Source organism: Manduca sexta, chromosome 12 (assembly GCF_014839805.1).
Source record: "Manduca sexta isolate Smith_Timp_Sample1 chromosome 12, JHU_Msex_v1.0, whole genome shotgun sequence".
Lineage (NCBI taxonomy): Eukaryota > Metazoa > Arthropoda > Insecta > Lepidoptera > Sphingidae > Manduca > Manduca sexta.
This window is the reverse complement of record NC_051126.1, coordinates 783,836-928,014: the sequence shown is the minus strand read 5'-3', so window position 1 is coordinate 928,014 and position 144,179 is coordinate 783,836. Positions and strand designations below refer to the sequence as shown.

Below are 144,179 nucleotides of genomic sequence, written 5' to 3'. Positions count from 1 at the left end.
CGTCCTCAGGTTTAGCAAAGTATTTTAGCAATACTGTAAACATGAAGGGGTTACAGTATTGATGTTAGGTATTACTGTCGATATGAAGAAACTGCAGTGACTCAGATAAACAACTAATTATAATTAATAATGTGAGGTGAAGATATTATGGGACATTGTCCATATTGATTGTCAGTTATTAATGATTTATATTGTAAGTAATAATATATATTGAAAAGTTGATCGAATTATTATGAACGTATTGATTTTATATGATATCCCCTTTGCGATTTTCACGGGACGTGAAATAAGCAGGAAAGGCCGACTGTTAGAAATTGTAACAATTATATTATCCTTTGTTTTGTCTTTAATTTGTTAATAAATGATTTGTTATTGATGTAAAGCATGTTCCCACCAGCTACATCCGGTAGTCACTTTATTAATATTGACTTCCGGTATAACCGATGTCTGTCGGTAGACAGAGATGATTTTATTGATAGCAGTCGGGAACATGGCATTCGAGTCTGAGCTCTCTTGAAGCAAAGACGTCTTGTATAATATCGTTAAATAAAAGTGTTGTGAAGTACAAGTGAAGTATTACTTAAATAAGAAGCTATTTAATTACATCGTATTAACACAATTATGTATGCAGGGTCATTTTGATGTTGCGTTACTAAATGAAACCTAATAATAATAAATAAAAAGAATAAAACTCGTCTTCACCTTTGCTGACATTGTGCCAAAAATTATCCACCAAAAATCCTGTTGTTGGTTTTCTGATTTTTGATCATTTTGTAGTTTAATGCGAATATAGCGTATGTGGGGGTGTATTCCTGGCTGAAAGTATGATGTTGCCACTGTAACGAAGTTAGTGGCTTAAGGGCGCGTAAAATTAAAGTTACTTTTTATTAATATTTATTTTGCTGAATATTCATTGCGCTGTAATATCACTTTCGAATGGGATTCGAACTCATGACTTCGGAACGGTGGTGATACCCTGCACGCAATACAACTCGCCACCGAGGCAGTTCAACGAGGTGAACAGAATTAGATTAGTTTTCCGAACTCGCCAAATACCGGATTTTTTCAATAACGGGGGATGCAAACCATTATTTATCGGGGCGTGTTTGTCACGAGATTTACATCCAGGGTCCTTGATGTATTGCTTACGGGTAATGTTGATTGTCCCGCTCTGAGACTCATCCCCCTTTTAATCTCTTGTTAGGGTCTATACCGTTTGAGAGCGGGGAAGTTTTTATAGCAATCATGTGATAGATTTGTTGAGATATCAAACCAGTTTTTAGACAGGCTCCCCGGGTTGAAGATCTTCAATGCCTCGCGCGGGTGTTTATGGCCTTTCCGCGCTGGCAACACCGATGACAGGCAGGACGGTCGGGTGCCATATTGGATTGGCTTCGAGACCACCGAACGTAACCATCATTATAGTTTTTGTCTTTTGTATTTACCTTATATTAAATATACAGTCCTCTACACTAAAAACTGGTTTGATATCTCAACAGATTTTACACTTTATGTTTTTTTCGACGATAATATTGAATAACCTCTTAAAGAACAAAAATGTGTCTGATCTAATGACGCAGGTCGTAAAATCTGAGCTCAAAATACTCCAACATGCTTGAAATGTATTTCGTCCTATATTGGAGCGCTATGAAGTTAAATGGAATTAGAGAACTAATAAATAACTTAGGTTAATAAAAATATTACTTATGTATTATTACTGATGGTAGGTCTCCCATATGTTAGAGTCCGCCTGGGTAGGTATTACTGCAATGTCTATTTCTGCCGCCAAGCAGCAGTGTATAGTACTGTTGTGTTCCGTTTTAAAGGACATTGTAACCAATGTAACTACTGAACATAATAAATCTTAACATCTCGTGTCTCAGGATAATGAGCGCAGTGGAATGCCAAACAATACTTGGATGGTATTTCTAATGTGTATGGGCGGGCGTATCGCTTACCTTCAGGCGAACGGCAAGCTCGTCTCGTCATTAAAACCAATAATAATAAAAAAAAAATATCTCGCTTACACAGGGACCATACAAACGCTTAGGGATGGATACACGTTAAAAATTCGGCTTAATGAGCCCCGAGACCGATCGGAGAGAATTCGCTGTTGAATGATTGTTATTAATGGCTTTCAGAAACAACTCCCGGGTGGTTTACTAAACGTACATTTTGTAAAATCCCTCAATCTGCTTGGGATTATATTAATTGGAATTAGGAATATAACTTAAAGGAAGATAAGACTATTAGTTGGCGATCTCGCGATATTTTATGTCTCGTAAGAAGCACGTAAAGCCGTTGGTCATGCGCTTGATCTCTTTCCGGTCATGAAGCATTCCCGTCTCACCAGACTATGAGAGTGCAGGAACAGATAGTTCAACTGTGTATTGCGTAAACCCTTGCGCACTATAATATCTCCTGTGTAGCTGGCTGGTCTCCGTAGAGATTGGACGCCGCGCCGTGACTAAAATTCGTTTGGAAGGAATCAGCCATATCAAGTAATGCTCGTAAGTCCAGGACACCATAGCTATTCGTGGTGACAAATCATCGCAGTGCCTATTGTTAAGATTTAAAAAGGCAAGGTGGCTTGAAACTGCAATAGAGCTTTCATTTCAAGCCCAGTTAGACATTATTAGATAAACAATTCAAGCGAATTGATTATAGTTTTAATCGTTATTAATAGATCATAATTATTTGTCTGCTAGTCGTAGGTATTAGTTATTTATTGAATAATTCAAGTTTCAAAATGGCGAAAATTAAGAGCAGATGTGTAACCTAATATTACATTACGCAAAGGTATTCATAAAAAATAAATGACGATAAACACGTCATCATTAGCCTAGTTGGGTGTGGAACGGTCTGCCAAGACGAATGTCCGCAGGTTCAAATCCCAAGGGCACACACCTCTGACTTTTTTAAAAAATCATGTGTGTATTCTTTGTGAATTTATCGTTCGCTTTAACGGTGAAGGAAAACATCGTGAGGAAACCTGCACACCCAAGTTCTTTATAGGAATTTCGAAGGTGTGTGAAGTCTACCAATCCGCACTAGGCCAGCGTGGTGGACTAAGGCCTAATCCCTCTCAGTAGTAGAGGAGGCCCGTGCTCAGCAGTGGGCAAGTATATAATACAGGGCTGATATTATTATTATTATTATAAACACATCGAATTCAATAATAAATAAAATCGTTCGCCTAGTATCTGTTTAGGAATTTTTAAGATTTTTGTAAATTGCATGCAGACCTTTTTTTATTTCTTTGTTTTGGCGGACTTTTAACTATGTTTTTTATTCTTTTTAATGTTTATAGTATTTAAATAAACAATGTATACTTTTAGGTTTTCGCGCCTGGGCTTCTGAGTAATGGACACTGCTCTTTACCTGCATAACAAAGTGTAGTTCAGAAGCAAGCGACTACACAACTTTAAAGGGTAATTATTCCAAGAAGGACTAAAACATTTAAGACCCACTCCAATACATTATATGCGGTTGGTAATAGACCGCATAATTCTATCAATGCATTTTAGAAGACCGCAAGTTCGGAGTAACACGACCGCTCATGCCGTAAATCAATTATCCTGCTTCGAAATGAACAAAACGTTGTTACTATCCACGCTTTCTTTGTTCACACTCACTTTTTATCCACGAAGTCGGGTTGAGATGCAACTAGTTTACCGACTTCCCGCTGTGTGTATTCCGTTCCGTGATGTGATAGGAGGCAAGTCTATAGCCAGACTCCGAGGTAATACTGAGCATATAAACCAATATTACGCCCCCTATCACATTATGGGACGGAATACATACGGCGAATGTAGGTCCACCAGAACCTTCTCTGTCTGGCCCATTGTGAAAAGGTGTATCTGTCTTCAGTCAATACTCTATCAGCAGTCTAGTAGACTTGCCAACACGAGCTAGATGAAGGTAAGTTTCAATGGTGAACACATTATTTAGTCAATTGGTATTACATTCGAAAAATAAGATAAAATTCAAAGTAAACTATGTATTAATAGCTGACGGATAATTTTATAAAATATTTAAAATCCTTATTACACAGATAAATTATAGCGGAAGAGAATTTAATGAAATAAATGGATGGGATTATTGATTTTTACTTTTCTATTGGAATTGGTTGAATTATTCCGTTTAAATATTTGTCGCTTGAATAAAAAAAATATTACGTGATATTAAGAAAATTTTATATAGAATTCTTTTTTTTTGGAGGTATTTGTAGCTAGGCCAACGTGGTGGACTAAGGCCGAATCCCTCTCAGTAATAGGGGAGGCCCGTGCCCAGCAACGAGACAATATATAATACAGGGCTGATATTATACATTATTAGCTTTTGCCCGCGGCTCCGCCCGCGTTATAAAGTTTTTCAGGCCAAAGTTTTCCGTTATAAAAGTAGAAGTTTCCCGGGAGCCTAGGTTCTTCCCAGGGTCTCAAACTGTCTCCATACTAAATTTCATCTTAATACGTTGGGTAGTTTTTGAGTTTAACACGTTCAGACAGACAGATGCAGCGGGGGACTTTGTTTTATAATATATTTTTTAGAACTTTTTAAGTGGAACAATCCCGTCATACATCATTGTTGCATAACTTTAACCGTTTACGCAGCGCAGGCAACGGAAGCTCTCAAAACTAATAATTTTCCCCGTTTTTGCAACATGTTTCATTATTGCTTCGCTCCTATTGGTCGTAGCGTGATGATATATAGCCTATAGCACTCCAGGAACAAAGGGCTATCCAACACAAAAATATTTTTTCTGTTCAAACCGGTAGTTCCTGAGATTAGCCATTACTGTTCCGCTCCTATTGGTCATAGCGTGATGATATATGACTTTGAGCACTCCACAAACAAAGGGCTATCAACGCAAAAAGATTTTTTCTGTTCAAACCGGTAGTTCCTGAGATTAGCCATTACTGTTCCGCTCCTATTGGTCATAGCGTGATGATATATAGCCTATAGCACTCCACGAACAAAGGGCTATCCAACACAAAAAGAATTTTTCTGTTCAAACCGGTAGTTCCTGAGATTAGCCATTACTGTTCCGCTCCTATTGGTCATAGCGTGATGATATATAGCCTATAGCACTCCACGAACAAAGGGCTATCCAACGCAAAAAGATTTTTTCTGTTCAAACCGGTAGTTCCTGAGATTAGCCATTACTGTTCCGCTCCTATTGGTCATAGCGTGATGATATATAGCCTATAGCACTCCACGAACAAAGGGCTATCCAACGCAAAAAGAATTTTTCTGTTCAAACCGGTAGTTCCTGAGATTAGCCATTACTGTTCCGCTCCTATTGGTCATAGCGTGATGATATATAGCCTATAGCACTCCACGAACAAAGGGCTATCCAACGCAAAAAGAAATTTTCTGTTCAAACCGGTAGTTCCTGAGATTAGCCATTACTGTTCCGCTCCTATTGGTCATAGCGTGATGATATATAGCCTATAGCACTCCACGAACAAAGGGCTATCCAACGCAAAAAGAATTTTTCTGTTCAAACCGGTAGTTCCTGAGATTAGCCATTACTGTTCCGCTCCTATTGGTCATAGCGTGATGATATATAGCCTATAGCACTCCAGGAACAAAGGGCTATCCAACACAAAAAGTTTTTTTCTGTTCAAACCAGTAGTTCCTGAGATTAGCCATTACTGTTCCGCTCCTATTGGTCATAGCGTGATGATATATGACTTTGAGCACTCCACAAACAAAGGGCTATCCAACGCAAAAAGAATTTTTCAGTTTGGACCGGTAGTTCCTGAGATTAACCATTACTGCTCCGCTCCTATTGAATATAGCGTGATGATATATAGCCTATAGCACTCCACGAACAAAGGGCTATCCAACGCAAAAAGAATTTTTCAGTTCGAACCGGTAGTTCCTGAGATTAGTCATTACTGCTCCGCTCCTATTGGTCATAGCGTGATGATATATAGCCTATAGCACTACACTAATAAAGAGCTATCCAACACAAAAGAATTTTTCAGTTCGAACCGGTAGTTCCTGAGATTAGTCATTACTGCTCCGCTCCTATTGGTCATAGCGTGATGATATATAGCCTATAGCACTCCACGAACAAAGGGCTATCCAACGCAAAAAGATTTTTTCGATTTGGACCGGTAGTTCCTGAGATTAGCGCGTTCAAACAAACAAACAAACAAACAAACTCTTCAGCTTTATATAATAGTATAGATTAATATATATTTATATTGATAGAATTCTTAAGCATGTATTAATTATATTTACCTGTAAATCGAGCTATAATGAAAAAGAAAACACACGTAACTTCGAAAAATCAGAGGTCCTTGTTTTAAGTTATACGTGAGGACATTCGTCTCGACAGTCCATTCCATTCCCAATAGGCAGTCTCTTCAATATATTTCATTAAACTTATATATTTCATGATTACATACTTTACATGCAACAGAAATTATATCTTTCTTATTGGAAGGTTCAGGCTCTTATTTAGATCATAACCGGAACCTTTATATCGTATGCTTCACTTACTTTCACAGCCTCATATATTTTATGTACCTTATATAATATTTATTTTTACTTTATTTAGTACTTGACTAGATATATCTCGCGGTTCCGCTCAGGTCATGAACCTTTCTCGGAATACAACTTCTACGACGCACTTCTGGAAAATAAATTTAGCATAATGTGGACTATAGTGACTATACTATAGTGTCATATTTTATTAATATCACTGGACGTATCACTTGAAGGTTTACATACAGTAAGGCTTTTTATAGATAATTACTTAAATCAAATAACAAGCATTTGTGAGTTTGTAAAGATAGAAAACAAAGTCAATAAAGTTCAAATCCGATTCGATAGAGAAAGGTGTGGGTCGTGGTTGGAATTAAACTAGTTTTTATGTGTCAGGTTCCACCCTCGTCAGGTACGGTGGAACATCTCCTATTTTTGCCGCCATGTCTCTGGAGCGTCTCTGTATTGTGGCCTAATTTATAAGAACATCGGATCTCAATAAACGAACGAATTACCTAATTTTAAAGTTTAAAAATAAATAAAATCAAAGTCAGAACAAATTGGATTTTATAGCTTGAAGTTCGCCTGATGGTAAGCGATACGACCGCCCATAAACAGTAGAAACACCATCCAATACCTTGAATTACCAAGTATTGTTCGGTATTCCACTGCGCTCGCCATCCTGAGAAATGATATGTTAAGACGCATTATGTCCAGTAATTACACTGGCTATAATGTCCTTCAAACCGGAACTCAACAGTGACTACACACTGCTGCTTGGCGGCAGAAATATACATTGCGGTAGTAGCTACTCAGGCGAACTCTCACATATGAGAGACCTATCACCAGTAAGCTTTATTAACCCGTTGTTAACTCTTGACTTACGTCAGACAATTCCCCAGCAGCCCGTGCGAGATGAAGTTGATAAATGACGCGCAGCAATCCCGCCAGTAATCTTCGACGGTGCGTTCTTAATTTTATACTTTTTACTAACTTTAATCCATTGTATTTGTCAATACATGCTGGGAACACAAATTACCTTTGTGATTCTTACCCTAATACCTGCACTTAATCCCTTTTTACGCAGTAATTGTATAAACGTTTAAAGTAGGCAAAAGTAAAAGAACAGCCATCGTATATGTAGCCTTGCTTTAAGTGCCTTAACCCTTCTAATGCCTCGATGATGATCACCTCAGGATCTTGATTGATATATTGGTGTATATACTCGAGGTCACTGCCAACGTTCGCTTTATTTTCATCACGCTGGAATGTTATGTTATAATATAGCAGCTCAATTAACCCTGATGTTGGACGCTTCGAAACGATACGAAGACGGCTGAATAAATTGTGCCTTAAAATGCTATACACAACGATTGTCCAATGAGTTGATATCACGTGGAGTATGTCACGGAAACTTATTGGATACAAAAATTTGGCTTGAAATAATGAAATTAACAACAAACTTATTTAGATTACTTAATTTATATTTATACCAAAAAATACTTCAAATTGCTTGTATATATTTGAGGTTACAATACTAATAATATAGAATTAAAAGAACTTAGAGAAGGAGAATCCCGAGAAGGGCTCCCAGCCGGAGCTCATGGAGGGCATGTCAAACTTGTTGAGGCCGGCTTTGAAGTCGAGCGAGGAGCTGGGCGAGCGGTACAGGTTCAGCTTGCCGCCCAGTGAGTAGTCGTTGCGGTCGATGAAGTCCGAGTGCGCCGCCGTGAACGACGCTCCCACCTTGTCCCTGATGCAAGCACAGACATAGTGTTTGGGTCTCAGCAAATAAATCATTAAAGCTGCTACATCCGTCACATAAAATCTTAACTAGCTTGCGAGACTGGTTCAGTTCTGGGTTTGCCTTGAGTATTACACGCGTAATGGCAAGTTATATTTGAGTGCACAATACATATAAACTAACTTGAACATGTAGTCGAGTCCGCCGCCGTAGGTGTTGTAGTTGGGCAGGTACGGGGTGTCGGGCATGTTCCTGGAGGCGAACGCGTTAGCGTCCAGCTTGTGGTTGGCGTCACGGAACAGGTTCAGCGTGCCTTCCGCCGACAGCTTGTCGCCGCGGCCGGGTATGTGCGTGTCGGTCAGTGTGAGACTATGTCCCTTGCTGTAAGTTTCATCAGATTGTTAATGGTTTTCATACAAGAGCAATAGCGAATTAAAAACATGGTGAAGCAACTATACACAACTATTATTCTGGTCAAATTATTTTCTGCTTCCTATGTTATATTAGAGACAGTTGTGATGTTAGATAATTCACATTACTTACACATTATCGAGCGCCAATCCCGCAGTAGCAGAGCCCAGCTTGAGGTTGGGGGTGAAGCCGGCGGCTCCGACAGCGCTTATCACGTTCTTGTCGTTGTGCGCAAGAGGGAGCTTCATACCGATGCCCGAAGTGCCGTCCTGGTTGATGGTGATCTTGCCTATATCAGCGAGCACGCACGCCGCCAGACACAGCAGAACAAAGCTCTTGAACATCATGTCGAGGAGTTCACCGGAGGAGACACGATAGATGAGTGACGCTGCATGCAGCGAGTCCTGTTTATATATGGGATAGAAGAAATTAAGAACTTCCCCCAGTACGTTCGAGATTAACTTGTATTTATTTATATTCCAGTTATCATTATTAATTAATTTGACCTGTGTAACTATGATCATGATAAGTTGAGGTAGGAAATCCAATATTTTTTTTAACCTTTTGTTTTTTGCTAATTTGACGAGGGAGTACAGTGGTTATAAGATGGTAAGCGCTACATTGTCGATAAACCAGAAGAATCGTGAATGGGTTATATGTTTAAGTGAAATAAATATGGCTTAGAAGAAAAATGGGGGAATTAATACTGCTAAAAATGTATACACCTAGATGAACATCCAATTGTTAGAAGAATGATTGAGTGTACCTACACATAAGTATTGATGAACGGATTCGTATAGAATTCAGCACAAAGTTAGACCATGCAATAACCTAGATTAACTATATATATAGTGGTAGATACGCTTGATCTTGGAATAATACATGATAGTATTTTTACACTGGAAAAGGTCTTTCGCGAAGTTGTAACCGCCACAATCAAAATCTAATTCATAAATAATACGTGAATCTCTAGATGTGACAGATCGTTAATATTTTTGTGTGTTTAAAAGCAGGTAGATTCAATAATATTAAGTACTAGATTTTAAAGGAAGCGGCGATAGCCTAGTTGGGTGTGGAACGGACTGCCGAGATGAATGTCTGCAGGTTCAAATCCCAAGGGCACACATCTCTGACTTTTCTAAAAATCATGTGTGTATTCTTTGTGAATTTATCGTTCGCTTTAACGGTGAAGGAAAATATTGTGGGAAAACCTTTTTTTTTTTTTTTGTTTCGCGGAGAAAGTCCCTTATTACTACCGCCCAGCCTTCGTGGGGGGCGACTGAGCGGTTATGCTGGGGTAACCGAGCCTTACGGCCCGGCGTTGAGCCGCCCGGATTTGATGGTGACCTTCGGGCGACCGCCGGGCCGAGTCCCTAACCCTATATACAACCTAACCTATGCACGGCCTACCAGCTAAAACTACGCGGTGGCCCTCTTCGGCGCATTAGGGACGGCCACGGGCTTCCTCTGACGTATTGTGAGGAAACCTGCACATCTGAGAAGTTCTCTATATGAATTTCGAAGGTGTGTGAAGTCTACCAACCAGCACTAGGCCAGCGTGGTGGACTAAGGCCTAATCCCTCTCAGTAGTAGAGGAGGCCCGTGCTCAGCAGTGGGCAAGTATATAATACAGGGCCGATATTATTATTATTATTACTAGATTTTAGTCGTAACTGTATCCTTCACGGTTTAAATTCCTAAGATAAAAAGTAGATTATAATGTTAATACAGCACTTAGATTCATCCGTTTGGAAAATTACATCCCACTCAGTCAGCGGTTTTAGCGTTTATATCGTAACAGTTGCACAATTGGTTATTTTATTATAGATAACTAGTCACCAGTAGGAAATATTATATAGCTACCAGATAAGCTTCTGGAAAAAAAATATGTTTATAGGAGCAGGGCTTCTTCATGATTTGGCCACTTAATAGCGTACTATTGGTACACTGTATACTATTCTCTCTTTAGAAGCAAGGAATTCTAAATTTATCACGACTCCTTTCCGTTTACTTTTAGGTCCAGTGAGATTACTCTGCCTTGCCTATATAAATTAACTGTTTTTTTAAATAGTGTTCTTGAGGGTTCACCGCGGGCGATCTATGATCATATGTTATCAAGTGAGACGCTGGTTGATCATGATAATAGTGATTGTTTTAATAGTATTCTTGAGTGTGCACCGCTGGCGATCTACGATCACATGTTATCAAGTGACACTCTGATCGCTCATGATGATGATGATGATTGTTTTCATTGTATTCTTGGTTGTTCACCGCTGGCGATCTATGATGACATGTTATCAAGTGACACTCTGATCGCTCATGATGATGATGATGATGATTGTTTTCATAGTATTCTTGATTGTTCACCGCTGGCGATCTATGAACACATGTTATCAATTGACACACTGATTGTTTACTCGTGTTCTATAAAAACATATACTCGATTACGAAAAAGTGTTACATCTAGAAATTGTATATATCCAGGAGGTTTGGAATAAGGGAACCCCTCCGATAGTGGTATCAGTGAACTCCGACCCAACCGCAGTTCATTATACATTTATCTCTAAAGTGATGTTTAATTACGTACGTATCTCGTGGGCATAGTAATTATGTATATTAAAAGGGCATATGTACACATAGCATCACGCCTTGTTATTCTTAGGGGTAAGAAAATGTGTAAAATACCAAAATATTACCAGCTGTTAGGTTTGATCTAGTGGTTGGCGAGTCTACCACAATTTATTGGGCCAAATTCCAGACCTAGGCCACGTACAGATTAGCTGCGCGACTATAGGCATTTGCAAGGTTATTCTATATAAAAAATACGCGCGATGCAATGCTGCCTTGGCGCGGTAATAAGCGAGAAATTTGAAACCATTAGAAGCTTTTAGATCTTTTACTTCAGCGTCTTTTATTACACATTGTGACAATCCTTGTGGATTTACAGAGTAGGCCTGCTGCCGGGCTGCAGTAGCCCACCCGAAACAGTTCTTGTAATGTAAATTTGGCATAAAAAAACAAAATGGCTCTTTCAAAGATTCGCGTTATTAATTCAGTAACATAATATTAAAAATTATCAAAAATAATAGATGGTTTAGCAATCGTTGAAGGATGCGACGAGTTGATATCTGTTGTCCTAAATAATATTTTAAGGCTACTCAGCGCTTTCTAACAGGACTATAGTAGACATTGTTGTTAAGTTACAGACGATTGCATCGGAAAGAAAATCTAGGACCTTTTTAAATGGGTTTGCATGTGACCACCGAGTGATCCGCTACCAAACAAATTAAAACTGAGGTGGCGTGCAGTCTAATGCACCCCTATCTGCGACTTTTCCAAGATCTCGTTACTTAGAGAATAGGGAGAGAGTGAGTAAGGCAGACGTCACTAAATGTTTCATGTGAGAAAAGATACCCACAATGATGTTGCAAAATATACTAATAAATAGAGAACTGTAAAATAAATCTCGGTACATAAGTTACTATTGCGTTCAATAGGTTGGGTAACATTTTTAGGAGTAGAAATTCCCCCTTCTTTTTCCCAAAGCCATATACATAAAAGGCTTCCCATCGTATAACAACTGTGCACCCTTGTCAGATTAGCAAAAAAGCATAGAAAATATGGGATTTCCAATATCAACTTATCATGATCATAGTTATAGGTCAAATTAATTAATAATGATAACTGACATATAAATAAATACAAGTTAATCTCGAACGTACTCGGGGAAGTTCTTAATTTCTTCTATCCCGTATATAAACTGGACTCGCTGCATGCAGCGTCACTCATCCGTCGTGTCTCCTCCGGTGAACTCCTCAACATGATGTTCAAGAGCTTTGTTCTGCTGTGTCTGGCGGCGTGCGTGCTCGCTGATCTAGGCAAGATCACCATCAACCAGGACGGCACTTCGGGCGTCGGTATGAAGCTCCCTCTTGCGCACAACGACAAGAACGTGATAAGCGCTGTCGGAGCCGCCGGCTTCACCCCCAACCTCAAGCTGGGCTCTGCTACTGCGGGATTGGCGCTCGATAATGTGTAAGTAATGTGAATTATCTAACATGACAACTGTCTCTAATATAACATAGGAAGCAGAAAACAATTTGACCAGAATAATAGTTGTGTATAGTTGCTTCACCATGTTTTTAATTCGCTATTGCTCTTGTATGAAAACCATTAACAATCTGATGAAACTTACAGCAAGGGACATAGTCTCACACTGACCGACACGCACATACCCGGCCGCGGTGACAAGCTGTCGGCGGAAGGCACGCTGAACCTGTTCCGTGACGCCAACCACAAGCTGGACGCCAACGCGTTCGCCTCCAGGAACATGCCCGACACCCCGTACCTGCCCAACTACAACACCTACGGCGGCGGACTCGACTACATGTTCAAGTTAGTTTATATGTATTGTGCACTCAAATATAACTTGCCATTACTCCTGTAATACTCAAGGCAAACCCAGAACTGAACCACTCTCGCAAGTTAGTTAAGATTTTATGTGACGGATGTAGCAGCTTTAATGATTTATTTGCTGAGACCCAAACACTATGTCTGTGCTTGCATCAGGGACAAGGTGGGAGCGTCGTTCACGGCGGCGCACTCGGACTTCATCGACCGCAACGACTACTCACTGGGCGGCAAGCTGAACCTGTACCGCTCGCCCAGCTCCTCGCTCGACTTCAAAGCCGGCCTCAACAAGTTTGACATGCCCTCCATGAGCTCCGGCTGGGAGCCCTTCTCGGGCTTCTCCTTCTCTAAGTTCTTCTAGTCCTTTATTACTAGTATTTAACGTTAGATTTAAGCTATTCCGTCTAATTAATCAAATAAATGTATTTTTATTCATCTTTATTTTTATTATTTTATACTCACAACTACCGGCTACTTGAATTGTTTTCTGAAATAACACCTATATTAAATTTGAACTTGCATCCACCTATATATTTTTGACATCGAAACATAACGGGGAGGAAGTAAAGTTGCAAGAGAAAGTCACAAACAGGTCATAGCGCTTATTCACAATACATTACTTGCAAATTTTCTAATAGTGCTTGATAAAATAATTGACTCGCTCTATATCACATCGTGGGTAAGAAATAAATCTACGAACCGCATGTGCTTTAGTCGCCGATTAGGTATCTTCGTAATAAAATTCTTGACAATAAAATTTCAATGTTATACTAGCTTTTGTTTGCGACTTCGCCCGCGTAAAGGAGTTTTCCGGGATATTTATTTTTCCTACTTAATTACTTGATATGAATCGTTATATTAAGACCAAATTTCACAAAATCATTATAAATTGTAGCCTATGTGTTATTCTTATCTATAACCAATATTACTGTAAAGTTTCAACCAAATCCGTTCAGTAGTTATTTCGTGAATGAGGAACAAACATACATCCATATATCCATCCTCACAAACTTTCGCATTTATAATATTAGTGGGATTAGTCATATCTTCTATATAAAAACAAAAGTCCTCCTCATTCATCAGGTATTATATTATGACATGTAATAAACTTATCAGTATCCTGTCAACATACCTAGACAGGTGATATAAAAGACCAAGAGAAAGAGATAAAATAGGTAAAGAATTGAATCTAAAAACGACACTGTTGAGTGTGCAGGTCACAAAAGGAAAGGACGTTGTTAGATGATTAGAAAGCGTATTACTTTGTGTACATTTAACACAAAATACAGAGGTGCAAAGGGCGAACGGGTATGGCGGCCCGCTTTCGACTAAAAAACTAAAACAGCCTACGTGACTCGCGGCTCACGCGCCGCGCGCCTCTTACACCCCCCCTTACAAATTATTATTAAAATGGAAGTTAGGTACTAATATATTATGTTTTTATTCTTTTCGTGTCGCTAACAGACACTTTCGACGTCGGGTTTATTCACGGCGTACAATGTCTACTACCACTTTTAAGTTTAAGACATTTTTGTATGGAGTAAACACCGTCTTTGAATACTAGAGAAAAGCATGCATAACCGATGTATAAATAGAAAGAATACGGATTTGATAAAGGAAACCTTTGGATTATCGGTTTTTTATCCAGTCGCTTTGTTTAAACCCACTGCATTTTATGGTAAGCGGAGTGGGATGTGTATAGAAAATTTTATGATATGAGATAATTAAAATATATAATATAAAAAAAACACAAATGGTCAATTTAAATTGCATGGTTATATTTATAAATTTTGAAAACATTAAAATAATACCTTGTCAATACGAGTGATTAGTAGAATGTGACATTCGTAAGTCAAGATATTATAAATTATGTATAAAGCAACGCTTCTGTTAAATCACAAACTTGGCTTAAGGACTTGCTTGTATCATTGACAAATATAAATATAGAAAAATGATAACAATATCGATATTATAGTCATTACAGTTTTATTACATTCGAACAATTATTTTATTTGCTATCAAATGCATTAACGGTATGATTATCACCTTGTTGCAGGTTAAGCAAAAATTCTAAGGTTATATCTTGGCCGTATGGAGACACAGACAACACCCCGCCTTGAATACTATACGCCGTGCCAGTCTCGCCAGTCTTGCATATCGTTATGGCAGCTTCTCCAACTGCATCTGGCGTTTGCCAGGACAGAGCTTCTTTAAATTTAGCAAAGATTTCCACTTGCTCGTCAACAACCATCTGCTGCTTAGTCATGTCTGTGTAGGTGAAAAGAGGACACAAAGCTAAAACCTTCACTTCACTAGTCAGATAGTTCCACTCGTGACCCAAACCCACACTTAAACCGAGTATTCCGTATTTTGAAGATGTATAAAACCAAAAGAATGGGTCCTTCAGATAGCTCACGACAGATGCCATGTTTAATATGATTCCTCCTCTACCTCCTTTGTCTTTCCTCATGACGTCGTAAAACTTCTGTGACCATAGCACTGGAGCCACCGTATTGGTCATATACGTTCCCACTGGATCATCTTCGTCTAATATTCCTGCGTTGTTTACCAGGATATGGACGTAGTCATATCTCTTGTATATTTTTTTAAATACTCTGTCCAAGTCAGTGATTACATTACCATGGATAAACCAGACCTTTTCTGCACCATAAGTGGATTTTAATTCATTTTTCGTTACTAGTCCTTGTGTTAGATTTTTGTCGACAATGATCACGACACTTACTCCTTCCTTTAATAGGTTATCAGCGATGGCGCGACCGATGCCTCTAGCAGCGCCGGTCACAACTGTCACTTTATCTTTAAGGTCTGTCTCTGATTCTGCCTTTACATGACTTAGAGTCACTAATAGACAGAGAAATACTGCAACTACTTGCATGGTTGCATCGATTTTAAATAAATTAGATTAGTTTTTTTCTTTAGGTCCACGACTTGGTAATAAGATACTTGTACTGATACTGATACGATGTATAATAATATTTATAAGAAAATTAAGCACATGCAATGACTGCAAATAAACATAAAGATAAGTAGTTATAAATATAAAGCCAACGCAACGATATTGTGCAATGCATTGTGCATATATTTACAACCTTCAATTCTCTTATTGACTTTCTAGCTTTTGAGTGATGTTTTTAGACTAGTAGGAATAAAGGCAGGTAGAAGAAGAATTAGACACGAATTTTCCGCTTCACTGACGCTAAGCTGCAGCTGCAACGTGATAGTAGAAATCGCATGCAAAATGTCGCCCTTCTAGATTTATTTAGCCTGGCATTGCATATGCATTAGTGTAATGATTGTGATTAAATACTCTATAAGGTCTTCTTAATATTTTTAGGTTTGAGAATAATTGTAATCAATTTAAAGCTAAGTAGAAATAATATTTAATTTTGTAATTTATCTTAGGATATTATGCACTCAATGAACTCGAAACAGAAACTAAAAGGAATGTAAAATTTATAATAACATGAATATTCAAAATGCAGAAAAATTTATCACACAATTGTACGAAATAATATAATGACAGTTAACAGTAATAAAGAGCTATAAAATAATCACGTGTTTTCGTGTAATCTTATTTTATTGATAATTTCTGGCACGTTGCATTTTACTTGGAATTTTATTTTTTTTATTGCTTTGAATGACGAGACGCTCTAGCCGCTCGTGATGGTAAGCGATACAACCGCCCATAAACAGTAAAAATATCATCCAAAACATTAAATTACAATTGTTTGGTATTTCACTGTGCTCGCCAGCCGGAGACATGAGATGTACAGTTATTATGTCTAGTAATTACACTGGCTAAAATATCCTTCACATTGGAATACAAAAGTGACTACACACTGCTGCTTGGTAGTAGAAATAAATTTTGCGGTGGTACCTTCCCTGGCAGACTCTCACATATGAGACACCTACCACCAGTAGAACATATATCAAAGTTAAAATTATCAACGTTAACTAGCTTCCTTTGCGGCCTCTCCTTCCTCGAAATGAAAGCCAGGCTGCGTATTTTGTCGGATATATATAGATATACGATAGCGTCTATACTATTATATAAAGCTGAATAATTTGTTTGTTTGAACGCGCTAATCTCAGGAACTACTAGTTCGAGTTCAAATATATTTTAGTGTTGTATATTCCTTTTAACGAAGAAAACTATAGGCTGTGTAACATCACGTTATGACCAAAAGGAGTAGAACATAAATGAAAAATGTTGCCAGAACGGGCAAAAAATTTTTTTCTTTCGAAAGCTTCCGTTGCGTGCCCTTGGTATGTGGTTAAAATTACACTGAAAAAGATCTAAAAAAAGTATTATAAAACAAAGTCCCCCTCCGCATCTCTAGGTTTTTACGTTTGAACACGGTAAACACAAAAACTATCCAACGGATTTCGGAAAAAATTGTATGGTGATACTTTTGGTGACCTAGAAAGGACATACGCTACGTTTTATCCCGAGAAAATATATGTACATATACGGGGACTTTTATCCCGGAAAACTCAATCACGCGAGTGAAGCCGCGAGCAAACACTAGCATACTATAAATCTTCATACAGGACTTGGTTCATGACTTTCATCCATTTGGATGGATTACCAACCAGAATGACCTTACATTCCGCAGTACTTATACTGTCGTGCCAAGCGCAAAAGCGATATGTCATGGAAACCTTATTTCGAGACAATCGACGTTTTATAAACATTATAGTTTTATAGTTTTTTTTTTTTTTTTATGAAAAACTAAGAAAGAGAAACTCTTTTAAGTTTTTTCTTTAACAAGTTCTAACAAGATACCGTTATTGACGTAAATTCATTGGATAGGTATTTCTTTAAGCTATCTGACGACATAAAAATCAACTTTTTTTTTAAATACCGTTTTTGATCTTAGCAGGGCCCTTATTCTGTAAGTCAAATTTCTATAGTCCTAAACATGATGCGTTGTGTGACGCGCTTGTTACGCACTGTTAAAATAACGTGCGGGATAGAGAATAAGGCCCCAGGGCAGTATATGCGTTATCGTGTTACAAACGTACAAACATCTTTACGAACTGTCACGTTTATTACATCGTACAGTATAGTCGTAGTATAGAATAAATATTTATCAGTAAATTGAGCGCCAATCATGCCACCTGTTACATACATAAAGTGCTCATAAATGTAGTAAAGTAAGCCTATAAATGGTTTTATTACCTTATTTGATAACAAAATGATGCAATTTTACACTCATAATCCAGTGAGACGACTATCCGACATGACCGGAGAGAGATCAAGCGCAGAACCAAAGGGTTTACGTGCTTTCCGAGGCACGGGGGTATCACACCACCAACTTTCTCACCGAGCTGCGACTGAGTAATTTTTAAGATGGAAAAGCCCAGTCACATTTATTTTGACCCAAGCCGGGATTCGAACCCAAGAGCTCAGCGTGGAAGTCGTACTAGTACCGTGTACAATTACAACTACGCCACCAAGGCAGGTAACTGCCTACACTACTAGCCAAACTACAATATGATTCCTACTGCCTTACCTCATTAAACTAGTTGCAGCGCTCTGGAGCTGAACCTTGACCAGATTCTATTCCCTGGCTGGGTAGTAGCAACGATTTAAATTTTTCTAATTTGAAAACACATTTACTTACTCAGGATTGGTTTTGAACCTAATATGGCGATAGAGTCGTCCTATCAATTGAAGCGAATACATTGGCATATGATGGTGTGGCTATAAGAAAAGTAATTTTTACTGCATCTCTGCCTAATTCTGCGGAGATAATGATGCGAGTTTGTGTACGTATGAAAACTTGCATCGCCAGACTTTAACTGACCAAAGTGTGGGTACCTCTGCTCTTACAAATACTTTTTTATTGCTTTTTATGACGAGACGCGCTTGCCGTTCAAATTATAAGTGATAAGACCACACCTTAACAGTAGAAACACCATGCAACACTTTGAATTACAAAGTATTGTTTGGTATTCCACTGCGCTCGCCATCCTGAGACATGAGATGTTAAGTCTTATATGTCCAGTAGTTACACTGGCTATAAAATACTTACCTGACTATGAATTTGGAAGACCGAAGGCACCATGGGGTATGTCGTAAATATATTATTTATCAAAAAAAATCACAGGGAATCAAATTAAATTGCGTTAAAAGGTTTAGAACATAAGGTTTAAATAATGCTTTGGTGTATAAAAATATAATTTGTAAAGATTATGTGTATTAATCAATAGTGATGGAGAACATTACAGAGCTTTGTAAAACTGGTCAAATAATATCTCAGAGTGACGAAATACAGTTATAGAAAGCAATATAGTTCATTCGTTGCCAACATCTCTGAACAATGTTGCTCCTGTTCAAGGGGTGGCCTGGAGTTTAACATCAGGCGAGTACATTACTTGACTCGTCATTCTTGTGGATAAATATAGTTGTAAGTTTTTATGTATTGTTAGTAGTTCCGCCAGTAGAATTAGGTGTAATCTGTAATGGTTGTGTGTTGATATTGAAATAAATATAAAAAAAACTTCAATGATAACAATATCAAATAATTATTGCATTTTTATTACATTATCACAATTACATTACTTTATTTCGTCAGGAGTGCATTGAAGACAATATGATTATTATTTTATTACAGACTATTTAAAAATTCAGCCGTGACGTTTTGGATGTACGGTGATTCAAATAGTTTGTCGGCCTCTATGGTATATGCTGTGCCAGTCTTACCAGTTTTGCACACCGTCACAGCGGCCTGTCCAACGACATCTGCTGATTGCATCGTCATAGATCCTATGTATTTAGCGATAGTTTCCAATTCAAAATCCTCACCAACATTCACCGCTTCTTTTGCCATATCTGTGTCGGTTAAACCAGGGCACAAAGGTATGACCTTCACTTCACTAGTCATATAATTCCACTCGTGTCCCAAACCCACACTTAAACCGAGTAGGCCAAACTTCGATGTTTTGTAAGCGCGGAAGAATGGGTCCTTTGTATAAGCTTCGATAGATGCTATATTTAGAATAATCCCACCTTTGCCCTCTTTGTCTTTTCTCATGACATCATAGAACTTCTGTGACCACAGTGCAGGAGCCACTATATTCGTCAATAAGGTTAGCACTGGGTCATCTTCTTTTGCTATGCCTGCATTGTTCACAAGGATATCAACGTAGTCATATTTCTCAAATATTTTTTCGAATACCCAGTCCAAATCAGTAGTGACATCTCCGTGAATAAACCATACCTTCTCTTCACCATATGTGGATTTGAATTCAGTTTCCGTTACTAAACCTTGCGTAAGATTTTTGTCAACGATAATTACAACTTCCACTTCTTCTTTTAAAAGATTGTCAGCGATGGCGCGACCGATGCCTCTAGCAGCGCCAGTAACAACGGTAACTTTATCCTTAAGATCTATTTCTGATTCTGCCTTTACATGACTTAGAGTCACTAATAGACAGAGAAATACTGCAACTACGTGCATGGTTGGATCGATTTTAAATAAATGAGCTTCAGTAACTTACTTTAGGTCCACAACGTAGGTAGTAAGTTGTCTGTACTGATACGGATACGATGTAAAATTTATTTATAAGAAGATTATGCAGAACTTTATTACACTGCAAATAAGCATAATGATAAGTAGTTCTAGATATACGCGCCCATTGTTTAATGCGTTAAGTAAATATTTGTCGCTTTTCAATTTTTTTAACCTATTTTCCCTGAAGTTATCTCTTTGATCTAGTAGTGACGTGTGAAGCGTAGACTGATAAGTTCTGAGGTCGATTCACAGATTGTGCAATATTTTGTGTGATTTTCTAAAACTATGTCCTCGTGCGCTCGGGCTTCACACCGAATGCACGGCCATGCACGTGACGCTGCCCTACGCATACAGTTAAGTGTGTCTGTCTCGTGGTCGTAATTTCACATTGAGGCCTATAAGGGCTCGCGAACATTTCCTCCGTCCATCCTAGAAAGTTCCCAACCTTCCCTCACTTTTCGCTACCCCGTTTGCTTCCCCACTTTTCACCGGGTCTTGTAGTCGGTATGCCCAGGATTCCAATATCTCATTCTCAGATTAGCCTCCCCCCTCCCACTATCCCCAGTGTTGACTGCAGGGATACCTAGACCTAAAAAAACTATGATGTAAGCTGGTTTCCAGAGTGTAGACAGTCAGCCAGTACAAGACTTACTCTAATAATTTATGATATTATGTTGATGTCGCACGGACTACACATTAATAAGTAAGGAAAGAAGAAGTCGAATTAGATAAGAACCACCAATTACCAAGGTACAGCCAAAAAAAGATAATGGAAATCGTGGGCAAAATTTCACCCTTCGTTGTCACCGACCGGTTGAGCGTGACTTTGTCAGTAAGCGTAAAGATTTTTATTAAATAAATCTGTAAATTGGTATTTTTAAATATTTTTATAAATCACAGGTATATCGATGGGTCCTATGTATATGGGCCAAAATGCAAAATTATAACTTTACAGGAGAGGCTTCCAAAGTTAAAATTTACTATAACTTTAGATTTATAAATCCGAAGTTTATGAAATTTTGCTTGTTAGCTATGACAATTATCCTCCTCATTTATATTATAGTATTTTATATATACATTTACCGGTTTTTTTTGTACGTCACATCGGCCCTTCTACGATAGTTTTTGTTAAAATTATTTTTTTTTCAAAAACACCCTAAAAGGGCCAATGTGCCATATTGGCCATTATACGCGTATTACGGTAATCAGCATAAATTACATATTTTTTTTATTTTCCACCCATAAAATCAACTAACAATTGAAGAAGTTAATAATTTATTCATAAAAATAAAAGATATTAGGATATTTAGTTATTTATGTCACATTGACACGTATACGTTGTAAAATCTGCTAACCTATTAACTGAGTTTTCAGATAGATCATAAAAAACACACATTAATTTTATTCATTTGAAAATGAAAAAATGAAAAAATCTTTATTTAAATAAAAAAAGGTACAGAAAAAATTTCCAGAGGTTCTCAAATTAGGCTGAGCCTGTGTCTTGAGAAACCAATTAAAATTACATGAAATGGTTTGTTAAGCGCGAGTTGAGAGCGTCATGTGTGTGTGTGTGTGTGTGTGTGTCTGTGTGTAAGTGTAAGTGTGAAAGAGGGAAAGTTTAAGTGTGTCATGTGGTAATAGGGTTAATATAGATATAGAGTTATCTAATTCTGGATTTCGCAGTGCAAAAGAGAATTTGTAGAATACCAATGAGAGTTAATAATATTTTCAGTCGCCTCGTAGTTGAGATTAAGGAGTACATTCCTAATTTTTGTTTTTGCTTCATTAAGAGTACAGTTCTTGACATCACAGAGTTTAACTATAGAGTTATAGATTGAGTGGTGACTAATCCAGGGAATCTTTCGGCAAATTTTGTTTTAGTGGTGGGAATAGGCAGCTGGAAAACACGCTTATCCCGTAAGTCAGATAGAGATTCAGATTTTAGAATATTTTTATGGACATCTAAAGAAGTGGATAAAATGTAGAGCTGGCGAACCCGTAACACATTAGCTTCTTTATACAAAGTGTCTGTAGGGAATCTATAGGGTTTGTTGAGCATCCTCTTTAAAAAAGAGCGTTGAGCTCTTTCTAGATTTAGAAAAATGGTTTTATTCGCGCTACCCCAAATGTTGATGCAGTATGTTATAATAGACTGACAAATTGCAAAGTATACTTGTAGTAAAGTATTTATATCGGCACAAGTGCGTAGTTTAGTTATAATACCCGAAAGTTTACGCACTCTATTGGACAAGGTAATGATGTGGGGTTCGAACGTTAAGCGTTCATCAATTTGGATACCTAGATACCTGATTACGTGGGTGCGTTGAATTTTGTCACAACTGCATGGAAGGAGAGGGGAGTGGTTAATGCGTGGACAAGAACAGATTTTCAAAGAGTTGAGGAGGAATTTTGGTTTGGAAGCGGATGTCTTGTGAAAACAGATAAACTTCGTTTTATTTGTATTTAACGTGAGTAAGTTTAGTTGAAGCCAATTAAATATAGAATTCATGCCCCTTTCAGCTATTGTAAGTGTTCTGGCCCAATCAGTTCCATGAAATAAAATTGCAGTATCATCAGCATAGCAGATGATCTCTGAAGACTTGAGGTGGAGATCATGAATGTCATTCATATAAATGAGAAAGAGAGTAGGGCCAAGAATGCTACCTTGCGGAACACCATAAATTACAGGCATTTGATTACTGCTAAGGCCGTCTAATTTAACTGTCTGTTTACGATCAGTAAGATAGCTTCTAAACCATTCCCAAGCTATACCTCGAATGCCCAGCAGTTCCATCTTGCGAAGAAGTATTTGTGTGGAGACAGTATCGAAAGCCTTGGCAAGGTCAAGAAAAACCCCAATACAGGAAAAGCCATTATCTAAGTAGGATGATGTTAAATTACTTAAAAGTGTTACAGCATCTTGGGTGCATTTGCGTTGACGGAATCCAAATTGTCTATCAGAGAGAATATGTTGTTTTTCAAGAAATGCAATTAGACGTTTATTTATGATTTTTTCTAGGAGTTTTGAGAAAACGGTAAGGAGTGAAATAGGTCGGTAATTGTTGGGTATATTTTTCGGTCCGTCTTTGTGAATCGGGGTGACAGAGGCTATTTTCCAGCACGCGGGGAATCTACCGGAAGAAAGACTCAAGTTGAAGATAAATGTAAGGGGTGATATAATGCAGTTACTGATTAATTTGACTAACCTATTGTTGATATTGTCAATACTAGGTGCTCCATCAGGCTTAAGCTGTTTAATTAAGTTATAAATTTCAGTTTCGTCAGTCGGGGTTAGGTAAAGGGAGTTTGATAAGTTATTACCTATTCTTATTTTCGAGACTAAACTGTCAACGGTAGCATTCATTTTTGAAAGGGTAGTATTGGCTAGGTTTACGCCTACGGTAGAAAAGTAGCTGTTACACATGTCAAGTGATTGGGATGCACTATTTGCACAAGTAAGTAAATCATTTGCGTTATTGTCTTTGGATTTAAAATGGCAAATTGATTTAATGTTGGACCAGAGTTTTTGGATTATGTTTATTTTGAACTAACGATTCCTTCTCATAATTATTTTTAATTCTGCATAAAAGATCATTACAGAAATTTTTATATCTTTTGTATATTTTTTCCAGGATTTCGTCTTTTGGGAACTGTCTTGTCACACGGTAGAGGTGATCACGGTGGCGCATACAGCGAAGAAGACCGGGTGTAATCCATGGGGACAGATTAACTTTACTCCTACTTAGACGAATTGTATGCGTGCAATTAGCAATTATTGAAGCTATGGTAGTGGTTAAAGCTGAAGCAGCGTCATCTACACTAGCCTCACAATAAACATTATTCCAGTCGCAAGTCTTGAGTTCATTTAAAATTGCCTCGTAATCAATTTTATTTGTAAACCTGTTCTGAGATTTTTTGGTTAGGTTATGTTTAATACCGATTAAAGCAGCATAGTGGTCAGTGATGTCTGTTTCGCATACTGCACTAGTTATTTTATTTTTGGATCTAACAAATATGTGGTCAATACAACTTTTTAATCTGGTAGGAATAGTGATTGCTGGAATAAGTCCATGAACACTGGCTAGGCTCAGGTAGTCAGTTGCGACTATACCAACATTATTAGAAGGTAAGATATCTATATTAATATCGCCTGCAATTGCTAGGCAGGGTTTATTTTGAAGTTGGTTAAGGGTATTATCTAAAGAGTTAAGAAAGTTGTTTAGACATCTGATAGAAGGAGACCTATAGATTCCAAGGATTGTGATCACATTCGGTGATCACAATCCTTGGAATCTACTAATAAGCAGCACGCGTCCGAGAAAGAAGGTTCTGATACATTAGCAGTCCAAGTATCTTTAACATATACCACTACTCCCCCATTTTGGTTTATGTTATTTAAGGTAGAGTAACATGAATAGCCGAGTAATTGTCCAATAATTGTGGAATCATTTAAACGACATTCAGTTAGTATAATTGCGTCAAAAACTGTGTTTAGCCGCTGTAAGAGAATCGTAAATGCGTCAAAGTTTTTTTGTATGCTTCTAATGTTGAGTGTTAATAATTTAAAGCCATATAGTTCTGTTATCACCTCAGAACATGTCTCTGGTGAAATAGTTTTGCAATTGATATCTAAACAAGAGTCTATATCACTGGCTAAGTCCATTCTATCCATGTTTATAGTTTGGTTTTAACGTATATATTTGAATTGCAGTACGGGTAATTTTTAATAAATGATTTTCTAATAATAAAGATATCTGTTACATGGCTTAAACAAGGAACACAATGAAGGCTTTCGCTTGTCGAGTAAGGAAATTTTGTATTAAGCTTCAAGTGGATTATTATACTATGACATTGTGTAGTAAGGATCGAAATCAATAGTCGGAAGTTGTTCAAGGACATGATAAACAATAAACTTTGGGTACGAGAATTATGAGAATTGTCTGTATCCGTAAAGAGTGATGGATTATGCAACGGGCAGCCAAACATTTTTAGATATGTGTTTAAGTAATGTGTAGTAGACAAGTGAAGTATTGCATTTATGTGGTTACACTTATTCTTGAAATAGTGACAATAAATGAATATATTAAAATTAGCCTTATAAGAACACATATGGACCCGTATTCAGTCTTTTTGGTATTTTAATGATAAAAATTACCAACAAAAAAAAAAAACATAAGAAAGAAACTGTTATTGAAGATCTTAGTTTGATTAACAAAACTACGTACTTCACGTTATTATATTCTTAATAAAATTACAAAAAAAATAAAAATAACAAAAATAAAAACCTTTCTGATGTAAACAAAAGAAATATCTCTGTAAGTAGTATAATCTATACTTATAATAAATCTGTAGAGAGGTCAATTCTGTACATGAAATATATTTCCAAAAAAACTATCAGGGGGTGATTAGGGATCGATACTCATGCCAAAAATGCAATTAGTAAAATTTTTGTCTGTCTGTCTGCCTGTCTGTCTGTCTGTCTGTCTGTCTGTCTGTCTGTCTGTCTGTCTGTCTGTATAACCGTTATAGAAACAAAAACTACTCGACGGATTTTAACGAAACTTGGTACAATTATTTGTCATACTCCTGTGCTGGTTATAGTATACTTTTCATCACGCTACAATTAATAGGAGCAGAGCAGTAAAGGGAAATGTTGAGAAAACGGGAGAAGTTACTCCATTTTTTAAGCTTCCGTCGCGTGTGCAACCTTAATGGTTAAAGCTACACAGAAATCATGTATGACGGAAATGTTCTCCTTAAAATTATGTAAAAAATATCCCACGACAGCATATGTCTATCTTTTATGGTTGACTCACAATAACACGTGTAACTCCCGATAGCTTAGCAGTTCGAAGCTTTCTCATTATATTTGTCTACTCTTACGTTTATAACACTCTCAGTCATCCCTCATTAAAAAAGTTAACATTATTAAATATTCCATAAAAAAGAACCATAGAAATCGGTATAGAAACACCAAAGTTATACATAAAATACGCTAATAATAAACCATCATGCGTGAATACTGAATCATGCTATAAGGATTATTTTTGTATATATATAAGGTCGCGAACGCACAGGCAGGCGGCTTGCTTGGCACCTAGAGGCTAGCGAATCACCTAGCGAGTAGCTTCGTAAAACGAACATTCTCGAACGTTCGCGACCGGCTCCATTTTTGAAGTCCGAAATCCACGCGGGCGAAGCTGCGAGCGGAAGCTAGTCAAGTAATAAAATTATCAAAATCAACGTTTATGGTAAAATTTACTAGTAATTCTTAATAAGTGCTTATTAAAATGTCACCGGCATTATCATACGGTATCGAGACGTGGCCTCTCATTATGGGCCTCATTAGGGAGGCTCAAGGTCACTCAACGAGCTATGGAGAGGGCTATGCTTGGTATTTCCCTACGAGATCGAATCAAAAATGAGGAGATGTGTAGGAGAACAAGGGTTACCGACATAGCCCATAGGATTAGCAAGTTGAAGTGGCAGTGGGCCGGGCATATAGCTCGAAGAACCGATGGCCGTTGGGGTCGAAAGGTTCTAGAGTGGAGGCCACGTACAGGCAAGAGGAATGTCGGACGCCCGCCTACAAGGTGGAAGGACGACCTGGCTAAGGTCGCAGGAAGTCGCTGGATGCAGGCCGCTTCCAACAGGTCGACGTGGAGATCCTTGGGGGAGGCCTATGTTCAGCAGTGGACTTCCTGTGGCTGAGATAATGATGATGATGATTAAAATGTCTTCATTATCGCTTTCATTAATAGTCACAATGTCATTAGATGCTATTAAACTTTAATAATAACTATGGAATATCAGTTGGTCTATCGGAAATTTGTCTTCTTGTTCGTACTGGGTGATCTAAGATATTAATATGATTTTCAATAGCATATTCACTACCCAAATTATATTTATAGTATAAAACGTACGGTTCGTCTCGGCTTACACGAATTTGTTTTATTTTAGAACAAAAATTTTTTTTTCCTTCTGAGTTTTTAGTCCAGTTAAACTGAGTATTTGTCTGCATCTTTTTGAAGACATAAATCATATTTTCTACGTCTATGACGTTATAAGGACTTCCTTTTGATTTCGCCCATCGAATCAATGAGCCCCACTCAGAGGGTGTATAAATATTCTTATATTTTGAAGCTCTTTCAATGGTGGCGTGTATGGAGTCGCCTTCATTCTGCGTGTGGCCTACTTCAAGAAAAGTGTGCTTTACATTCAAATTAAACTGTTTAGCAGCGTATAGATACATAAAAAACATAATCCTATTTCGGTTTTGGTCAGTGCAATTGTCTGACCAAAATCTGAAATCGTCACAACCTTCTTGACTATTCAATGTAATAATATAAAAATACAGCTCGCTATTTCGTTCGATCCCTTCATTGCAATTTGTTCATTCCATAAGTAACAGGTACCAATTAACTTACTAATATCGAAAACTGATAAGTTATGTACTTTAAACCTTTTGCTGTAATAAAATAGACTAACTTCACCACTTGGGGACAACAACACTTTTTGCAAATCAAAAGTAGCGCAGAATATTTTCGTATCATTTTGTGAATCACGTTTATCCTTTTCCTTTAAAGATCTAACCTGATTTTTGCTAATTATATGATTATTATAAAATATTTTATTCTCAGGAGTCACAGGAACGTTTTTAAAAGAATGACAAATTTGGCATTGGTCATTTTTTGGCTGGTGAAATGATAAATTAATATTTTTATTTACTATATTCCTGTATTGCCGCAACGACTCACATTTACTACCATATTTAGTTGAATCATACCATTATTTGTATAACATGAACATTCGGATAAAACTTAAAGAGCCATCTAAATAAAGTTTATTACTGTCTTTACGACAATAATGTGAATCAACCGGTTCATAGATCTTGATGTAGTCCAGCACACTTTTGATCATTTCTGCATCAATGCCAAATTCACAAAATTCCGACTTCTACTTAACTTAACACGATAATTGGATGCCAGCTTTTACTTATTAAACTAAATTGTAACGCAAAAACACAACAATTAGATTTGTATTCATCACAGTGCGGCCGTTCCGTTCAACGTATAAGTGTCAAACCAGCTGATTGGTCCCAACCGTAAACAAACGCGCGGGAACTCCCCGCGTATAAGTCTCTAACTACTCTTAGGACCTTGTACGTTTAAATTTATGTTACATATGCCGTTATACTGTAATAAAAAATCGTGTTTCTATGCAAAAATCTATTTTTTTTAATAGCTCACTTGATTCATTGTATCGATAAAATGCGTTTACCATAAAAAAGTCAAAATGGCCAAATTGTTAGTTTGGCCCATATACATAGGACCCATCGATATATTAGGTTTTGGGAAATTGGTAATTAGGTATTTAAAAGCTAAACAGAAATAATCTTAATGTAGTAATTTTACGCAACAGTTCTTGGGACATTATGAATACAATAAATCAAAAGAGAAACTAAATTAGATGTGAAACTGTACCAAATAGTATAATGACATTATTGAAGAGCTGTAAAAGAATTATCACGTGTTTAAGTCTAATCTGGTGTTACTGATAGCTTCTTGCACGTTGCATTTTATCAGGAATTTTATACCAAAGTTTCTTTTGTAATAATAGATTAGCTTTCTTTTGGGGTACTCGCCTCGTATTTTCATGGTTAGACGTATTCTACATACATATTAATTTTAGTAATTTTCTTTTTTTAACCGACTTCAAAAAAAGGAGTTGTTTGCATCGGCAAATATTCCAAGTATATAAAAATAGTTTCCAATTCCATTTGCTTGCCAAAACCCGCAACATTTTTTGCCATGTCTGTATCAGTTAAACCAGGGCACAAAGGTATGACCTTTACTTCACTAGTCATATAATTCCACTCGTGACCCAAACCCACACTTAAACCGAGCAAGCCATACTTCGATGTTCTGTAAGACCGAAAGAATGGGTCCTTTGTATAAGATTCGAAAAATGCTATATTTAGAATAATCCCACCTTTGCCCCCTTTATCGTTCCTCATGACATCGTAGAACTTCTGCGACCATAGTGCAGGAGCCACCATATTTGTCTTTAATGTTAGCTCTGGATCACTTTCCTCCACTATGCCTGCATTGTTCACAAGGATATGAACGTACTCATATTTCTCAAATATTTTTTCGAATACCCAGTCCAAATCAGTAGTAATATCTCCGTGAATAAACCATACTTTCTCTTCATCATATGTGGTTTTGAATTCAGTTTCCGTTACTAAACCTTGCGTAAGATTTTTGTCAACGATAATTTCAACTTCCACTTCTTCTTTTAACAGATTGTCAGCCATGGCGCGACCGATGCCTCTAGCAGCGCCAGTAACAACAGTAACTTTATCTTTAAGGTCTATTTTTGATTCTGCCTGTACATGACTTTGTGTCACTAATAGACAGAGAATTGCTACTACCACGTACATGGTTGGATCGATTACAAGTCAATTAGCTTCAATTAATCACTTTAGGTTCACAGCGTACGAAATCTTGACTTTTAGTGACCTTCTTGGTCTACCTACCGCTGAGCAATAATGTAACTGATTCGCTTTGAATGATATTGACACCATTTAAATTACTGAACATCATGAAACTTAATAAGTAAGATTTAAAGCGCTAATTAGTTTGTGTGCAAAATTTCAGGCGTCTGGACTTGTTGTCTATCGGCACGTGTTCAACATTTAATTTAATAGATATTGAAAAGTAAATATTATATTTATACATCATATGGATACATGAGGATCGGGGTAAATACCAACTGAACAATTGATAAGCCATATGAAAATAACAATAGTTTAGCCAATTTCGGCGTGAGCTTGTGATAATATTATGTCTTAGAACAATTACTACAAAACTAATGAGCAGAACTGCACCAAATAATTATTATAGTGGCAATAACGAAAAGCTATTAAATAATCACGTTTGTCTTATCTGAGTGATAGCTTCTTGCACATTTTCTTATTGCATGTCACATCTTGCGGGAAATATTATACTAAAATTTGGTATTTTATAGTTGACTAGAAAAACTCGTGACTCCGCCCTCATTAAAGACCTTTCTACAAATAAATACCCCGCTGAGCATATACCGTAATAGAAAAAGATGGCTTAAATATGTTAACCAAGGACCGGATCTACTTCGATGTCTTTATTGAAATCTATTAAGCGAATTAGGCGTTAATTTCCAAAAAAACATATGATACATTTTAACATAGAATCAGAAGAGTAAGTACTCTGTAGGTAGCAAAAAAAAATCTATCATTTTTACAATATATTTAAATACGCCTTAAATCCATAGCAATTAAGGAAAAGTCACGTATCGAAAGAAAAAGATTTCAGAAGTAGAAAACTAGTAGGCACAACCATTTCGCTATGAAAGATATTGAAACCATAACATGCATAGCGATGATGATGTTGCCTTGCAGTTCTTGCAAGTTCTCCTTTTACTTTTATTTGTAGGTGTCTAATGTTAACGATAACAATCATGCGAGCTTGCTATTGCTTATTTACTCATTAAAGATATTATAATTTAAAATTAAGTTGTTGGAGGTAATAACGTGAGTTTTTATTTTTACGGAGTTGAATCCGAATAATATTATAATTATTTATGCTCCTAATATGGATACCCACTTTATATTTTTTTAACTTATAAATTAAAACTATGTACATATATTATATATGTTGCTTTCAGCATTGATACCAAACTTTCACTTTCGCTGAAGTTACCATTTAAGAAGAGAATTCGAATACATTGAATTTATTTGCAACAAGATATTAAGACCGAAACTTATCACCTCGTGGCGATACAATTACTTAGTATTCACACCGCCATCTCGTCAACATCAATGAAATTACGAGAAGATCTATATGGTATTGACAGAACTGTAGTGATTTATCGCATAGCAATCACGCAAGATGGCGATAAACGATTCTGGATTGCGATTGCAGAATTTGCGCGACGCGCAGCATGTATACCACCTCCGAATAAGGACTGCGGGAGGGGCCGCGGCCGGTCAGGCGCAACATCTGCCTTTCCATAGCGGTACGTAACCATCTGTTCCTCTACAGCGGTGTCTACCTTTACGCCATCAAAACCTAATACCTCAGAGTAAAGGATTGCAGTTAATTCTTAGTCAACTACTCTGAATAATTCCTTTCGTAATAATAGACTAGCTTTCTTTTGCAGTACTCACCTCATATTTTCAGTGTTATAAGTATTGTATATGTTATTTTTTTATAAGATATTTTTTCTTTTCTAATACAGGACATCGACATGTGTCACAGATTTCCATTCGGTCAACCAATAGTTATATGTATGTATAAATTTACCGATTTGGAAAAATCCCTAAGTTACTTGAAATTAGTTTTGTGTTTAATATTGTAATATATAAACAGCGATAGCCTAGTTGTGTGTGGAACAGACTACCACGACCAATAACAATAAATAATAATAAAATACTTTATTTTTCACGTAGGCGAACAAAGTTGCACTTGTAATAATATAATAATAATATCAGTATTATATACTGTCCCACTGTTGGGCACGGGCCTCCTCTACTACTGAGAGGGTTCAGGGTATGTATGAATGAAAACATGCATCGCCACACTTTAAATAGGTAAGGATTTGGTAGAATTGAGACACCATAAAGTCTGCGGTAAATATGTATTATTCTAAAGGAAATCACCGAACATAAAAGGTTTGGAACATTGGGTTCTAATAACATCTCGATGTATACAAGTATAATGTAAGTAGCAGTGGCAAAGGGTGAAAATTTTCAAAAGCGAACCCGAGGATTTTTTTTTTCTACAGTTAACATGTAATACGCTGTTCACAATAAATTAAAATCAGTAAAATATCATAACACTTAATAATTTCCTTCTAACATAAACCTCATGTTTAAACGCTAAATGTAACAAATAATCACATATTTTGAACATAGGTACCTAAAAGAGTCCAACAAAAATTAATAACGCACACTATACACAAAAACTAATTATACATTCTAAATTATTAAAATATTTCGCCCCAGTGGCTCAACATGAAGCCGCAAATTCTCGGGATACCCTGAAGTACACATACACGCGCACACATGTCTTTTAAGTCACTTTCAGAAGATTAGACAAAGACACCGCGTTACGTATGAAAGAGACAACAATATCGCGAGGGAAGCTATGCGCGGCCGGATTCACTCTGAAGACTATAAGGCGCGAGCACTGCGCGCGTGTTACGATTTGACGAATTGATAATAATATGAAATATGTACCGTTTCGTTGAAGTATTGATTTAATAACTGAATAAATATAAGATTACTTATTTGAATATACTATTATTATTCTGGTTATATTGTTATGTTTTTCTTTTATTATTTTAAATTAATTTACAAAAGCTAACCCGGCAGGAATCGGCTTGTATGGACGCTTCGCCACTAGTATCAGGTGTAACATAGAGATGGAGATCATTACAGAGCTTTGTTAAAATGATCACGTAAAATCTCAGAGTGACGAAAGCAATACAGTTTATTCGTTGTCAACAACTCTGAATAATTTTGCACCAGATCAAGGAGAGATTTGGAGCTTGACATCAGGCGAGTACATTACTTGACTTGTCATTCATGTGTATAGAAATTACTTCAATGATAACAGTATCGAATAGTTATTACATTTTTATTACAATAAAACAATTAATTATATTACTTTATTTCGTCACAAATGCATTAAACACAATATGATTATTATTTTATTGCAGACTAAGTAAAAATTCAACCGTGATGTTTTCGATGTACGGTGATACAGATAGTTCTCCGCTCTGGATTGTATATGCTGTGCCAGTCTTGCCAGTTTTGCACACCGTCACAGCGGCCTGTCCAACGACATCCGCTGATTGAATCGTCATAGATTCTATGTATTTAGCATTAGTGTCCATTTCCGCTTGCTCACTAATGTTCAACGCTTCTTTTGCCAAATCTGTATCGGTATAACCCGGGCACAAAGGTATGACCTTCACTTCACTAGTCATATAATTCCACTCGTGACCCAAACCTACACTTAAACCGAGTACGCCATACTTCGATGTTTTGTAAGCCTGAAAGAATGGGTCCTTTGTATAGGCTTCGATAGATGCTATATTTAGAATAATCCCACCTTTGCCCCCTTTGTCTTTCCTCATGACATCGTAGAACTTCTGTGACCACAGTACCGGAGCCACTGTATTCGTCATCAACGTTAGCACTGGGTCATCTTCTTTTGTAATACCTGCATTATTCACAAGAATATCAACGTACTCATATTTCTCAAATATTTTTTCGAATACCCAGTCCAAATCAGTAGTGACATCTCCGTGAATAAACCATACCTTCTCTTCACCATATGTGGATTTGAATTCAGTTTCCGTTACTAAACCTTGAGTAAGATTTTTGTCGACGATAATTACAACTTCTACTTCTTCTTTTAAAAGATTGTCAGCGATGGCGCGACCGATGCCTCTAGCAGCGCCAGTAATAACGGTAACTTTATCCTTAAGATCTATTTCTGATTCTGCCTTTACATGACTTAGAGTCACTAATAGACAGAGAAATACTGCAACTACGTGCATGGTTGGATCGATTTTAAATAAACGAGCTTCAGTAACTTACTTTAGGTCCACAACGTAGGTAGTAAGTTGTCTGTACTGATACCGATAACATGTCAACTTTATTTATAAGAAAATTATGTACTTTATTACACTGCAAATAAACATAAAGATAAGTAGTTCTAGATATACGCGCCTATTGTTAAATACGTTATGTAATTTTTTTACTTCTCATTTTTTTTAACTTCTTTTCCCTGAAGTTATGCCCTTGGTCAAGTAGTGGCGTGTGAAGCACAGACCGAGAAGTTCTGACTTCTTTTTGTGATTGCCTAATACTATGTGCACATGCGATCAGTTTTCACACCGAATGCACGTAATCATGCACATGACACGGCCCTAAGCACACAGTTAAGTATGTATATCTCGTGGTCGTACTTTTACATTGAAGCCTATAAGGGCTAGCGATCATTTCAGTTCCTTTTCGCTCCACCTATCCTAGAAAGTTTCCTGTCTTTCCCCACTATTCCCTACTTTCCATCGGGGTCCTGTACTCAGTAATTTGAGGGATTCCAATATGTCATTGTTGACTGCAGGGACGCGTACACCCGAAAAAAACTCTGTTCCCGGTGCTGGGCTCCAGAGTGTATACATTAGTCAGCCAATACAAGACGTTCTTTAATAATTTCTTATATGTGCTTGAACAAGTATCACGTGAACCACAAATTTATAAGAGCAAGTAAAAACAAGAAGTCGAATTAGATAAGAACTTTCCGCTTCACTGCCGCCAAGCTATAGCTGTAAAAAGTAAGTGGAACTCGAGTGCAAAATTTCACCTTCCTAGATCCTTTGAGCATGGCTTTGTTTGAGTGTTAAGATTGCTGGTGATTTTGCGATTGGGCTTCGATAGAATAATCCCTCCATTGTCCCCTTAGTCGTTTCTCATGACATCGTAAAACTTTTGTGACCACAGCGCAGGAGCCACTATATTCGTCATTAACGTTAGCATTCGGTCATCTACTTTTGCTATTCCTGCATTGTTCACAAGGATATCAACGTACTCATATTTCTCAAATATTTTTTTGAATACCCAGTCCAAATCAGTAGACATCTCCGTGAATGAACCATAACTTCTCTCCACTATATGTGGATTTGAATCCATTTTCCGTTAGGCTGATCAGATTTGTTCAACTAACACCAGTGTTAATTTGACATCGCTGTGAAATTAATTTCGGTTTCTGAAACGTTGTCCAGAGAAAAATTTACTTATTTATGATCAATTTGATTTGATATCAACATTCTTAAAATAAAAGTATTTTTTGGACAATAAAATAAATTGGATTGGATTATTTTTCGGGTTTTATCGCGGTTTTTATATTTTTATAATAATTCCTTTCGTAATAATAGACTAGCTTTCTTTTGCAGTACTCACCTCGTATTTTTAGTGTTATAAGTATTCTATATGTTATTTTTTTTATAAGAAATGTTTTTTTTCTTTTCTAATACAGGACGTCGACGTGTGTCATAGATTTCCATTCGGTCAACCAATAGTTATATGTATGTATAAATTTACCGATTTGAAAAAATCCCTAAGTTACTCGAAATTGGTTTTGTGTTTAATATTGTAATATATAAACAGCGATAGCCCAGTTGTGTGTGGATCAGACTACCACGACGAATAACAATAAATAATAATAAAATACTTTATTTTTCACGTAGGCGAACAAAGTTGCACTTATAATAATATAATATTAATATCAGCCCTGTATTATATACTGTCCCACTGTTGGGCCCGGGCCTCCTCTACTACTAAAAGGGTTTAGGCCGTAGGTTAAATCCCAAGTACACACACCTCTGACTTTTCTAAAATTATTTATGTATTCTTTCTGAATTATTGCTTGCTTTACCGGTGAAGAAAACATCGTGAGGAAAACTGCATAATTGAGAAGTTCACCAGGACCACGTGCCTCAAAAAGCGTGTAAAGCCGTTGGTCCTGCGCCTAATATCTCTGCATCATGTAGCATTGCCGTCTCACCAGACTATGAGAGTGAAGGAACAGAGAGTGCACATGTGCATTGCGCACACACTTGCGCACTAAAATATCTCCTGCGTACTTAGATGATCTCCGTTGAGGTTAGGCGCCGTGGCTGAAATTCGGTTACGAAGGAATCAATGGCTAAAACCCACTAAGCTCGCGTCAGAATATCGGCACTCCGATCAAAATACACGTAGTTGTTAACGCGCGTCTAATATTTGTAATCTAAATGGGATCTAAACGAAATGTGGATGCATTGTGGCGCCTCTACCAATGCCTTCGGGCATAATGGTATGAGTTTATGTATGTATGAAAACATGCATCGCCACTCTTTAAATAGGTAAGGATTGGAAGAATCGAGACACCATAAAGTGCGGTAAATATGTATTTTTTTAAAAGAATATCACCGAACATAAAAGGTTTGGAACATTGGATTCTAGTAACACCTCGAAGTATACAAGTACAATTAGTAAGTATCTGGTGTAATTAACCAATATGGACGAAGATTAGAGTGACGAAAGCAATATAGTTAATTCGTTGTCACCATCTCTGAGTAATGTTGCTCCTGTTCAAGGGGCGGCCTGGAGCTTAACATCAAGCGAGTACATTTCTTGACTCGTCAGTCATGTGTATAAATTGCTTCAATGATAACAGTATCAAATAGCTATTGCATTTTTATTACATTATAACAATTATATTACTTTAATTCGATACAAATGATTTGAAGACAATTTTTATTACAGACTAAGTAAAAATTCTGCTGTGACGTTATAGATGTACGGTGATACAGTTAATTTGTCTGCCTCAATGGTATATGCTGTGCCAGTCTTGCCAGTTTTGCACAACGTCACAGCGGCCTGTCCGACAACATCCGCTGATTGCATCGTCATAGTATCTACGTATTTAGCAATGATTTCCCACTCCGATGGCTCACCACTATTCAGCTCTTCTCTTGCCATATCTGTGTCGGTTAAACCCGGGCACAAAGGTATGACCTTCACTTCACTAGTCATATAATTCCACTCGTGACCCAAACCCACACTTAAACCAAGTACGCCATACTTAGATGTTTTGTAAGCGCGGAAGAATGGGTCCTTTACGTAGGCTTCGATAGATGCTATATTTAGAATTATCCCTCCTTTGCCCCCTTTGTCTTTCCTCATGACATCGTAGAACTTCTGTGACCACAGTGCAGGTGCCACCATATTCGTCATTAAAATTAACTCCGGGTCACTTTCCTTTATTATACCTGCATTGTTTACAAGGATGTGAACGTACTCATATTTCTCAAATATTATTTCGAATACCCAGTCCAAATCAGTAGTGACATCTCCGTGAATAAACCATACCTTCTCTTCACCATATTTAGATTTGAATTCAGTTTCTGTCACTAATCCTTGTGTTAGGTTTTTGTCGACGATAATTACGACTTCCACTTCTTCTTTTAGTAAATTGTCAGCGATGGCCCGACCGATGCCCCTTGCAGCGCCCGTTACAACAGTAACTTTATCTTTAAGGTCTATTTCTGATTCTGCCTTTACATGATTTTGTGTCACTAATAGGCAGAGAATTACTACAACTACGTACATGATTGAATCGATTGCAAGTCAATTAGCTTCAATTACTCACTTTAGGTCCACAACGTAGGTAGTAATTTTTTGTACTGATACTGACAAGATGTTACTTTTATTTATAAGAAAATTATGCACACTGCACATAATCATAAAGATAAGTAATTCTAGATATTCAGGTTCTTTAGTCAAAGCGTTATGTCATTTTAAACGATTATTTCTATACGAGAATGATTGACTAGTGTCATGCTGTGCTTTGTAACTTTAAGTTCTGGCACTTACCATTAGTTTGTTCTACCTTATTTAATAAATATTTTATTAATGCAACCAGACTTAGACCGTTAGCAGTCAAATTACGCAAAATACTTTCTTAGTGTTCTTTAATGACACAAAAGACCTGTGTGCGCAAAAAATCGGGTGCAAAATTTCAGGCGTCTGGAGTCGTTGCCTATCAGCACGTTTTGAAAATTGTATTTAATAAATATTGAAAAGTAAATATGTTTATACATCATATAGATACATTAGGATCTGGGGAAAATACCAACTGAATAGTTAAAAAGCCATATGAAAATAAAAATTATTATTATTTCATAGAACACTTACAATAAACAAAATTAAATGTAAAAATGATACAAACTGTGTCGAATAGCAGCCAAAATAACGAGCAGAACTGTACCAAATAATATTATTATAGTTGCAATAACGAAAAGCTATTAAATAATCATGTTTGTCTTATCTGATATAGGTGACGGCTTCTTGCACATTTTCTTATTGCATGTCATATCTTGCTTATATATGAAAATTTGATAATTTATAGTTGACTAGATTTTACTCGCGGTTCTGCTCCGTACTCCGGTTAATGTTGACATTTAATATCGTGCGAGGGTTCCTTATGTAATCATTAAATATATTTGACGACTAAATAAAAATAACTAAATATTTAACGACAAAAAAAATCATAAATTAATCTATTGGAGATAATGACTTGAGTTTTTATTTAAAATTTTTTAGAGTGAAAAAACAGGCTAAATCTATTTTTTATTTATATTTACGGACCATACTCGGAATGAAATTATGATTATTGATGTTCATAATATCTATACATACTTCATATATAAGTTAGATCCGTATACACATATGATATGTTTTTTTTTCAACATTTATGAGAAACTTCCACATTCTCTGAAGTTACGTTTCAAAAGGAAAATTCGAATGTATTGAATTTATTACCAACAAGATAAAGACGTTATAACAAGGTGCCATTGGCTACATTGTCTATATAAAAATGAACGACCTCTCCAGATATCATATTGTGTGCAATAAATATTATCAAATCAGACAAAAAGGTGAAAAAATAAGATTCGCAGAAAACTGGACTCTAACATTGAGTAAGACTATTGTATCTAAAAGGTCTTAAAATTACATTAAGATTACATAGGTAGGAGTAAACTTGTTGGAATTTTTTTATAGTAGCTGACAGTGACGTAACATTACACAGCTTTGTTAATTTTAATAAATTTTATGATTAACCGTGACAAAGTAACCCTACTGCATTTGATGGTAATTGGAGTGAGGTCCAATAAAATGTCGACTGACACGAGATGTTTAACCCTCAACAGTTAACACAATTATGCCGGCCTGTTGGAACCGGATATACACAGGCTGATGTCGGAACACGACGCACTTACGTGAGCCACTATGTGGGGTTTAACACCTTGTGTACGGTGGAACGTTCCCAATCTCTTTTTTTCAGTCTATCTTAAAAATATTCCAATGATAAAAAAATGGTTTTTGACAAACTTAAATAGGACTTATTTTGATTGATTCATTCTCGGAATTTGATTGAAAATTGGTCATTTATGGAAACCATCTATTAGGGAGAGCGTAGTGCAGTTAATTTGTAGTTCACAATTCTGAATAGTGATGCCACTGATCAACTGCTAGCCTGGTGAATAACATCAGGCGAACGGATTATTTGATTCGTTATCGACATGCATAAAAATATAAAAAATGATAAAAATATCAAACGACTACATCTTAATAATGATATTACTTTATTTCGTCGTAAATGCATTAAAAATAATTTTATTATAGACTAAGCAGACACTCCTGTTGTGATATCTTGGCCGTACGGATAGTATCTCGCCTTGTATAGGTAGTATATGCATGCCAGTCTTGCATATAATTGTGGCGGTTTGTCTAACGGCATCAGCATCGTGGCAGATGTTAGAATTTAACAAAATGTTTCACCTACTCGTCGATAATTAGCTGTTGCTTCGTCATATCTGTATTAGTGTAACCAACGCACAAAGCAAATACCTTCACTTCGCTAGTCAGGGAGACAGTTTATTCATGACCCAAACCCACATTTTAACCGAATATACAATATTTCGACAATGTGTGAAGCGAAACTAATAGATTTTTCGTACAGCTATTAGCAGATTTTATATTTAATACGATTTCTTCCTTGTCTTTCTTCATCACTTCGTATAACTTTTGTAACCATAAAGCAGGAGCTATCGTATTGGTCAGGTTAGGTTAGATAAGTTTCCACTATTTCTTTTTTTTATAAAAGCAAAGACTTTAATCGTACACAAATAGTCCATAGACATTACATTACTAATTATAATTTAGATTGACTTCCTTGATTGTATGCCCTAATTGAGATTACTGCGGACAATAACAAAATAAAGCCACTGACAATATAGTTTCATTTACTCGGCCTGCGTTATTTACTAAAATACTAGGACGTACTTATATCTCGCTGATATTACTTGAAATAACCAGCCCAAATCAGTAGTTTGTCCCATCATATGTATATTAGAATTTAGTTTCCAGTACTAACGCTTGTGTTCGATTTATTTCAACAATGATGACGAGTTTTACTTTGTCCTTTAACATATTATCGTCAGCTCAGTAGCTCCAGTTACACCTGTCACTTTATCTTTAAGGTCTATCACTGGTTTTGCCGTTACATAATTTAGAGTTACTTATATGGAGACGAAGCGATGATAGGTGGTAAGGCACTGACTGAGTGGTAACCAAGACAAGGTAAGCATAGCGTGGGCCGTACAGCGACTAGAAAGGTCGATGACATTGTAAGGATCGCGGGTTGAACCTGGATGCGATAGGTTCAAGACCGAAAAAGGTGGCACGATGTGAGAGAGGCCTATACCCAGCAGTGGAAAATTTGCAAGTTGTGGATAATGATGATGATGTTGATGATTGTGATGATGAATAGACAGAAAAAATGCTACAGCTACGCACATTATTAGATGTATTATAAATAAAATAGCAATTACCCACTCCAGGTAGGCAAGGTTAGTATAAATAATATCCAACTAATACAATTACCACTTTTTGTATTTACTGTGAAACAGACGAGACGAGCCTGCCGTCCGCCTGATGGTAAGCAATATGACTACCCATAAACAGCGGAAACACCACCTAACACCTTGAATTACAAAAGTATTGTTTGGTGTTCCACTGCGCATGCCATACTGAGACATGGGATGTTAAGACTTATTATGTCCAGTAGTAACACTGGCTACAATGTTATTTAAACCGGAAAAACAGTGACTATACACTGCTGCTTGGCGGTAGAAATAAACATTGCGGTGATACCTACCCAGGCGGACTATTACATATGAGAGACCTATCACCAGTATCATCACATAATTAGACAGATAAACGTTCGACAATGTGTAAATGCACTTGTTACAGCTCTGCCCGACCCATCGAGGGAAAAGGCGTGAGCTTATGCTTTCCCTTGTAGTTACACTATATAGATGGAAGAACAGACAGAATTTTTAAGCAGCTTGTTGAGAATCATGATTAGAATCAATGTTTGTTGTGAATAGACAAAGCACCACTCACGTACAAGATTTTACAAATTCATTAACTCTAATGCTTTATTGATCTAATAACAAAGCAGTTACTTCTTGGGATTGATTATTTTATTTCTATAGTAAAATTAATATAGCAACTCTTGATGTAAAATGACACATTGCTCTTGCATTTCAAAATATTGAATTCAAGCTATCTAAAAAGCCACCCGCCTTTTTTTATTGCATTTTTTTTTCTTTAGAAGGTTTTATATATTTCTGATATTTTTGGGCCGATTCAGTTTATGGGTCGCGAAGATCATTTAAAGTTAGGATAATTCTCATTTGCTGGTGCAAGAATTGAAAGATTGTTCTATATAATGTATTTTGTGTTTTGTATTTACATGAAAGTTTTGTTTAAATTGATGTGCCCGCTTCGTAGATTACGTAGGTACTATAGAAAAATTACGTAGGTACTATTAAAAAAGCGGCGATAGCCTAGTTGGGTGTGGAACGGACTGCCAAGACGAATGTCCGCATGTTCAAATCCCAAGGGCACACACCTCTGACTTTCTAAAAAATCATGTGTGTATTCTTTGCGAATTTATCGTTCGCTTTAACGGTGAAGGAAAACATCGTGAGGAAACCTGCACATCTGAGAAGTTCTCTATAGGAATTTCGAAGGTGTGTGAAGTCTACCAATCCGCACTAGCCCAGCGTGGTGGACTAAGGCCTAATCCCTCTCAGTAGTAGAGGAGGCCCGTGCTCAGCAATGGGTAAGTATATAATACAGGGCCGATATTATTATATTATTATTATTATAGAAAAATAAAATATCTGGGCATTCGGAATCTGGAAATTTTGGTAATCTATTTTGGCTAAGGAAAGCTATATGTTCATAACACAGTTTAACAAACAAGCAAGTTTTTCTGGTGTACTTTAACTGCCTTTAAACAACAATAATCCCTAAAGAATTATGTAGACTTAGCTGGATTTAAAAGAAAGGAATACTAATTAAAAAAGTAGAAAAAGAGGCACTTGCTTAGTTGGTTTAGGCTTCCAGAAAGCAAATTGATGCACTTGTTTAGCTGGTTTAGGCCTCCAGACAACAAATAGAGGCAATCGTTTATCTGGTTGAGGCCCCCAGAAAGCAAATTGAAGCACTTGTTTAACTGATTTAGGCCCCAGAAAGCTCCGCTTACTATACATAACTTAACTGCCAGTAGTTACTGGTGTCAAGGCATAAATAATAAAAACACAAATGTGTTACAAGGATATATAAAAACGACCTCCACATCACTCTAATTTTATTTGTATATATTACAATGATATCATATTGACAGGTGAGAGGTGACATTTTATGCTACCAAATTTCTTACTTATTTAAAATCAGTACTTTTTTCATGTTCTTTTTATCTAGTTACATTTTTTCGAAGAAATATCTCTTAAATCAATCAGCCTTTCAACCCTTGATATTATATTCCCAATTATAGCAAATGATTTATTAATACATAAACCTTTCAGAACTATAGAATGCCGTAATTGTCCAAGATCTGCTCCCTTTTTGACTCGGCCTAGTGTCTAAGTTTAAATCTGACCCAATGTCCGCCGTGGATGCCCATGCTGAGGGTTGTGGTGTCAAGCCTCGCCGGGATCATAGTCTTTTCGCAGACTTTGACCTCAAAGTGTTGCAGGACTTGGTAGATCATGACCTTGAGCTCGCAAAGGGCGAACCTTGCTCCTAAGATACATATAAAAATTAATAAATACATGTTAAAATGTGAGTAAATATCAACTCACTGATATAATAGAGTACTAGAGCTATTTGCTGTTTCTTTTTGCTCAACTCGGAATTCAATTTCTGAAACAGAAATCATCACTTCTGCTCCAGGAAGAATGATAAACTATGACAAGTTTATGTTTTTTTCATTCTGATAACATACATCTAAAACATGAAAACATGCACGTCTTTGATTTTATTTGGAAATATTTGTTTTCTAAATTACTTGAATGCCTTGGATATTTATTAGACAGTTAATTAGTGAACCTAAATCAATTATGCTTCGCCCTAAGAATTTCATTTCGGTTTAACGGTCTTGAAATATTGACAGGTTTGTATCTGGTAGCAGATAGAAATTATACGAGTAATAAATCACAAAAAGAAACACTGCACTTGTAAACTTGAATTTGATACTAAAACACAATATACATAAAATAAAAAATCTCTTGAATGATCTTGATAATTATTTTCTAGGGATATCAAGCATCGCGCATATAACAAACATTTAAGTGTGATCAGAATTTATTTGTTTTATATCTTAATTAAGGCGGCGATAGCCTAGTTGGGTGTGGAACGGACTGCCGAGACGAATGTCCGCAGGTTCAAATCCCAAGGGCACACACCTCTGACTTTTCTAAAAAATCATGTGTGTATTCTTTGTGAATTTATCGTTCGCTTTAACGGTGAAGGAAAACATCGTGAGGAAACCTGCACATCTGAGAAGTTCTCTATAGGAATTTCGAAGGTGTGTGAAGTCTACCAATCCGCACTAGGCCAGCGTGGTAGACTAAGGCCTAATCCCTCTCAGTAGTAGAGGAGGCCCGTGCTCAGCAGTGGGCAAATATATAATACAGGGCTGACATTATTATTATTATTATATCTTAATTCTCCGGGAAGATGAGTCCTTGTATTTTACTCCCACGATAACCTTTATTTATTAAACCTGATTATATGTACAAAGTATGCAAGTCATTCAAGTATAAATACAAATTGTTCAATAATGTTTGGCCTCTGTGGCGTACAAATAATTAGTAACTACCGCATAAAATTTATGTCGAATATGTCCATATAGAAATTACCAATGCAATTCCTAGGTCCAACTCCGAAGGGCATGTAAGTCATCGGTTTGATGTTGTGCTTGTTCTCTTCGGAGAAGCGGTCAGGGTCGAACTTGTAGGGCTCCGGGAAGTACTTCGGGTCGTGGTGGATAGAGTACACTGAGATCGCCACGCTCTCGCCTTTGCGTATCTGAAAATAATTTTTTATATAGTTTTTATAGGCGCCAATAGCCTGAACTCCAAGATTGTTAGTATACGTAGACAACTATAGTTGGTACAAAAGACACTTAAAACATGACATAAAAATAGTACGTAGGTTAGTAGACTGTATACAAATCAATTTAAATAGGACATTATGACAATAGAGGGAGTCAAGAGACCTGACTTTAATCTTTCTGGTTAATTATTAGATGTAAAATATTTTTCTCACTACGGCTGTGGACAACGGAATACCTTTTATTAATTACATTACTACTTACTATGAAATCTTTCTTGCATTTCCTGTTGGCTCTTCCAAGGTTGTAATCTTTGACACAGAGCCTATCCAGTGCGACCAGGGGAGGCCACAACCGCAATGTCTCTGCGAAATCATTATTTTTTCACTTTCAAATATAATTACCAGGATGATATTGTACCAAGTATGATTAAAGTCGGTAGGATAAGTCTGATACAATTCTTTTAGAGATAATAAGCGAGTTCGATTTGCTGTAGCATTATGCTCAAAATGACAGGTGAAGATCATGAAATCTCCCTTTCATAGGAAGGAGAGATTTCTACTATTACCTTTCTTCTATACTATTTCGTTTCTTCTGATTATAATCAAAACAACTTCTAAATTACTTACCTGTTATAACGCAGTCCAAGTATGTCAGGTTTTGGACGGCGTTGTAATCGAATTTGCCACTGGTCCTGGCTTCGTTCTCCATTATCTCAGCGTACAGTTTCTCCTGGACATCAGGGTTCATAGCCAACTCGTGAAGGATGAAGGACATAGTTGTGGAGATGGTTTCAAAGCCGGCGAGGAAGAATACTACCGCTTGTGCCACCAGGTCGTCGTCTGTCCACACTATAGAGGAAAAATCTTTTCAAAATATATACCATCAAGGAGCGTTGTGCAAGTATCGCTGTGTTTGAGTTTGGTGGCATTGGTTAGTGAAATACTAGGCGTTGTGATACATTAACCTTATACGAGTATATCAAGATAACGTGCGAAACGCGCTTACCGGCAGTGCTGTGTAATTAAAAATTACAAATTTTATTGCTAATGTTTAGTCGTACGAGGAAGTGGCAGGTTACATTTTGTAACCGCTCTGATAGCGTACCACCGTAAATAAGGTGTAAGACTCGTCATGGTATCTCATTGTCTCATTCCGGAATCAGCCTGTATATGTGTGGTATCAAACAGGCTGGCATAATTATATCATATGAAACAATCATAAATCATCACTCATCAGTCAGCACTACATCTGGATCTCATTTCACTTACCAGTTGCAGTGGAGACACTATACTATGCCCATATAAAAATAAAGTATCACTGTGAATTCGAGTGGTTTACACATTTGGCCCTATTGTTATGGCACTAACCTGCGTTAACTTTCCTTTTTCCGATATCAGATTCTTCCACAGCAGCAAAACCTATGTCAGTTTCGGTGCTAGCTTTCTCGTCATGCGTTAGTTTACCTGAAATAAAATATAAGTAAGATCATATCATCTTTACTTAGACTTGATGATAAAGTGAGACTTTTAAACTGAACGGAAATCAGTAACCAATTTTTTTTTAAATATAAGGGGCGAAGCAAGTAAAGTTGCGCATGAGTGCACTATATTTTTATTACTGTACAACATCCATGTTTTCAGAAATAATATAAACTGTTAAGAGAGCGTGTATAGTGAATAGTTTGCCTTTATTTATTTAGACATCATACTGTTACATATAGAATAAAACTCTAGAGAGAATGGAGTAAGCTATTGGCTCTACATTACCTTTTTTAGCTTCCATTAGCAATTGGATCATATCAGGTCTAAAGATATTGTGTTTCTCTCTCTCTTTCATAGTTCTTAGTACCAGATTCTTGAAAAAAGTCTTTGACTCTGTCGGGAACACCTTCACGTTAAATTTCTGTAACATTATATAAGGTATAAAATAAATTTATATAAGTTTTTTTATTCTAAATTGTTATTCGTAGTATTGTGTTTCACCGGCGAGAATCAGTCTAGACAGATAACATCGTTTTATATTTTTTTGATTTTGTCTTTGAGGTTGATTATCGTATTCAGTTAATTAGATATTATGAAATTTAACATCGAATGATATTATTGAACGTAGTCTTATTACAGACTTTTATAACTGAGTTTTGGGCTGTTCCTATTAATTCGGAATCAGTAGTCACTTATCATAAGGTGCGCAATTTAACTCTTACTATTCTATAATTGGTGGATAGAGAAGCCGGTAGAGGTCGACCGCACCAAACTTTCAAATGTCAGATATCTGACATTCTTAGTAAAGGCCAGGTCAAAAGTACCCTAAACCGGCGGGAATGCATGAAGAGATTGATGAAGATGGAGGAAACGAGAGAAGTATGCCAGAATCCTGCAAAGCGGCAATCCATAGTCTCTGCCTACCCCTATGAGATAGAGGGGTTATACTATGTATGTATGTAAATTCTACAAAATGGTTGTGGATTAAGTATGAAAAAATAAGCAACTTCTCGTTTACTAACCTTCATAACACTTGGGAACGTGGAGTAACCCAGCGCTAACAGTCTTCTAAAGGGTGCCAGGGCAGTCGCGAGGCCGTTGGTGTAGAACTCGTTGTTTTCTTCAGTGTGGGAGTCGACTTTTACCCCGAAGGCGCAGGAGGCGATCACGTCGTTGGCATATCGAGTGGTGAGGTCCTTGCATTCAATATCCAAGTAATCAGCTAGAAAGATGATATTAAATTGAAATAAGAAGTAGTACCAAGATAAATAATAAAAGACCTCTTAAGTAACATCTTACTACTTAAATCTTTAAATGATGGCAACACATCCATAATTCTGACATTTTTTTTAGCGATGGTAGTACTATGAAGATGATGGTGTTTATTTATTTTATGTTCTAGCAATATTCTAAAGAATGAATATTTTTGTTAAGCAAATTTCTAAATCAATAAAATAGAAACAAAATGCTACATTATCTGAGTCACTTCTAATTATTGTGTTTAAAGTGTAGATAGCTGGTAAACTTTAAAATAATTGACTATATGCAATACTTATTAGAGATAGCCTATCATAGTCCGAAGTTTATAACTATTAACATACTTCCTGCAGCTTGCATTTTGTTCTTGATGACTCCAACCATCTGCTTGTTAACATCGATCATGAAGGGCACCATGCCGCGCATCTTCGAGCTGGTGAACGCGGGACTCAACGTGGAACGCATATCCTTCCATTCTTGACCTGGGGAGTAGATTCCACAATGTATCTGAAAACTTAGGTGGATTTCTTTGAGGGTATTTAAGTGTTTATGAAACCAATTTGGCTGATAGTTTTCGCTTGCTATCAATGGAAGTTTGGTTTTTCTCCACAATAAAAACAACTCAGAAACAGCCTGGAGTCTGAAATTTTGCTCGGTAAAAGGCAACAAGCTGTCCCACTTATACATGATTGCTAATATAGCTGGCATAATGTAGATGTGTCGGCACCCTTACCTATCCTTGAAAAAAGAAAGAGCCGGAAAATAAAAATAAATGCCGTAAAGTTTACCATTTAATGAAAACAAGATTCTGCCGAAGATGCTGTCGACACTGCTGTCAATTAGAGATGTGTGGTCGATGAAATGCTCACTGTCCTTTATTGTAACTTTTTTTATCAACTCCAGTTCTCGGAGAAGGATTATTGACTGCATCATCTCGTATCTTCCGACAAACCTATGAAAAAAAAATTATTGCTTTATAATAACAATACAAGATTTTTCTTGTACGATGTCAGGCCTGTATGTTCGATTAGGCATCTAACATCCCTATACCCTTCCATGCCTACATTTTATGTGCTGCAAGGTGTATACACCTAAAATTTTAAGGACTAGGGCGCCACCGTCTGCCGACACTAGGTGTTTACCATTCCACCGGGTACTCTAGGGCTGAATAGTAACTAAGATCAGTAACGACAAAGTAACCAATCGTCGACTTTGATATAGTTCTTGCTACCGTTGAAAAGGAAAAAGTCGCTATACTATGTTATGATGTTAGTTATTTACCTGTCGTCAGGAAAGCTGGTGTATAACAGATCCAGATCCTGGGCCTGATGTCTCTTGCCTAGAAACATCATACCCACATTACCCACAATCGGTAGTGGCTTTAAGTAATTCACCCCGGTGCCATCATATCTAGAGTAGGTCTTCCATATGTACTGGATGAGTGCCAGCAACAGGATCCCAAGCCATATTAGAGTCATCATGTTCTGGAAGAGAAATAGCATGTTCACAAGCTGAATATATTTTATTTTCATGTTTTACCAAAGTGAGAAGATTGTTACGGAAGTTATAGAATTAGGTTCAGTTATAACTAAACTATGCCATTAGCATGAACGTCGACATGGCAACCACTTCAACACAAAAACATGCTCTATCAGCAGAACTATGATAATATTGTTTAATAAAATTTACTTTCATCATGATGAAACTTTATTTTTTATCATACCAATAAATTTTACAGATCTATTTTTATCATTCTATAAATCAGGGAGTTTAAATCTCGAAAACTTAACAAAAATTACGATAACATAATAATCATCAAATAATCATTGATAATAGAGCTTTGCATTATAATCTCAACCTGTTTCTGTGATGTACAGTACATTTTATGAAATGAGCAATTCATAGATTAATGTAGAGTAAGAGTCACTTCCGCGTGGATTGGAGGCGTTCGGAGAATTCCACCAGGAGCTAACATGCAACAGGATGGTGCACCCAGGTGAACTATCAGTGATAGTTATTTAAAACTAGCCTGCATTCCCAGCGGCGTCCGCGTAAGACGTCTTCCGAGATACGAAAATTCGTACTTTGTATATTCGTTACGTATAGATCTTCTGTGTTAAATTAAAAAAAAAGAATTTCGCCATGTACTTTTCCAGGACAAAAATTAGTCGTTATGCCTTCTCATTTTATGTTAACTATATACCAAATTTCATTATAATCGGTTCAGTACTTTAATCGTGAAAGCACAACAAACTGTATCTTTTGCGTTCAATTACAGAAGCTATTTAAAACTGATACTTAAGGATACTAATTTATTTTAAATATTAAATCCAAATGTCTTATCTAGCGACAGATAAAGAGAGCTATAATCCTATAATATATAGTTATTTCAAGCAACGATGACTCAAGTGTTAGTACATATGATAATGTTACGCTATCTTAGAACAATTCCAGTCCTGAAATCGACGGACACCTCAATAATCCATGTTAGATAGTGACTCTATAGAAAGTCAAATCTGTCTTCTATCATAGTCAGGATATTGTTGAGGTTATCCCTGATCCTGCGTATACATGCTATATCTTCACAAGAAAAAAAATATTCATACAGGGTCATTTTGACATTGCATTCATAAATGAAACCGAACTGAAAAACATGGTCGTCTATACGTCTGCTAACATTTTGCAAAATATCATCCATAAATAACAAATGTTAGCATCAAAAATCTTGGTTTTACTTTTCTGATTTTTTGTAGTTTAGTGTGAATATGAGACCAGCGTGTGTGTATTTCTGACTAAAAGTGTGATTTTGTTACCGCGATGATTTCTCATAGAATAGCAGCATTAGGGCGTGTAAAATTAAAATTACTTTTTATTAATATTTATTTTGTTCGAAACTTACGTTTTTTTTATTTTACATCTACACTTCGTGTAACTTAATTTAAACTGTTATTTTCAAGAAGATAAGCATTTGGTTTCATTTAGTAACTCAATGTCAAAATGATCGTGTATATTCTTTTTAGCGTCATTTGAAATTAAATTTATTATTCAAAATCTTCTACATACAATTACAAAATGACAATGAATATTGTCATTTTGTATATTTGATATATATCAAATTAAAATATTGCAAACTTTGACACACATTTTTACTTTAAGACACAGAAAATTTCCATAAACACTGATATATTTATAATTCCCTAGCTGTTACTCGCGACATACCCTGAGTATAAAACATTTCCCGCTGCAGAGGTCCCTAAAATACTATACGATAGCTTCAACCAAAATTGTATGATGTTTTAACATAAATAATTAATAGTAATAAAACAAAATATTATTTAAATGTTTTAAAAAGAAAAAAATGACATTAAATTGAATCAATCTTTGTTTATTGCTCTAGAGTACTACTATGCTACTACTAATTTCTACTATGCAGAGAAAAAAGCTTGTCACATGTAAAATTCACAATTTAGCAAACATTAAGAAATTTGTTATAATTTATTTTATGATCACTGCTCGCAGGCGTCGAGGTAGACCAAAGAAGAAATGGCGGGACGAACTGGATTCATTTAAAACTAACTGGTTTATTATAGCGCAGGATCGTGATTCATAGAAGGATCTTGGGGAGGCCTTTGCCCATTGGTCCATTATAGGCTGATAAGATACGGTACGACCATATTGTTATTTCTATTAATAATTTAATTGATTGAATTTTAATAAATAGTAAATGCTTACTGCTGTCCAATCAAGTCCACAATCACAAGAACTTCGTCTTACTGCGACTAACTCTGCACAATAATTACTATATTGAAAATGTAAGCCAATCATGGTTTTATATGAAACGATTTACCTGCCCGCTCACTTCTGCCTCCGAGTCTGTCCGTGAAAAAAATAATTATCAATTTTAGAACGCTTAATTAATATCAAATATCTAATTTTATGCTTTTAACCAATTTCTGTTCGTTTTAGAAGAATATTTTCTCAATTCTTGCCTATTCAATTGACAAGTGGATTTTTAAGCCCGGAATCCGGTATTGAGACGGAACACGCTTTGCGAAAAGTGGTTGCCCTGGTTACACTTCTGTCCATCCCTTCAGGGATAAAGTCGTGTGGTGTGTGTCTGTTTCTTGACAATATATATTTCCTATTTAAGCGGTGATAGTTTAGTTGGGAGTGGAACAGACTGCCGAGAAGAATGTCCACACTTTGAAATCCAAGTGCACGCTCCTCCGACTTTCTAAAATTATGTGTGTATTGTTTGTGAATTATAATCGCTTGCTTTAACGGTGAAGGACAACATCGTGAGGAAATCTGCATATCTGAGAAGTTCTCTATAAGAATTTTGAGGGTTTGTGAAGTCTCCCAAAACGCACTAGACCGCGCCAACCGTAGTTGGACAGTATATATATATATATATATATATATATATATATATATATACATATATATTCGAGCACGTCGTGTATATTTATATGCATTAAAACCATCGTAGGAACCTATAGCATCACAGGACAGTCCAGGTGCCACTAAACCAACCGATATAAAAAATCATGCACAGACACATAAAACAATTTTGTTTTTACATAAACATCAACGACAGATTACGTCGTTATGTTTAGCAGATTAAGTTATGCTAGGTAATAGTGACGCGTTTTAAAATTCGCTGAATCATTGTTATCGCGAGCATGTTTAGAGATTGGCCTCAGACTATTGTTGTTCATAGCCTAGTATTTTCTAAATTAATAATTGATTTATTATATATATTATTTAGAAGAATCCAAAACGTAAAAGGGAAGCCGGTAGGGATCGTATTATATGGACGCTTCACCAAACCCTCCCGCCGTCAGAGGAGACGTAGGAGGCATCGCGTCGGATGACTGACCAGCGTCTCCCACCCTTTGGAGAATTCCAGCACAGTATCCCCTACCTATCGTTAAAGGCGACTAATAGAGGACATGGGGGGTCGCCGACGGGCGGCAGAGGACCGTCCACCCTTAGTGTACGTTGTGCACATTTCGCACATTGTGATGACCACCGGGATGGACGGTAGCGTGGGAGGTAGGCCGTTGACGCTGAGAACGTCCTTCGGTAGCGCGGGGGCTTCTGAGTTTTAACATAATCGATATCGATTAGTTATGTTACACTACGCTAGATGGCGTACCTTTATTACCGTATTTTTATTCCCTAAAATTCCGTCACCCATAGTGGCGCTACAAGCGCAAGGTAATGCGCGCATGCCGTAGCTTGATTTAGATGTAGATGGCAGCACTTTCTAAGACTTTCTATGATTTACTGTCCCAGAGTTCGTCGGGATCGTGCCAAAAGCAATGGAAAAGGAAACCCGAGCCTGGTCGGCTTCACGTCAATCGATTGTGTATGTTGGTCACTTTTTACATCAATGAATAAAAAAATGCAATTTATATTAGTGCATAAAATACTCTAAAGTAAAAATACTCTACAATACTCTATACATACAATAAAGACTTTATTGTTACAAATATTAAATAACTAGTTGATTATATTATATTTAATTATTTTTTTTTGTAAAACAAATTTGCGATTTAAGAGTTACTGATTTCAAACACCTACAGCAGACTGCCATTTATTTTATGTTTCATGGTAATATATTTTAGTTTGATCATCGCAATAAGACGACTGATGAGTACTATAAGGGGCCGCGGGCACAAACAACGTGAGTATGGTATAATTTAGCACCCTTAGTACTTTGGAGGTAGTTCCTGTCAGTGCTTTGCGTGACGACAATATAGTTAGGACTCATGCCTTTGACACCGAAAGTGCGCAAGGGCATCTAAAACTCTGTCACAATTCGAAACGAGCAACGCAGCAACGCGCAGGCGTGAATACTTTATACACTAAGTACGTCTATTAGGTTATAACACAAAGAAATACACAAAATAAAAATAATTTTAAGAGCTACATTTCAATGATATTTATTTAGACTCATATTGTCAATAGGCATGGATACATAATTTTGTAATGAGAGCTCGGCAAAATTACAGTAAAAACTAAATTAAATATTGTACACAAAAACATATGAATTCATGGCACTATAATAATATAATAATCATTGTGTCAGTGTGGAATCAAATCCGACTATCAGTCCATCAGTCCGACCTATCAGTCTACATTTGGCACGTCAACTATCTCAAACTACCAGGAATATCACTTATATATTATTACAATTATCTTCTTAATTGTCAAGTAATTTATTGTCTAAATAAGAGTTATGATGCTTCATTCATTTGCAATAATTTAAAAACTTTTTGGACATATTTGGTGTATTGAAAAATGACATCTATTTCAAAACAATAAAAAGTATATAAATACTTATGAATACAATACAAATGTCACGAAAAATGCTAATAGAGATAATGAAAATATCAAGTTCATTACCACTGTTTATGATTCTTTAAAACATATTCTGAGGTTTAAACCTTTTAACAAAATAAAATGGATATTTATAATAATATCATATTTACGAATTACAAATTCTTATATACATATTATAAAACAAAGTCCTCGCATCTGTCTGAACGCAATAAACTATTAAAATATCAAATGGATTTCGATGAAATTCCATCCAATTGAGATACAACTTTGTGAACTTATTGCTGGCACTTGCGGAACGAGGACAGGTATAGTACAATTAATTTACAATACATGTACCAAAAAATTGAATGCGTTAAAACCCACCGTCAGAATCAATGGCCATACTATACCATACCATCCACTGTACCATCTCTATACCGTCGGGAATGGAGAGGAACATAGTTGAAAAACCAATTTTTTCGCGGTCGAAACAGAAGTTAGTACTTAACATATATATCGAAGATTGAAAGACTAATTGTCTTAGCGACATTTCTTTGCGACACTAAGTGTCATACATATTTTAAACAAGTTCTTTTTAATGTTTTTTTAAACCTAGTTAAATATTTTCAACCGTCGATGTAATGTTTTTATCCGGCCACAACAAAGTGTACCCACTGCACCTGATGGTAAGTATAAATTCGAATAACAGATGATTATCCCTGAACAGTCGACACAATTATGCCGGCCTGAATAAGTTATACTCATGATTGCCCATGTTCACCACACTGCATCGTCTTACATCATTTTGCTAATCCTGAGAGCACTACCTATGCTTATCTGCCATGATTCTTCAAGCCCGAGGTTACTTAAAATCAACTACTATAATATTACTATAACATTGCCAATAAAATATTACCATAAATTGTCTAAGTCTATTTTACTGCCTGACTTTGAGCCTGACCCAATGTCCACCATCGATGCGCATGTTGAAGGTCTTGGTGTCGAGCTTGGCTGGGATCACAGTCTTATCGCTCACCGTCACCTCGAGCTGCTGCACGAGCTGGTACAGCATCACCTTCACCTCGCAGAGCGCGAATCTTGATCCTGTGATTATGAAATTTTATCTATTGAATGATTTTGGGTTTTGTTTCTTAACAACATAAGGATAAATTTTACTTAGCAAAATACTGATAAGTATTGCACTTCGTGAGAACAGTTGCGCAGTGTTAACTCATTAATATCGAATAACTAGTGGCAAACGTTGTCCCGCCATAGACTGCATTTTGTGTAAACCTTTCATCTTTTAGGTCTCGACATCATCGTCATCTATGGGGCCAAAATTCTCCTAACATTCAAGCTAGAACTAATTAAGCCTCACAAAAATTCTCATTGAAATCGGTTCAGTAATTTTAGAGATTATCACTATCTTACGTTTTCTAACTAATTACTAGCTACTGGTAGCGGCTCCGTTCCCATGAAAAAAAAATCCGCTACATGTAATTCCATGATAAAGTATATCTCTGTGCCAAATTTCATTCAAATCCGTTCAGCCGTTCTCACGTGATTTAGTAACTAACATTAAAACCTTTGCATTTATATATCGACACTTAAAAGGCAATCATATCTAAGCGACAATCAGTAAATTTTTAAGCAAAGTACTTTAAAGTTTTGATTTTAATATGAAACGTAACAATTCAACTTTTAATTTTATAAGGATATAGTCTAATGTTATTAAAATTGTCCTAGACTTACAAAATCTAGATCAAGTGATGCAAAAAAATGGCGTTTCAAAATATTTCGATATATATTTGTTGCTTAGATATTATTGCCTTTCAAGCATCGATGTGTTTAGATATAAACGAGCGTGTGATTTACCAATGCAATTCCTAGGCCCAACTCCGAAAGGGGATATAAGTCATCGGTTTGATGTTGTGCTTGTTTTCTTCGGAGAAGCGGTCAGGGTCGAACTTGTAGGGCTCCGGGAAGTACTCCGGGTCGTGGTGGATAGAGTACACTGGGACGACGATACCCTCACCTTTCCGAATCTGGAAGAATAGTTAATTTTTTAGATATTGTAGATAATAGATATTAATAAGATAGTTATACATTCACCTCTGAAGATGAACCGTCTTTTAAAGTTACTTTTAATTTTTTTTCCAAATGTCATTGAATACTTCTTTGGAAAACTTGCATTCCATGTTAGGCATTATACACACACATACACACTCACGATTTTTATCGTCGTAGGGGTAGACAGAAGCGTAACTAGGGCACACACTTTCCACCGTGTGTATTCAGTCCCATAATATATAATAGAGGACTGATATTGTTTAGACCTTAGCAGAAATTAGAAAACATAATATGAATATTTAATTTCAATAGATACTTACAATGAAATCTTTCTTGGACTTCTCGTTGGCTCTTCCCATATTGTAGTCCCTAACACACATCCTGTCCAATCCAACCGCAGGAGGCCACAACCTCAGAGCCTCTGGAAATGTATTTGAAAATACATCATACATTACGATCTGCGATTCTACTACAAGATTAAAACCACACGATAAGAAATTAGCATTAACATTTTCAGCATCTGTTAAAACAATTTGCGAGTAGTTTCAATTTCAAAGCACATTATAATTTACTAATTAATGAGTAATCACACTAAATTATACGTCTTAAGAGAGAACATCTTATCTATACTTATAATAAATCTGTAGAGAGGTCAATTCTGTACATGAAATATATTTCCAAAATAATAACTATCAGGGGGTGATTAGGGATCGATACTGATGCCAAAAATGCAATTAGTAAAATTTTTGTCTGTCTGTCTGTCTGTCTGTATAACCGTTATAGAAACAAGAACTACTCGACGGATTTTAACGAAACTTGGTACAATTATTTGTCATACTCCTGTGCTGGTTATAGTATACTTTTCATCACGCTACAATTAATAGGAGCAGAGCAGTGAAGGGAAATGTTGGGAAAACGGGAGAAGTTACTCTATTTTTAAGCTTCCGCCGCGTGTGCAACCTTAATGGTTAAAGCTACACAGAAATCATGTATGACGGAAATGTTCGCCTTAAAATTATATAAAAAATATCCCACGACAGCATATGTCTATCTTTTATGGTTGACTCACAATAACACGTGTAGCTCCCGATAGCTTAGCAGTTCGAAGCTTTCTCATTATATTTGTCTACTCTTACGTTTATAACACTCTCAGTCAGCCCCGGATCTAGGGGGGGGGGCAAGCCAGGGCCCGTGCCCCGGGCGGCGAATTTAGAGGGCGGGAAATTCAAACTTAGCAGACGAATACACATCTCATCATTAACGCAACTTTGACTACTGCGACATCTATACTCTATACTATTATATAAAGCTGAAGAGTTTGTTTGTTTGTTTGAACGCTCTAATCGCAGGAACTACTGGTTCAAACTGAAAAATTCTTTTTGTGTTGGATAGCCCTTTGTTTGTGGAGTGCTATAGGCTATATATCATCACGCTACACCCAAAAGGAGCGGAGCAGAAATGGCTAATCTCAGGAACTACCGGTTCGAACTGAAAAATTATTTTTGTGTTGGATAGCCCTTTATTCGTGAAGTGCTATAGCACTAACGCAACTTTGACTACTGCGACATCTATACTCTATACTATTATATAAAGCTGAAGAGTTTGTTTGTTTGTTTGAACGCTCTAATCGCAGGAACTACTGGTTCAAACTGAAAAATTCTTTTTGTGTTGGATAGCCCTTTGTTTGTGGAGTGCTATAGGTTATATATCATCACGCTATACCCAATAGGAGCGGAGCAGTAATGGCTAATCTCAGGAACTACCGGTTCGAACTGAAAAATTATTTTTGTGTTGCATAGTCCTTTGTTTGTGGAGTGCTATATATCATCACGCTATACCCAATAGGAGCGGATCAGTAATGGCTAATCTCAGGAACTATCGGTTCGAACTGGAAAAATATTTTTATGTTGAATAGCCCTTTGTTCCTGGAGTGCTATAGGCTATATATCATCACGCTATGACCAATAGGAGCAGAGCAGTAACAGTTTCAACATGTTGCAAAAACGGGGAAAATATATTATTTTTGAGAGCTTCTGTTGCGTGCGCTGCGTAAACGGTTAAAGTTATGCAACAATGATGTATGACGGGATTGTTCCTCTTAAAAAGTTATACAAAAATTTATTATAAAACAAAAGTCCCCCGCTGAATTTGTCTGCCTGAACGTGTTAAACTCAAAAACTACCCAACGTATTAGGATAAAATTTGGTATGGAGACAGTTTGAGACCCCGGGAAGAACACAGGCTTCCGGGAAAATATATAGCGTGACTTTTATAACGGAAAACTTTAGCCTGTAAAACTTTATAACGCGGGCGGAGCCGCGGGCAAAAGCTAGTTAGTAATATTATGTTTATGGGCAAGCACCAGAAACTGAACAAAATGTACATGACAAGTTCCTTTTGTCATTCAGAAATCTAAAACAAGTATATATAAGCGATTAAAATTAAGGATTTTATTGCTTAAAAATTACATCTATCAATGATTTTTGCTCCAGTAGTTTGCTAATCTAAACGACATTTTTTTACCTGATATAACGCAGTCCAAGTAAGTCAGGTTCTGGATGGAGTTGTAATCGAACTTTCCATTAGTGTTAGCTTCGTTCTCCATGATCTCAGCGTACAGCTTCTCTTGGATATCGGGGTTCACAGCCAGCTCGTGGAGAATGAAGGACATGGCGGAAGAGATGGTTTCAAAGCCAGCAACGAAGAACAACGTTGCTTGGGCTACTAGATCGGTGTCTGACCATACTACAGAAGACGAAAATATTTTAGTTTAAAACAATTATCAAACTAAAAATACATATTAAGAATATGTATAAATATTGTTTTACAGTTTATAACAAAATAAATAAGTTATATAAATAGATAAGTAAGAGAAATCTAGCTACCAAGGACACAACATCGGAAAATGAAACAAGAGATAAAAAAGGTGTGAAGAACATTATTATTTACACAGGCGATATAAACTTAATTACTGCATTAGCAAAATTTGTAATTTTCAATAAAAATATTTTAACTCTACCAACCTCTATTAACAGTTTTCTTCCCGATGTCAGACTCTTCTACTGTAGCGAAGCCTGTGTCAGCCTTATCAGTAGTTTTCTCGTCGTAGGTCAGCTTACCTGAACGTAGCATAAAACAACTTTTCTTTTTTATATGATTTAAGTATTACCAATATTTACAATACATAGAACATTAAATCACATGGTGCATGGAGCTTCTCTACACTCTTCATTCTAAGATATGGCTAAGTGGCCACATCTTAGAATACCAAGCTAGCCAACTGGCTACATTATGTTTCACATTTCCATGTGGAAACGTAGCAGTCCATGTCTATTAGTTGGTGTTGACAGCCTCAGGCTTGAGATAAACCTGCCATTTAAAATAAACTTTGCTCTGCATTTTTGGTTTTATCCTTATATAATCCATATAATTACAATATACTGTCTATAAGTGGTTACAAGCGGTAGCAAATTAAGCCCTTGAGTCACTCGAAACCTATAAGGACGTAACTAGCTATCTGATGTTACCTTTCTTTGCCTCCATAAGTAAGTGGATCATGTCAGGTCTGAAGATGTTGCGGTCCTCTCTCTCCTTCATGGTGCTCAGTACGAGATTCTTGAAGAATTGCGTCGTTTCGTTTGAAAACAGGGAGATGTTTAATTTCTGTAATAATGATGATGATGGTTAATCGACGGACAAATTTATGTAAGACAGAGCATATATTTTATTCACTCCTTGCAGGAATAAGGGATTGAAACTACTGCTGGGTACTTTCCTGTACTGATTCGTAGTTATAAGTGCTACATAACACCAGTAACTTATCTCTGACGATGTCATCAGAAACAATTCGAAATAGAGCTATAAATAGACTTAGCTAATCATGTACTTACTTTCATAAGTTTAGGAAAGGAAGCATAACCAAGGAACACAAGGATTCTTCGGAACCCAAAATTGGCAGTAGAGCGGCCTTTGGTATAGAACTCGTTGTCTTCGTCAGTGTGGGAGTCAACTTTCACACCGAAGGCGCAAGAGGCGATCACGTCGTTGGCATATCGAGTTGTGACGTCCTTGCACTCGATGTCCACGTAGTTATCTAGATAGAAAGTTTAATGTGATATACTCAATGTTCCATTATAATATAATCGAACGACCTGTTTAGGAACTGAAAAAGGTGGATGAATCAAGGCTCCATTACACATTCGAACGAGCTGTTTAGGAACTGAAAAAACTGGATGAAGAAAGATTATGATAGGGACATGAGCCCATCAATCTATCTAACTTTGATAAAATAGAATTTCTTTAACGGCACGGAATTAAATAATCGAGTAATCAATGGATCAAATATGCACTGACACAATATATCACATGCCACATGCTACCTAAGTCCAATATGTTTTGTTGAAACCAAAAATTGTAATTAAATATTGATAATAAACTTAAGATATTATCATTATTTATCGAGGATTAGTAATTAATTATTCAGTCTCAACGATTGTTAATTATAATTGAACATACTTTCTGAAGTTTGGATTTTCTTCTTGAGAACACCGATCATTTGTTTGTTAACATCGATCATGAAGGGCACCATGCCGCGCATCTTCGAGCTGGTGAACGCAGGGCTCAGGGTCGAACGCATTTCCTTCCATTCTTGACCTGTGGATATAGAAATGTATTATAATATTACTTAAAAATTATAAATTTGAATGATTACGCTTTTAACACTAACGTCTTCTCATAATATAATTTAAGAAAGCTGAAACTTTCTCGAAGATTTTTAGTAAGACTGCTAGATCAAACGACCCTAAAAGCCGACAAATCCAAATAACGCTGGAATTGTAGCTGTTCAAATATGGTGCTTAAGCTTATTACTATTTATAATAACATAAACCATTAAAATTGAACTGATTCCACAATACGGTCCAAAGACCTATCAAGTATATTTAGAATCCTCGATAATCACCATAATTCTGGTGTTTTATTAATCTTCAATAAATCTTACTTACCCTTCAACGAGAACAAGTTCCTGCCAAACAGAGGATCGACTGTGTCATCGACCACAGCCCTGTGGTCTATGAAGTACTCAAAGTCTTTGATCGCTACCTTCTTGATCAGCTCCAGGTCTCGGAGGATGACGGTCGGTCGCATCATTTCATATCTGCCAATAAATCTACAAGCAAAAAGAGTAATTAGAATACTTTCATCTTCAGCTCTTTATCGATTGCCTTTTGTGGAAAGTACGTACTTAAGATTTTATCCTAGAAGTGATTGGTAGGTCCGTAACTAAAGCTACACTACAACTGCTAAGTGGCTCAGGATGGATAATATTAGGCATGTCAACGGCCCTAACCACTAAATTGCGTCGGATCTCGTAGAAAAATCTATCAGAGACTTCCCTGACTTGGAAATTAACTTAAAGCCACAATGTTTAAGTCTAAGTAATACGTTACCACTGGACCAGCTAATCACAGTTACGTTATTATAAGCACATGTGAAGTTAACAATAAAATTTTATTGTTTCAAAGCTTTTAACACATAGCCATGACCAATATTACCGAAGTTGTAAAATCTTATGTGTTTTGCTTCGCCACGTGGTGAAAATGGCTGGAAATGAGCATTTGTAACTACCGGCAAATTCTTTTGCGAACATTTGTTTCCTTATTTGTTGTTGCTTGCGGCTCCGCTCGCGCAGACCTTTTTCGGGATAAAAAGTAATAAAGTAGAATTGAAGGATAATGTAGCAAGTGAAAATATTTGCAGAAAAGGAGTAGAAGTACTATAGATTTCTTTTTAATAATTAGGAAACTTCCTGCTGGTACAATTCATTATAAAGGATAGACTTTTTTCGTTCGTCTGATGGTTAGCGATACGACCACCCATAAACAGTAAAAACACCATCCAACACATTGATTACCAAGTATTTTTTGGTATTCTACTGCGCTCGCCATCCTGAGACATGAGATGTTTAGTCTTATTATGTCCAGTACTTACACTGGCTATAATGTTATTCAAACCGGAACACAACAGTGACTACACATTGCTTCTTGGCGGCAAAAATAGACGTATCAGTGCTATCTAACCAGGCGGACTGTCACATACGAGAGACCTACCACCAGTAAAAAGTGAACTCAAAGAATATTATTGTATTACTACAGATTTTACATATAAATCAATAGTTATTAGACCTTGAATTATGATTTTGTGTTTGTGCAATCAGTTAATATAAATAACCTGTACTGGCCATTTAGCTTACATTGTAATTCATTGTTTTCGAGTTAATTATCTCAGATACGATAAGATTATTCGTGGTAATTATAAATTGTCTATGATAGGTCGGTTTACTTTTTTGGGATTGTCGCCCCTTAGGTTTGGCAACGGCGCGACGTGGATATGAAAGTGAGAAGTCAAACCCAGCACGGGTTTGACTTCTTCTTTCATAGTTCTTATGCTCGAATAGTTCATATAATATGCCAAATCATAATAATAATATGTAAGTCTGTTTATCCGAGATAACTTGAAACAAGACGTAAAAGTGCTGAGCCGATTTTGACTAGACCTTTTTTTTACACAAAAACCAGAATATATTTTTTATTTTTATCATAGGAAATGAGTATCATAGAGATGTAAAGTTTAATATTAAGCATACCTATCATTAGAGAAGGTCTGGTACAGTATATCAAAGTCTTGAGAGACGTGTCTCTTCCCGGTGACCTGCATACCAGCATTGCCTACCACAGGCGCTGGCTTGAAATGGCTCACACCAGCATCATCAAACCTGGAGTATACCTTTCTCATATACTGGATGATCACCAGCACTAGGATCGCCAGCCATATTAGAGTTATCATGTTCTGAAAAACACAATGACTATTATTAATTGTAACGATAAGATTTAATAGGAGGAGATGGTCCAACTCTTTTATCAGCATACGTTGTGTAAGAAATTCGTCTTTAAATTCATGATTGTATAGTCACCGTTTAAATTTTACACTGTCTGCGAATTCATTAACATAAGGATTTAAATAAGAAGGATTTTGTTGTTTTTTTATTTCAGCATGTATATATCATGTTTTAGAAAGTATTTGATTATTGTTATGACTCGTCTGCCTCACATTAATGCACGATTAGGTGTGATCATAAAAACAACTTCGAAATAAAAAGACTCGGGGAGGATAGTATGCATAAGCAATTTATAAATAGACACTGTTCATGATTCATTTATTTCCTTAGGAAAAATAAAGTAAGCATTATAAGCAAAATTTACGTTAAATCCTATAATCCTCTAACAGTTTTATAAATCATGATTTATCAAAGTCGACTTCGCCCAATGACTCAATAGCCTTGATTATAGTTTATCTACGTGGTAAAGTTCAATATTTGTTTTTATATTCATAAATACAATCAAATATAGTGACTCAGTACAAATATAGTGACTCGAATGAAAAAAATATTGTATGTGATAATATTATTTTGGTTTCCTCTACTCATTCTATATTTCACAGTCCACACATGGCTTATATTCACCTAATATAAGTTGATAGAGAAGAGTGCGCTATTTTAATACAGATAAACACACGCCCTCATCAAGCCTTTATCTCCGAATGGGGATAGGCAAAGTTGCAACTAAAGTACCCATTCTTCACCTTCTGTGTTTTGTCCCATGATGTGATACCGGCAAGCCTACTACCATATCGTTATTGAAATCCTCGCCATTTTTTTGGTTTGAATTTGGGCACGAGCAACGCCGTATCATTTCCAAGGATTCTTGACTAGAGAGGCGTAAAGTGCGGCTTAGGCTGGATTGTTCCATCTGTGGTCACGTAAAGTTAAGGCTATTATTAAGGCGAAAGCGCTGCTCGTTCGTCCTGAAGCCTAAGAACGTTAATTTTACTTGACTACGTATGAAACAACTCGGGCTAAGTAACTTCAAACGTAAATTGACGTCGTTAAAGGACACGTCAACCTAAAGTAACGATTATTTACAACAATTATAACGATTATTAACAAAAGTGATTTGCATATTTCTTAGCGGTCTAAGTACAAAGTTGTCTGAATTATGTCTAATGGTGACAGTGAAACTGATAAGTTTGTTATATTTATCTATTTGTATTTTAAGTGTTTGCTGGTCTCGCCTGTGTAAAAAATGTTTAAAAGTCCGTCTATTTCAATTAGAGGATGCAGCGTTGAAGCCTCCTCAAAATCCTATTAATAATACTTAATACTATGAATTCGCTTAGTGTCTATCAACTTCTAAACCAAGTTTTTTTTAACTAAAAAATAACCATAATAAGTTTAAAGGTACATATGAGAAGTCAGCTAACCCCTTTTAGGGTGTTGGCGAGGAGAGCACAAGGAATCTGTGACGAGAAACACCTGGCCGCTGAGCTGCAACATGTCAAGCAAGTACTGCGAGACAACAAGCTCCAAATTCCACGCCGCCGTCACAGAAACCGAGTGAAACCAGCCACAGTTGAACGTGTTCCGGTGGTATTACCATATGTAAGAGGAGTCACCGACAAGATTGGCTACATCCTGAAGCGTGCTTCCATAAAAACTTATTTTAAGCCGCCTAAGAAGATTAGTCAATTTTTAGCACCTGTCAAGTGTCACATACCTCTACAAGAACCGGGAGGATACAAAATAGATTGCAACTGTGGCCTCTCTTATATCGGGCAAACAAAAGAAATATAGGGACCCGCGTAAAAGAACATATAGCTGACGTGAAACACCGACGCTCGACGAAGTCTGCAGTCGCTGAACACTCTGAGGGAGGCGCCAATCATTATCTGCGACTAGACAAGCCACAAATCCTCGCCAAAGAACACCGATTCCTGCCTAGGATGATTCGCGAGGCTATTGAAATTAAAAAACATCCTAATTTCAATAGGGAAGATGGTTGGAAGCTTGCACAAACCTGGGATCCAGTTCTACATTTAATTAAATCGGAACCCAAAAGACCGGCTGCCAGACTTCAAGACACTGTGAGCTCATTCTGCGTAGACCGGACTACCAACATTTAAAATTTTAAAAAAGTTGTATAATTGTAAAATGTAGGTAGATATTGTAACTTTGACTTTACGGATGAACAACACCTCAGTCCCCCCCGTGACCATGAAGGCTGCAAAGTCCTCGAAACGTCGGGAGAAAATAAAACACCAATACCGCGATAGAATCCGAAAATTAGTTTAAAGTACAGTATGTAAGACAAGAAGACAAGGCTGGTATGTATGCTGGTAAAAATGTATCTTTTTTATTTTTCTTACACATTATATTATCATACATGACTCTTGCTATTTATATACCTGTAATTACATTTTGCATTTTCAGTTTATTTTTCCAAACTTATCTTTCAAGGTCAATTGGTACGAGTCTCGATAATTTCATAACATTTTGTAAACAAGGGCGCCACACTCAGTAGGTATATGCTATGCCCCCCGGTACAATTCTTGCGCTCTCTGTCTTCACACCGAATGCACGCCCATACACGGAGAGACATTTACCGCGGCTCTAGGAACATAATCCAGTGTGTATACCTTATGGTTATAACTACACATTCAGCCCTATGAGGGCTCACGAACATTTCCTGGCTTTCTCCCCTCCACCCATCCTAAGAGGGTTCCTTTTCCTCCCCCTACACTTTCCTTTCCCAAATATACCTTTCCCACCTTACCTTCCCCCGCAGGCGCTAATATTGCTTCTAGATAAGATGGCGACATTTGGTAAAAAAACATAAAAAAACAATATGTTCTTTCTTTCTATGTGTAAATTTCGTGATGTAGGTTATTAGATTTTGTTTGAATTTTAAAATGGAAGCGCTACAAAAACGATTTTGAATAAAGGGAACTAAAGTTCCCTTAATTATTTTTTGTTTTTATATAATATATGTTTTGTAAGATTCATTAAATGTTTATTTACCTTTTAGTATATTCTGATTATATAAGTGGACTATTCATAAGTAGAACTAGGTTACGTGAATTATAAATAATGTTATTTCATTTATTTTCATTTCAAAAATACTACGACGGATATTATTATGTCAAATACGTCCTTAGATGATGGAATAATCTTTCACTGCTTAAAATACAAAAGATCAAGGTGTTAAGAATTAAGTGGCGCCGATGACCTTGAGAGTTGAGGGCGTTGTACTATAACGCTCACTAGATGGCGGTAGGCGTAGCTACGTGGTATTTTACGTCTAAGTCCTTGCTTGTCAAAATATTAGGTATAATAATGCTACATTTGGAAATATTATATTATTTGTAGGTAGGTAGGAAACTATTGGTTAAATCAAGCCAAGGAATCGATTGAAAAAATAATATTTCGGTTTTTACTTGTAATAGCTATTATAATTAATTATTATAAAGGTAAAAGTTCTTTAAAACTTTCGGAGCCGGGAACGTATGTCAAAATACAAGTTAAAATTTAGAACCTTGTTACTACTAAAATTAGTAAAATCATGCTCGCTGATTATAACTTTGATATTCTCAATTTCCGCAAGAGTACCTTATGTTTGAGTGAAAAATTAATAAAATCCCCAAAATATATATTCAATATTGATATCTGGGCATGTGCTTTGTCACAAAAGATCAATTCTAACTTTAGATTAATTGTATCCAAAACCCCATACAGACATCAATATAGAATAGAATAATAGCCCCTAAAATAAAGGAAATTCAAAACGGGGGTAACTTTTTTTAAATGTTAAATTTGAAAAATGTTTATATTATAGTGAGTGACCACTAATCCATAATGTCAATGATTTCTTATGTTTACGCGAATGTTAGACATTAAAATTAAATTACTTTTCAGATTTTATTGCGGTTTTTTATATTTTAGTTTCGGTTTCGGTTTTTTAGTAGACCGGACCACCAACAAATTTTAGAAAGTTGTATAATTGTAAAATGTAGGTAGATATTGTAACTTTGACTTTACGGATGAACAACACCTCAGTCCCCCCCGTGACCATGAAGGCTGCAAAGTCTTCGAAACGTCGGGACAAAACAAAAATATAAAAAAATTGCGATATCGAATCCGAAAAATAGTTTAATTTTAACATAATGTCAATATTAGTATTGGAATGTTTTGATAATGTAATAATTAAAGCACCCTAAATGCAAATTTTCAAATGTATCACGACACAGAAAATTACTCAGTATGAGCGAGTGACAGAATATACATAATTAACTGATTTTTATTTTGTGGTTTACCAAAAACCTTTACTTTGGAAGGCTAATTGAATATAAATAAGACGAAGTTCATATAGCAACAGACTTTTTTTTTACAATTTTTATATTTCAATTTATAATAAAATGTTATAATATTTTAGCATAAACTATAAATTACTTTGTAAATAATATACCCAACCTAGATAATATATGACATCGATATCAGTTGGTCAAAACGCTTGACTACGCGTTGCGGCAAATGTTCCTGTTATTATACGCAGTTGATTGAGTGGTCGTTTTCAAAATACATTTAAAATATGATTACATAGAACAATATAAAATAAGTTCCGTGATGTATTTAAAAAATAGTAGTCATTAATTAAGCAGTGGGCAAGTATATTATACAGGGCTGATATTATTATTATATATTATATATAGTCATTAATTAATAGTATAGTGAAGTCAAATTAATTGGGAAAAAATGGATGCCTTGATTGCGGCTCTGCATACCCCCTTCGGGGATATAAGCGTAGTGTGTCTGTGTGTGTATAATCAAATAAATAACTCAAAGATCCAATTGTTATCGATTTAAAATACTTGGTTTTAAAGGATTTTTTACTGATATTATTTATGATGTTATACTGTATCGTGTTTCATAAAAAAAATACGTGATATCGATCTAAAATACTTGGTTTTAAAGGATTTTTTACTGATATTATTTATGATTTATTTATTTATTTGGGAAACAAACAGAACAAATTATGACTAAAAATAAATGAATGTAAATTTAGGTTTTTAATCCAACACAGTTTCCACTAATAGGTAATACATACATAGAAGAGAGTAGACGAAAATTAATTTACAATATTACAAATTAAAAAATTAAAAATAAAAAATTGCAAAAAGAAAAGAAAAAAAAATGATGTTATATAAAATATACTGTATCGTGTTTCATAAAAAAAAAATAAGTGACCGTGCAAAAAAACAGGGCTAACTGTTAGTTCCTGCAAAATATTAACGAAGAATACATATTTATTTTATTCTTGATACTCAAAGTGAGCATAAAATTGAGTTTTGCGTAACTTAAGCCCTTAAATTTTATCAGAATTTAAATTCAAACTTATAAACTAATTATATTATACAATTGTATTTTATATTTTTTTTTTCGTTTTGTCTCATAAATAAATTTTATTTAATTATTGAATTATTGGCCATTATTATTATCAGAAATATTAGCTTTTCTTAATTGCATACTTACCGGAACTCTTCAAGTAAAATATATTCACAGACAACACCTATCACTTGACTACTTCAAAAACTGTTTGTACACAACGTTATATGTGCTGGTATGACTAACATTATCTATCAATCTAAATACAGATAATAGCTTTAGCTTAAGATTGTGCCTGCGTGAAAATACCTAATATAAAAATGCTCGCGTCTACGCACTAAACATCTGTCCTTAGAATAAACTATAAGTTTTTTTTTGTATCGGACTCCGCAATCAACGCCGGGAGAAACCTGCTAATGGAATTACTTACCGCGTGACTTTTTCTATGGCTTAGGGGCCGTTCAAGTGTTACGTAACGTAATTTTTGAAGATTTTTGAACCCCCCGCCCTCCCATGTTACGCGCCGTAACGTTTTCCTGTACGCCCCCGCCTACTCCTCCAAAGTTATATAACTATAAAGTTACAATTTCTTTCTAATATTCACAATTATTTTACGCAAAATACCGGAAAGTCGCTAAAATAGGTTTGTTATTGTTTTTAAAAAAATATATTACATAACGCTTTGTACGAAAACCCCCTCGCACCTTGTAACACATCGCCACGTTTTACAAGAGCCCCCTTTCTCCAAATTGCGTTACGCAATACTTGAACGACCCCTTCCGAACTATAAATATTTTGGAACACTAATGAGGTGCCGTCGTTTATATTGTCGTCCGCATTGTATTTTGACATCCTAAAAGTTGTCTCAAAACCTACTTATTATGGTAGGGTGTACTTGACTATTAAAATCTAAGGTCAAGTCACGAAAAATGTTTTTTGAACATTTTTTGCAAATATATCGTTTTCTATGGGTTTTTCGCTACATGTATTTATTATCAATATTGTAGAAGATTAAATTCCGTACTTTTGTTTCAAAAAAAATTTTATTCGTTGAATCGTTTTTGAGATAAAGGGCGGAGAGGCGGATCATTTAAAATCAACCGGTAGTCCCGGTTAAGATCACGCCATATAAAGTTTATTAATAAATTAAATTATATACAAATACATATTTATTATGTAATAATTTCATTTCTTATTAACTATTACATTATATTTATTTTATCTACGTATCTATTAAAATGAAACTATGTTTCGGATTTTATCGCGATCCCTCCGTGACTGCGAAGGCTACAGAGTTTTAGAAACGTCGGGAAAACATTAAAATATAAAAATCGCGATAAAATCCGTAAAATAGTTTAATTTTAATGTCAAACATTGGCGTAAACATAAGACATCATTATACGTATCTATTTTTAATTAAGTATAAATTTATTTACTAGCACTTACTTGCCCGTGTAGTTGGACAGATTAGGATCTGTTCTGGTCCACTAACAGCACCAGTTCTCAGTCTTCTCTGACCTGCGATACCGCGCTCTTATATAATTGTGTTCAAATGCAATCATGTTGCACTACGTGACTAATAAAGAATTTTATTTTTTGATACATTGTACTTTTTAACTCAAGGTCAAAATATCCTTAGTTATTTGGGAATCTTTTAATGATTATCATATTGTGATTGTCTTGATTCGTCGTAAGTGCTCCACTTTTCGCCTAAGTGAGTAATAGAGATTTGTATTTTTGATGTAAAAATCCCCGTCAATGAGCGTTGGATCAAAATTGATTCATTGATTTCGGAGATTGTTCGAACAAACGAAAAAATAGAAAGACAATAAAATTATAAGTGTTAACACTGATATTGAAATGATCCAAACTTAAGATTAAACAATTATTTATATTATTATTTCTTTATATTAAAACCCGTGCTGTAAAACCACAGCAGTTGAATGCACAGCACATATATGAAATGAAATGAAATAATTAATTTGGATCTATAAAATGTTATACATTATTTAGATTCCGTCAATATTAACTCTTCTACCAGTTCGGAAAGCAGTTCTCACCAGAGAAGAACGGGCAAGAAACTCTAGTGTTGCTCTTTTCAAAATCAGTTTAGGTTTAGGCTATAAACTACAGTACATGTTACACAGAAAAGAGAAAAATCACAATTCTTTTCTTTTTATTGCTGTGTAGAGCAGTTCATATATAGCCTCTAACTCAACCAATTTTAGTAGGCAAAAACTCAAATTAAAAAGCTCGTTCCAGCGAGTGTTCTTAGACCAAAACGAGCCATTCAACTTAATTACTTATTAGAACTAGAGATAATCATATAGAGAAAGCAAGTTATGAAGACATAAATGTACGAAAAAGAAATAGCGTTTGTACTTTGCGAAATAGAAGCATATCTTAAGAAGAGTGAACGTGAGGTATTTTCTAATGCTAGATGACAAATCCGTGCATCAAGTACCATTTGTTTAAAAATGGGAATCACTTGGAAGGAACAGCTAGAATGACTCGTAATATTTTTTTTTATATATAGATATAGGTATATATAGAATACTAAAGTTTAAACATATAGTACATATATAAACTGTGACGGCATTTGACTCGGTAATAAAGAAACATGTCTGTTTCACGATTTTGTCCCTAAGGGAATAGGCCAACCTCTACTGGTGCATCAACACTGTACACCTAGATATATAACTACACTACACCATCACTAGGGACTCACCCCCTATAAAATCATGGAGCAGGCTCCTATGATGTAATATGGGGTGAATCTACCAACACACCACATAATGTCTGATCTTGGATATTAGCACTTGACAGGTGGTATAAATTTACTAATCTTAGGCGGCTTAAAATAAGTTTTTATAGAAGCACGCTTCAGGATATAGCTAATCTTGTCGCTGACTCCTCTTACATATGGTAATACAACCGGAACACGTTCAACTGTGGCTGGTTTTACAGCGGCGTGGAATTTGAAGCTTGTTGTCTCGCAGTACTCGCTTTACATGTTGCAGCTCAGAGGCGGGGTGTTTCTCGTCACAGATTCCTTGCGCTCTCTAAAACAATGATTCTCCACGGTAGCTAACTGTTTTGGATAGTGACGAGATTTCACGTTCAGATATTTATCAGTATAGTTTGTTTTCGATAAACAGTATGACTTAAGGTTTGATTAGGATTACGGATAACTAAAATGACCGGCTGCCAGACTTCAGGACACTGTGAGCTCATTCTGCGTAGATCGAACCGTTCGATTGTAAACTACTTGAAAGGTACTGCACTATCGAAGTGGGCACGGGCAACAAATAGCGGCACCTCGCTCTCTCCAATATCCATCGATTAATCAGTAAGAAAATTAAGAAATAATAAATGAAACCATTTTTAAATCATTAAAAAGAAACATTCTGTGCGAATAATGACGACTTACAGCTAAAGCAACCATAAAAGCAATTACAGAAATTACAACATCCAGTTTCATATCAACTGACTCATTAAGCCAAGAATGTATATTATATACATGTATATTTAATAACAATATTATAAAAGAATGGACAATTGATGACAAAAAATAAAGCCCGGAGTTTCTTTCTGCCTTTCTTCTTCGGGTAGTCATCGCTTAGGTAGTTAGTGAAAGGCTGGTAGGTTAGCTAGGTTAGGGCTTTTATTGTCCTAACCGGTGAGGATCGCGACGCGTTTCTCCCTTATTGCTTATTTAAAAATACATACATACATAATTTTATTTCTTCTTCCCTGCCAGCCCGAGCTGGCTTCTTTGTTTACTAAGTATATTTTTCATTTATTTTATTGTCTTTGTTTACATAAGCTAATCTAATTAAGTAATAATTGAATATTCTCATGTACCTTGATTTATCATAAGTGCAACTATGTTCGCCTACGTGATGAATAAAGCATTTTTATTATTTTTATTTTTATTTTTAATGTAGATTGTTCATTGATTACGAGTGACAAAGTCCATATTTTTTTGTAAGTAGACGAGTAATCGCAATAATAAATAATACTGTTGACGTTTCCGATGCTTATACACTATCCAGAGGGATTTCGTTCTTATGAATGAAAAATAAAGAAATAAACACTGACATAATACAGTGACTAGTCAATTAACAAAATCAACAATATTCATAATCAAGAAAAGTGTTTCGTACGCACACTTTTTTATTGCTGCTTGAATGACGTGACAAGATTGCCGTTCGCCTGATGGCTATACGACCGTCCATAAACAGTAGAAACACCATCCAACCTTGAATTACAAAATACTGTTTGGTATAAAATGCATGTAGTACACTATACAGAATGAACTGATAAGAGAACTGCAAGAAGCCTAAGGAAACAAAATCCCTATTGATTTTGTTCCGTATTTTGTTGTTGAAAGTAGGAGGAGGCAGAATTGTCTATAACCAAGTTAGTCTAGGTATTGACTGACAATGAAAAAGTTTGTAAAAGTATAAAATTAAGAACGTAACGTCGAAGATTACTGGCGGTATTGCTGCGCGTCATTTATCAACTTCATCTCGCGCGGGTTGCTGAGGAATAAGCTGGCGCGGTTCAAGAGTTAGGAGCGGATGAAACCAACTTTATATATAAATATCGTTGTCAGAGTTAATATGTATTTGTATTTAAAGGTGTTGGATGGTGTTTTTACTGTTTATGGATCGTATCGCTTACCATCAGGCGAACGGCAAGCTGGGCCCTTATTCTCTATCTCACATGTTATTTTGACAGTGCGTAACAAGCACGCAACACAACGCGTCATGTTTAGGACTATAGAGATTTGGCTTACAGAATACCATTCCACGCACATTTCTCGAAGATAACATGACACGGCCACGTTACGCGCTTACACTATCATACAGAATAAGGGCCCTGGTCTTGTCATTCACAGCAATAAAAAAAAGATATTTTAAGACGTCAAAGGTAAGTAGTGCCATTTAGAACTTTTTAACTCGATTGGGATATCTTTGTTATTGCGGCTGTTGGGGGGGTTTACCGTCAGGCGTATGACTTGCTCACCTCATTTCAGTATGGGACTATTCGGCGCTATTATCAGATACTAAAACTCTCGTGAACATGCGAAGCTTGGCAAGTCTCCGTCATACTAATTTGTCTTTAGCCGATAGCAAAATTATTCAAATACGTAGTAGCTGGTAAGCATCACAAGTGGCAAACCCAAATATAACTTTATCCCTAGTATTTATCAAACTCATATATATTGGTCTATCATGGTAAACACGTATCGTCCGCCATATCTTAACTTTCAGAGAAAATGTTTGAATGTTCGTAAGTTTTTTTAAAATAAACACAGTAACAACTGAACTGATTTGGCACACGGTTTGGCCATGGGATTAACACAACATGTAATTTGTCCTATGGAAATAAAATATGGATTTATTCAGATTTTTTTAAATAGAGGGCGCTGGCGTCGTAATGTCGTTGTGTTTCAGCAACTTGCTAGTGGTAGGATATATTTTATATCCATCCGGCCGTACGTGTTGAGGTCTCGCGTTCGATCCCCGGGACGGGCAAAATGATACTGGATTTTTCTAGTAAGTAACAGCTCGGCATCTGGAATTTGTGATAGACCACCCTATCACATCATGGGACGGAATACACACGACGGAAAGGGGGTGCTCCAGTTGCGCCTCTGCCAACATCTTCGGAGATAAAAGACATGAGTGTATAATGTATATATGTCTGATAACAAATTTTATAACGTTAGCTAGATTCTTATAACTTGGCCCGAATACAGAAGCGTTCCAGAGACATGCTTGCAATAGAACATCGTACCTGACGAGGGTGAAGCCTGACATAAAAAACTAGTTTCATTCGAACCAGGACCGTACCTTTCCCCAGATTTGAACTTTATCGACTTTGTTCAAGATTGGGGTACATTGATTTGTTATTACAAATTTGATTACAGTTTTTTTTTGTCTTATTACTAAACTAGCGACCCGCCCCAGCTTGGCACGGGTGCAATGCTGATACTAAATACACTACAGAAAAACTGTGAACGTTGTATATAAAAACATAGCGGCCCGCTCTGGCTTCGCACGGGTATAACATAACAAAATAACAGTATTTCTCCACTATTTAATGGATGTTATTATACATATAAACTTTCCTCTTGAATCACTCTATCTATTAAAAAAAGCCGCATCAAAATCCGTTGCGTAGTTTTAAAGATTTAAGCATACAAAGGGACATAGGGACAGAGAAAGCGACTTTGTTTTATACTATGTAGTGATTTAAAGCATCAAGTTGTTTTCTTTGACTAGGGCTGATATAACCAAAATAGCTGACGCCGGACCCCTATGAAAACAAACTTTAACAACAAGAAAAATTGTCGTTATAATTTTTTAATATTTATTCCTTTATACATGCGTGTTGTTATGAATGAATTTTCAACTAAGATTTATTTAAATTTATCGCTTATCTATTAATGAAAATGAATTTCCCCTGATAACAAACGTGTCCGGGTTTCACACTTTTTAAACACCCCGGACGGAGGGCCCCGAACGCCCTTCAAACTAGGACAAATCCGGAGAAATCCGGACGGATGGCAACCCTATCTCTGACTAATATAATAATATCAGCCCTGTATTATATACTTGCCCACTGCTGAGCACGGGCCTCCTCTACTACTGAGAGGGATTAGGCCTTAGTCCACCACGCTGGCCTAGTGCAGATTGGTAGACTTCACACACCCTCGAAATTCCTATAGAGAACTTCTCAAATGTGCAGGTTTCCTCACGATGTTTTCCTTCACCGTTAAAGCGAACGATAAATTCACAAAGAATACACACATGATTTTAGAAAAGTCAGAGGTGTGTGCCCTTGGGATTTGAGCCTGCGGACATTCGTCTTGGCAGTCCGTTCCACACCCAACTAAGCTATCTCTGACTAATATGAATGTATTTTCATACTGGCTTGGCAAAGTGGCCCACTGCACTTGATGGTAAGCAGATTGGTGTCCAGATAGAAGCGTCGACTAACGGGATGATTACCTCTCGCCAATCGACGGAATTATGCCGGCCTGTTTGAGCCATACACAGCCTGACGCAAACGCAACACTTACGTGGCCATATGTTGTTAAGTATCAACATATTCAGTACCCTTTAATCGCCTACAATTCACGACAAAGTCCGTAGTCAATTAAATCTCATGGGAGCGTTTTATTAGACTTAACCGTCTGAGTGATAACACTTAACCCTTGTGCCAAAATTCTATCTTAATTAATTTAGCAGTTATTCATTAACTGATAATATCCACAAGCATACATAACGCCTTTATCTCCGTAGAGGTAGGCAGATGTGTAACCAGTGCACACTTCGCCTATGTGTTCCTTTATAAGGAGTAAGCCTATCGCCATATTGACACGAATACCAGACCCCGGGTTGATACTAAGCAGAAAAATACAATATCACGACGGGATTCAAATCCAAGACCTCAGAGCGGTGTCGTTTCAAATACGCAATACAGCTACGCAAATATTTACTCAGGAAATTAATCCGATTTTATTTAACTTAACCTTTAATTACTTACAAATTATCATGAAATTCTCACTGCTTCTTCCTTCCTTCCACAACTACTGTGACGTCATGCAGACTATGCCTCTGCACAGACTAGTTTGCTCCTTATTTTATAATACTATTAAGTTGTCGAGCGCCAACGACAATCCTGTATATGACCAAGTCAATATGCGCATAACAATCAATCTTATCAATTATCAAGTCAATAATATATTACTAACGCCCGAATACTCAACGCTACTCAACCAACCATGTTGTCTGAGGCCTTCTTAAATTTAACAGGCTACTTAATTTGAATTGCATTCTCAAACGTACATTTAAAGATTTTACGGAAAACTCAGTTGAGGACCAGTTAATTTGCTATAGATTTTAAAAAGTTTGTTTTCAATTACATAATCTTAATAAAATGATATTTATGTGTCGTCTCATGCAGCATAATTTATTAAACATAAAAAAAAATCAAATTACACAATACGCAGTTTAATTATAATTAAATTCTGAACATTGATGTAGTAAATACATTCCAATTTATTCATACTTGCCATTTGGCAGCATGGTCAGTATTGACATTAGTCACTTTAGAAAAAAAAAAACTTCTGTCTAATTGGCGTCAACAATTAAATCGTAGTGATTATATTTTCTTTGTTAACTATATTCATAATTCTTATATCGTGTCTTATCACAGAAGTTTCTATTTTGTAATTATATAAATTATCAAGTATCAATGGAGTCTTCAAATAACAAAACCCAAAAAAGGGGTTGACATTATATCTAAATAGAAAAACAAGAACTGCTAGATATAGTGAAAAAGTGAGTATTGGATTTATTTGGAGTGAACTATAAACATTAATTTACGCGATAGCAAATACGAGTTATGAAGAACTATTATATTACGATCAGGCGCTTTAAATCTTCCTATTTTGTGCATAAAATAAATGTATTTGTAACATATATTCTATGATAATATCAGCCATATACCGTCCCACTCTACTACTGAGAGGGATTAGAGCCTTAGTCCACCACGCTGGCCTAGTGCGGATTGGTAGACTTCACTTATATTCTATGACTGTACATAAAAAAAATAGCTAAACAAACGCCAAATTTCAAATTACCTTTAAACTTTTTGATGCGTATCAAAAATAGTTTTTTCACTAAATAAACTTCGTATGGTATGGTATATACTTTATTTTAGGTAAAGAAAAAGGAGTACGTCGATTAAAGTTAATGTGTAGACTCGTTTTGAATTTTTTAATGTGTTCGGCTACTTTTGTGAATGTCTATACATTTCTATAAGTCGTTTAGATATTTTGAATGTCAAAATTTATGAAGACATTTTTACTTTCCTTAAGGAAACAGAGTGGCAATGTTATCACAATATATGCAGTATATTATTATGGTATTCTAGATGATTTCCAAAATACGAATGAAACATAAACGTTGGTAAGTTGAGTGGGATCCAATAGAATGTCGACTGACGAGAGATGATTACCTCGCGGCAGTCGATAAAATTATCCCGGCCTCTTGGAACTGAATATGTCCTGGCTGTTACCGGAACGCGACACACTTACATGGGCCACTATGGCGGGTTGTAACACCTTGTGTACGATGGTCGCCATCCCGGCGGATATAAAATATATCCACCAGCAAATATTGGACACGCATTCCAAACTCCGAATTAAATTTAAAAAAAAACCCAATATCCATAAAAACTTTAAAACAAATCAGCATTTACGTATTAAAAAAAACTTTAAAATTATGATTTTTCCACATTAATTCAGGTAGAGCGTCAGTAAATAATTTTCGCGAAATCGTCTCGAACGCACTTCATAGGTATCGCATCGTGTAGTGGCTGTCGATGGAGTCGTTATTTTAACAAATCCTAACGAGAGGATTTGTACTGACTGCAAAATTTTTTTAATTAATATAAAAGAGCCATGTTTTTCATTTTTCTTTAGGAGTCTAAAGAGGGTGATATGAGTCACTGATTTGAGTATCGGGGGGGATAGGGCGAGGTCCGCTATTTGATACGTTGCTCCCAAATAGTACGACTGTGGAGTCGTGTGACACTACTGGAAACGTGGGAGGGAATTTGGGGAGGAAAGGGTGGCGGAAGGACAGGATCCTTCCATAAGATAAGGTGGAGGGAAGAAGGAAGGGAAAATACTCGTATTCGCAAACTTTTATAGGCCTCAATTTGAATATACAACCAAGATATATATAAGTTTACAAACACAACTGTGTGACTAATATTTTGATGTTTGGTATATTTTTTCTAAATGAAACTATGTGGTACATACATGTATCGTTCGTCACATAAGCAGTACGCCTAGTTATAAACAGTAGCAACACTATTCAAAACTTCGAATAACCAAATTGAATAAGGCAACTCATTGCAATTTTCACTAAAAAAATTATCGCAATAATTATAAAGAGTGGCGAAAGATAAACTTCTCTCGACACATACTAGACGCCACTCCACTTATTTTATTTCTTTATATGACGAGACGAGCTTGTCGTTCGCCTGATTGCAAGCAATACGACCGCCAATAAACAGTAGAAACACCATTCAACCGACTTCTAATCGGAATACAATAGTGACTACACGCTGCTGCTTGGCGGCAAAAATAGTCATTGTGGTGGTACCTACCCAGGCGGGCTGTCACATATGAGAGACCTACCACCAGTAACTTGCCCTATCTTACCATCAGGTCAAATGGAGACACTGCCGTGAACGTATAAGATAAAGATGGTGGATTGTTACCAAATAACTAAACTTAGTATGAGCACCATAAGTTCACTGCCTAATATAGGCCTCCTTAACGTTTTTCTACGTTAAAAGCCGTTCGAACTTTTTAATAATTACACTACCTATAATTTAATTTATATTTAAATAATTTTGTTTGCAAACGTTACTTTCAAGCTCCTGAATAACGCAACATAGCAATTAAATCGGCGTCACTAACAAGGGGTCCGAGTGGGGTCGACCCGCCCGGTAAACATAGCTGCATTTGTACCTGCAATTAAAAAATCCTTGCCATCTAACGTTGTAGCAAAAAATGTTACTAAATTACAGTGAATTCGTTGACTAATGCTAGAAATGTACAGAAAAAAAAATTACCTTCAGAAGAGTATTTCTTAGAGACGATAAGGAATTCTTAATATCATAGAAGTGGGTACATGTATAATATAAAACGTACTAGTGGTCGTCCAGCGGTCAAAGTTCGATCATCGTATTTAATATTTGTAATACATATTATTATACCTACATGTTATTATTCTATTCTATATGAACTTTAATCATGCCAAACCCAGATTCCTCCATACGCACACATAACTTCATAAGGGGTACAACGTTTCATCTTTTATATATAAAAAAAAACCTGTATTAAAGCAAAGATAGATGCAATTCCATGCTATGACTACGCCTTTTCGACATAATGTTATGTTGTGACGCCCCCATGCACTCATTTTATTTTTATCATATCTCGTCAGTCGATGCTATCTGGACCATGCGTCATGTACCATCAGTTGCAGTTGGGTCACTTTCTCATGCCTCTATAAAAAAAATACTTAATCTACTCTCTACTTAACTAAATCTTCCTTTACCTTACTTAAACACCTGTCTCCTTTCTTCCCTCTATCATTCCTCATTCCTTGCCTTTCATTTATTCTGGCCACGTGACAACGTGTTCATGATTCTTTTGGGATTATGGGTTCGTGGTGGACATAACTTGGATAACCGGTTTATGCTTTATAAAAAAAGAAAAATCTCTTTACATTTAAATTCTGAAGTTATATTGTTGATGGTAGATACCGTAAACCATCGTTAATAAAAGCTTTGTAACGCCGGATTAGTCCCTTAAAACCAGCAGTAAATTTCATTTATCTCCGAGTTTTTACCTGATCATAATATTAATTATACAAACAACGTAATTCCCATTGCTAGACCCGTCCAAATTGCACCTTTCGGTGTTCCAAATTTGCATATAAGACGATTATTTCACGAACGCTCGCTACCCCTAGAGATTTAGTCAGTATTACGTTTGAAATTAAGGAGAACTAGCTTTAGTTTTCGGCTTCATCTATTTTGTAGTAATTTGTTGGACTAATAGAAATCATAATAAATAAAATATATCCTAAGATACAGACAGTGTTATTTTCTATAACATTGAGGATTGTTTCAATAGTTTCAATGCCCCTACGATTAGCGATAAGCGACTCTCCAGCTTAAGGCTGAGGATAAATAACTTGATATACGTCTGGCTGGTCATATTAGGCAGCGCGAGCGACGAGTCATGCGGTAAAAAAAATAATAATAACTATTTTTTCCATTCCTGGGCAGGAGTCTGCTCCAATATCAAATATCAATTTAGGCCTTATCCACCACGCTGGCTTAGTGCAGGTTTCCAGAGTTTACATACATTCTAAATTCTAGTGTGGAATTCGTAGGTATAGAGGTTACTTTTACTGGTAGGAAGCTGCATTAGCCTCCAGTGAATGCGTGTTAATGGGGAAGAAGCCGCGAACAAAGGATAGCAACATATTATCGGACCAAAACAGTTATTTCTCGAATCAAATATACGCTGTTTTGGATTTACGTACTTTAAATGTTACGTGGTAGATAACCTAATAATTGAAGAAATGTTGATTCTACGAATACGCATATCAACGATTAATCGCAAAAAAAATTAAACAAAGAAACAATAAATACACATGCCACATTTTATTTTAATCAGTTAATTGTATGTACCACAATGGAAAGAGACTTAAAGAACAAAGTCGTGGTGATTACTGGAGGAGCTCAGGGCATAGGTCATGCCATTGCGATTAAGTTCCTAACGCAATCTGCCAAAGTCATTATTTTAGACTTAAACGAACGAAAAGGCAACGAAGTAGTGAAGACGCTTGCAGCTAAATTCGGTGACGATCGTGTAGCGTTCATAAAATGTGACGTGACTAAGGATCTAGACGAAGTATCTAGCAAGATATTCAAGGATTACAAACATATCGATGTCCTCGTCAATAATGCTGGAATCGCTAACGAGTTGGACTTACGAGCCATACTTGAAGTTAACACCATAGCTGTTATAGAATGGACAATGAAATTCAGAGAGCATATGAGAACAGACAAAGGTGGTAAAGGAGGTACCATAATCAACATGTCGTCCCTTTATGGCTACGTGTGTGATGCTTTTCTACCTTTTTATAAAGCATCAAAGCACGCCGTGCTGGGCTTCACGAAGACTATAGGTCATGAACGTAATTACAGTATGACTGGTGTGAGAGTTGTGGCAATATGCCCTGGGTACACAAAATCTCAGTTGACAGATAACATCAAGAACAAAGATGTAAAGATACCTGAAGAAGACAAGGAAGATTATGCGGAATATGTTAAAACTATGCTGTGGCAAGAAGTAGATGTTGTTGGTAATGCAACTGAAGAAGTATTTCGAGTAGCTGATAGTGGATCATCATGGGCTGTTATTGGTGGACAGCCGATTGAAAAGGTTCCTTATACATATCTATAAAACATAAAATAGGTATCTTGAATCAATAAACACATTGACTAGTAATTAATGAACTCCACTGGTTTATGTAGTTAACTAAGTGTAAATAGATCGTACCTATTTAATTTAAGTGGTATTATCTGTTTATTAAATACGTTTGAATAAAATAAATATCTTTAAAACTTAACCGACATTCTTCTCTTTTATTTTTTACTATTAAAATTCTTCAGTCAAACAATTATTAAATTAAATCATCGTTCTCGCAATTTACCTTTTTACGCCGTGTTGTGTTGCTAATGTGTTAGTTTTTACCTAAGTTGTTTACTTGTATATTTTGTAGATTAAATCATTTTTAGCTATTACTGAAGTAGATTAATATTTCTAGAGCATTATTAATATTATTATCTCGGTTGTATAAACTACAAGAGATAGGAACCATGTGAAAGTAAAGAAAGAATATATTTAAGTATTCTTTTAACATTTCGCATAAGAGACTACGAATTTTATGATTACTTTGTCCACATCAGCAACATAAAACAGCTCATCATCCACTGCTGGACATAGGCCGCCCTTATCTATCAGACTCCGGTGACCCTCACCAGATCGTCAGTCCACCTCATGGGGGGCCTGCCTACGCTGCGTCTCCCGGTTCGTGGTCGCCACTCCAGAACTTTTCCGCCCCAACTGCCATCAGTTCTACGAGCTATGTGCCATGCCCACTACCACTTGAGTTTCGCAACTCTAAGGGCTATGACGTTCAGCTCATATTATTATAAAAATATACAGTCTTTTGCCTCCTAATTGTTAAAGTCTCATCCTCTCCCAGTGACTGTCCTAAACCGAGTTTCGTAACCCGTTAATTAGTTGTCCTCAGCATGGTTATTTAGTTTTCAATAATTGTGAGTTCCTAAATCCCTCACTTAAAATTCCGATGTTATTGTATAAGCTGACCCTTATCATGTTAATAAATATAAGTCAGGCACAATACAGCTTATTTTGTTTTTTGACGCATTCGGATTTTTACACTTGAAATTTTCTATGAATTTTATAATACTAAATTAATTTAAATCGCATAAAGATAAATATTCATACGTCGTCATATAATATAAACAAATGGTTTCAATATATAAACTATTTTTTTCCCTTTCTATAAGGATCTAAAATTTCATTGTTAGAAACTGCTATATTCTTTTATCACTGCATCGTTTATATGTACAATAAAAATAAAAGAGGAAAACGAAAAAAAATTTATATTAATAAAATATAGTTTCTCAAATTATGTGGAGCGTTTGTATTTAGAGACCAGTTAATACATTTATTTATTTATGAACAATAAGTAAGAGTTATTAAGGTTACTATACAATATAAAATTAAAAAATCTATATCCACTGTGAAATTTGCCACTAGATACATTAAAAAAGGTAGCAGTAAGATAAGTTACTTAAAGGACAATGCCCAAAACAAGGCTATTTTTGCGTCAGTCATGCGTCTTAACCAAATATCCACGAAAAATTATCATTTTAATTATTACTTCCTTTGTATTTATTTCAGTTGTAAGCGAATAGGGGTTTAAAAGATATGAAAAAAAAGTTGTTTCATTGTTACAAATGAAACACCGGATAATTTACTTCCAATATGGCGAATTGATACCAATTCATAACAAATTCCCTTTTTAAAGGGAATAAAAAAGTAAATATTATGTACAATAAATATGCCTGTACTTGAATCTAAAATATATGTATTAAATATATTATTCATCTCAAATATATTGTTATAAAATTATATATTTTACTTAATAATTATGACCAAACTCCAAATACCCGGTAAAAAAAAGAGAAAATATTAATCGTTCCAAAACAAACATATGGCGACTTGTACTTTGCATTGACAGAAATACAAAAGTCAGCTAAAACATGTCTGGACTTTATTTTTAATTAATGAATATATGGGTACAGATATTTATTACACTGGCAACTGAAATTAATGACATTTTGACACTTCAGATATGTTTGAATGTTAAATCATTAAAATATTTTCATATATTTTATCTTACTCAAGATCGGAGTGTTTTTCTTATGCATTTTAATGTTGAGTCGAAAAATCCTCTGTTAAAAAACAACGTGTATAGTGTGTGTTTCGACCTTTGAGACGGAAGGCTTTTAGTTAGCAACACAATGTCGTCTAGAGCCTAGACCCAGGACAGTTAATCGAAACGGCATATCCTGGCGGTGTATTAACTGCACCTTTGCGGTGCCCTAGCAACAAGAATATTTCTTGGACGAGCTGTCCAGCTTGTAAGTTATGTAGATTATTATTAATATACCCACAATGTGGGAAAAATCTTGCCAAAGTTAAAAAAAAAACAGTTTAACAATAAAATAATCTGAACATGTTTACTCAACTTCTACATTATATTTTAGGTTTCAAGGCTGGAATGAGTTTGTGCTGCCTGCTACTTTCTCTACAACAAAGCTAATAGAGAGGTTCACAGACAACAACATGTCATGACCCGACCAGCGCTGCAAGAAGTCATTCACTCACTTCAGCAGTATATATATAAACGTGCTGCAGCTATATCAAATTCTTTTATTTTGGGATGCCAAGAATATAAACTTCTATTAAAAATATACATCTATATAAAAATATGCATCGGATTTCGTATTTCTGGTTTTATTTTTCTTTCCCTATGATAATTAACTATTAGCCTAATCAGGCTGTGAAGTGAGTTCCTGGGTTCGATTTCCAGGCCAAGCAATATTTTATCTCGGTGTTTCTAACATGAGTTGCCTGGGATCGGAATCCTCCAAAGAGGGTTGGCGTCAGGCATACGGCTGGTCAAAAAACTAAGCTGAATCTATTCTACAATATGTGTTGACGCCATATTGGAGTGAGATAATGGTAGGTGGAAATAAAGATTAGGTAATCCATGTAATAGAATAAATCGTAAGTCAGAAAAACATATACACAAAAGGTCCGGTAACATATCTATGCTCCGTGAAAAAACTAATATTCCGCCATACTATCTTAGAAGTTTTATTGGAGTTTCGTCTTATCAGATATGTTAGTACCTATCAGTTTCTTATGAGGGCAATTAAAGCTAGGTGAAAAGATCGTCCAATAATCGCTTATAGCAATAACAAGTAGGTACTGCAATATTGAACTTAATTAGGCACGTAAGGTACTTTCTACCTTACATTATTGCAGTCCATACTTAACCTCGAAATAACCGCGCTATAAAAATTCTGATTACTCCGAACTCCCATCGAATATCCAATTGTTTTCAATTTGTATAAAAATTAGGATATATTCCCTATAGTTTAGTGAAGGTTTTGTACAGACGCAAGCGTAGCCAAACTCTCATACAAAAATGGGCATTCTCCTTTACAATATTATAATTTATGACGCGAGAGCTAGTAAGCGTAGCGTATGTTTTCCGTTTGTTTGTGTGTATGTGTATGACAGACTTTGACTATGTGCACGAGAAGATATAGTGCATACAGATATTAAGTTGATTCGAAATATGATGTAGGTTATGCAGAGACTGAACCAGGGGAATATGATGAATAAAATAAAAATGTGATAACTGGAAGCAACTAGAAAACATGTTTTTTATTGAAATACGAGAGATTTTGATTAAAGCGAACTGGTTATTATGCTTTAGGTACCTTGTATTATAAGTTAGTTTCGCAAACAATCATTTTTTATCGCATTACCAACATTTATGAATAACAATACTGATAAGATCCGCAAAGAAGTCACATTGCAGTACACGTACGATAGTCGTATTTGGTTTGCTAAATCCTGGTAGGCTTAATAAACGAAAAAATATACGTCAATAGTTCCCTTATTTTCCCAAGCTAACAATATCTTATAGTTTATAGAATCGAGATAATAATAGTAATAATACTCTGCAATAAAGAATAAAAAGGATTTAATTAAGAAAATATACAATGATACAAAAGTAAATCTTAGGTAAAAACTAACGGGTTCACAGTACTGCACAGCGTCAATAGCTTTTAAGAGGTAACACACGAGAACAATAATTTGATTGAATAATTGGTTGACCGAAGAAGTTTAATACTAAAGAATGAGAAGAATGTTGGTTAGGTTTCCTAGATATTTATTTTTTTCACAAACTATTTACTAAACAAAAAAGACCACGTAAATTAAATAGGTACGATCTATTTACTCTTAATTAACTATATATTCCGGTGGAGTTCATGAATTACTAGTCAATATGTTTATTGGTTTAAGATACCTATTTTATGTTTTATAGATATGTATAAGGAACGTTTTCAATTGGCTGTCCACCAATAACAGCCCATGATGATCCACTATCAGCTACTCGGAACACTTCTTCAGTTGCATTACCAACATCATCTACTTCTTGCCACAGCATAGTTTTAACATATTCTGCATAATCTTCCTTGTCTTCTTCAGGTATCTTTACATTTTTGTTCTTGATATTATCTGTTAACTCAGATTTTGTGTACCCAGGGCAAATCGCCATAACTCTCACACCAGTCTTCTTGTAATTACGTTCATGACCTATAGTCTTCGTGAAGCCCAGCACTGCGTGTTTTGATGTTTTGTAAAACGGTACAAAAGCATCACACACGTAGCCATAAATTGATGCCATGTTGATTATGGTACCTCCTTTACCTCCCTTGTCTGTTCTCATATGTTCCCTGAATTTCACTGTCCATTCTATAAGAGCTATGGTGTTAACTTCAAGAGTGGCTCGTAAGTCCAACTCGTTACCGATTCCGGCATTATTGATGAGGACATCGACTTGTTTGTAATCCTTGAATATCTTGCTAGATACTTCATCTAGATCCTTTGTCACATCACATTTCATGAATGCTACACGATCGTCACCAAATTTAGCTGCAAGCGTCTTCGCTACTTCGTTTCCTTTTGGTTCGTTTAAGTCTAAAATAATGACATTGGCGGATTCCCTCAGGAACTTAACTGCAATGGCATGACCTATGCCCTGAGCTCCTCCAGTAATCACCACGACTTTGTTCTTTAACTCTCTTTCCATTCTAAAACGGGTGTAAACTGAATATTGTAATCGTGTCTTCTCGTTTTTATTCGTAAGTACAAATATACAGTAAGGAGCGATAAAGCCATTATCAGTGTATTATGTTCGAGTAGTAAATTATGTACCGTTTGTTAATCTTTCGCATTACACAATAATTATATTCCTAATCCTTTTTGTAAATGCCACGTGAAGTGGCATAAAAATGGAAACCTGCATGTTTACCAAAATCCTGTTTGAAAAAGATCAGTTAACAAAATTAAATTTGTTTTTGAGATTTTATGGTGTACCGTCAGTTTAAATATTGTTTTTGTAGAAATTTTTTTTATTGTAAAGTAGCAATGTCGTGTCTTACTTAGATCGTCTGATATGATTAAAAAACTTCCATGTTATAAATTTTACAATTGAAATTATATAATTATTAATGCCGACAGGCTCGCCTCCTCTTTCATAAAACCGGCCGAAATTCGGCTAGGAGGGATTCATTCATATAATTCTATTAATATCTACGTTGGAACAATATCAGGCCTTTTTATTATATACTGTCTTATGACTATGACTATGGAATATTTCGAAAAATTTACAGATGTATATACTTACGCTGCGGTTATACAATTATTGACTGAAACCTGTATGGTTGTATGACTAACATAATCTGCTTACATCTTCACACGTTTCTAAAAGGTAATTGTTACATATTTACATGTAAAGTGGGTGGAAACCAAACAGTAATAAAATGTATAAACATTTTCTTTTGTATTGAAAGCATGGGTCATCTACAATGTATCTAACCAGTTCCAGAGATATAAACATATAAACTTGGTTTTGCTCATGGTTTGCCAACGTGAAAATCCTTTCCACTTTACGTCGGCGGTGCCATCTATTTTAAATAATCTGATAAAAAGAATCCATTATAATAGGGGGATTTGCTGACATATTTCCACATTCCGTTTAATAGCATTCAGTTAGAATTCGTGATACAGGCGGAGCGTTTGTACGTATTTTAGGTTCCCAATTCGCATACTAGATGGAGCCACGCGTGTTTTAAATCGCGCTATAACTATTCGATGGTCAGCGATGATAGTACATTCCAGGTCTATACGAAATTGCATCTAAAAACATTCAATAAAAAAAACATTTGTTTATAGTGAGTCGATTGTCACGCGTGTTAAGATATTGAAATTTGAAATAAATGAAAATACTTGAGAAAGTCGTCTACTGGTAGATACTGATCTAAATGGTGACCGTTTGCCAGATAATTTTAAGATACTTTTAATACAATATATAAATGTAAATATACAGATGATTTTTTTGGCAATTGACTATGTAACGTTTGTGGCAAGACTCTGGCTACTAAGACACAGTTAAAACTAGTTCGAGAATCATAGGATTCAAAATATATTATGAAGTATTGACGATTGTTCCAATTTAGATTAATGCCTAAATAAATAACCATGAAGCTCTATTGGAAGTCAAAACCTACTATTCTTGACAGAAGAAAAATGTGAAAAACTAAGACAAACCGAAATTGTTAGCTTTGCTTCCCCGCATGGAATTCAGTATGTAACAAATAAAAAGATGACCTATGTTATTTCTTAGTGATCCAGCTACTCCGTACCAAATCGGTCAAATTCAATTCAGTGGTTAAGGTTAAGTTTTGTACTGTAAGTATGTTAAAGTTGTTATTACAACGTTTACAACGTTTGCCTGATGCGGATTGGCACACTACACATACATGGACAAACCTTTCGGAGAATTCTCGCTCGTGCAGTGTTTTTTGCAATGTTTTCCTTTACCGTGAAAGAAGCGATAATTAACAATGAAGTATACACGAAACTGCGAGAGTCAGATATATAAGCCTTGTGCTCTTCGCTTGGTTATCGTTGTTATTTAAAGGTATGGTTAGTTAAGTGACGTCATTCTAAATTCAATATGGCGGACGGGCCAAGATGATGGTATAGTTATTTTTTGTGCATGCTCTTAGTATTGGTATTAAATGAAAGGGTTTGCTTTACCTTTACTTTACCCTAAATCCAATATGGCAGAACGCCAAAGATGGCGGACTAGTTATTTTTTATGCACTTCTATAATAATTATATAAAATTAATGGATTTGCGGATAAAAATTAAGAGTAAAAACTATTTTTAAAAACATTTTACATCATACATACATACAATAAATGCTCTAAACATAAAAAATGACCTCTAAATTGAATAAATCTTTTTTATATTATGTGGATATAAAAGCTTGCCGGGAGATTTACTTGTGTACAATAATTATGTAACTTGGTCTTGAACTTATACACCGTACTGCAAAACAGATTACATAATTAGCACAGTATCAGTGTTTTCACTTAATAACGTATATATAATATATAGAAGGCAATTAAAAACAAAATTCACCCGAACTGGTTTGCAAAGGAAATTACAAGTACCCAAGTATATTCGTCACCAAATAATTAACCTCGTTTAGTCGAGTATCAATTGATAAATTAATGTTACTTGATCTGTTTTCAATGGAGAAAGGAGAACCAAATTAATTGGGCCAATGCCAGTAAAAAAAATAACTATCGCTTTACTGACGTTCATTTTACTTATTTGAAAATTAATAATAAATATTTTACAATGTATATATTCTTATTATATTTTTTTTTTATTAGAAGTGATTGTCAAACACGCACTTTATTATTTAGAATTATCATTGTTATCAATAACTATATTTATAACTCTGTACGTAATTAATGATTGTTCATTTTATTTACATCAGTCAGATTCTCTTACTACCGTACTGCGTACATATTTTCAATTTAGAATTTAAATAATAAAACAACTTACTGCTATTGATACCTGCAGTGCGATTAGTTCAAATGGATCAACTATTGAAAAATAAAAATATAGTCATAATAGGCGGCGGGAGCGGTATTGGATTTAATATTGCTGATAAATTTCTATCGGAGGATGCGAAAAGTGTTATTCTACTAGACATTAATGAAAAACAAGGCAATATTGCTGCGGATGTACTAAACAACACTCACGGGAACGGTAAAGCTACTTTTATACTTTGTGACGTGACTACTGATATTGATACCGTAGGAAACAGTATTTTCACGTCAAATAAAACCATTGATGTATTAGTAAATAGTGCAGGCATAGCAGATGCCAGCATACCGAAGAAAATGATGGATGTAAACGCAACAGCAGTGCTTGATTGGAGTATCAAATTTTACGAGCACATGCGAATCGATAAAGGAGGTCCTGGTGGCACAATCGTTAACATCGCATCAATTTTTGGTTTCACAGTCGCAGCGCTTATACCAGTGTATTGTGCGGCGAAATTTGCAGTCATGGGATTCACCAGATGTTTGGGACATGAAGATAACTTTAAAAAAACTGGAGTACGCGTAATAGCACTATGTCCTGGGTTTACCGAAACACAACTGACCAAACCATTGCTTGATGAAAAGGATACAGACAATTCTGAAGAGTTAATCAAATTTGTGAAGGGTTTTCCGTGGCAAAAAGTAGATGCAGTCGGTGATGCAGCTGTAGCAGTTTTTAAGAGGGCTAAGAGTGGGACGGCTTGGCTTATTGAAGGCGGTAAACCTATTGAAGAGGTTCCGTAAAGCCCGTTATTAGTTGTTATTAAATACTGACCATTCTTCTAGCCTTATGTAAATTAACCGGGCCGTGCCTTGGGTGTTTTTTTCTTTAATTTTTCCTTACGAGCCGAATGATCCAGTCCTAAAATGCGATTTTCTCTCACACCAACCATTCCTTGGGGACATTCATTGTTCTCAACCTCATTTTAAGATTCTTTAGGTATTATACTCGTAATAATATGCAGTATCAATTCAATGTAAATGTATAATATGTTATGACCATTTTTTTTTTGTTTCTTCATTATAATGACATAATTTGAATGAATGAATACTACGAATAATTTTATGTCATACAATACAATGAGATTCACACATGCGTTTACGTGGGAAGCCGCTATCGTAAGTTATGAACTAAGGAAAGACGTAAGAAGATATCTAGACTAGCTGTTGGCGGTTTTAGTGCAATTACTTAATTTTTATTTTTATTTGAGAATCTTACACGTTATCATAATGGTGCCGCACTAAGGTTAATGTCAATGCGTTTTATTGCTATATATAAAGCGATATAATCGTATGTTAATAATAATCATACGTTGACTGTTATCGCGACAAGTCTTACCTAAATGTTATACTTCGTCCTCATTTATACGGTATTTAGATGTTAGTACGGTCTCATAAAAATGATGGCCTTACGAATATTGTCGATTGTTAAATAAATATTTCCATACCGTTACACTTAATGGACCTTCTAAAAATAACCTATTACTATTTTAAAGCCAAGCACTGATGATTCCTCGGGTAAAGTAAATGTTTATGAATTATTTAACAGCTTGCTCGTTTGCCTCTTCTACTATAATTTATAAAAATCATAGTTCAGTAAATTTGAAAAACATTCTTGCATGCCATAAAAGAAATGGATTTAACATTCCACAATCTCTGATTATTGGAACGGAAGGAACTTTAATCTTCTTCGATTATCATTACAATTATTTGGTATTTTCCTTTAAAATTAGTAAGCTAAGATTGCAATTTTAAAAAGTATCTTTATGTTTAAGTAGGCATTACATCCCCATGTGTTGTACTATTGGGCAAAGATCTCCTAACACGTAATATGCAAATCTCAAACGAGTACAATGTCATTAGATTTCATCGATCCATATTTTCTTTTTTCATATTCAAATTTTTATTATAAACATATACAATAATATTTAAATATAAATCGTGAATAAACAAGAAAAGGTAATTAAACTAAAATTATATAAAATAATGGCGCAGTATGAAAATGTGACATGTAGACATAAAAGCAATTAACATTTTATTATTGGGTATAAAACTAAAACACGCATAAAGTTTAGACAGTCATTACAACATTTTTGGAAACGAAACACGATGAGCAAATACATTGAAAATAAAATTTGTGTTATTACCGGAGGTGCAGACGGCATTGGGCTGAGCATTGCCGATAAATACTTAGAAAACAATGCTAAAGTAGTCATTCTGGTTGACTTCAACGAACAAAAAGGAAAGGAGGCCGCAAAAATTCTTAATACCAAACACGGCGATGGAAAAGCGGAGTTCATCAAATGTGATGTCAGAAAAGACTTAGAAGCTACTTACAATGTTATCATGGATAACTACCAATACGTGGATGTCTTAGTAAACAATGCCGGAATAGGAGATGCAATACCAAGAAGAACAATGGAAACTAACGCCATAGCTGTTATAGAATGGTCTCTAAAATTCAGCAATCATATGAGGAAGGATACAGAAGGTAAAGGGGGCACCATAGTCAACGTGGCTTCAGTACTTGGATACGATATAGTCCCATACGCTCACATCTACCAAGCTTCCAAGTTCGCAGTAACAGGTTTTACCAGATCTTTGGGTCACAAGTATTTATATCCAACGCGTGGTGTTCGAATGGTCTGTCTCTGCCCAGGACTTACTAAAACCAATTTGAGTCAAGCAGTATTAATGATGAAACCTCAAAGCGATTATGAGGCTGAAGTTATAAAAGAATTTAAGGACATGGTGATACAAGAAGTGGATGTAGTAGGAGAAGCAGCAGTGGAGATACTTGAAAGAGCTGATAGCGGTACAGTGTGGTCCATCATCAACGGCGAACTGAAGAATGTTCATATGGAAGTAAAATACAAGTTATAAGAAAACGATACTACGGATATATAGATTTGTAATTTGATTTTCTAAAAAGAAGGAGAAAGATGCTATCATTTCTCTACGTAGCATCTTTAACAATAGAAATTTTTAAACTAAACTAGCACTCCATAATAGCTTCTCGTGTGTGTAAACCTATTTCAAAAAAATATGCAATTGATTTAGAGTTTGTTGTTTTCAGTTAAATTTGAGTTCTTAATGGTCCTATCCCGAGCAAAACATCGCGCTCTCCGTAGTTTTAGAAGGTATTCGAAATTTAAATATAGAAAATAAATCAAACATCATATTTCTACAAAATATTATCTTTACTTTTATTGTTAATTTTTTTTTATATTGTCGATTCCATATGAGCGGCGATAGCCTAGTTGGGTGTGGAACGGACTGCCTAGACGAATGTCCGCAGGTTCAAATCCCAAAGGCAAACACCTCTGACTTTTCTAAAATCATGTGTGTATTCTTTGTGAATTTATCGTTCGCTTTAACTGTGAAGGAAAACATCGTGAGGAAACCTGCACATCTGAGAAATTCTCTATAGGAATTTCGAAGGTGTGTGAAGTCTACCAACCCGCACTAGGCCAGCGTGGTGGACTAAGACTTAATCCCCCTCATTAGTAGAGGAGGCCCGTGCTCAGCAGTGGGCAAGTATATAATACAGGGCGGATATTACTATTATTATATTGTCGATATTATTTCATTAATGTCACTATGAAATTTTGCTACTCACATTAGTGGATCGTTAATTTTATATAATAACAATTATATCAGCCCTATGTTATATATTGTCTAACTGCAGGGCATGGGCCTCGTCTACTGAAGAAAATCTTAAAATTCCATTGCCCATGACCTCAAAGTATAATTTCTGAATGACATCTGTCTAAACACTTATTATATTCACATAATATGTGTAAAATAGTAGCCTCCTTAATGTAATGGGAGCACATACGGTCCGTAGACATAAAGGTTTTAGATTTATTATACACTAGCTTTTTCCTGCGGCTCCGCTGACGTACGGATTCGCGAGATAAAAAGTAGCCTATAGTACTCGGGGACAATGTAGTTTCTAAAAAAAATTAAAACCGGTTTAGTATTTCCAGGAATTAGCGCATTCAAACAAACAACTTTGGGTGTATGTGTAATACGAAACATTATTATTTATTTTTTATTTATTTATTTACAGCATTATTATTTAGTTACAATATTTGCTAGTGGCACTCAAACTAAGCTACGCTTAAATCTTGGGCTTAAATCTTAAATCTTAAATAAATCACATATAAGTATTTAGCCGCAAGCAGAAAACAATTTAAATATATAAATGTTATATTAAACATATACTTGGTATTTTGTATTAATTACCAATGTTACGGTATTTGTATCCGCGCGGATAGTGATTACCGCACACCATGCGTAAAATCCGCCATAGTGGCCCGTCGCGTCCCGAGATCAGCTTGTACATATCCGATTTTAAGCCAGCCGACACTTCCCTTAGCATCAGGGGCAGTGAGGTAAAATATAATCCTCATTCCATACTCAGGTATAAGTTGTATTAATGATATCAAGAATTAAGAGATATTTGCCGTGGATCCAGTCCTCGAACAAATTAAACGCAAACATTTAATCTAATAGGAATCTAATTTGTACTGGAATTACTCAAATTTGTAGAAGAGATTAAATTGGTAATATTACAATCGTCAATTTGTCATATCAGTTAACCCAAAAACATAGAATCAACACTTGCTATCGGGCATTATTTTTCGGATAACTCAGTGTCTTGAACAGACAAAATTTAACTTAAGAACATAGCATCTAAAATCTTTGAATATGAATGCAGAAAATACTTTGTATGACGAGACGAGCTTACCGTATGCCTGATCAACAGAAACCCTATGCAATACTTTGAATTACAAAGTACTGATTGGTATTCTACTGCGCTCGCCATTCTGAGACGTGAGGTGTTAAACTTAAGTTCTTATTATGTCCAATAGTTACACTGGCTTCAATGATATGCTGTGTTATATAACATACATAATATATATTTATGTGATTATAATCTGAATTTTATGTATTTAGATATACTAAAATCTATAACGTATGTTTATTTGTATCCTTAAAAATTAAGTGACCTTGATACACCTACTTTATTTATCTTTGTACCATTCTAAGGTCCAATGGGGGCGAATACCATTAGCATATGACCGCCTATATACATTTTATATAAGGTGCAAATGAATAAATAAATGGTAATTAATTCATTCTTTACACTAATCAATTCAATTAGTAAGTTTTAAAGCGATTTTTTGCAACAATTCTACAGAAAAATAACTCATAATGATTCTTATGTTTGTAGTAAAAACTGCATTACGAAGAACTAATATAAAATTACTAGATAGCTATACTTAAAATCGTTACCGGCTATCGAGGTCATGCTTTATTTACTAACCAATTAGTTTGTATATTATTTCTGTAATGTTGAGTTACTTTAACCGTATACGCAGCGCATGCAACGAAGGCTCTAAGGCTCTCAAAAAGAATGTTTTCTCCGTTTTTGCATCATTTTTCATTGATCCTCCGCTCCTATTGGTTATAGCGTGATGTTACTACATAACGTATAGCCTTCGTCAATAAATGGGCTATCCAAAACTAAAAGATTTTTTTAAATCGAACCATAAGTTCCTGAGATTGGCGCATTAAAAAAAAACAAACATACTCTTCAGCTTTATGTAGTAGTATAGATGAACGCCCGTATTCATTTATTTATTTATTTATCAATTAAGTATCACAAAAGCTTACAGTGGAAATGCACCAAGACGCTGGAGTGAAACAAAAAAACAACAAATAGACAAAATAAAACAAAACGAAACAATAAAAAATATCTAGAAAAAACAACTACTTACATTCTACATTATGGGTACAGCTTATTAAATTTAAGAAAAGTGCTTAAGTTAAGTAACAAAATGACTTAAAAATAAATACACATTTTTGTAAATGGTGTGACTAGTATCGACAAATAAGTCGGCATCCGGCCTACTCTCAAGATACGCATTTAATAAAGCTATAGCCTTGGCGATGGGAGTATTGCTTGTTTGCTTAAGATGCCAAACAGATGGACCAGTGAGGAGATGGTGTCTTCTCCGTTAAACGGCTCGTATGTACTGGTTTGGAACGTATAGGTGAATATTTTCACGTACCGATGGATTGTCAATTTTATACCGCAAGAATAAATAACAATGTAAAATACATGCTAATTTGCGCCTGAGTTGCAACGTATCATAACCTACCATCCCAGTCACAAAAAAAAAACATTAAAAAAAATCATCAGTTCGTAAACGTCATTTATCTAAGGACGGAGCATTCCTATGATAACAAGTCTGTTTCTCAGTGCTGACGGCATGGCAGCCTTCGCAGTGCGTAGACATAGGGCCGTTGTGGTTGGATAATATTAAGATACAACTTTAATCTAGTTGGCTGTCAGATAAACAAAGCTGAGAAACAGATTTGTTATCACAGCAATGCTCCGTCCTTAGATAAATAACGTTTATTGAATACGGGCGAAAATGATTACAAAAGAAATTTTATGATTTCATGATAATACGAGGAAAATTACAGTAAACAAATTTTTTATCTACATTATTAAGGCATTGTGCTTGAAACGAAACACAGTACTGTAAACCTTTGTGTTCTAATATTCTTAGCATCGGCGCATATATGGCGGAGTGTACGGCAGACAATTTTTTACTGTTAAACTATTATCGATATTGTCTTCATTGAAATAATATTCAAAATCCATTAACACAAGAATAAATTGCATTAAATTTTTGTGTTAATGCCATATATGTGCCAGCCTTTAAGATACCCATCCTTACATATTATAGGTAAATCAATCCCTCGCCGCGTCTGTCTGTCTGAACGCGATAAACTCAAAAACTACCCTATGGATTTCCATTAAATTTGGTACGGAGACAGTTTAAGGACTAGGGAACGATATGCAACTTTTTATCCCGTGAGAATACTTATATAACGGAACTATTATCCCGGAAAACTCTCACACGGACGAAGCCTCGAGTCTTTGTCATGCCAATCGTCTTGTGCGAGTCTGAGCCATTGCTTCCCGTTATACAACATATTACAAAAAAAGAATAAACAAACAACAATAATTATCACTGAAGAAATGGCAGGGTTATTTTTTAAATGGGCACGGGAAAATAGCCTTTCTGCACCAAATGGTAAGTGAAGTTCAATAAAATGTCGACTGACGAGAGATGATCACCCCTCGATAATCGACATAATTACGCGGGCTTGTTAAAACCGGATATACACAGGCTAATCCCCGAACGCGACACACTTACGTGGGCCACTATGGCGGGTTTTACCTTGTGTATGGTGGTCGCTATCCAGGCGAATATAAAATAAATCCTACCACCAGAACGGGCCTTAGATGCAACTAGGGCACGGTCTTATCATGTATCCCGTCCTATGATGTGATAGGGGGCGAGTCTTTCGCCATACCGTCCTAAACTCCAGACTCATGCTCATACTGAGTACAAAAAACACAATATCACTTTTCTTGTACACCTACTTAATTTTGTTGGTTGCATTACCGTTGGAACACTTAAGGATGCGAGACCACGACCTCGTGGTTTATGTTCCCATTCCGATATTTTATTGTTTTATCCAATATATTCTTAACAAGTAAAGCATGATTATACAAATGACATAATTTTTACATAAACAAGCAGGATATGATAATAGGGCATAGTGTATCTATTTAAACACGTTTCCTAGAATAATTTAAAGGTTCTGTATTTTTTGTATGAGAATGTACCAAAAGATCCTAATATTTATCATTCATAAATGGAAGTCTATACATGGAACTAGTAAGATCCTGGGTACCTACCTCCGACGATCAATGAATGAATCGTATTTGAAATACTCGAATATGACGAGGATCGACGGATGCTAAGGTCTAACCTTTGAGGGCTTGAAGAGAATAATACGAAGTCTCTTGAATTGTTCTTTACTAGTTTAGTTGAGCCCAAGTTATTGTTATACGCACGTTATATTATATAAACTACTAGCTTTTGCCCACGATGTATTTTTTCCGGGATGGAAAGACTATAGCACGCACGAGTAATATAGCTTCCTATTGGTGTAATTGTAAATTGTATAAATCTGACTAAAGTTCTATTTTAAACATTAGCTAAATCACTAAATATATGAAATCCAAAATATTATATAACCATAGTAACGTCTCGACTGGAAACATAACATATAGTCCATTGAAAAGTTACATTTGGGGTTGCGTTTTTTAGAGGACGCAATTTTATTTTTTTGAAGTGTAGGGGGGGTCAGTCTAAAGCTAAAACCAAGTTTGTGGGGTCGCCACCCTTGTCCCACGGCCGCCATCTTGAAAATAGGGGTTGAAATGTTTTTACGATGTATCTCTTAAACTATTTATCTGACAAAAAAAATGTATAAACATTTTTTGTTGCAAATTAAATTCTCTACAACTTTGGTCTAGTAACTTTTGTCGTAGAACTATAAATAAAAAAGTTATAAGCGTAAAAATATAAAATGTTAAGAAGTTCAATGTTAAGCAATGTCCATTGCAACGTCATCAGAACGTGTGTTTATAAGGTTCATAATACTTTTTTTGTACTCTCATTAATACCCAAATACCCAAGGGACCATTAGGAAACAAAAGAACATCTGCCTGCTATTATTATTATTATTTCTAACCTCTCTTATTGTAAGAATAGCTGATAATATTGTGTTGAAGTTGTCGTTCAACTTATATCTTTTAGTTGTGCTGTGCTTTAAAGACTTTTAAAAGTCAAAATGCTAATAAAAAAAAGTAGTTTTCACTCAAGTTAAAATCGTGTCTAAAATCATTCGAAATCGTCTTCACAATTAAAAACAGAATAAAATACATCCGCACGTACAGAAATATGTAGCACAACTAAAATATATAAGTTGAACGACAACTTCAACACAATATTATCAGCTATTCTTACAATAAGAGGTTACAAATAATAATAATAATAGCAGGCAGATGTTCTTTTGTTCCCTAATGGTCCCTTGGGTATTTGGGTATTAATGATAGTACAAAAAAAAGTATTATGAACCTTATAAACACACGTTCTGATGACGTTGCAATGGACATTGCTTAACATTGAATTTCTTAACATTTTCGCTTATAACTTTTTATTTATAGTTCTACGACAAAAGTTACTAGACCAAAGTTGTAGAGAATTTAATTTGCAACAAAAAATGTTTTTACATTTTTTTTTGTCAGATAAATAGTTTAAGAGATACATCGTAAAAACCATTTCTACCCCTATTTTCAAGATGGCGGCCGTGGGACAAGGGTGGCGACCCTACAAACTTGGTTTTAGCTTTAGACTGACCCCCCCTACACTTCAAAAAAATAAAATTGCGTCCTCTAAAAAACGCAAGGTAAGGCCTAAAAAATGTAACATTTCAATGGACTAATAGGTATATGTTATCTGTGATTATTGTAATGGATAACAAATAACTGATTGTTAAATAAATATATATTAGATAAAAAAAAAAGCGGCGATAGCCTAGTTGGGTGTGGAACGGACTGCCGAGACGAATGTCCGCAGGTTCAAATCCCAAGGGCACACACCTCTGACTTTTCTAAAAAATCATGTGTGTATTCTTTGTGAATTTATCGTTCGCTTTAACGGTGAAGGAAAACATCGTGCGGAAACCTGCACATCTAAAAAGTTCTCTATAGGAATTTCGAAGGTGTGTGAAGTCTACCAATCCGCACTAGGCCAGCGTGGTGGACTAAGGCCTAATCCCTCTCAGTAGTAGAGGAGGCCCGTGCTCAGCAGTGGGCAAGTATATAATACAGGGCTGATATTATTATTATTATTATTATTTAAAAAAAATCTAATCAGCTGTTAATTGTTAATACAACTCTGTCTACTCTTTGGGGATCAAATTTAAGTATGGTGGGTATATTTATATTTCAATGCAGACGTGTATTTATTTACAGGAGTTACACCCAATTAGATTATATTTACATTGTCATACAGCCAATTCAGATACAACAAAATATCCACATAATTTTAAGGTACTATTGGATATCCTTAAATATTTTCTGAGAGAAAAATATCCTCATGTATAAAAACCGGCAAATATCAACCGTGATAAAAACAATACGTTCATGATAATTGTTGTGATTGAATGATACGACTCGAGTGCCAGACAACAACTGATTTATTATCTCCTACCCACACCAGATTAACATTAATACTAAAGTATAACTACAACAATAATATTTTAATATTATTGTATTAAGGAACCCCAACATCTGCATAATTCCATAAATCTAGTCCACCAACAGCCACGCGCAAAGATACCGAATCAATTAGTAAACAGTGTTCGTTGGAGCCATACGCGTTGTCTCGTCGTTACTTGAGTATAATCTGTCATTTATTAAAAACTATTTTACCTGTTAATTCATAACATATCAGTAACGGGAAAGCTGCAAGACCTGAACGTCGTGGTCACGGGAGGAGCTGAAGGCCTCGGCTATAATATCGCAGACAAATACTTACAAAATGGTGCGAAAAATATGATACTTCTAGACATTAACCAAGCAAAAGGAGAAGAAGCCGCAAATACACTCAATGCTAAATACGGTAAAAAAGCTGTGTTCATCAAATGTGACGTGACGAAAGATCTGGATGTTGTGTTTAAACAAATTATTGATACGTACAAGAATATAGACGTGCTGGTGAACAACGCAGGTGTTTCTGACGAAAACTCAGCCACTAGGACTATTTCTATCAACGTGGCAGCCGTTATGGAGTGGGGAGTGAAATTTTGGGAGCACATGCACAAAGACAAAGGAGGTAATGGAGGCACGATCATAAATATGGGGTCGCTTGCAGGATTCCTGGTTAGCCCCTTCTTGATCTATTATGGTACTTCTAAATTTGCTGTCCTAGCATTCACTAAAAGTTTGGGGCACGAGTATAATTATAAGAGGTCAGGTGTTCGAGTGGTCGCTATGTGCCCAGGGTTTACTCACACGACACTCACCACACAGCAATTAGTTTGGGACGAGCATCTCGATGATTATAATAAGCTGAGAAGTGTTTTCCCCTGGCAACAATCAGAAGATGTTGCGAAAGCAGCTGTAGAGGTCTTTGAGAAGGCTCCTAGTGGTACAGCCTGGGTTATCAATGGAGGACAACCCATATGCGAAGCGCCGGACTGTGCGAAAATAACTGTGGAAAATATTGAAAAGCCAGAGACAATTGTTTTATAAAATAAATTTGTAGTACTTTTGTATTTTTTTATTTTTTTGGAATATACTATTATTTATACCGCCGTGATGAATATGAACGCCAGTATGAAATACTAGTTTGCTGTCAGTTTTAGATCAGGAGCCGCAGCAAGCAGCCATAGCTGTTTTCATGGCTACCTACGTGCTATTTTAAGTAATCTTATAAAGACAATTAATTTACATACAATTGTAGTTAATATAACTGTTTTAGAATTGAAATCACGGTCAATATAAAATCAAATACTCGGAAAAGATACCAACTAATTTCTATGAAATTAAACTATCAGGACCTTATTAACAAGAGATACGTGTACGCCAAATTTCATCCTATCTGTTCAGCTGTTATCGTGTTTACTTACTCAAAATAATTTTCATAAACTCTTACATTTATAAAAGTAAAGCAATTTTACGATAACAAATAATATAAGATAAGATGGTAAAACAGCACAGCTCAAATATTAATATGCATACATTTTTTGACTCATTGTAATATTCGTCTCTGAAATCTGTTACAATACAAAATTGGATTGGAAATGATGGAATTTCATCTTAAGAAAAGGATGAACACCATAAATAAAATTGCACACTGAGTAACTTAATACTAAAAACAGTAAATATTTAAAAAAAAAAACTACGAATGAAGTTGAATAAGATATTCCGTAATTAAAAGTACAAGGTCAAATCGAAAGTTATTGAGGTTGTCAGCCTTGGCGAGTTCCTCCAGCTATTTCCACGATAACTATTCAGTTCACCATAAAACTATTTTTACTGGTAAAATTAACAAACTACTAAAGTAGATTAAAACACCTATTAACGGTTGGATGTATAAAGCAGCAGACCGAGCACTGTGGCGTACCTTAAGAGAGGTCTATATCCAGCAGTAGACTGACGGACTGATGATGATCAAACCACCTTTAAGGTTTAGTGTAATGGAAGGATGGATATATGTTGCGGCGTGTTGTTGGTTGTAGACTCTATATTTGACTGCACTTAATATAATTAATACTATATATTACATGACTTATATACTAACCCCCTTATTCATAGACGTTTGTTTATCTAAGGACGGAATAAGGCTGTGATAACAAGTCTGTTTCTCAGTGATGACGGCATGGTAGCCTTCGCAGTACGTAGCCATAGGGCTGTTGTGATTGGCTAATATTGTTGTATCTCAATGTAGTAGTATCGAATCTAGTATATCATTTAAAATTATACACACATCACGCCTTATCCCTAGTAGCAAAGCAAAGGCGCTATTAACGCTTTTACATTTCCGCCGAATGTATTCCGCCCCATGATGTAACAGAAGGTGAGCTATCATATCGGGCACAATTTCCAAACTCCAAACTGATAATAATAGGAGGTGAGCTGTCATATCGGGCACAAATTCCAAACTTTAGGCTGATACCGAATAGAAAAATCCAATATTCCTGCTCCCGAGGATCTAACTCAAGACCTTAGCACTATATTTGTACCATAATACAAAGCCATCGAGGCAGATTAATGTGAAATAAATGTGTCCATTGTTAATAAACAATTGCATATTTTCAAGGTACAGTTTCTTAACGTCTCAATTATAAAGATATAAATAATCACATTTAGATATTTTCCTCACGGTGTTTTCCTTCACCAAGCAAGCGATAGTGTATAAAGAATTTACACATAATTTTAGAAAAATCAGAGGGCTTGGGATTTGAACATGTGGACATTCGTCTCGGCAGTTCGTTCCACACCCAACTAAACTATCGCCGCTTTTTATCAATAAGTTACATTGCTACTAGTTATTACTAGGCACATAGCACTAGTAGAGGAACTTAAGTTCAAAACTCTAAATATTTATTAAAATCGCCTATTTCTGGGCGATTTATAATCCAATAATTCAGGCTTGAAGAGATCTCAAGACGTAAACTATAATATACAAATAACAGGCAAACCTATAATCCCGTATCAACGTCGTTTGACAGTAGAATGCGTGCGGAGTCGGAGCAGGTGCAATGCGGAGTTAGAGCTTCGCAACGTTAGTCCCTATCAACCGTTTTATACACGACTAGATGCCACGCCTTCTTAATATGACGCTGCAAAGTAGAGCGGCCGTGTGTTGCTTTACCACGAAACGGCACGAAGTCTATATTGTATAGATTTTTATATGGTATCGCGCCGTAAGGTAGGTGTGACGCTGTGTTTAGTTATAATAAAATGCGTGACACCAACGCAGCATCGCCAACCGTGCGACTATCGGAACTTGGAACATCTTCACTTTTGTTGCGGCACCTTAACTACTCTTTTAATTCGTATACAGGTTATTTATTCATGAATAAATATAGTTATCAATCTGCATTTGGATAACATAAAACACTGCAAAGATTATTATTAACAGTTAACTAGTATATTTACAAACTACTGTCTATCTAAACGTACATAAGATATTAAGTCGGCAAGAGGACTTACTTCAGCCCTCTCTACAGATTATAATCACGCCAAGCAAATCCGTGTCTTATAAAGAATAATTAATTTAACAAATCTAGTTGTGTTACGTGATTAATTAAAATAAACGTTTGTGTAAAAACAACGGGAAATACAACATACACACACACACACACACATCATGCACTTATCCCCGAAGGGGTATGCAGCGGCGCAAGTAGTGCACCCACTTTTCGCCAAGTGTGTTTCCCATGATGAGATAGGGGGCGAGCCTATCGCTATATCGGGCTCAAATTCCAGACTCCGAGCTTATATTGAACAGGAAAACCCAAATTTCACTTTGCTTGACCTGGGATTTGAACCCAGGACCTTAGAGCGCTGCCGTATCGCCCATGCAGTACAACTACGCGACCGAGGCAGTAACCGAGGGAAAAAACAGCAAAAAAAGGCATTGTTGTTCGAGCTTAGCTTTTTAACCTAGCACGATATAATGATTACAATTGATGAACTAACTAAACTTAAGAATTTCCTTATTAATAAATGCTATTACTCAATTGATGATTTCTTCAAATCATAATAATTTAATATAATAAATATAATGTGATTATATAATAACTCATGTTATGTAATACTTCTGTCCTTATATTAAATAATTGTTTTCGGCTAGAAAAAAATAATAATTTCCACACCCAGTTAGGCTAGAATATGGCGAGACTTTTCATTTCATAACACCTATAAATATACATGTACTGTATTCAGCAAATAAATTATTCGAATTTGAATTTGACTGATGATAAGTTATGTAAATGTATACAAGGTTATTTTTACATAGCGATAGTGGATGAAGTCACATATTCGTCTTTACCCCTGCTAATATTTGTCAAAAATCATCTATGAATAATAAATATTTTCGCCAATAAACCCGGTTTTAGTTTTCTCATCGTTTGAGCATTTTGTAGTTTTGTGCGAATATGGTGTGTGAGTGTATTTCTGACCAATAATATGATGTTGCTCATCCGAAAATTTCTCTTCGTGGAGTTGTAGTAGGGCACGTAAAATCAAAATACTTTTCAATAATAATTATTTTGTTCGAAACTTAGGTTTTTTTATATTACATTTATGGTTTAAAACCAAGATATAACATGATAAAATATGAAACAGAATAACTTAAGGTAAATTGTTTTTATTGTAATTATTGAGTGTAATTTATTGTAATGATAACAGTTCACTTTAAAACAAAGAAGCAAAAAATGGCCGCTCAAAACAGGTTTTTTATTTTCCAAATCTGTTTATACACTTGACCAAAAAAACAATACAGTGCCTGTACTGTCTGTAGCAAATCAAAAATTAACCAAACACGATTTGCTCAGAACTGGAACCTCAGTCAGATCGCCAACAAGTCCAAGAAACCAAGCCAAACTGATTTTGCGACATGCGTGTCAAATTATGCCGACCCATATTCCAGGGGGATAAGACCAGGTAGCGAAAAAAAGAATCCACACACTAGTATTGTGTATATCTGCTATTAGTGTTCCTTTTTCTACCGGATAGATTTTCCTTAAAGTAAGATTTATTCTTTAACTTGAGAATTATTAATATAATTGTGGGATGTTTATGGACGTTCAGTGGTGGTAGGTCCCTTATATGCGAGAGTCCGCCTGGGTAAGTACTACCAGAATGTCTATTTCTGCCGCCAAGTAGCAGTTTGTAGTCACTGTTGTGTTTCAGTCTGAAGAACATTGTAGTAAATGTAACCACTGAACATAATAATTAAGACTTAACATCTCATGTCTCAGTATGGCGAGCGCAGTGGAATACTAAACAATACTATGTAATTCAAGGTGTTGGATGGTGTTTCTATTATTTATGGGCGGTCGTATCGCTTACCATCAGGCAAAAGGCAAATTCGTCTCGTCAAACAATGGAAAAAAAAAATGTTTAGATTAAAAAATAATAGATTTCTTCTTCAAAATTAAACTATTTTTCGGATTTTATTACGGTTTTAATTATTTTAGTTTTCTCCCGACGTTTCGACGACTTTGCAGCCTTCATGGTCACGGGGGGACTGAGGTGTTTGTTCATCCGCACAGTGAAATATCTAAAAAATAGTTTAATTTTAATGTCTAGCATTGGCGTAAACACAAGAACTCATGACATTCTTCTTTAAAAATAATAAACGCTAAAATCAATGACCTTAGAGCGAATTGAATAAGTTGCTAAATGTTAAAAAACTTTATTTCGTATCCGTGTCTTTTGTTGCTGTCCGTGTCAAAAGCACCAATCTACATATTTTCATAAAAAAACGAAAACAAATGATATTTTCGTCATTAAAATCTATTTAAGGATATTTTATGCAAACAGATTACTAAAATAATTACGATGTTAATAAAATACATTATATGGCATAATTCTCAATTAATGGTTTTATTGTGCACACAGTGCGATAACCTGTTGTTATATTGCATCATGCAGTACTATGATAACATTTATTAACCTTAGTCACATCGTATACGAGTTAGTTGTGAGCTAGATACGGACATGGCAGGAAATCTAAAAAACAAAGTCGTGGTTATAACCGGAGGCGCTGAAGGTATTGGCTTTCACTTAGCCGACAACTACCTACAGAAGGAAGCTAAGCATATCATCCTACTTGACGTGAACGAGAAGAAAGGCAACGAAGCAGTTAGTGCCTTAACGTCGAAACACGGAAACAAAGTCAGCTTCATGAAATGCGACGTTACCACTGACTTAGAAGCTGTTTCCAAGAAGATATTCAACACTTTTCAATACGTCGACGTCCTTGTGAACAATGCTGGAATCCTCAACGATGGAAAACTCAAACAAACTATTGGAATCAACGTCACAGCACTAATAGAATGGTCTTTGAAGTTCTGGGAACACATGAGAAAGGATAAAAACGGTAAAGGCGGCACTATCATTAATCTAGCTTCCATTTATGGTTACAGAATCGACCAGTTCCTACCGGTATACCAAGCTTCTAAATTCGCTGTGATGGGCTTCACTAAATCATTAGGACATCTTTATAATTACAACAGATCTGGAGTGAGAGTCATTGCTATATGTCCAGGATTTACAGAGACTAAACTTACAGCTGCACCTGCAACGTGGGATGATAAACTAAACGATGAATTTGGGAAATTTTTGAAAGACCAGGCTTGGCAGAAGGTAGATGTTGTTGGTAAAGCTGGTGTGACCATTTTTGAGACTGCTGATAGTGGTACTGCGTGGTTAATAGAAGGTTCACGTCCTGTTGTGCAGGTTTTTAATGAATAACGCCAGTTAAATCCAAAAACACGGCGACATCCCGACGAGAATGTTAAAAACAGAAACAATAATATTTATGAATTAGAAATTCGAGGCAGGCATATAATACATTCCTAGAACCTTATTTAATGTTATTGGTAACAGTAGATTAGTACTCTAAATACTAAGTGGATAGTAAATAACTTCAAATTTCATTCAATTATGTTATCCTATCGTAATATAAATGTAAAACTCAAACGTGCGTTTTATTTCTGCTATTGTTGAGTAGTAAGTTTTTTCTTCAGATTTAAGGCTCTGCCTAGTTTAACTTTTTCATAGGCAGTGCCAATTACAGGGCTTAATTATGTTTTGACTTTTCTTACTAATAAAATATTTGCAGTCAATTCCCCCTCGCTTTCCTTTTCATAACTACCAACTATAAAAGTTAGGGCATTAGCAAAATAAAATAGCATAATCTCATTCTACTTAGAATTTTGTTGCCCATGCTCGGGTACGCGTAATTTTTTATTGAAAACCGAACAAAACATTTTCCTGATTTGGTGTTACGAACTTGAATTATATAGTAATTCGTGACTGGATAATTGACTTGTATTTTAGGTCTCAAAATCATTAGTAATACTGGCTGACCTTCAATTCAAAATAAAAAACTGCACACTGCTCGGTGGCAAAATAAATAATTTATTAACTTCATATGATGTGCATTGTTTTTGTAATATCATCGCAATAACACATATAAAGGAAAATATTTAACTATAGCCGTTCAGTATACGTACGTAAGCAGACTTTTAGTATTTTATTTTATTTAGTATTCGTTAGACGTAAAAAAGACACGTACTGTTTACCATACATTTTGACACAGTTTACACGCGCGCTATGTAAACGCTGCCGCATTTAAATTCCAAATACACTTAAGGGACGCTGCTAAAATTGCCATACAAAAATGTACTTAAATGTAACCATTATGATAACGATATTTTAACACGTAAATACTTATGTTTCTTCACTAACCATCAGGTACAGAGAGTTCACTTTTCTGTGCGCCTAAAAATATGTTTGAATAGGGCAATACTTGAAAATAAACAGCCAAATATTATCCTAATACTATATATAGCTGAGATTTCCATACCGAGGTAGTCATGGACAAAGTCAATTTCTAAGCAGAGCGCTGAGGTCTTCTTAATACAATAACGTAGGTCTAGTTGATCTTTGTCTTGCAAATTACCTCGGTAATGAAATTAGCGAGGCTTGGGATTATTTGTACTGCGTAGACTAAGGTATTACTGAGGATGCTGTGAAAATTATATAATTTGATAACCATACTTTATTACCAAAATATGTGAAAATGTTTGAATGTTTATTAGGAGTAAACACAGTAACAGTTCAAAGGATTTGGATGAAATTTATTTAATTAAATAATATTAATATAATAATAAAACTAATTGTAACTCAAACTAAAGGCAACCACAACATGCGTAAAACAATTTTACGATATTACTTAACGAAACATTAAAAGGAATTTTCCAAAAAAAATAATTGATCTATCAGAATATTAGGGACTCAGTTAATCAATTTATCACACGGATAGACCATGTCCCGTGTCCATGAGTAGAACGGGATTTTTGTATAGGTAGCGATGGTGTAATTACAAATGCGAAAGTAACTATCTGATTGTTAAGCTTTTAAATTAAACTATTTTACGAATTTTATGGCGGTTTTAATATTTTACTTTTCTCCCGACGTTTCGAAGACTGCAGCCTTCATTATCACGGGGGGACTAATTGTTAAGCTTTCAAAGCTGAACCACTAAATCGATTTCGATGAAATTTGGCAAGGACATAATTTCAAACCTTACGAAGCATATACTTTTTATCGCGGAAAAACATTTAGCGGAACTTTTATTACGGAAACATTTTGTCACATACATAATATGATGTCACATATGTGTATATTCGATTAGCACAAGCTAAACAAATATAAGTTCGCGTTCGCAGACCGTGCAATGGTAACCTTGCCTTTAAATAGCATATCTCAAGATTTACAAACGTGATTTGGTCAATGTTTGGATTTTGTAAACGAGAGCTGATCATTTTATTGGAGTATTAACTGATAGGAACTTTTATTCTCACAGCATTAAGACTCAAAATAAATATTTGCGAATAACACAGATATTTTCTCAGACCAGTATTGAACTAGGAAACCGTGGCACGGAGTTTATGTAACAAATATTATAAAACAAAATTCGTAATTTTACGAAAACCATATTGATAATATCGCAATTTTGTACAAAAAGAGAACGTCAACGGCACTTAAAACGTAATGTTTCGAACAATGCTTCAAATTTAAGTTTAAAAATACTTCCTGAGTCCATGATCTCTATTCAGCTATAATTTTATATAATTTTAAAAGCAGTAAACGTAGATTTATCATGCATTACATTAGTGACAAAATATACTTTTAACAGATACTCTATCGTACCTAATTAGCTAAATGATTGTAATCGTATTGGTATCTTATGTGAGTGTTGCAAGTAAATCAACCTGGAGCTGCATATTGAACTGATAAAAATATAACCAGTGATACAAATTCGGATATATAAAGTACTAAGCTGTGAAGACCTTTTTTTCCGTGAATATCGATAAGTAAATCACATACGTAGTACATAATCTATATATATTATATATATAAAAATTAATCCCTCTTTCTCTTTGTCACGCCATCACGCGTGAACGGCTGGATCGATTTCACTATTTTTATTTTTGTTGTGTTTATTATTGGAGAAGGTTCTTATGAAAGAAAAAAAACAAAACATTGCGCGGATTATTAGAAAATTTAAGAAAACTAAACGACAATATTAATTTTACATAACTGTTAGTGGTTTCAAATAACTGCTAGCGATCGACAGAATGCGCGCGTGCATACATAGTTAAGACGGGACAACGTCTGTCGGGACAGCTAGTAAGATAATATATCCTTGATCACAATCTTTTTTTTATTTAAGTGTCTGGCTCGGTAGCGTTGTATTATGATACGACTGCGGTGCTGAGGTATCGGATCGATCCCCGGGTCGGGCAGTGATATTGGGTACTCATATCAGCTCGGAGTCGGGAATTTGTGCCCGATATGGCAATAGGCTCGCCCCCTATCACATCATAGGACGAGATACAGACAGCGGAAAGTGGGTGCACTGGTTACGCCTCTGCCTAACCCTTCGGGGATAAAAAGTGTGTGCGACAAGTCGCTTGCCTGTGAACACAGACAGTAGTACGCCTCATTGATCTTTATTGCAAACCGTTACTTGTATGGCAATTTTCTCATAAAGATATCAGAATTAGGACTAAAATATTCATAATTGCTCGTAATCACGCCGGCTGCAGTGGCCTCAAAATTTGAATTCTATACTGCTACCTGACAGTGATAGACTAAGCATGCTACTACTCAGACAGCCTATTAAAAAAAAACTTTATTTTCGTAGGACTTGGAAAGACCAAAGGTTAAAGAAGGAAGGTTAGTTGCGCCGCTGCATACCCCATTCGGGTATAAAATGCGTGAACGTATTTGTATATTTCGTAACAAACAAAAAATAATTATGTACATACAACAAAACAATAAAAAATGAGTACGACAATTTTTTTAAAACGTTGATTCCCGCTTTCTAGGTATTGCACTAAATGATTGAGTCAAAGCAACATAGTGAATAATTTCTCCAGCATTGTATACGGTCTTGTCCGAAGTTGGCCACTTCCTATAAAATAAACATATTGCTTATTTTTCATTCTCGAAAAAAATAAGTAGTCTTGTAAAGAAAAAAAATAAATTCGAGCAAGAGGGACAAACAAAATATATCAGTTTTTGATTCAGCACTATAAATTACGTTGCTGAGTAGAATGTTTAGATACACAATCATACTTCCGCCATCTCATTCTTTAATTACGTATCAAAGTTGATATTCTAATTTTGAAAGGATTTTAAAAGAAAAATAGTATCTGGCAGTACAAATTTATCAACTTAAAGTGCTAGCAACATCTTATTTATTTAAACTATATTATCAATCACATTAATATTATCAAAAATCTCTGCATATAAAAAGAATTAACACTTTTTCTAGATAATTCTTTACCTCTTATAGCAATCAGTGCGAGTATATTTTATACTATGTACGTGTTAGGTGTAATACTCTGCCTAGCAGTGACAAGTCAGGCTGAACCAGAAAATGATCTGAACGGAAAAGTCGCAGTAGTCACTGGAGGAGCAAAAGGAATCGGGTATGCTATCGCTGACAATTATCTGAAAAATGGGGCAAAGGCTGTAGTGGTCGTCGACAAAAAACTACCAGAAGGTTTAAACGCTGAGGAAAACCTTAAATTCTTATACGGTGAGGACAAGGTGTTTTTTATTCATGGAGATGTTACTACTGACTTAGATAAAGTTTGGCACATAATCTTCAAAAAATTCGACTACGTAGACATCCTAGTGAACAACGCAGGAATACTCGACGAGAGTGATCCGGTTGGAACGATTTATACTAATACTCTGGCTCCGATGTTGTGGTCAGAGAAATTCTTTGAATTCATGAGAAAGGACAAAGGTGGAAAAGGAGGAACCATAATGAACGTAGCTTCAGTAGTCAGTTACTTCAGAAACCCATTCTTTTGGTACTATAAAACTTCCAAGTTTGCCTTACTTGGCCATACCTTGGGCTTGGGCCATGAATTTAACTACCAAAAAAGCGGAGTGAGGGTCTATGCTATAAGCCCTGGGTTCACGTACACAGACATGACTGACCAACAAATGGTAATTGATGAACAATTGGATGTATTTACAAAGTTCAGAGAGGTCTTACCGTGGCAGACTGCCGATGTGGTAGGACAGGCTTCCGTGACCTTGTACAAGACTGGAAAGACCGGGGTGGGGTACACTATTGAAGGAGGGGAATTATCTGTGTCTCCTTACAGTTTGATGATTACTGCTGACGAATTACATAATCTTTAGATGACAGTGTTTAAAAAAAATCGGATTTTGTAAATAAATATAAATGGATTATTGAGATTAGTTTTTTATTTTTATGTAACGTAAAATTATCGAACTTCATGTTGATGTCTTTCTGGGCTGGACAGAACTGTGGTAAGTAATACACTGGAGATTATCTAAAGTTTTAAGATAAGCTTCTAATATGTTTTTATAATTTTTTTATAGTCGAGTAACCAGTCGGGGCTTCGCCCGCATCACAACTTTTCTTTCTAAAACATTACAGGATGCCAAAACCTTTAATTAAAAAAATAATTACCAATGGTAGCAAATTACCGATATTGATATCACATCCTTCCTTTTAAAACTTCTCTTCTCCACGTCTTCTAGTAGTGTTTACGAATAGCTGTAACAACTTCACTAGTGGTAGGTCTCTCATTGAAAGTCTGCCTCGGTAAATACCACCACAATGTCTATTTCTGACGCCAAGTAACAGTCATTGTTGTGTTGTGTAACTAGTGTAATTACTGGACATAATAAAACTTAACCTCTCATGGACGGTGAGTGCAGTGGAATACCAAACAAAACTATGTGATTCAGGGTGTAGGCTGGTGTTACTGTGTATGAGCGGTCGTGTCGCTTACCATCAGGCGAACAGCAAGCACATCGCGTCATTGTAAGCAAAAAAATCATGTTCATGACAACGACGATATAACCACTGGCCTCCTTATATCCTATATTTTACTTTAAATTAATTTTGTCAACAGAGCTTTGAGGAAGCAGGGGGCTGCATTACGATTAGTCCTGCCATAATATATCGCATGTGACTTTGGAAACATAGGCCTAGGGATTGAACAAGTTAAATTAAAACACGAATTTTTTTATCTCTATTAGTTTTTCATAGTAAAGTCTATAGCAGTATATTATTATTTATTAAACATCTTTGAATGCAACATTGACATAATATAACCTAAAAATAACTGTACAGCACAAAAGAATTTTATGCAAGCACTAGTTGGTGTCATACTGCGCTCAGAAAGCTTAGCTTTTAGATTTTGTATATCATAATGCAAAGTAATTACATCGGTTTACGATATCCGGTTTGATGCTGAAACATATCATAAATTGAATACTATATTGTTTTCATGTTTGCTAACAATAAAATTTTGAGGAGTGGTAAAAATGGTTTATGATCCTAAAAAATTTATACGTAATCCGTAGGTGTATCAGGCATCAAAAATTATCTTTATTTATGTAATTTACTATATCTAAGGAGCGGCTCCGCCCCTTGTGAACGACTATTCCTCAGCAAAAATCATTACTATGTACCACTGTTTTCAGTTAGTAGCGTTTATGTAAATCCAGTTCATAGTCTTTTTGTATACCAAATTCCATCTAAATCCGTTCAGCGGTTTTTCTGTTTAGTTATAACAATATCCAGACATCACAAAATTTTCCATTTATAACATTAATAAAATATGCTTAACTATATTGTAGCAAATACCTGTTTTATATACCTGATAAAATTGTGATGTTATCAGTAACTCAAACTTACTTATAGTTGGAACACCTAGTGGGTAGCTCAAAGTAATTTGAATTAGTTCCAACCATGCATATACCTGCATCTATTATCTTGGTAATAGCCATAAGTAGTGTTAAGACTGAATCAGACGTGGATCTAAAAGATAAAGTTGCTGTTGTTACTGGCGCTGCTAGAGGCATCGGTCGCGCCATCGCTGACCATCTGTTAAAAGAAGAAGTAAGAGTTGTGATAATTGTCGATAAAAATCTAACACAAGGATTAGTAACAGAAACCGAATTCAAATCCAAATATGGCGAGGAGAAGGTTTGGTTTATCCATGGCGATATCACCATTGACTTGGATTGGGTGTTTGATGAAATATTTGAGAGATATGGGTACGTCAACTTCTTGGTAAACAACGCAGGAATAATAAATGAATATGATCCGGTGTTGACGATTTACACTAACGCGGTGGGTACAACTTTGTGGTCACAGAAGTTCTATAATGCCATGAGAGTAGACCACGGAGGTAAGGGTGGAACTATCATGAATATAGCGTCAATAGATGCGTATTCTATAGACCCATTCCTATGGTTTTATAAAACAACTAAATATGCCATATACGGACTTAGTGTGGGCTTGGGCCACGAATGGAACTACATGAGTACTAATGTGAGGGTGTATGCATTGTGTCCTGGTTTCACCTATACACAAATGACGGATCAACAGATGGTTGTTGACGAGCAAGTGGATATTTTTACTAAATTTAGAAAAGTCATAATATGGCAAACAGCCGATCAGGTTGGCCAAGCCGTCGCTAAGTTGTACAAGTTTGCTAAGACTGGTACTGCATATACTGTTGAAGGTGGAGAACTGTCTCTATCTCCACTCGTCTACAACGTCTCTGGTGAATTTTTACTTAGCCTGGAATAAAAATGTTACAAAGCATATATTTAAATGACCTGCCGCATATTTAGGTGACGCATTAAAAATAATGATTTTATGTATTCGCTGTAGCAATTATATTGTTATCCTTATCAATCTTTTTTATTTATTATATATCCTTTGTCTGCCCTTGACCTTGTCCTTTGTCTGCCTCGATGGCGTCGATTTACTGCATGCACGGAATGGCCGCGCTCTGAGGTTCTGGGTTCACATCCCGGGTCGGGCAAAGTAATATTTGGGTTTTTCTACTCAGGATCAGCTGGAGTCTAGAATTTGTGTCTGATACGGCGATAGGCTCGATCCCTATCACATCATGGGACGGAACTGGACGAAAAGTAGGTACCCTGGTTGCGTTTCTGCATACGCTTTCGGGGTTATCCCCGAAAGCGTATGCAGAGCATGAGCAGAGCACGCATTTATATGCGTGATGTGTGTTTGGATCCTTTGTCTAGAAAGTGATATGGGATGTGTACTGATGAATCGACTAACACTTTGTGTGGTGTTTCTGGCTCGGATTAGATTTACTAGAAAGGGTTGACATTAGACGAGGGTCTGGTGGCTAAAACTAATGGTTTATGCACTGTGTGTGAAAAAGGCTCGAGGTAAACGTGTACCCATAGGGTAGCTACCATCGTATACGACCCACACAATCCGCAATAGCGGCACAGATAAGTGCGTCGCGTCCTAGAACCAGTCTGGAAGGAGGAGTCTATAAGGAGTTTAGGGTTACTGCTAGAAAAAAAAATCTCGAGATCAAGGCTTTGTGACTTTTTAAATACAGGCAAAGTATCCTAAACGTAAATAAACACGCATTTATATCAAGGTAGGTGTCATTTCCGGCGCCCCTCGGTTCTTTATACTTTATAATTTACTGCATACTTGTTAGTTACTTGAAATGATTTATTTCATTTTAATTAATATAATATAATTGTTTTGTTTTCCAAAATACTGTTTCAGTCATATGCTTTGATATCATCGAGTAAGGCTTACTTTAGTACATGCAATAGGCTATCTTAATCGTTTTTTTTTTATTTTATAAAAAAATCAGTCATTCAATAAAAAGCTCCATCAAAATCCGGTTAAAATCGTACAGCATGATGCTGAGTGGTCACCTACCTGTCACGGCCTCAAAACCATAACTGGTCCCAAAAATGCATTTCAACATGCAGTTAAGGTATTTTCGCTTGTTTTTTGCTAATATCATAGGTTTTTTGTTTAGTTTTGATACTTTTTACTAATTGTACTGGTTTATAATGCTGATTTTCTTTTTTCCACCCTTTATTCGTTTATACCGATGCATGTCTGTCTGCAACAAATTAATAAGCATTTTTTGCCCCCTATAAGCCTTTCTAAACTAATGAAAGGATTCAAAGAAAAAAAAAGAACCATCATGCACCCACACTTGCACATATTATTATAAAAAATAAAATATCATCTTAACGAATATGAACTGCTGTAACACATTTTTATCAATTTTATTGATAGTTCCGCAAGTTAGATTCTTTTTTGACCATTAGTAGGTATAGAATAATTGTTAAGATGGAACTTAGTGTAATTAACAAAAAATAAAAAACAAAAACCATTGAATAAAAGAAAAACCGACTCCAAAACCACTACAATCCAAAAATTTATTAAACTTTATACACAAGCAACAAAATTTTATATTCCATGCGTGTTTTTATGTTCATATGCATGTTACATATATTTGGAGTCGGTACCTAGTTTATTAATTGATAAAAATGGACACAATAACGTGGGAAAGGGACAAGTTGTCCAAACTAATTTTGAATGCTTTGGGTTTTGTTTGTCATTGTTCTTCGTAATCGTAAAAACAAAAATAAGTTTATTTTTCGATACGAAAATCAACTCATTAGCATAGGAAGTACACCTAAATAGGGTTACCTAATTGTTAAAACAGTATTCCTTTTTTAAAACTGCTTTTATTTTTTATATCAGAGTGAGTAAATAGCAGTTGTCTTACTACAATGATATTGATTGGTCGAAATGGAAGCATCACTGTAATAAAATTAATGTTGATTGCGAGTGACACTCTCTAGATATGTTACAATACATAAAGTTTTATAATGAAATTAACAATAAAAAATTTAGATCGAATTCTCATCGTCGTATTTTCTCTTATTCCGTTAAATGGTTGTCTCTATGCCTTCTTTGCATTGTTTTCAATATTAAGTTCGTGTTTTTTGTTTTTAGAGTACAAAGCTAAAAATATATAAAAATCAAAACGAATTGAAACTCAACTGCCTCAGTGGATTAGATGTACTGTACCAAACATAATCAACGTAGGATCTAGAAAATTAAATAAAATGTCAATAAGAAGTACGATTATGTAATTCTAAACACTGTTTATCCTATTGATTATTAAACTAATGTAACAGATATATTTATTATTATAATTATTATATATGGTATGCCTTTTTTGTAACAAAACATATTATCACAAACATGTGGCATGTCCTACAATATAAATGACAGTCATTAAAGTCGGATGTGCTCGATACATAAATTATAAATAGATAATAAAATATTAATTAAGTACATAAAGGCCGTTGAAACACGATATTCAATAAAAAAAAAACCAACAAAATTAAAACGATCCATCGACAACCATATTAGTCAGTACTTTATATACGACAGGTTTTATTAAAATGGCATCATTCGTTATCCTCAATTTGTTAGGTTCGTATAAAAATACAAATAAAGTTGAAACAATGAATGTGGCCGCTATATTTTTCTGCCTTGTAGCAACATTTGGTCACGTTTATTTAGAAGAACAGCTCGATGGTAAAGTGGCAGTCGTGACCGGCGGAGCTAAAGGCATTGGCTACGCGATCGGAGACAATTTCCTAGAGTATGGGACCAAAACCGTGGTTATTGTCGACAAAAATCGATTAAGAGGTTTGAAAGCAGAGAAGGACCTTAACTGTAAACACGGCGCCAACAGAACTGTGTTCATTTATGGCGACATCACTAAAGATCTGGATAGAGTGTCTAAACAAATCTTCCAAAAGTTCAGGTACGTCAATATCCTTGTGAATAACGCTGGTATACTGGACGAATATGACCCAAAGAAGACAATTGAGACTAATGCGATGGGTACCGTACTATGGGCAGACAGGTTCTACAATTGCATGAGAAAGGACAGGGGAGGCAGAGGAGGAACCATCATCAATATAGCATCTATCTCTGCTTACATGAGTGATCCGTTCTTGTACTTTTATAAAGCATCGAAGTTTGCTGTCCTTGGCCTCACCTTGGGCATGGGGCATGAATACAATTATTTGTTTACTGGAGTAAGAATGTTTGCAATATGTCCTGGTGCTACACGCACAGATATGACACGACAGGAAGTCACAACTGTGGAAGAACAAAGAGAAGTCTTTGAGAAATTCTCGAAAACCTTAAAATATCAGTCACCTGATAACGTAGGGAAAGCTGCAGTTCTGCTGTACTGGACTGCCACTACTGGCACGGCTTATACTGTCCAAGACGGGCAACCACCAATAGTGTCTCCTGACAGAGTGAATATTACTATGGAGGCTATACTTAACGTTATACACCAGTGAGTACTAATTAGGTTGTTAATATACTTTGTTTTTTTTTATATACTATTTGTTTCATTTTTTATATAAAAAAAATTATTATATTTAAAAGTGCCTTGGGGTCTTAGATTTATAAGCAACGAATCGATTGACATCAAAAATAATTCTACATAAATTGCCCATTTTGTTGTTAATTAGATTTTTTTCCAAAATTCGTTAATGTCGGTCTTGATGTCGTTTTGCTGGTGGTAGGATATATTTTATATCCACTCGAATAGCAACTACCGTATACAAGGTATTAAAACCCGCCATTGTGGTGGTTTGGCGTAACGACACATTTACGAGGAGCTATGTGTGTCGCTTTCCGGGATGTGCCATAGAGAATTTCCCGCCCTCACACCCACCACTACAACTCTTGTAAGCCAAGATCAGCAGTGGCACGCATTTTTGACACCGAGCAGTGAAGCTCGGCGAGTCTCAGAGAAAACTAGTTTATCATTATCCCGCAACGAAATTAATCAAATAGAAAGATAGGGTGGAGTTGGAAATGTTTATTGTCCATTTCCCTCCATAGCAAAGCGGGAGACAAAATAATGAACTAAGGAGGCGTTTTAACCTCAACGATAGGGACGTATACAACTGGATAAGCTAGTTATGAAGGATGAAATAAAGTTTATTCAGTTTCTATTTTCCTTCAATATCCTCATTTCTCCTGTTCTCCTAATATCCTTTATCCTCATATCTATTATAATTTTCCACCCATGATGGTTGTGATCATCTCTCATCTGATCAAAATCCATATCTATTCCTAGAAAATGTAACACAGCAGCAATGCTGCACCCGCGATGCTTAGTAAAAGACATAAGAGGGTTTTCACTTTGCAACCAAGTCTAACGCGGCCGCAGCCCGGCCGCGTGTCATTTTTATACAAATTTCATATAGCCTGACCTCAGACGTTCCTTTTGATCGTCTCATCGTTCTAAGGTATAAAAAAAACAAAAGTTCCAAAGCCTATGGTAGACATGCCAAATGACAGTATGTTTTTTTTTCTGAAAATAATAGTTTAACTTAAAGGATAATAGATTCAGCATAAGTTAGTCAACATGATATCCGATATGATATACCGCCAGATAATATCTTCGCAATTCGTATGTAAAATGTTTTGGTACGTAGATTTCGGCGTGTTATTTTTTTTTGGCGATAAAGTGAAGGATTAATGATAAAATACAAACGTGACTTTGAAAAGTCAGAGGTGTGTTGCTTTGGACCTTCGTTTTAGCAATACTATCCGTCCCCAACACTGCGTTTTTTGAACTAGACTATCAACCTTCTTATAATGAGAATTAACACAAAATACAAGCCGAAATCAGAATCTCCTTCATTTTTTGAAGTTGATTAAAAACAGTTTTATGGTAGATCGCTCATATGTGAGAGTCCGCCTGAGTAGGTACCACCGCAATATTTATTTCTGCCGCCAAGTAGCAGTGGATAGTCACTGTTGTATTCCGGTTTGAAGGACATTGTAGCCAATGTAACTACTGAACATAATGAAACTTAACATCTCATGACTCAGGATGGCGAGCGCGATACATTTACCAAACAATACTTTGTAATTCAAGGTATTGGATGGTGTTTCTATTGTTTATGGACGGTCGTATCCCTTACAATCAGGCGAACGGCAAGCTCGTCTTGTCATTCAAAGAAATAAAAAATAAATAAATAATAAGCTGGTTTATTACCCGACTGATTTACATTCTACGAGACGGTTTAGGTACTTAACTATCCGGATTGTGCAACGCTATAGTTTTCACGTTTAAAGTGAAAACAATTAAATGACTCGTGGTAAAATGGGCTGATCCAAGGTTTGACGATAGTCTGGGGGCTGTATTCGTCACGCGCGTGTGTGTAACAGCCAATTACAAACTATCCTTATCATTGGGTAAACAGTGGAAATGGATGAAGCATTAAATGTTAACATTTAACTATGTTGATTAAATAGTGTAGGTATTCTTATTTCTTACCATACGAAAGCATCACTCGTCTTCACCTTTGCTGACATTGTGCCAAAAATTATCCATTAATAAAGAATATTTTCACCAAAATCCTAGTTTTAGTATATTTTTTTTACATTTTGCAGTTTAATGGGAATGTTGCGTGTGCGTGAGTATATTTCGGACTAAAAGTATGATTTTATCGCTGAGATGAATTCTCCTAAGTAGTAGAAGTGGCATTAGGACGTGTGAAATTAAAATTACTTTTTATTAATATTGATTTTGTTCGAAACTTACACTTTTTCGTTTTACATCCACGGCTCAAGTGACTTATTGTAAAGTTATAGCGGTGACTAGTAGCAGACTCCCCGTCTGTATAGGTGGCAGTACGTTGCCTGCACGATACACCTCGTAACGGCGAGTATCCGAAACAAGGTGTATCCAGGCGCCGCACGTGACATCTTCCCGTCCAATGGGGTGTGCCTGCGCGCTCACCAGGAGAGTCACGTAGTCCATGGCGCGCGAATGTACGTATGTAAAAGTTTGTAGTTAAGTGCATTAAAGTTTACGCTGTAATAAATGGAATCTTATTGAAGCTGACCCACCCCGACTATAAAGTGTTATTTCCAAGTAGATAAATATGTGGTTTCATTAAGTAAGGCAATGTCAAAATGTCCCTGGACATATTTTTAAATTACGTGTATCATCAGGTGTAGTAGTCACAATGCCGTGTCAATATAAAGAATTTTTCCAAACAAGGATAAAAAAGACTAGCATTTAGAAATTTTACACTGATGGTGAGTACTCCCAGAGAAGTTTTGGTACTAATATGCATACATGCATACTTCAAATCGTTTTAACAATAATTAGATTCTACTTCAATACTACATGAAGGCAAAGCAGCAGGAATCTGGTTATATGGACCTATGCTCACAGGTAACTCCTGTTCATAAATAATAGCAACGCTACGCAATAGAATACATTGCTCAGTCGGTCCGCGGATATTATTTACATTTTAACACACGCCCGCATACACATGCTTTTACATCCGAAGCGGTAGACGGAAATGCACCCAAAGTACCACACCATACATCAATACTTTTGTACATCTTATTATTATTATTTTTACTGCTTTAAATAACAAGGCGACATTCGCCTGATGGTAAGCGATACGATCGTCCATAAACAGAACAAACACCATTCGATAACTTGAATTACAAAGTATTGTTGGTTATTCCACTGCGCTCTCCATACTGAGACATGGGATATTAACTGTTATTATGTCCAGTAGCTACATTAGATACAATGTTCTTCGAACCGGAACACAACAGTGACTACACACTGGTGCTTGGCGGCAGAAATAGCCATTCCGAATGTACCTACCCAGGCAGACTCTCAAAAAATAATAGAACGAAAAAAAAAATTGCAATTGTAATAATATTATACGTAATCACATAATATACCTACAATATACATTTAGAACTATTAAGTATTTATTGACATTATGTTGATACTACAAGCTGTCCAAAAATGCAATAGAGATATTTACTCTATCAGGAGACACTATTGGCGGCTTCCCGCCGTCCACAGTGTATGAAGTGCCGGTGGTCCCGGTGCTGAACAACAGAACTACAGCCTTCCCGACGTCATGAGCTGACTGCCAAGGCGCGTATTCTTTGTATCTATCGAAAAGCTCTACTTGCTCATCCATAGTCATTTGTTGGCTCAGTGTCATATCCGTGCGTGTGAATCCTGGACATATTGCAAACATTCTTACTCCACTAGACAAATAATTGTATTCATGCCCCATGCCTAAGGTAAGGCCAAGGACAGCAAACTTCGACGCTTTATAATAATAAAAAAATGGATCTTTATAGTAAACACTCATTGATGCTATATTGATGATGGTTCCTCCTTTCCCTCCCCTGTCCTTTCTCATGCAATTGTAGAATCTGTCTGCCCACAACACAGTACCCAGCGCATTTGTATCTATAGTCTTTTTCGGATCATATTCGTTCATTATACCAGCATTGTTCACCAGAATATTGACGTACCCGTAAGTCTGGAAGATTATCTTAGACACTCTGTCTAAATCTTTAGTGATGTCGCCATAAATGAATACGGTTCTGTTGCCACCGTGTTTGCAGTTGAGCTGTTTCTCCGCTTTTAAGCCTCGTGGTCGATTTTTGTCAACGATGATCACGATTTTAGTTTTATTTGTTAGTAAATTGTCTGCGATTGCATAGCCGATGCCTTTAGCTCCGCCAGTCACGACTGCCACTTTCCCGTCAAGTCTTTCTGAATGTCCATGGACGTGTATGAGGATCCCTGCGAGGTACATGAGAGTGACCACGTACATTGTTTCTTTATTTGTAACTCATGAAGTCTGTACTACAAATAGATTCAAGTGCTATCTGTCTATTTATACAAGGAAAATGCTTCAATGTTTGTGTTATGCATAAATTAATAGAAACGTTTATCTATATGTGCAATGTAATAAAATATACTGTTGTGTTGTTTGTGTAATGTCCTGACAATACGTGAACAATAGAAGCTACCTGACTTACTTTTTTTTTTTGTTTTCGCGGTGAAAATGTCTTATGACTACCGCTCAGCCTTCGTGGGGGGCGATTGAGCGGTTATGTTGGGGTCACCGTGCCTTACGACCCGGCATTGCGCCGCCCGGATTTGATGTCGACATTCAGGCGACCGCCGGGCCAAGTCCCTAACCTATATACAACGCACGGCATACCAACTAAAACTCCGCGGTGGCCCTCTTTGGCGCATTAGGGACGACTGCGAGCTTCCTCCGACGGAAATGTCTAAGTCTACTTCCACAGCCGCTCCTGCGTGGTGCCGCCTAGTGCGGCCCGTCTCCTGTGGGGGGAGGGGCTCAGGAGCCCCCGCGCACCGAAGGACGCCCTCGGCGTCTACGGCAGCATGAGGCCTACTGCACACTGCCGTCCATCCCGGGAGTCAGCCGAAAATTGTGCTAAGACGCACAAAAATGCACTAGGGCAGACAGCCCCCTGCTGCCCGCCGACGATCCCCTTCGTGGCCCCTATTAGTCGCCTCTTACGACAGGCAGGGGATACCGTGGTGGAATTCTCCAAACCTGACTTACTTGTGTGACTGATCTTTCTATGAAGAACTTTTCAAATATTACTACATCAATGTTAATAAAATTATCCATAATTTCTATTTATAGGTTTCTATCTGTGTTCTTTAGAATTTCATTTAGAAAAGGTGTGTTTTTGGTTTACTAAGTCTGTCGTATTCTGTCCTTATGAGTAGACTGCCAGTGCTTAATTCAGCCGGCAAGCAACATTGAACAAACATTGCTGTCGGGAATAATAAGCTAGATTCGACATTCAGTTGAAACAAAAAAAAACAAATTCTCGAGGTATGACTCTTCAAATATATATAGAGCGATTAAACTACCATTTGCAAAATTATTTGATAACGACTAAACCGGATTAAACCGGAAATGGTGATATAGTAGCAGCACCTGTGTTCGACACACGCCAATATTCGTAAATTTTTGGTCCTGCGCCTGATCTCTCTCCAGGCTTTCGGATTGCCGTCCCATTGGACTGAGTGTGTAGGAACTGTGCATTGCGCACACACTTGTGCACTACAACAGCTGCGTACTTAGCTGCCTTCCGCTGAGATATGCCACCGTGGCTGAAACTAGGTTAGGAAGGGAACAGTCATTATTTCAAACATAACGTTAAGCATGTAATTATTTACTGACTTTAAAAAAAAATGGTTTTGAATTATTTTGTAGTTAAAAAAACACTTATTTTCCGTATGTCACATACTGGTGCCATTACCTTACGTAAGTAAATTTTTAATTTCAAACTTGCTTTTGCTCGCAGCTTCGCTCGCGTTAGAATTTTTCAGGATAAAAATCCCGCTTTATATTTTTCCGGGATAGAAAATAGCCTTTTTTATAGAGACACAGCAGTGACCCCACTGCTCCAATGGCAAGTGGAGTGGTGTCCAATAGAATGACAACTGACAAGAGATGACCTCCCGTCGACAGTCGACACAATTATGCCGCCTTGTTGGAATTAGATATAGACAGGTTGATCCCGGAACGCGACACACAGACGTGGGCCACTAAAGCGGGTTTTAACTCCTTGTGTACGGCGTTCGCTATACGGGCGGATATATATACATATTATCTAACATACATACATATGCATTTGTATGTAAGAAGTAGATTGAACTAAACCCAACGCAAAAACATAATTGAAGTCACGATAAAACAAAATTCGTAATATCGTTTACTTGGATCACATATATATTCCAGTCATTTTAGTTTAAAAATGAAATTAAATCAATGAATGACGTTCAAATTTACTCGAGTTCCAAGATAACAAACATAAAAAAACATATCGAATTGATAACCTCCTTTTTAAGAAAATCGGCACTAATTTAATAAAACCTCATACTTACCTTCTTGAACTCAGTAATAAGGTGCCCCTAGTCTTCCCGTAGTACTGCCTCCAGCGACCCAGACACTCGTTTCACTTTGATTCTTAAAGTATTTTCAAAGCTATTTAAAGAGGCACCCCTAGAGGCAATTCTTGTGCGCCTGGTCTCCACATCAAATGCACGCCCATGCATGGGGGCGCATTTGCCGCTACCCTAGGCATATATACCTCATGGTTACTAAATGCACATTGAGGCCTATTAGAGTTCGCGAACTTTTCTCTTCCCTCTCCCTTCCAACTATTCTAAGAGGGCTCCTTCTCCTTCCTCTTCTCATCCTTCACCCTATCCCCTTCCTTCTTCCTCCCAGCCCCTGAGACCGGATAGTCCTGAGTCACCAGCGTACCTTCCGCTGGCACCCTCGGTGATAACGGTAGGGCCTACCGAATCCTCACAGGGACTGTCGTGGTTGCTAAGCCGGGGATCGCTAGTACACCGTTAGTAGGGTACCCCCGGTGATAACCACGGCAGATCTCATAAAAAGAAATCATTAACACAAACTTTCAAAATCGTCTATTTAATGTTTAAACAACTGTGCAAGGGTTTAAATCGTTGTAATGTTAATAATTGTATACAATATTGTTTTATGTTTTATTTGGTTTAAAAAAACTTTATATAAACATATTTTTAAAAGTACCGAACTTGAGAAAATGGTAAAGAGTGATGATTTTTAAACATAAAGTTTAAGGGAACTATAGATTTGTTTAGATAATTATAGATACCTTCATATAATTGTAATAATATAAGACATATAATACACTTAATATTTAAAGAAAAATATGACGAAACTACAAGCTAAGGATAAAATCAACTGTGGTATTTTCTCTATCAGGAGACTCTACTGGAGGTGCACCGCCTACTACGGTATACGCCGTGCCAGTACTGGCAGTCCTGAACAACAGAACTGCAACCTCCCCGACGTGGTTAGCTGACTGCCAAAGCGCGACTTCGGTGAATCTACTGAAAACCTCCACTTGCTCATCCACAGTCATTTGTTGACTCAGTGTCAGATCTGTGCGTGTAAGTCCTGGACATATTGCAAACATTCTTACTCCACTAGACAAATAATTGTATTCATGCCCCATGCCCAAGGTGAGGCCAAGGACAGCAAACTTCGATGCTTTATAAAAGTACAAGAACGGATCACTCATGTAAGCAGAGATAGATGCTATATTGATGATGGTTCCTCCTTTCCCTCCCCAGTCCTTTCTCATGCAATTATAGAACCTGTCTGCCCATAGTACGGTAGCCATCGCATTAGTCTCAATCGTCTTCTTTGGGTCATATTCGTTCAGTATCCCAGCGTTGTTCACCAAGATGTCAACGCACCCGTAACACTGAAAGATTTGCTCAGACACTCTGTCCAGATGTTTAGTGATGTCACCATAAATGAACACTGTTCTGTTGCCACCGTGTTTACAGTTGAGTTGTTCCTCCGCCTTCAGCCCTCGCGCTCGGTTTTTGTCGACGATTATGACGGTTTTGACTTCGTTATTTAGTAAATTGTCTACTATTGCATAGCCAATGCCCTTAGCTCCGCCGGTCACGACGGCGACTTTGCCTTTGAGTTGTCTGTCTGGATCTCCATGCACCTGTGTTAGGATCCCTGCGAGACAGAGAAAAATTACCGCGTACATTATTTTAAACCTCCTTTCAACTTATTTTTTTTTTGTTCACAACTTCTCACGGCCACGTATAGACTCAGGTGTTTCGTTAGCATGCCTCTTTTTATACCTAAAGTGTCTTGGCCGCCATCAAAGTCATAAGTAAACAGTGCTGTTTGTTTATATATTCTGTTTATTCATTAAGATAATCGCGCATTGTCAGGTAATTTTCTATTTCTGTCTGTTACCAATTTTAAAAGGTGTCCTGTATTCTTTCTCGTTGTTATGTCATCAAAATTAGTGGTTTAGCCGTGAATCTATTAGTAACGATCTTTAGTATATATTTATTGTGGATTATGACAAATTCTGTAAAGATTCTGTGAATTCTTGCAACATTTTGTGTTCCAACTCGCGTTACTGTAGTGGTGGGGACTTTGTGGGGATTTTAGGGCGAGGAGTGAGGAGCTATTCGCTCATCTACTCCAATGATTCTACCTCGAGGGACGACAATGCGTGTAGGTTTCCCGCTGTTGTAATTGCCAAGAAAATCTTTTGGGCTTCAGGGGCTCCTTTATCCCCTTATTAACTGAATCGGGTTGCAAGTCTATCTTAGTACAACGATATATCCCAACACCGTCTTATATACACCAAAGAAAGCCACAGTTACAGTCATGCTGGTGTGTGTACGTATAATGTGACTTGCCTACTGCTCCCTCGGATGACGCTATACTCGCGAGCATCGACATTGGGTCATAAGATCATTGAAACCAACATTACCCTTCCACTCACCCTTCCAGTGGCGGTAGCTATAACGCGTTATTAATGCGCGATACAAAAAAATGCTATAGTTCATGAGATGACCTTCTATCACCAGCATTGTATTATGTCTATACATTTTGAGCCTTCTTAACCTTGTTTGGATAACACTTTTAAGGAGGAATTGCCCGGAAAATCTTCTTAGAAACACAAAATTTTACCTGACCTGCAAATCGAACCAGACTTCCCCATCCAAATTCATACTTTATCGAGAGACTGAATGCAACAGTGTATATTGATAAAATAAATTATATGGAATCATATTATTATTATAAAAATTAATATTAAAGTAAACTTGTGAGAAAATGCTTTGTTCAATTATTTTTTTTACTATGACATAAAATTCCGATATCGTTTTATAATTAAAGACCTGTCGTTTTTAACACAAGGCAATTAATGTTAACAATAATAATTATAATGATTACAATGAGGAATAACTACCTCAGTTGACAATAACAATGATATTTAATGTTCCATGAAAGGAATTAATGGTGTTATTTTCACCCTGACTCGAGAAAGCAATTGCATTTTATAGAACAAAAATACAGTATAAATTAGAAATACTGTCAACCGAGCATGTTACATGAAAAAATTTAAAATATTTTTATTTAACAGAAAAGGTCTATACGTAAAGAATATACAAAGTATTAATTTTACAGTAATATACGAAATTAATCAATCAACGGTCCCCACACTGGGCAACTTGTATCGTGCGGTCCCGTAAGATCAATCAGAAGTGCTTTTTACTACAATAGGTTTCGGTTCTATGGGAACGTCAAATAAAGATCATATTATAATATATTAGTAAAAAAAAACAACAATTAACATCCTACATTGTAATACTAGCTAGTTTATTAAGAATATATCTATTACATTAACTAGACTGCTTACGATATTTTCTAATTAACAATTTGGTTAAACGTTATATAACGATATAATCGGCAGATATAATTATATATAGATAAACATAACTAACTAATTTACTTGTTACTTTTACAGTATGATAAATACGATTTTGATTTTGGAAGCGGCGATAGCCTAATTGGGTGTGGAACGGACTGCCGAGATGAATATCCGCAGGTTCAAATCCCAAGGGCAAACATCTCTGAAATATTTAAAATAATATGTGTATTCTTTGTGAATTATCGCTTGCTTTAACGATGAAGGAAAACATCGTGAGGAAACACTTGGCCAGCGTGGTGGACTAAGGACTTATCCCTCACAGTGGTATAGGAGGCCCGTGGCCAGCAGTGGGATAGTATATAATACAAGGCTGATATTTGAAAAGAGCAACACCAAAATTTCATGCTCGTTCTTCTCTGGTGAAAAGTAAGTGAAGTGGCTCCACTGAACCAGTTGGCAAGTGGAGTGGTGTCCAATAGAATGACGACTGACAAGAGATGATTACACCTCGACAGACGACACAATTATGCCGACCTGTTGGAACTGGATATACACAGGTTGATCTTGGAACGCGACACACATACGTGGGCCACTATTTCGGGTTTTAACACCCTGTGTACGGTGGTTGCTATCTGGGCGGATATAAAATATGTCCTACCACCAGCAGAAAATGCCTATGTCCTGTGTCCTTTCCCGGGTCTCAAACTCTCTCCATAACAAATTTCATCGAATTCCGTAGGGTAGTTTTTGGGTTTATCGCGTTCAGACAAGCAAGAGATGGAGCGGGAGACTTTGTTTTATAATAATATATTTTTTTAAACTTTTAAAGGGGAACAATTACGTCATACATATTGGTTGCGTAAATTTAACCGTTGACTCGGCGCACGCGAAGAACGCTCTCAAAATTAATATTTTTCTCGATTTAGCAACATTATTCATTAGCGCCGCGCTCCTATTGGTCATAGTACGATGTTGTACAGCTTATAGCCTTTCTCGATAAATGAGCTATCCAGCACTAAAAGATTTTTTGCAATTTGAACCTGTACTACTTGAGATTAGCGCGTTCAAACAAACAAATTAACTCTTCAGCTATATATATTAGTATAGATTTTACATTGTTTACTGATGTTAATTGTTCAAGTATTTATCTAGCTTAGCTAGTAGTTTTAATCAGTCACTGACTCCAACTGGTTATGTTAAATAAATATTTTTGTTTTGGAGACGGTTAAATTTTTTGGTAAAAAGTTTTTATTTTTTTGTTTTAAAAATAAATGGAATATACAACTCTCACGCTAAGATGATACATCTCCGCCTAATACCCTAAACAGAGCTGTGATGCTTCATGTGTATATGTATGTGTATATATATACATATTATCTAACATACATACATATACATTTATATGTAAGAAGTAGATTGAACTAAATCCAACGCAAAAATAGCTGTAAAGTCACAATACAACAAAATTCACAATATCATTTACTTGGATCTCATAATTATTCCAGTCATTTTAGTTTAAAAATGAAACTAAATAAATGAATGACGTTCCAAATTTACTGAGTTCCGAGATAATTATTATTATTAATCTCGTTTTTAAGTTAATCAGCACTAATTTCACAATATCCCACCTTGAACTTAGTAATAGGGTGTCTTAAAGTATTTTCATAGCTATTTAAAAGTCTTAATAACAAACTTTCAAGATCGTCTATTTAATGTTTAAACAACTGTACGAGGCTTTAAATCGTTGTTATGTTAATAATTGTATACAATATTGTTTTACGTTTTATTTGGTTTAAAAAAATTTATACAATCATATTTTTAATATTAGAGTACGGAATTTGAGAAAATGGTAAAAAGTGATGATTTCTAAACATAAAGTTTAAGGGAATTATAGATTTGTTTTCATAATTATAGATACCTTCATATAATTGTAATAACATAAGACATATAATACACTTAATATTTAAAGAAAAATATGACGAAACTACAAGCTAAGGATAAAATCAACTGTGGTGTTTTCTCTATCAGGAGACACTACTGGAGGTGCACCGCCTACTACGGTATACGCCGTGCCAGTACTGGCAGTCTTGAACAACAGAACTGCAACTTCTCCGACGTGGTTAGCTGATTGCCAACGCGCGACTTCGCTGAATCTACTGAAAACCTCTACATGCTCATCCAAAGTCAGTTGTTGACTCAGTGTCATATCCGTGCGTGTAAATCCTGGACATATTGCAAACATTCTCACTCCACTGGACAAATAATTGTATTCATGCCCCATGCCCAAAGTGAGGCCAATGATAGCAAACTTTGATGCTCTATAAAAGTACATGAACGGATCACTCATGTAACCAGTAATAGATGCTATATTGATAATGGTTCCTCCTTTTCCTCCCCAGTCCTTTCTCATGCAATTGTAGAATCTTTCTGCCCATAGTACGGTACCCATAACATTAGTCTCAATCGTCTTCTTTGGTTCATACTCGTTCAGTATCCCAGCGTTGTTCACCAAGATGTCGACGCACCCGTAACACTGAAAGATTTGTTCTGACACTCTGTCTAAATCTTTAGTGATGTCGCCATAAATGAACACTGTTCTGTTGCCACCGTGTTTACAGTTGAGTTGTTCCTCCGCCTTCAGCCCTCGCGCTCGGTTTTTGTCGACGATTATGACGGTTTTGACTCCGTTCTTTAGGAAATTCTCTACTATTGTATAGCCAATGCCCTTAGCTCCGCCGGTCACGACGGCGACTTTGCCTTCGAGTTGTCTGTCTGCATCTCCATGGACGTGAGCGAGGATACCTGCGAGACACACAAAAATTACCGCGTACATTATTTTTAACCTCCTTTCACCTTACTTTTTTTTGTTCACAAGGTCTCAAAGCGACGAATAGACTCAGGTGTTTCGTTGGCATGCTTCTTTATATACCCAAAATAATTCGGCCCTTATCATAGTCATAAGTAAATAGTAGTGTTTATCTATATATACACAATTTAATACTGTTCTGTTTATTCATTAAGTAGTCTGTTACAAATTTCAAAAAATATCCTGTATACTTTCTTGTTGTTATAATTCATCAAAAGCCGTGGTTTAACCGTGAAACCATTAGTAACGGACTGTAGCGAATATTTAGTATGAACAACCTTCTATCCTCGAATTTGTATTATGACTGCACATGTTGGGCTTCCCAACTCTATTTGGATAAGGCCTTTAAAGGAGGACTTACATAGTAAATGGTGTTAGAAACACAAAATTTTGCCCGACCTGCGAATCGGACCAGAGTATCCACTCCACACCTTACATACCTTGACGCTAGACTGAATACCGCTTTGCCGAGCCATTTTAAAAAAAATGCAACAATGTATAATTAAAAAAGTAAAAAATATGGACTCACATTATTTAATAAAAAATAATATCAAAGTAAACCCGAGAAAACACATATAAAACTGCGTGCGTTTCGTATTTTTGTGGGTTACTTAAATAAGTTATATTCTTGATAAAGATTTTTTTTTACATATTTTTTTTTTTTTTACACAAGGCAATTAAGGTTACAATCGGGAATAATTACCACAGTTTACATTAACAACGATATTTCGTCGATTCGTCGATGTCATTGGTTTCACGCTGACTAGAGAAAGCAATTTCATTAAATCTAATATTATAAATGCGAAAGTTTGTGAGGATGGATATATGTTTGTTCCTATTTCACGAGAAAACTACTTAACGAATTTGAATGAAACTTTACAGTAATATTGGTTATACATCAGAATAACTCATAGGCTGCAATTTATAATGATTTTATGTACTTTGGTAATAATATAACGATACATGTATCAAGTAAGTCGAAAAAAAAGAAATATTCCGGAAAATTCCTTCACTCGGGCAAAACTGCGAGCAAAAGCCAGTGCAGTATAAACTAGAAATACTATCGACCAAGCTATGTTACATGACTAACTAATTCACTTCTTATTTTTACAGTTTGATGAATATGATTTTTATATTTGAAGCGGGATAGCTTAGTTAGATGTAGAGTGGGGGTGCTAGGTCAGGAAACCTCCTCGTGGTGCACCCTGGGCAACGGCGCGTCGATCAGACCGATCAGGCTGATCTGCGCGCTGGCTAATATCCTGACAACCGAGGTGGTTGGCGGTCGTCGCCTCTTGCGGCGGCCGTCGTGTTACAGTTGACGAGATTGGCCCATCTTGGGCGGCCCCGGTTCTGTCCGGAGGTGTCGACGGGCTCGGTGTGCGCTCATCCCGCCCCGAGCAGGCAGTGGGGGGGACTCCCTCTCCCATTGTCGCCGTCGCAGATCGTAATCCGGTATGGAGGTCGGTGGTTATGTCTCGCGCTCCTGCCGGACCGAGGGTCTTGGCTTAACCGCCCGGACTGCGAGGAAGAAAACCTCTATAAAAATTACCCCGAATCCCAAGCGGCGGCGCACCCGCGAGGGATGCATGGCCGATGGGTAGTTCGGTCTCGAGTGCGACCCCCGCCAGAGTACAGGCCGACCCTCTTGGCGGGTTACGCTAGGCTTACCCAGGTACAGGGGGCACTGCCTGGGTGGACTTTTATTTCCCCCATACTCGTGGGAACCAAAATGAATAACATTGAAAAAAACCCAATTTTAAATAAGACGCCAGTGGTTGTGCTGGAGAGGCTGCCTACTCCAGTTCCGGCTGGAGAGGCGGAGGTGGTGACAGGTGGGGAGGGCGGGAAGCCCGTCGAGGCCTTAGTGGGCCGCTTTTATGTAGGAGACTCGGAGTCGAGCGAGAGTGTCTCGTCGGCCCGAGAGGGAAGGCCTCGGAGGGAATCCTCTCGCTTGACGAGTGAGACGGACGAGCCTCTCCCTAAAACAGTGACGACGGACAGTCGGGGGCGAGGACGTCCGCCTACGACTGTTACGGGCCTCAAAAGACCCGCCAGGAGCGGGACGCGCAGAAGCGTCAGCTGGGCAAGAGAGCAGTTGGAGGAGGAACTGGCGACGTTGCTCCAGTTTCGGAGGTCTCCGGTTGCCGGCGAGGTCGAGATCATGCAGGTCGATGAGGACCGCGTGATCTCCAAGGAGGACCTGCTGCGCTGCGGAGACGTGGTGCGGCGCATTGTGAAGAAGTCGGGAAACCTCAAGGGGACCTCCCAAAAGGCCCTAAATGAGGTTACCGACCTCATCATTAAATACGTGGACCAGCCGGAGTCCTCAAAAATAATTCGCCTCGAGCACGAGGCGAAAAAAGTGGAGGGAGCAGAGCGCCCGCCTGGAGGCGTCTTTAAAGACACTCCAGGAGGAGAATACCTCGCTCCGCCGGCGCCTAGAGGACCTGGAGACGGCCTCCAAGTCTGCTCCGATGGAGGACGTCCTGGAGCGGATGGAGGCCATGGTGCAGGCGAGGGTAGAGTCGGCGCTTATGGGGCCGGCTCGGAGACCCTACCTGGCGCACGAAGTGCGCAGTGCCCCTGTGGAGCTTCCCGTCCAGGGGGGCTACGTAGTGGGGAGCTCCCACCCTCCCTCGGGTAAGGGCAAGGGCGTGGGGAAGGAAAAAGCCCAGGGAGAGAAGGACCGGGGGGGCGAAGAAGCCCGTTCCCCCCCCGCAGCAGGCCCCACGTGAGCCCCGTCCGCTGCCGCCGGCGCCGGCATCGATGGACCGCGAGTGGACGGTCGTAGTGGGCGGGCGAAAGAAGCCCAGGTCCGGTGCGGCGCCGGCTGCGAGTCCGCAGCAACCGCCGCGCCGGGCTGAGCCGAAGATTCGCCCGCCACGCTCTGCGGCCGTCATTATTTCTTTGACGCCGGCGGCAGTGTCCAAGGGGCTCACATACAAACAGGTCCTGACGGAGGCGCAGGGCAAGGTAGACCTCACCGGCCTTGATATTGGCCGACTGAGGCCAAAGTTTACGGCCACGGGTGCCCCTATGTATGAGGTGCCCGGGGCCAACTCTGAGGAGAGGGCCGACTCCTTCGCCGCGAGGCTGAAGGAGTGCTTCAGTGGGTCGGAGGACGTTCGGATCTCCCGGCCCACTAAGACAGTGGAACTGCGACTGACAGAGCTGGATTATACAGCTACTTCTGAGTCAGTCGCAGCGGCCCTCTCGAAGGCCGGTGAGTGCAGCCTCGAGGCGGTAAAGGTGGGACAGGTCCGTCCCGACCGCTTCGGGGTGGGCAGCGCATGGGTGCGCATGCCCATGAAGGCTGCACAAAAAGTGCGGGGCGCGAGCCGAATTTTAATCGGCTGGACCGCGGCTCGGGTAACCGTGCTCGAGTCGCGGCCCATGCGGTGCTTCCGGTGCCTGGAGTCCGGGCATGTGCGGGAGCGTTGCGACTGTGCAGTAGACCGCAGCGAGCTTTGTTATCGCTGCGGTCAGGCGGGCCACAAGGCCCGCGAGTGTGATGCCGCGCCGAACTGCGCAGTCTGCGCGGCTTCCGGGAAGCCCGCCGGGCACCGGCTAGGGGGGAAGGCGTGTCCCGCCCCCTCTCGCCGCAATCAGCGTCGCGCCCCGAAACGTAGTGCTGTTGCCGCTGTGGCCGTGTCTCAGCCACAGACGGCAGACCCACCGCAGGTCGCGATGGAAGTAGTAGAGGTCGTCCAATAATGGACTTAAAGTTCCTCCAGGCGAACATCAACCACTGCGCCCGCGCTCAGGACCTGTTGTCCCAAAGCATGGCGCAGTGGTCGGTGCAAGTGGCCGTGGTTGCCGAGCCGTATTTTGTCCCTCCCCGTGATAACTGGGCAGGGGACATTGGCGGTTCGGTAGCTATCATCACCCAGGGAGCCGCCGGCTCCCCGCCCTTCGAAAAAGTAGCGAAGGGCCAGGGATGTGTGGCGGTTCTGTTGGGGGACATTTGGATAGTCGGAGTGTATTTTTCCCCCAACAGACCCCTAGCTCTGACGTTCGAGGCGAGGTCCTGGAGGACTGGGCGATCTCTATTGGCCTGGTCGTCCTGAACAGGGGGTCGGTGGACACGTGCGTGCGACACAACGGCGGGTCTATTGTCGATCTGTCGTTTGGGAGTCCCGCCGTTGCGCGTCGTGTTCGGGGCTGGAGAGTCCTTGCGGGCGTGGAGACGTTGTCGGACCATCGTTACATCAGGTTCGACGTCTCCGCGTCAGCGAGTGTCCAACCCGGCGGTGTGTCGAGTGCCCCTGTTCAGGGCGGCCTGCGGTGGGTTTTACGTCGCCTCGATAGGGAGGCCTTAGGTCTGGCCGCTCTGGTCGTGTCGTGGCTCCCCGCACCGGAATCTCCGGTGCGGGTCGAGCAGGAAGCGGAGTGGTTCGGGGTGGCAATGTCGGACGTTTGCGACGCCGCCATGCCCCGGGCCCTCCGTCGTCCGCCGCGGCGGCAGGTGTACTGGTGGTCGGCGGAGTTAGCGCAGTTGCGTGCGTTTTGTGTTGCTGCGCGCCGCCGGTACGCCAGGCATCGTCGCCGCAGGCGAAGAAGCAGGACCACGAGGACCAGGAGCGGCGGCTCTATGGCCTCTATAAAGAGGCGAAGAGAGCGCTGCGGGTGGCCGTTCATAGGGCCAAGGTCGCGGCTCGAAAGGAGTTCCTGGGGACTCTCGACGGGGACCCGTGGGGGCGCCCTTATCGCTTGGTGATGAACAAGCTTCGCCCAGCGGCGCCCCACTGTCGGAGAGTCTCCGGCCAGACCTTCTGGCCAGTGTAGTCGCGGCCTTGTTCCCGGCCACCGTGGAGACCACTCCTCCACCGATGGCGTCACCGGAAGTGGCGTCATCGTCGGTAATGAGTTCGGCAAGGGATATCCCGGAGGTGTCGCCCGCGGAATTGCGGGCGGCGGTGCTTCGACTGCGGAGCAAAACACGGCCCCAGGGCTCGACGGCATCCCCGGTAGAGCGTGGGTGCTAGCCCTCGAGCACCTGGGTCCGAGGCTCCGCAGATTATTCTCCGCCTGTTTGGAGCAGGGCGTCTTCCCGGCGCGTTGGAAAACCGGGAAGCTCGTCCTGCTGAAGAAGGAGGACGGCCCGCAGAGTCGCCGTCGGCCTACCGGCCCATCGTGTTGCTCGACGAGGTCGCCAAACTCTTCGAGCGCATCGTCCATGCTCGCCTCGTCGAGCATCTCGAGAGGGTCGGTCCAGATCTGGCCGACAACCAATTCGGTTTCAGGAGGGACGTTCTACCGTCCACGCGATTCTGCGGGTGAAGTCACAGGCGGAGGAAGCAGTGGCCAGAGGCAGCGTAGTTATAGCGATATCGTTGGATATTTCCAACGCATTTAACTCGCTGCCCTGGCCCTGCATCCACGAAGCACTGCGGTATCACGTGGTGCCGCCCTATCTTCGGCGTCTGGTGCACGCGTATCTGTCTGACAGGGACGTGGTGTATCCGGGCGTCGACGGGTGGCACCGAAGAGCGATGTCGTGCGGTGTTCCACAGGGCTCGGTTTTGGGCCCTCTCCTGTGGAACATCGGGTACGACTGGGTGCTCCGTGGTACCAACCACCGGGGTGTCGACGTGACCTGCTACGCTGACGACACGCTGGTCACGGCGGCATCAGGGACCTTCCAGGATGCCGCAATCCTGGCGGCGGTGGGCACCGGCCATGTAGTCGATCGTATTCGGCGCTTGGGGCTGAAGGTGGCCCTCGAGAAAACCGAGGCCATTTGCTTTCATGGGCCTCGGAGAGGGCCACCGGCCGGTGCCCACATCGTTGTGGGGGGTGCGGATTCCCATCGGCAAGAGTATGAAGTACTTGGGTTTGGTTTTAGATAGCCGATGGGAGTTTCGCACCCATTTCACGGTGTTGCGGACAAAATTGTCCCGGGCAGCGGGCGCTCTTTCAAGCCTGCTGCCCAACTTGGAAGGTCCTGGTATCCCTTGCCGAAGGTTGTACCACGGGGTCGTGCGGTCCATGGCACTGTACGGCAGCCCTGTCTGGGCTGACGCCCTGGGGGAGCGTTCTGTCGCTCTCCTGCGGGAGCCCGCAGCGCGTAGTGGCGCAGCGGGCGATCAGGGCGTACCGCACGGTCTCGTTCGAGGCGGCTTGTCTTTTGGCCGGATTCCTGCCCTGGGATCTGGACGCCAGAGCCCTGTCAGAGGTATTCCACTGGCGGGAGGAGGCGTTCAGTCGCGGGCAGCGTCCGGCCCCGAAGGAGGTTGAGGCCATGAGGGCCTCCCTACGGCGAGCCGCCGTGGAGGAGTGGCGTCTCAGGCTGGAGGCCCCGTCAGCGGGGCTCCGGACCGTCGTGGCAGTGCGGCCTGTCTTTGCCGAGTGGCTGGACAGGCGCCACGGTGCGGCAACCTGTTCGGTTGACACAGGTACTCACCGGGCATGGCTGCTTCGGTGAGTATCTGTGCCGGATCGTTGGTACGGAGGTGTCGGCCGTGTGTCACCATTGTGACAACTGCCCGCTGGATACGGCTCAACACACTTTGGCGTTGTGTCCAGCCTGGGACGAAGAGCGCAGCGCTCTCAGATCAGTCGTCGGAGGAGATCTCTCGCTGCCGGCCGTGGTCGCTTCCATGGTCGGCAGCGAGAGGTCATGGCGTGCGGTGGCCCACTTCTGCGAGGTGGTCATCTCGCAGAAGGAGGGTGCCGAGAGGGATCGGGAGAGGGAGGATCCCTCTCGCCGCCAGAGGAGACGTAGGAGGCGCCGGGTGGACGACTGACCGGCGTCTCCCGCCCTGTGGATTGGGGGCGTTTGGAGAATTCCACCACGGTATCCCCTGCCTGTCGTAAAAGGCGACTATTAGGGGCCACGATGGGGGTCGTCGGCGGGCAGCAGGGGCTGTCCGCCCTAGTGCATTTTTGTGCGCTCTTGCACAATTTTCGGTTGACCCCCGGGATGGACGGCAGTGTGCAGTTGGCCTCATGCTGCCGTAGACGCCGAGGGCGTCCTTCGGTGCGCGGGGGCTTCTGAGCCCCCATAATAGGAGACGGGCCGCACTAGGCGGCATCGCGCAGGGCGGCTGCAGTTGTAGTCTTAGACAAACGTCAGAGGAAGCCTGCAGCCGTCCCTAATGCGCCGAAGAGGGCCACCGCGGAGTTTTAGTTGGTATGCCGTGCGTTGTACATAGGTTAGGGACTCGGCCCGGCGGTCGCCCGAAGGCTGACATCAAATCCGGGCGGCGCAACGCCGGGTCGTAAGGCACGGTGACCCCAACATAACCGCTCAGTCGCCCCCCACGAAGGCTGGGCGGTAGTCATAAGGCACTTTCTCCGCGAAAACAAAAAAAAAAAAAAAAAAAAGTTAGATGTAGAGTGGACTGCCGAGACGAATGTCCGCAGGTACAAATCCCAATGGCACACATCTCTTTTCTAAAATTATGTGCGTATTTTTTGTAAATTATCGATTGCTTTAACGGTGAAGGAAAACATCGTGAGTGCACCTGCATACCTAGGAAGTTGTCTATAAGAATTTTGAGGGCGTGTGAGTCGATCAATCCGCACTAGGCCAGCGTGGCGGAGTAAGACCTAATCCCTCTTAGTAGTAGAGGGGGCCTGTGCCCAGCAGTGGGACAATATCTTGCCCGTTCTTCTCTAGTGAGAACTACTTTCCAAACTGGTGGTAAAGTTAATATTGACGGAATCTAAATAATGTATAGTATTTTACAAGTTCAAATAAATTATTTCTTTTCAGTAATCAGTGTCGTAAATCGTTAATAGTGTGAATTTCCTACACTTCACGCATTAATTAAGAAAAAATATTTTAGTACAAAACTCTATAAAGTCAAAAACTCTTTTAGGTGTTATTTTAAACTCGTTTAGTAATGCGTGTTTTGTAGCAAGCGTTAACAGTTTAATGTTAGTACAGATGGAGGAGTCATTTTTTAGAACTGTAGTTATAGGTCATGTGTGTGGTACCTTCTAACACAAATTTGTTAACGTACGAACAACACCTCCTTCAACGTATATTGGTACGTAACAGCCGAGAGTCGTTGGCGTACTTCCTGCTATAAAACTAAACCGTTCGACAAAAGTAGATAGGAAATTGTAGATAAAGAAAGATTTTATTATATTTGCTCTACTTAGGCGCAAATTAATTATGGCTCATGTCGAAATTATAGGCATCGTATTTACAGTGGCATTTCATTAAAAGTTTTACTAAAACGTATGTACTCAGTTAATGAAATAATAAATCTATAATATAAATGATGAAAAAAAATTGTGTCATGAGTTAATTTCACATCACAGAAAAAGATTAACTTTGCCAATGGGTAGTTGACGACTTTTTTAAATACATAATATATCACAATATTTCATCTTTAATCTATAATTATTATTTTTTTAAATCCATGCAATAATAAATAAATTATAAAACTTTGAAATTTGATGGAAAGAGAAGGTGGCAAATTACAGTAATAGTGAAATGTGACGTCACCCAGTGCCACCGGCCATAGAGCTGCGTGAGTGAAATAAGAACAGTGCGATATCTCCACTACGCCCCCATTTATGCTCACAATGATATTTCAAATATGAATAATTGCTTTATTTTTCAACCAAGCTTGATTTTAATTAATAGTTTTACTATACTTTATTTTATAGCAGGTTTCTTTTTCATAATATTTTCTCTTACATATAAAATAATAAACTAAGTCAAACATAGGAAACTACCTTATTATTATAATTTCATATTTATAACAGTTGTGGTTCGCGGCTTTGTCCACATGAATGCCTTAACCGATATAAAAGGCCAGCGGTGGTACAAAGCACCACGTGCAAGACGCTAGCGCCATCTATTTCAAAATAAGATTACAAATTTAAATTATTTCCCATGGGAGCAAATTACCCGGATATAAAAAAGTCTATGTGTTTATCCTGTACATGGTCAACCAGTGTAGCAAATTTCATCCAAAACCGTTCAACTATTTCTGCTTTTACTTCTAACAAACATCCAAACAATTTCACAACCTTTCTCATTTATTATAATAGTAAAAAAAGTATTAAAATTAGTAAAATAAAAAAAAATAATAACGAAAATATTAAAATTGTGCTTTCTAAATACTAAAAAAATGATCTATATCATTTACGAACTTTGCGAAAATTCCCGCCGAAACTGTCTGAAAAACCGCTGTCCGAAACTAATCGTTCTGCTACATAATTATTTATGAGAGTCACTGCTTGTGTGAAATACTGGTTTAAAGCAACATTAACCATTTGTAACACACTGGCTACGTACATATATTCAAGGTACATGTGCATTTTAAATATCAATATAAAATATAATACTATCGAAATATTACACAGTATAAACATAAAAATCACAAGATAATTGGAAATAAAACAAAACCGACTCGACAATTTAAAACTTGATCAAAGTAAATTAGTAAAAAAATATCTCTATCAATCAATATCAACATTTGAAAATGAGTTTGAATTTGTTTCTCAGTAGCATTTGAATATCACATCATGGGACGAATTACACACGGCTAAAATTGGATGTATCAATACCGCCACTGTCTACCTCTTCGAAGATTAAAGACTATTATGTATATGTGTGTTTAGTTTTCTTTCATTTAACTCGAGCATTGCCTTTCTCTTATATCTCTTGAGCTCTTACATAGTACATTACTTACTCCACGCCTTAAGCGCCATTCGACCTCCTTCCCGCCTCCAAAACACCGCAAGGCCTTTCAAACTTCTTAATATACGTCGCGGTGTAAGTGCATATGGATTTCAGTACGTACAAACTTCGCTAATGACATGAGTGCATTTTCTACTCATCTATTATGTATGGGTTTATTATGCCTACGGGACGTATTACGCGAAGACTGTAGTGTAGATAATAGGTATAAACTGCGTCCAGTTCGAAGGACCAAAATTATTTTCTATATAGTGTAGTGTTTTACTATATTACATTTGGTCAACAGTTGAGGTTATTATTAATAACATTTTGTTATTTATCAAGCTTAATACATGTTTGCTTTAATTTGTAGACTGAGAATGCCCTGAGCTAATTTGTTGGTCGCGGAAACTTTACGGCGGATTTTCTAACATGATTTATCTGGAAAGGCTTTTCGAAAGAGCAGGTTAGGCAGGGAGCGGGTGACGATCGAAAGTCAAATATTTTTGCAATTTGGGTTGAAAGTGTTGCGCCAACCCTATATCGTAGTGGCAAGAGGTGAGAAGAAATAAAGAAAAGTGCTCTGAAGTTTTTTTAATACATTAAATGACGGGACGACCATGCCATTCGCCTGTTAGTAAATGATAAACTGACCAAAAACAATGGCAACACCATATAGAACTTTGAACTATAACTGCGTGGATCACCCTCTGACATAAGATGTTAAGTTTCATTTTCCCCCGTAATTACACTGGCTACAATCTCCTTCAGAACACAACAGTGCATGCATGCTGCTTGGCGGTAGAAATAGACATTGCAATGGTACCTACCAAGTGCCCAGACAGACCCTCGGATACGAGAGACCTGCCACTAGAAATATATTTGAAAAAGCTACACTATAATCTAACATGGAAAATTTTTAAATAAAGAAAGCGTTGCCTATGATTGCGAGTGGTGGAATTTTCCAAAACTGAAAGTAAGGCAACAAATTTTTGCCTCAGTCAACATATCGCGTTCAATTTGATGGAAAACTAAAACTAATACAACGGATTAGTCTTAATTCTAAGGCAACAATCGTTAACATAATTACTAAAGTATGAATTATACGAAGATAAATCAAACAATAATAATTATCTTTTTATTAATCGCAAATATAAGTATTCACTTGTTATAAGAATACCAAAGTATGAAAATTATATTCACCTATTGCTCGCGGCTCCGCCCGCGTTATAAAGTTTTTCAGGCTAAAGTTTTCCATTATAAAAGTAGTAGTTTCCCGGGAGCCTATGTTCTTCCCAGGGTTTCAAACTGTCTCCATACCGAATTTTATCTTAATACGTTGGGTAGTTTTTGAGTTTAAGACGTTCAGGCAGACGGATGCAGCGGGGGACTTTGTTTTATAATATATTTTTTAGAACTTTTTAAGAGGGATAATCCCGTCATACATCATTGTTGCATAACTTTAACCGTTTACGCAGCGCACGCAACAGAAGCTCTCAAAACTAATAAATTGTCCCCGTATTTGCAATATGTTTCATTACTGCTCCGCTCCTATTGGTCATAGCGTGATGATATACAGCCTATAGCACCCCACAAATAAAGGGCTATCCAACACAACGAATTTTTCAGTTCAAACTGGTAGTTCCTGAGATTAGCCATTACTGCTCCGCTCCTATTGGTCATAGCGTGATGATATATAGCCTATAGCAATCCAAGAATAAAGGGCTATCCAACGCAAAAAGAATTTTTCACTTTGGACCGGTAGTTCCAGAGATTAGCCATTACTGCTCCGCTCCTATTGGGTATAGCGTGATGATATATAGCCTATAGCACTCCATGAACAAAGGGCTATCCAACGCAAAAAGAATTTTTCAGTTTGGACTGGTAGTTCCTGAGATTAGCGCGTTCAAACAAACAAACAAACTCTTCAGCTTTATATAATAGTATAGAAGTATAGATAATATAGAGTATAGATGTCGCAGTAGTCAAAGTTGCGTTAATGATGAGATGTGTATTCGTCTGCCAAGTTTGAATTTCCCGCCCTCTAAATTCTGGCTTGCCCCCCCCCCCCCCTAGATCCGGGGCTGACTGAGAATGTTATAAACGTAAGAGTAGACAAATATAATGAGAAAGCTTCGAACTGCTAAGCTATCGGGAGTTACACGTGTTATTGTGAGTCAACCATAAAAGATAGACATATGCTGTCGTGGGATATTTTTTACATAATTTTAAGGAGAACATTTCCGTCATTCATGATTTCTGTGTAGCTTTAACCATTAAGGTTGCACACGCGACGGAAGCTTAAAAAATGGAATAACTTCTCCCGTTTTCCCAACATTTACCTTCACTGTTCTGCTCCTATTAATTGTAGCGTGATGAAAAGTATACTATAACCAGCACAGGAGTATGACAAATAATTGTACTAAGTTTCGTTATAATCCGTCGAGTAGTTTTTGTTTCTATAACGGTTATACAGACAGACAGACAGACAGACAGACAAAAATTTTACTAATTGCATTTTTGGCATCAGTATCAATCCCTAATCACCCCCTGATAGTTATTTTGGAAATATATTTCATGTACAGAATTGACCTCTCTACAGATTTATTATAAGTATAGAAGATAGATAGAAGATAAGATTTTTCTCAAAAAATAACTTTGTAAACGTAATTTCTCAAAAAAAAGCATCTTATTTGTCAAACCGACCAATAGTTTATGTGTACTAATGGTATATCTATATACCTACTGTTGCGAAAAGTTACCGAGCCGAAGCAATAATGTTTTAGTCACTGTGATTTGAATATTTATCGACAAATATAGCTTTTCATCATATTAATAATGAAGAAAATGTTTAGTAGGAATAAAAAAAAATGTCTGAAATTATTATTTTTTTAATAAAGTGCTGATAGCTTCGTGGGATGTAGAGCAAATTCCCGAGACGAATCTCGCGAGTTTGAAACACGTTCCTAAGGCTGGAACAAGTATTTACTGAACACATACACGTGTTTACTGGTGGTAGGTCTCTCATATGTAAGAGTCTGCCTGGTTAGGTACCACCGCAATATCTATTTCTGCCGCCAAGCAGCAGTGTGTAGTCACTGTTGTGTTTTGGTTTGAAGGTCATTGTAGCCACTGGACATATTGAGACTTAACATCTTAGTCTCAGAATGGCGAGCGCAGTGGAATACCAAACAATACTTTGTATTTCAAAGTGTTGGATGGTGTTTCTACTGTTTATGGGCGGATATACGCTTACCATCAGGCAAACGGTAAGCTCGTCTCGTCATTTACAGCAATATAAAAATTGTGATTTATGATGATTTTATTTCAATTGCCTCCTTAAAAAGACCTTCCCGCGGCCGAAGACAAGTAAATATATATTGGGGACTGAATCCCAAACTGGAGGGATGAAATTACTTTTTCAGCGGCCTCCTGAGGTGACAGCCTTTGCGTCAAAATATTACTAGTTACTAGTAATATACTTAAAGCACAAACACATTTTTTTTCCTTCGATAAAGATGAGTTTTGTCCCGTCGATTTTTAATTTATTTTAATTTAATTTTTATAAATTAATATACTCTCCACCATGGACCTAAATAATAACCTTTTACTAACACCTACTCATTAAGACCTTTCTTATGAGCCCAAACAAGCTATATGTGCTATCAGTTGCTTAGGACTTGAATATACTGCAGACTACATGCTGCAGCATCAATTGAAGTTTGCCATGCCTTGTAAATACCACCACAGTAATAGTACACCAAATTTTGAAACATATGAACTGTGACAGTAGGAGAGAGCTGATGATCTTTAAACGCCTGAAAAGATCTTCCTTATTAAAGCTAAGAGCCATCTCAATCATCAGCTTTCAAACAAAAAATCCCATTGAAACCGGACTGTGGCTTTAAAAGCTACATTGCCACAGACGCGTAGATCCACAGAAATACGCCTTAAACTTATAACACTCAACTTTTTAAGGGTTAGGACTGCGCATTTGTATTAAATGCGCAATTCTAAGCCTCGACGACGAATAAAATAAGGCACGCAAGGACTTCGTGTCGTTTTATTGCTATTGATTGAGACACGACATTGACTGACGCATCGGTCTCTCGATAATCACAAACATCAAAATTAAACGACATCGACTTGCTAGTAGCGTTTTTTGAAACATTCTAAAGGGGCTGGTGCGTTTAAAATGTTTAAAAACTGGGGTATCAAATCGATAAAGCCTTATAAAAAAAATTGTATCTAAAATGTATTTTATTATAATAATAATACCTAAAAGTCTAATAAGAAATCATTAGTCTAATGTTTATAAAACATTGTTTGTACGAGAGCAGTACTCAAATATTTATATATATTTAACTTTTACAAAGTCAAAATATATGTCATATTTTATTTTAATATGTCATTTGAAAGTTGAATAAATAAATAATATTTATCTTTTTGTGCACATATATTTATTTACTAAGAGTTTTTCGAAAATAAATACAAACTTTATAGATTTAATACTATAACATCATGCTTATTATCGATTTTAAACATTATGAATGTATAGAATGTTAAATTCTAGAAAACTGTATAAAATCCTATTTAAATTAAGCTTTTCATTAAATATTATTTACTCTATAAGTGCTCTATGATAACTCAATAAATCTTAAATTGCTTCAAAACTAGTGAGTGCCGTATTGGGTTTTATGGTGTTCACCTAATCTACTTATACTTAACAGGAATACGTCATGTTTCCAGTCACCCTGTATACAAAAATAATTTCTATAGCCTTACTCGACTGTGATGTCTTGGGTTCAGACCCTGTGTTGGGCAAAGTGACATTGGGTTCTTCAACTCAGTATCAACCGGGAGATTGTTTTTTATTTTATGTTCGCCTAATGGTAAGC

The 144,179-nt window shown here is 37.1% G+C and overlaps 20 protein-coding genes and 1 pseudogene across 21 annotated transcripts; 9 read left to right on the top strand and 12 right to left on the bottom strand.

Annotated features, from left to right (window-relative positions):
- Positions 1-7,961: 7,961 nt before the first annotated feature.
- Positions 7,962-9,177, bottom strand: LOC115453768 (attacin-E). Its single transcript, XM_030182491.2, has 3 exons — positions 8,786-9,177; positions 8,426-8,623; positions 7,962-8,251 (listed from the first exon to the last, which is right to left on the bottom strand). Exons 1-3 carry the CDS (start codon positions 9,175-9,177, stop codon positions 8,050-8,052), a joined length of 792 nt encoding a protein of 263 aa, XP_030038351.2. The 3' UTR covers positions 7,962-8,049.
- A 3,223-nt stretch (positions 9,178-12,400) lies between these two features.
- On the top strand, positions 12,401-13,500 carry LOC115453767 (attacin-E). The gene is made up of 3 exons (XM_030182490.2): positions 12,401-12,688; positions 12,851-13,048; positions 13,223-13,500. The coding sequence occupies exons 1-3, from the start codon at positions 12,474-12,476 to the stop codon at positions 13,422-13,424; spliced, it is 615 nt and encodes a 204-aa protein (XP_030038350.1). The 5' UTR covers positions 12,401-12,473; the 3' UTR covers positions 13,425-13,500.
- Positions 13,501-14,819: 1,319 nt separating this feature from the next.
- Positions 14,820-16,050, bottom strand: LOC115453771 (15-hydroxyprostaglandin dehydrogenase [NAD(+)]-like). The gene has a single exon (XM_030182493.2). It carries the CDS (start codon positions 15,957-15,959, stop codon positions 15,072-15,074), a length of 888 nt encoding a protein of 295 aa, XP_030038353.1. The 5' UTR covers positions 15,960-16,050; the 3' UTR covers positions 14,820-15,071.
- A 3,549-nt stretch (positions 16,051-19,599) lies between these two features.
- On the bottom strand, positions 19,600-20,641 carry LOC115453766 (15-hydroxyprostaglandin dehydrogenase [NAD(+)]). The gene has a single exon (XM_030182489.2). It carries the CDS (start codon positions 20,548-20,550, stop codon positions 19,699-19,701), a length of 852 nt encoding a protein of 283 aa, XP_030038349.1. The 5' UTR covers positions 20,551-20,641; the 3' UTR covers positions 19,600-19,698.
- An 8,463-nt stretch (positions 20,642-29,104) lies between these two features.
- On the bottom strand, positions 29,105-30,046 carry LOC115451218 (15-hydroxyprostaglandin dehydrogenase [NAD(+)]-like). The gene is made up of 2 exons (XM_030179457.2): positions 29,596-30,046; positions 29,105-29,115 (listed from the first exon to the last, which is right to left on the bottom strand). The coding sequence occupies exons 1-2, from the start codon at positions 30,044-30,046 to the stop codon at positions 29,105-29,107; spliced, it is 462 nt and encodes a 153-aa protein (XP_030035317.2).
- A 3,218-nt stretch (positions 30,047-33,264) lies between these two features.
- LOC115451209 (15-hydroxyprostaglandin dehydrogenase [NAD(+)]-like) lies at positions 33,265-34,302 on the bottom strand. The gene has a single exon (XM_030179447.2). The coding sequence runs from the start codon at positions 34,207-34,209 to the stop codon at positions 33,355-33,357; it is 855 nt and encodes a 284-aa protein (XP_030035307.1). The 5' UTR covers positions 34,210-34,302; the 3' UTR covers positions 33,265-33,354.
- A 2,283-nt stretch (positions 34,303-36,585) lies between these two features.
- On the bottom strand, positions 36,586-37,891 carry LOC115451211 (15-hydroxyprostaglandin dehydrogenase [NAD(+)]). Its single transcript, XM_030179449.2, has one exon. It carries the CDS (start codon positions 37,805-37,807, stop codon positions 36,956-36,958), a length of 852 nt encoding a protein of 283 aa, XP_030035309.1. The 5' UTR covers positions 37,808-37,891; the 3' UTR covers positions 36,586-36,955.
- Positions 37,892-42,875: 4,984 nt separating this feature from the next.
- Positions 42,876-51,247, bottom strand: LOC115451208 (cytochrome P450 9e2). The gene is made up of 11 exons (XM_030179446.2): positions 51,140-51,247; positions 48,689-48,891; positions 48,196-48,359; positions 47,752-47,889; positions 47,173-47,372; positions 46,436-46,571; positions 46,037-46,132; positions 45,296-45,517; positions 44,931-45,031; positions 44,473-44,641; positions 42,876-43,354 (listed from the first exon to the last, which is right to left on the bottom strand). Exons 1-11 carry the CDS (start codon positions 51,230-51,232, stop codon positions 43,188-43,190), a joined length of 1,689 nt encoding a protein of 562 aa, XP_030035306.2. The 5' UTR covers positions 51,233-51,247; the 3' UTR covers positions 42,876-43,187.
- A 2,092-nt stretch (positions 51,248-53,339) lies between these two features.
- Positions 53,340-101,139, bottom strand: LOC115451207 (annotated as a pseudogene). Its single transcript, XR_005112261.1, has 11 exons — positions 101,117-101,139; positions 62,448-62,650; positions 60,808-60,971; positions 60,320-60,457; positions 59,695-59,897; positions 59,332-59,467; positions 58,828-58,923; positions 58,328-58,549; positions 56,125-56,225; positions 55,610-55,779; positions 53,340-54,838 (listed from the first exon to the last, which is right to left on the bottom strand). The product of XR_005112261.1 is annotated as a cytochrome P450 9e2-like (transcript).
- On the top strand, positions 80,342-81,322 carry LOC115451210 (15-hydroxyprostaglandin dehydrogenase [NAD(+)]-like). Its single transcript, XM_030179448.2, has one exon. The coding sequence runs from the start codon at positions 80,377-80,379 to the stop codon at positions 81,148-81,150; it is 774 nt and encodes a 257-aa protein (XP_030035308.1). The 5' UTR covers positions 80,342-80,376; the 3' UTR covers positions 81,151-81,322.
- On the bottom strand, positions 84,711-86,188 carry LOC115451219 (15-hydroxyprostaglandin dehydrogenase [NAD(+)]). Its single transcript, XM_030179458.2, has one exon. It carries the CDS (start codon positions 86,171-86,173, stop codon positions 85,400-85,402), a length of 774 nt encoding a protein of 257 aa, XP_030035318.1. The 5' UTR covers positions 86,174-86,188; the 3' UTR covers positions 84,711-85,399.
- On the top strand, positions 88,927-89,860 carry LOC115451221 (alcohol dehydrogenase 1-like). Its single transcript, XM_030179460.2, has 2 exons — positions 88,927-89,211; positions 89,470-89,860. The coding sequence occupies exons 1-2, from the start codon at positions 89,037-89,039 to the stop codon at positions 89,790-89,792; spliced, it is 498 nt and encodes a 165-aa protein (XP_030035320.1). The 5' UTR covers positions 88,927-89,036; the 3' UTR covers positions 89,793-89,860.
- LOC115451220 (alcohol dehydrogenase 1-like) lies at positions 90,012-92,109 on the top strand. Its single transcript, XM_030179459.2, has one exon. It carries the CDS (start codon positions 91,158-91,160, stop codon positions 91,929-91,931), a length of 774 nt encoding a protein of 257 aa, XP_030035319.1. The 5' UTR covers positions 90,012-91,157; the 3' UTR covers positions 91,932-92,109.
- LOC115451223 (15-hydroxyprostaglandin dehydrogenase [NAD(+)]) lies at positions 99,341-100,265 on the top strand. The gene has a single exon (XM_030179461.2). It carries the CDS (start codon positions 99,544-99,546, stop codon positions 100,240-100,242), a length of 699 nt encoding a protein of 232 aa, XP_030035321.1. The 5' UTR covers positions 99,341-99,543; the 3' UTR covers positions 100,243-100,265.
- A 4,045-nt stretch (positions 101,140-105,184) lies between the features above and the next one.
- LOC115451214 (alcohol dehydrogenase 1) lies at positions 105,185-107,670 on the top strand. The gene has a single exon (XM_030179451.2). The coding sequence runs from the start codon at positions 105,223-105,225 to the stop codon at positions 105,976-105,978; it is 756 nt and encodes a 251-aa protein (XP_030035311.1). The 5' UTR covers positions 105,185-105,222; the 3' UTR covers positions 105,979-107,670.
- Positions 107,671-109,118: 1,448 nt separating this feature from the next.
- Positions 109,119-111,018, top strand: LOC115451226 (15-hydroxyprostaglandin dehydrogenase [NAD(+)]). Its single transcript, XM_030179465.2, has one exon. It carries the CDS (start codon positions 110,122-110,124, stop codon positions 110,956-110,958), a length of 837 nt encoding a protein of 278 aa, XP_030035325.1. The 5' UTR covers positions 109,119-110,121; the 3' UTR covers positions 110,959-111,018.
- Positions 111,019-112,511: 1,493 nt separating this feature from the next.
- LOC115451213 (15-hydroxyprostaglandin dehydrogenase [NAD(+)]) lies at positions 112,512-113,493 on the top strand. The gene has a single exon (XM_030179450.2). The coding sequence runs from the start codon at positions 112,544-112,546 to the stop codon at positions 113,387-113,389; it is 846 nt and encodes a 281-aa protein (XP_030035310.1). The 5' UTR covers positions 112,512-112,543; the 3' UTR covers positions 113,390-113,493.
- Positions 113,494-116,074: 2,581 nt separating this feature from the next.
- On the top strand, positions 116,075-116,985 carry LOC115451205 (15-hydroxyprostaglandin dehydrogenase [NAD(+)]-like). The gene has a single exon (XM_030179444.1). The coding sequence runs from the start codon at positions 116,131-116,133 to the stop codon at positions 116,983-116,985; it is 855 nt and encodes a 284-aa protein (XP_030035304.1). The 5' UTR covers positions 116,075-116,130.
- A 3,449-nt stretch (positions 116,986-120,434) lies between these two features.
- Positions 120,435-121,471, bottom strand: LOC115451206 (15-hydroxyprostaglandin dehydrogenase [NAD(+)]). The gene has a single exon (XM_030179445.2). It carries the CDS (start codon positions 121,309-121,311, stop codon positions 120,466-120,468), a length of 846 nt encoding a protein of 281 aa, XP_030035305.1. The 5' UTR covers positions 121,312-121,471; the 3' UTR covers positions 120,435-120,465.
- A 2,479-nt stretch (positions 121,472-123,950) lies between these two features.
- On the bottom strand, positions 123,951-125,158 carry LOC115451224 (15-hydroxyprostaglandin dehydrogenase [NAD(+)]). The gene has a single exon (XM_030179462.1). The coding sequence runs from the start codon at positions 125,084-125,086 to the stop codon at positions 124,238-124,240; it is 849 nt and encodes a 282-aa protein (XP_030035322.1). The 5' UTR covers positions 125,087-125,158; the 3' UTR covers positions 123,951-124,237.
- A 3,080-nt stretch (positions 125,159-128,238) lies between these two features.
- On the bottom strand, positions 128,239-129,650 carry LOC115451225 (15-hydroxyprostaglandin dehydrogenase [NAD(+)]-like). Its single transcript, XM_030179463.1, has one exon. The coding sequence runs from the start codon at positions 129,603-129,605 to the stop codon at positions 128,757-128,759; it is 849 nt and encodes a 282-aa protein (XP_030035323.1). The 5' UTR covers positions 129,606-129,650; the 3' UTR covers positions 128,239-128,756.
- Between the last annotated feature and the right edge of the window lie 14,529 nt (positions 129,651-144,179).

Bases quoted from the DNA above. Each gene is read 5' to 3' on its own strand.
- LOC115451218 (XM_030179457.2), bottom strand. From the start codon at position 30,046: ATGTACGTGGTAGTAGCAATTCTCTGTCTATTAGTGACACAAAGTCAT.
- LOC115451208 (XM_030179446.2), bottom strand. From the start codon at position 51,232: ATGATTGGCTTACATTTTCAATATAGTAATTATTGTGCAGAGTTAGTC. The intron at 47,890-48,195 runs GTAAACTTTACG...TCTACTCCCCAG, and splicing joins AATCTTGTTTTCATTAAATG to GTCAAGAATGGAAGGATATG. The intron at 46,133-46,435 runs GTAATGTAGAGC...ATTTTATTTCAG, and splicing joins GCTAATGGAAGCTAAAAAAG to GTAAACTAACGCATGACGAG.
- LOC115451205 (XM_030179444.1), top strand. From the start codon at position 116,131: ATGAATGTGGCCGCTATATTTTTCTGCCTTGTAGCAACATTTGGTCAC.
- LOC115451221 (XM_030179460.2), top strand. From the start codon at position 89,037: ATGGATCAACTATTGAAAAATAAAAATATAGTCATAATAGGCGGCGGG. The intron at 89,212-89,469 runs GTAAAGCTACTT...TTGGTTTCACAG, and splicing joins AAACAACACTCACGGGAACG to TCGCAGCGCTTATACCAGTG.
- LOC115451223 (XM_030179461.2), top strand. From the start codon at position 99,544: ATGATACTTCTAGACATTAACCAAGCAAAAGGAGAAGAAGCCGCAAAT.
- LOC115453766 (XM_030182489.2), bottom strand. From the start codon at position 20,550: ATGCACGTAGTTGCAGTATTTCTCTGTCTATTAGTGACTCTAAGTCAT.
- LOC115453768 (XM_030182491.2), bottom strand. From the start codon at position 9,177: ATGATCATAGTTACACAGGTCAAATTAATTAATAATGATAACTGGAAT. The intron at 8,624-8,785 runs GTAAGTAATGTG...TGAAACTTACAG, and splicing joins GGATTGGCGCTCGATAATGT to CAAGGGACATAGTCTCACAC. The intron at 8,252-8,425 runs GTTAGTTTATAT...TGCTTGCATCAG, and splicing joins GGACTCGACTACATGTTCAA to GGACAAGGTGGGAGCGTCGT.
- LOC115451224 (XM_030179462.1), bottom strand. From the start codon at position 125,086: ATGTACGCGGTAATTTTTCTCTGTCTCGCAGGGATCCTAACACAGGTG.
- LOC115451211 (XM_030179449.2), bottom strand. From the start codon at position 37,807: ATGTACGTAGTTGTAGTAATTCTCTGCCTATTAGTGACACAAAATCAT.
- LOC115451214 (XM_030179451.2), top strand. From the start codon at position 105,223: ATGGCAGGAAATCTAAAAAACAAAGTCGTGGTTATAACCGGAGGCGCT.
- LOC115453767 (XM_030182490.2), top strand. From the start codon at position 12,474: ATGATGTTCAAGAGCTTTGTTCTGCTGTGTCTGGCGGCGTGCGTGCTC. The intron at 12,689-12,850 runs GTAAGTAATGTG...TGAAACTTACAG, and splicing joins GGATTGGCGCTCGATAATGT to CAAGGGACATAGTCTCACAC. The intron at 13,049-13,222 runs GTTAGTTTATAT...TGCTTGCATCAG, and splicing joins GGACTCGACTACATGTTCAA to GGACAAGGTGGGAGCGTCGT.
- LOC115451210 (XM_030179448.2), top strand. From the start codon at position 80,377: ATGGAAAGAGACTTAAAGAACAAAGTCGTGGTGATTACTGGAGGAGCT.
- LOC115453771 (XM_030182493.2), bottom strand. From the start codon at position 15,959: ATGCAAGTAGTTGCAGTATTTCTCTGTCTATTAGTGACTCTAAGTCAT.
- LOC115451206 (XM_030179445.2), bottom strand. From the start codon at position 121,311: ATGTACGTGGTCACTCTCATGTACCTCGCAGGGATCCTCATACACGTC.
- LOC115451225 (XM_030179463.1), bottom strand. From the start codon at position 129,605: ATGTACGCGGTAATTTTTGTGTGTCTCGCAGGTATCCTCGCTCACGTC.
- LOC115451209 (XM_030179447.2), bottom strand. From the start codon at position 34,209: ATGCACGTAGTTGCAGTATTTCTCTGTCTATTAGTGACTCTAAGTCAT.
- LOC115451220 (XM_030179459.2), top strand. From the start codon at position 91,158: ATGAGCAAATACATTGAAAATAAAATTTGTGTTATTACCGGAGGTGCA.
- LOC115451219 (XM_030179458.2), bottom strand. From the start codon at position 86,173: ATGGAAAGAGAGTTAAAGAACAAAGTCGTGGTGATTACTGGAGGAGCT.
- LOC115451213 (XM_030179450.2), top strand. From the start codon at position 112,544: ATGCATATACCTGCATCTATTATCTTGGTAATAGCCATAAGTAGTGTT.
- LOC115451226 (XM_030179465.2), top strand. From the start codon at position 110,122: ATGTACGTGTTAGGTGTAATACTCTGCCTAGCAGTGACAAGTCAGGCT.